Raw genomic sequence first — 140,171 nt, forward strand, 5'->3', positions numbered from 1 at the left:
GAATGTGTAGAGGAACTGTTCCTTCATGTTGCCAAGGACAATGACCTGGAATGGATTCCTTGTCCTGACTTCTGGGAGTGGTGGCCAGATGGCTGGGAAGGACTGAGGGTCACATCATTAGAAGGACTTTCACACTGTCCTTCCAACCCAGCTGATCCAGACATGTTGCACCTGGTCAGATCCACGCTCCCACCTCTGTTCTCTGGAGTCCCCTAACCCAGGTAAATGCCCAGTACTGCCTCTCAAGGAGCTTGAAGTTGGAGGGGAATCCATTCAGTCAGTCCCCATCCTGGAGCATCTTGGAGGAGGCAGCACATGAACTCAACTCTCACAGAACAATGCAGCAGGCCTGTTTCAAGGCCCGTACTGCGCCTGCTGGACCCTGCTGCCAGAGCGCCACAGGGCACCAGGCAGAAGCCAGGGACCCCATAAACTCCTGTGGTCAGACTCACACAAATGCAGGAGCTCACAGACTCAGATGCCTAGAGCCACTGCTGTACAGTGATACGTAAGATTTTACACATGTCACAGAATCCTGTGTTATGAGACAAAGCTGTCTAAATTGTCCCTCTATTCACCTTTCCTCCCTCCCTTCCTCTGGACCTCAGGGGCATAAAATTAATAATACACCTTGGTTCATGACATCCTCTCAACATCGGTCCCGGCAAGGCCATCTTTTATTAAACTAATGAATTAATAGAAATACTATAACAAATACTTAAGAAACAAATGCCCTAATGACACCCAGAACATCGACAATTACTTATTTATACCCATGTGGTTCTCCCCTACCTTGTGCCCCTTCCTCCCCCTCCAGAAGCAACCACTGTTCTGAATCTTGTGGTCTTCACTCCCTTGCTCTTTTTACAAAAAGCTTTACTGAAGCATTATATCCCCACAAATTATGATTTTCTGGTTTAAGTTGTTTTACATTTACACTAAGATATGCTGTATGCGGTCTTTTGGGACTTAACCTTTGCGCTCAATTCCATGGCTAAGCTCAGTGAATAAGTGGTCTATTGAATTTCTGAGTAGGTGAAGAAATTACAGCTCATCACTGTGAGGCGAATGTTCTTCTTGGCTAATGCTGGTTTTATGCTAGTCTGTGGCATGGAGAAATTCTATTTGATGGGTCCTGGGGTCATGCTCTGTAGCTCTGATTTATTTAGCAGCTCCATTTTATGTCCCTCGGAAAAGCATATTTTTCTTTGTAAATGGTTATAGATATTCGTAATGATTGGGTCCTTATTTTGATGACACCTGTATAAAATGCTTGGTGCTCAATTACTGGCAGTCTCATTATGGGAACCGCAGGCACTAAGCAGGTGAGGGACCGGTCCTTTTATTTCAGCACCGAGTTCACAGAGTCCTGGGCCTCCTTGCCCCACGCAGTCCAGACCAGCCGAGGTCCTTTGGCCTCAGTGAGCCCAGGAGCCAGCTGTGGTGCTGTGGGTGGCCCTCTGTGGGCCACTTCACTGTGGGTTTACTCCTCCAGGAACAGGGAGGCAGGCATTCTCCCCATTTCCCATCTTGGGCAATCAGGACTCAGCGTGGAGCAGTGGCTGGTTTTAGGCCACCCGGAGGAGGGACTGGCCCGAGCCGGGAACCAGCCGGGAGCCCACGCCCGGCGCCTGGGCTGCCTCCCGCTCTCGGAAGCCCGTTTGAAGGACGCTCCTCCCCTTCTCCCCGCCCTCCCAGCCCGCGGGCTCCGGGGAAGGGGAGGAGCTCTCTCGGCTCCGGTGACACCGTCACCACGGCAACGCGGCCATACTGGCCCCAACGGACCCGGGGCCTGGGCTGCGGCGGCGCGGCCTCGTGGGCAGAGCCGGCGGCATGGACAGCCTCTTCGTGGAGGAGGTGGCCGCCTCCCTGGTCCGGGAGTTCCTCAGCAGAAAGGTGGGTCGCGCCGCCTCCGCCGCTCGGGGCCGCTGCCCCAGGGTGAGGGCGCAGTGTGGGGGTGCCCCTGCTAGCTCCGCGCCGTCGCGGAGGAAGAGCCGCCCTCCTGCCGCCCCCTGCCCGGGGGATGCCAGACGGGAGCGCCACTTTCTCGGGCCTGCCGAAACTACATTTCCCAGGAGTCATCGCTGGCCCCGCGCAGCCCCCGCCGGCCCGCCACGTCGGCCCGCGGCCGCGGCCCTGCGCAGGCTTCCCGCGCCTCCGGCGGGGTCGCGGCACGCGGCCTGGGTGCCGAGGCGGGGAGGGGGTGGCGGCCCGGGGCGGCCTCCTCCCGGCCTCTTAAAGCACAGCCGCCTTGTCGTGCCCCGGAGCGCGGCGCGCAGGCCTGGCTGCCCGGCCCCGTCGCCCGTCCCGGCACCTCCACTCTACCGGGAAAGTAGGGCCCCCAGGGGGCCAAAACACGCTCCCGATAGTCGAACCCTTCAGTCGTGCCCCTCGGCAGTGGGGAGCTCAGAGGTTGCAGCCGTGGTTATTTTGAACTTCCGTTGTGTTGCACGGGAGAGTTTTTGGAGTACTCAAAAGTTGGGGAGGTCCTTAGCCAGCCAACTGCGGTGGAGGTGGAGGTGGAGGTGGAGGTGGAGGTGAGGACACCGTGGGAAGGAGGTCGCTGGAGGTTACTGCGTAAGCCCGTGTACCCTATTCCATATCCTAACTCATCCTATACAGAGTGAGCGACGGCTTGGCCCTCATGGTGCCGTGTTGAGCAGGGGCCACAGGCAGCTGTCTGGGTTAAACATATACACAAACAAAATAATTTTTTGAACGGAAAATTGGAAGGGCTTTGGAATCAGGGGGAGCGGGTCGAATACCGGCAACTGGTTAGCAGTGTGAGCTTGGGTCTGTTACTCACTGCCTCAGTTTCCTTATCCGGTAAACAGGACTATTAAGACCCACCCTTTGCAGATTTATGATGAGGATTACTAATGATATATGGGCAGCCCCCAAGCATCGTATCTGGCACATAGTAGGTACCTGTATTCAGCATTGCCTTCACCCCCCAATCTCTCATGTGCATCTGTTTCGAAAGTGTCTTTTTTTGCTTTCTAAAAAAAATTTTTTTTTAATTTAAAAAAATGTTTAAATGCAGCGTGGCTTCATTTTTTTTTTTTTAATTTTATTTATTTGACATAGAGACAGAGAGAGGGAACACAAGCAGGGCGAGTAGGAGAGGGAGAAGCAGGCTTCCTGCTGAGCAGGGAGCCAGATGCGGGGCTCGATCCCAGGACGCTGGGATCATGACCTGAGCTGAAGGCAGATGCTTAACTGTCTGAGCCACCCAGGTGCCCCATGGCTTCATTTTATCTGCTCTGTTTTTACGGCCAATTGACCTTCTGTCACCAAGTTCTGGCTGCACATTGGATGTCAGTGACATATCCTATGAGGCTGCCCCCTGTCATTTCTTTTAAGTCTGGACCACCAAGCAAAACTCTCAGAGCTTTCCTCATGCCTTGCCTTCCTTGAGTACAAATGAAATCCACAGTCCTCACCGGCTATCTAAGGCCCCCATGTAGCTTGACCCCAGCGTTGGTTCCAGCTTCTCCCACATGCCTTTCCCTGTTCCACCCATAGTCCACCCCAAGTCTTTCCTTCAGGAGGTCTTCTTGGATAACTCCAGTCGGAATACCTGACTTACCTTGTCTGTGGCTTGCTCACTGGTGCTCACATTATAGTTTATACGTCGGCTGTCTCTCCCACTAGACCAGTCCACAGAGCTGACACCAGATCCGGGGGGAGCCTGGCCAGTGTCTGGTTCACGGGGCCTCCTCTCCCTTGCATTTTTTATCTGGGCACACTAAAGCTCTGACCTGACAAAGGACTTCCCCACAGTCACTCAGAAAGTTGTGGAGAGCTGGGACTGCAGTCCAGATCAGCTGCTTACCTCATCACCTTTTGCTCTGGCGCCAAGGCCACATACTCCCCTCAGGGCTTGGCACAAGGCAGGTATAACCTAGAGAGTTTCCATCATGGTGTGAGGTACCTTCTTGTTACCTGTTTTCTCAGATCCTCGTAACCATCCTGAAAGACAATACTTACTCCCTTTCATGCAAGATAAGCATGAGACGAGGGGGCGAAGAAACTTGCCCAGGGTGAGCAAGTTAGAGTTTGTCACTCCTCTCCTCAAAACCCTCCGTGGGCTTTTTACTACAACCAGAATAAAATCGAAGGGAAGGCCTCACCTGGGCCTACAAGGCTCTCTATGACCCTGCTGCAGGCTGGGCCTCTGACCTCATCTTGTACTTCTACCTCCTGTGCCCTCCACCCCACATCGCACCCAGCTGCGCTGGCCCCTGTCCAAGCATGGTGTGCCCTCAGGGAGAGTCCTGCTAGTCTCCTGCAGTGTCAGGGTCCTCCAGGGTGACTCCTCTCGTGCCCCAGCTTCCCTCTCCTGCAGCGACTTGACCCCATCCTACCTCTGCCACCCTTGGGTCATGTCCTAGGCCTGTTACCAGCGCTGCACCCCTTCCGGAATCTGTGCAAGCATTCTGTCATCGTCACTTGCAGCTCACCTCCCTTAGCAGCCAGCCTGTCATAAACTGTTCTTCAGTCTCACTCACATCTGCATTCCACAGTTCCTGCCAACTTCTCCCGGGCCCAGGCCCTGTTGTGACCTCTCCCCACTTCATACCCGCCCATCATTATAATCACACCCTCAACAACATGCTCGCCTCCCTTGCCCTTCTCTTCTTTCCTCATGTTCCCCTGAGTTTTCAAATTCACCTCGCTCCCCCCACGCCTGTCCTGCAGCGCTGAATGGGGCTGGAGAGAAACACACGACTATGTGGACAGTTTCGTGGCCCCTCAGCCCCCTGAGGCCTCAGGTATGCTTGCCCCCCTGGTTATAGCTCTCCGGCCTGCTCCCTCTCTCCACTCTGGGATGGCCGTTTCACACCTGCCCTCTCCTCCAACCCCACAGCTCCTTCCCCATTCTCATTTCACTGAGAAAACAGAAGCGGTCCTGAGAAAACTCCCTATGGGCTGCACCACCACAGTTGCAAACCTTCCTGGGCCCAGACCCTCACTCTGCCTCCCTCCTGCTCTTGCGAGCGAATTCTCCATACTCCTGGGAAAGGCCACCCCCTCCCCGAGTGCCCATCCCCTCTTCCCTGCTTGAGGGCACTGCTGCAGTTCTCTCTCCCTGTTGTATATACGTTTTGTCTTCTTTACTGTCGCCCCTGCAGAATCCCATCTTGAGCCCTCAAGTCCCTCCAGCTACTGGCCCATTTTTCTTCTCCCTCTTATAGCCAAACCCCATGAAAGAGCTGTGTGTGCTCTGATTCCAATCCTTCTTCCTGCTTGCTCAAACCCACTCAAATCAGGCTTCTGTCCCCACCGATCCACGGAAACAACTCTTGTCAAGTTTGTCAGTGACCTTTAACTTTCAGTCCTCACACTTCTTGGGCTAACATTGTGTTTGGCATGGCTGATTGTGTCCTGCTTCCTGGAAACTCATTCTGCTTGGCTTCTGGAGCCCATGTTCTCCTGCTTTGCCTCCTCTAACTTCTCTGGTTCTTTGCTGGTCCCCCTCGTTTCCTGGAGCTGTGCATGCTGGGGGACTCCAAGACTCAATCTTCTCTTCTTTCCTTCACTTGCTGTTTTCCAGGTGCCCCTGCCAGTCTACTGGATTCCAGTGCCATCAATGTGATGCCAGTTCCCAAATGCCTATCTCTGGCCCAGGTCTCTCCCAGAACTCTTACATTCTTTCCAACAGCCGATTTTACGTTTCCACTTGGGTATCCAATAAATATCTCAACATGTCCAAAACCCAATTCCTGATTCTCTCTATGTCTTGCAATTTTCCCCTTTCGGTAGGCACTATCACCATCTTTCTGGTTGCTTGGGCGAAAACCTTTGCAATCATTCCTGGCTTTTTTCTTTCATGTATACCCCACATCTGGTCCATTAGTACATCTGTGCCCAGCAGGGCACATAGAGCATGTAGCCACTTATTTCCACTTCTGCTTTAGCCACCTGGTCCAAGCCACCTCCATCTTTCATGTGAGTTGTTCGATAGCGTCCTAACTAGTTTCTGCTTACGCCCTCCAAAAATCCGTTCCCAACCTAGCAGCCAGTGATCCTTTACAAATACAAGTCAGTTCGTGCTCCTCTTTTCACCCTGCCCCCACCCCACCATTGTTGACCAAATGTCAACAAGCCTTTCCTTTTCAGGGTCTGGGCAGCCTCTCTGACCTCATTTCCTGCCACTTTCCCCTGGTCTCGCAGCTCTAGCTGCACTGGCTTCCTGTGACTGCCACAGGGCCTTTGCCCTTGCTGTTCCTTGCTGAGAACACACTTCCCCCAAGTGTCTGCCTGGCCTGCTCTCCTACTTCCCTCATGTCTCTGCTTTAATGTCAGCTAAAAAAGAGGTGCTTCCCCAACAGAATGTCAGCTCTGTGAAGGGGTAGGGTTTGTCTTATTCTTTTGGTATCTCCTGCATCTAGAACAGCCCACCACATAGTAGGTGCATAGGAAATGTTTGTTGAGTGATGAAGATTAAGTGGACTGGTTGGGACCCAGGACTGGCTGCTTCCTGGGGGCATCCTTATCCACTACCCCGTGGTTTTCAAACGTCGGTGTGTACCACAGTCCCAGTGAGTTTGTGAAGAGTGCCAAGATTTGCTGATCTGAGCTGTTGACAAACATAAAGAGTTACCCAGCAGAGAGGGGCTATCATGGTTTCAGCCTCACTCTGATTGGCAGGAAAGCCACGGGGAAACCCAGATGAAATGGGGGTGCTTGCTATAACCCCCCCTTCCAGTTCAATCTCCCTAGAGCACCCAGGCCTTTCCCCCAACATGTACACCCATTTCTTTCTGTTCCCCCTCCTCAACACTTTTATTCTCTTGGGTTCCAGGTTGTGTTCATACCTCTTTTTTCCACAAATTCTTCTCTCACTTCATGGCAGGCAGCAGGTTTTGTCTTGTTTTCCCATCAGTGGGAGCCTCTGTAAGATTGTGAACACAAAGCCTGGGGGAGAAATTGAGGCCTGGCTCCCTTGTGGGTCTGGATCCATGAAGAGCAAGGGGCTCCCTTAGCGCCAGGCTGAGTTGTTCGGTAATCCATGTCTGGTGATCACCATGGCCCAGTGAGGTGGGCAGGCAGCAGCTTCTGTGGTTATTTTTCGAATGAAGAAGCCAGGCTTACAGGGGGAATAGCCCTCGCCATTGCCAGAGTGTGTCTCAGCTGGGCCTTCTGCGAGGTCAGAGCTGGATGATGGCAGTGGCCTCACTGGTAACTCAGCAAACGTTTACCATGTCCTTCCAGTGGGCCTCAGTCCTGGCTTTGCCGACTCACACACCAGGATGGTCAGGACCCCTGCTATGGGATTCTCCTGTGTTACCTGGGCAAATCAACCCTTGCTCTCACCTGAGAAAGGAAAGGAATCATTATTGGCCTTTTGCTCATTTTTTCCCCTTTAGTTTATTTTTAAAGCTTCATATTCCGTGGCTCCAAATCTAGTGTCAAACCCAGGACTCCAGCCTTGGGTGGGTCAGTGACCCGAACCTGCCTTTCCTTTTCTAGAAAATGGGCGAACAACTCCAATTTCAGCTCAGCCCATGGAGTTATTGTAAGATTCCGAATAATAATTGTGAAGCCGTCAAGTGTAAAGGTTATATAAAAATAAATTCTTAAGTCAGTTTTTGGTCCTTGCGAGATCCTTGTGAGGAGGGCAGGATAGGAATGATCATAATGAACACCAACAGTCTTTTATTTATAACCTTCATCAGAGAATGGAAGGTTTTGATTTAAAATGAAAATAATGATTCAGATTTCTTCCTGCAGGGCCTAAAGAAGACATGTGTGACTATGGACCAGGAACGCCCACGCTCTGACCTCAGCATAAACAGCAGAAGTGATCTCCGCAAGGTTTTGCATCTTGAATTTCTCTACAAGGAGAACAAGGTACGGGTTTGAAGGTGTGGTGTAATGTTCTGGAACTGAGCTTGGCAATGTCAGAGCCCTTATGGGCCCTGCCAAGCTGTCGGAGATGGGTGACAGGAGGCTCTCCGTGCCTGCTGCCAGAGAGAAACAGACCCAGCCAAGTGCTGACAAATCCCAAGTGTGAGATGGGTTTCCAGGCTCAGTCAGGCCCCAGGCCGCCCCCGTGGGCATATTGCGCATGTGTGGCTGTGAAGCTCACTTTGAACCTGGGCCCTTAATGGTTATTCCCTGTGCTCCCTCCTCCCCTAGGAGGCTGTTTTTAGTCAGACTGTACTTAAGAATATAGTATTCAGTTCTACTAAAATTTTCCATTCCCTGCCTGTGTAAGATTTTCCTTCTTCAATTCTGAGTAATAGCTTATTTTTAAGTCTACTGTGACATTTAATTTAGGCAGAAATGGGGCTTGGGTTCAGCTAACCCTGGGACATTGGTGTTGAGATAATAAATGGTTGAGGGGTGAGGGTTGGGCTTCCCTGATCCCTCTGCTTCATCCACCCCCCACCACCCTCGATTATAAGCCTCCATGGCACCCTGTAGTTTTCCTTTGTTGTGCTGGGCACACTTATCATAGAGTATGTGTGTGTGGTTGTTTAATTAGCGTCCACCTCCCCACTACCTTGGATGCAGCAGGAGGCCAGAGATTGGCATCTCTTTGTTCACTGTTGTATCCTCATACTTAACATGTTGCCTGAGGACATGGTAAATAGTCTATATGTGTTTGTGGATTATGTGATTGGCTGGCTGGCTGATTGAATGAAGCTGCAATTCTGGCATTGTTGTTTTTTCTGCTATGAAGACAGAATCTTCTAATTTGATTGAAGAATGGGCTCTCCGGCAGGTGTTGCCTTGTGGTAGGGCATAGCGTCAGAGTTGGAAAGAACCTAATGATCATGTAGTTTAGCATTTATCATAATTTTTTAAAGAGGCAATAACATGATATTTCCTGCAGAAGTCCAAATATGTAAAACAAAGAAGGGAAGCCCCATAGTTGAATTGGGGATGAAGAAGACTTGCCTTCTTGGCCTTTGGGGCAGCCCCTCAGGACTGGGCTAAGCAGCTTTTAAGCTACCGATAGAATGGGGGCCCCCACCTGGGGGAGCTGTGAGCCAGAGAAAAGTGGTTTGTCAAGCTCTCACAGAGAGTTACAGGATAGGGGTGAGGCTAGAACCAGATCTTCTGATTCTCAGTCCTACTGTAGTAATGGTGGTCAAGCCTCCTGTAATTGTAATCCTTTACTCAAACAAAATGTTAGCAGATTGGGTTGGAATGGGGGGTGGCACCCCCACCCCAGCCCTCCATGGCTGCTTCTGAGACACCTGGAGGAACCCCAGAGCAGCTTGAAAACCACCCTCATGCACGTCATAGCCCAGTGGGGAGCTCAGGCTGAGTTCCCCTCAATAAAGTGAAGGCTGGCATCAACCTACGGGAACATTCAGGTTGCCAGAAGTCCCTATGCCCCACATTGATGAGAAAAGGGCAGTGGCAGCCAGGTGCAGTCCTGGCATCGGCTCAATAAAGACTCAGATCGATGCCCTTCGTCCTTGGTCCCAGGGTGACACCAGGGCCCCTCTGCCTCCTCCTTGTGTCCAACTGGAGTCCTGTAGGCCCAGGCAGCAGATATCCAGCCCATCTCCTTTTGCTGCATCGTATGTAAGGCAGGACTGTGGACTGTACATTTTAGAAAGATTTTTTCCCATAGAAAGTGAGAATAGGTAGCAAGAAAATCAATTAGCCATGCTGGTACAGTGGGAATTTTATGTAAATGCAACTTTACTTAATTTCCTGGAATCATCTTTGCCATTCAAGTGACTTTTACTTCTCCACTATAACATAGTCTCCCTAAGGTAATAATTATCGGAAGATACTTAAGATGTTTTCATTAGGTCTTGATAAGTACCCTGATTATTTGATTTATACAGGAGTTTTTAGTAGTTATTGTACAATGAATTGAGCTTATATATTACAGAAAAATAGATTTATTAATCTATCGCATAATGATTTTGACATTCACACAAAGCTAGCCTGATTCTAGGAAAGCCCTGCAATTTAATGTTAATTCCAGTAACTTGTTTTTCCCTGTTAAGGATACGATATATAAAAATGCCTATGAAAATTGAGGTTTTGAAAAATGGTGCCCAGATTCATATAAAGGCTGTGTCTGTTCTGAGCGGAGTGTTGTGAAAAGCCATAAAGTATAATTCAGGTTATCTAGGGTTATAAATCTCTTGTATTGAAAGAAAAAGCAAGAAGGTCTAAATAAATTGTGTAACATCTCTCCCGTGATTCTTTTCCTTGTGAGTTTCATTTAGACTTAGACAAAATAGTTTTTTTGGGTCCCATACTAAAAAAATAAAGCTGTCCCCTGATTTTGACTGCCTGATAAATCTGTTGCTGTTGGTCAGAACCCATTTGGCTGTGGATGTTGGTGGTTGAGTTCTGCTGCACAGATCAGGGGGATAGGAAGGGGAAGGCCTGGGTGTGCCGAGGGTCCTCTCTGCCCCGGGTCCTTTGTCAGGCACTTTATTGCTCTGACTGCAGACTCACCAAATGCCCCATGTCTGACCACACTTCCCAGCAGCTTGGTGTCCCTGAGCAAGTGGAGTGGGGACTGACACGGTTACATGGCCTAAGGTCAGCCTGTGGATTGCTGCTTGGATAGCTATGTTTGTCCAAATTACTTAGGGGAATTTTAGGAGAAATCAGCACTCCGATCTTTGCAATTCTGGCTTAATAAGACACAGTAGGGCCTGGGAATACATATTTTTAAAAACCTCCAAAGATGATATTTGGCATAGTCAGGGTTGGGAAATACTGATGTCATTTCTTTTCTTCTTTCTTTCTTTCTTTCTTTCTTTCTTTCTTTCTTTCTTTCTTTCTTTCTTTCTTTCTTTCTTTCTTTCGAGAGAGAAAGAGAGTGAGAGTGTGCAAGTGGGGGCAGAGGGAGAAGGAGAGAGAGAATCCTAAGCAGGTTCCACACTCAGCATGGAGCCTGCCTCAGGGCTTGATCTCATGACCCTGAGATCATGAGCTGAAATCAAGAGTCGAACGCTTAACTGACTGAGCCACCCAGGTGCCCCTGATGTCATTCATTTCTAAAACCAACTACTAAAGAGTTTCAGTTTTTTTTAAGATTCGGGTGCAGATTGAGTCAGTCCTGATGGCCTCTCTATGTTCTTTGCAATAACCTTTTGTGGCACTGTCCCTGCAGTTCCCAGTGTCCAGTGGTAAATGCAGAGTACACAACCTAAGAGGATGCTCGCGTCCCACATGTTTATTATCCTGTAGAATTAATGATCCCTAAAGATTTATTTATTTTTTTTAAATGAACAGGTATATATTTTCTAAAGTTATTCCTAGGAGAAAAACCAAGAGGAAATTTGTGTGGGTATTTTTCTGTTTTGTTGCAGTTGCTCATTAAATCGCCTGACTCATGCATTGGACGTTCGTTCTTTTAGAGTAGAGGTTTTTGTCTTCACCTCTGTGTCATAACATAATGCCTTACATATGACAGGCTGTCACTGGACATTTGCTGAAAGAGTGTATGAATGAATGAGAAGCTGATAAACTATGTCAAAGAATTGGAATAGCCATGTTTTCCACCCTTCCCCTGAAGCTGTCCATATGGTTCATGATTTTTGTTTTCTTCCAATGATAGGCAAAGGAAAATCCTCTAAAAACAAACCTTGAACTCATTACCAGATATTTTCTGGATTACTTTGGAAATACTACTAACAATTTCACTCAAGAAACACCAATCCCTGCACTCTCAATTCCAAAGAAAAATAACAAATTACCATCAAGATGCTCAGAGACCACACTGGTAAATATATATGACCTTGCAGATGAAGATGCAGGATGGAGAACATCATTGTCTGAAACAAGCAAAGCCAGGTATCTCTTCTTATATTTACACTGTGGATTAGTTTCCTTATCACTGCCGTGACCAATGGCTGTAAACTGAGGGGCTGTAATAGTCAGGGTTTTCCAGAAAAACAGAACCAGTAGGATGTGTGTGTGTGTGTGTGTGTGTGTGTGTGTGTGAATACATGTAAATATATATGCGTATGTTATATGTATTTATACACACATATCTTATTGGTTTTATGTTTCCTATATAAAGAGAATTATTAATTTTTTTTACTTCCTTTTTTTTTTTTAAGTAAGCTCTATGCCCAGTGTGGAACCCAACGTGGGGCTTGAGCTCACCACCCTGAGATTAAGACCTGAGCTGAAATCAAGAGTCGTTTGCTTAACTGATTAAGCCACCCAGGTGCCCCTGTAAAGAGATTTATTTTAAGGACTTGGCTCACATGATTCTGGGAGCTGGCAAGTCTGAAATCTGTAGGGCAGACTGGCGTGTTGGAAACTCAGGCAGTATTTTCTGTGTTATAGTCTTGAAGCAGAATTCTCTGGGAAACCTCAGTTTTTGCTCTTAAGGCCTTCTACTGATTGAATGGGACCACCCATATTATCTAGGGTAATCTTTTTTACTTCAAGTCAACTGATTGTAGATGTTAATCATATCTAAAGAATACCTTCAGGGAAGCATCTAGGCTAGTATTTGATCAAACAACTAGGCAACATAGCCTAGCAAAGTTGACATATAAAATTTAACCATCACTGTGTCTTAAAGCAACATAAATTTGTTATCTCTCGGTTCCGAGGTCAGAAGTTCAAATTTGGTCCCATTGGGTTAACAGCAAGGTGTCAGTAGGGCTTATTCCTTCTAGAACCTTTTGGGGGAGAATCTGTTTCCTTTCCTTCTTTGGCTTCTAGCAGCTGCCTACATTCCTTGGCTTGTGGCGGCTTCCTCTGTCTTCAGAGCCCATCCCTCCAGCCTCTGTTTCTGTCATCGCGTCTGCTACTCCTGACTCTGATCTCCTGCCTCCCTGTCACAAGGAGCCTTGTGACTCTAATGGGCCCTCCCAGATAATTGAGGGTCCTCTCCCCACCTCAAAACCTTAACACATGTGCAAAGTCCCTTTAAGCCACATAAGGGAACATTCCCAGGTTCCGGGATCTGGACGTCTTCGGGGAGCCATTATTCAGACCCCACATTGTGTGCTTTCAAATTCCCTGTTGGGCAGCACTGTTCCTTTCCTCCAGAGGCCTTGGGAATGGAGGAGGATGTGAAGGAGGATGCTTATGATTTAAATGTTTAATGTTTCTCAGCATCAGGGGCTTGCTTTGTTTGCATTTTTCTTAAAAAACGGGTATAGAGTTCTAAAAGCAATGCTGTAGAGATGGAAACATCTGAAAAATAAGGCCTTTTGGAACTCATAGGAAGGAAATGAATTGCCATTCTTGATTGAACCTCCATTATTTGGAAAGCAGTTATGTTAAATTACAACCTTAATATGCCGCCTGTAGTCACTCCAGAGTCTTAACTCCCTGGGGCTAGGTGTTTCCTTCCAGCTCTGTTGAGAAGCCTTTTCTTTCCTGAGGGTAGCCAAGGTGTAGGGTCTGGGCCTCGAGCTGCCCAAGGATGAGGACCATTAAATACATTAACTCAAGGCTTAAGATGTGAAGGTGAATCAGGGTGGTGTGGAAGAAGATGGTTCTTTCTTCAAAGGCACTTACTGCCTAGCTGGGAAAATAAATATTTCTGAGGCAATAAAGAACCAGCAGAAGTAGTGAAGGCTCCCGAGTGCCACCCAGTTGCCCAAGCTACAAACTTGGGTGTTCTCCTTGACTTCTCCTACCCCATCATTTTTGCCTCTGTGAGTCCTTAATGACACTAGACCCCTTCCTGCTTTCTCTGCCCTGAGAGCAGTGCCTCAGTTCCCACCCTCCCCCTTGCCCGGCCTAGCTCCCACAGGCTCTTCCTTGGTTACCAGGCTTCTGGTCATCTGCTCCAATCCCCCCTCCACCTAAGATAGTGGGAGCTTCCCGCAAACAAGTCTGGCCATGTTGCTCCCCTGTGGAAAGGCCTTCAGACGCTTTCCCACGGCTTCCAGGGTAAAATCCAGCCTCCTAAGGATAGCCTGCAAAGCTCTTTCCGTGATCAGCCCGCATCGCTCACCTGGGCCCGGCCTGCTCTTAGAGGCCTCTGTGCTAGTGCCGGGGCCTTCTGGTCATTTCCTGCCCACTCCTTCCTTCAGACTCAGTGCTGCCTTCTCTGTAAGTCCCCGATTCCCCCAAGCTGGTTCTGGCCCCTTCCTCTGCGGGCTCTGCCCCCGTCACAGCACACCCACGACCGCTTCTCGCATGTGTGACCCAGTGCTTGGTAATCAGCAGCATGGCACAGGGCAGCGGTCAGTGCCCTTTAGGCCGGAGTCTAATGGTAGAAAACCTGCCAGCCCATGTCAGAGGAGCGCTGGGCTCTGGCTGATCCATCGCAGATCATAGGTAAGAGCCCTCTTTATCTAGGTCTCTTGCTCCTTCTTGTCATTCCTCCTTGCTTGCCTCACTGCGTCTCATCTTCTTTTGTTCTCTTTTTCTCTTTCCCCTACACACACACACACACACACACACACACACACACAATCTCTCTCTCTTACTCTTTCAATGCCAAGCAACCCAAGAAGAGAAGCCTTCGGCGTGCCCAGCTTAGCTGAATCTTAACTGAATGGTTGGGGAACACAAAGTTTGCCACACGTCTCCATCTACTAATGTCAATGATGTGTGGTAAGGCTGGGCTCCATGTAGCTCAGGGCTGTATTGAAGGGCTGTGGTTTTCTGTAATCACGTGGGTCTGAGACAAGGATGCTCTTTATATTTGAGGATACAAAATAAGGATATCCTATGAGGAATCCTATCATGGGTCATCAATTCTGATTTTGTTTCTTGCTTCCTGGTCTTGTTTTATAGGTCAGACTTGCCCTGATATGAAAGTATTTATTATTCTTTACCTTTAATGATAAAGCACTGGCTGGTTAGAATCATCGCAGATTTATGAACGGGCTTGCTATGAGTGCCTGTTGAATGTGGGATTTATTATCATTGTTAGCGAGTGGGGAATCTGTTTTAATGGAAATATCCCTTTTTTGCAGGCACAGCAATCTTGATGGGGATTTACTTGGTAACTTCGTATCATCCAAAAGGCCCCCCTCCAAAAGTCAGCCCACCCGAGCTATCCCAGGTGAAAGCCCTGCTGCGGCCCCAGCGTGGGAGAAGATGGACAAGCTTCAGTCGTCGGAGATATCCTTGGACACGAAGGGGGTGGGCGAGAAGGTGAGGCCAAAGTCTGGCCTGATTGTCCGAGGCATGATGGCCGGGCCTGTGGCCAGTTCCCCACAGGTAGGTTGCTGCTTTCACAGCTGTGGTGAGAGTAGAAAGTGAAAACCCGGCAGGGCTTAAGGGGTTTATTTGAGGGTACCCCACAAGACAGTCCAAGAAGGGGTCATCTGTGTGTTCGGATGGGAGGAACACCTGCCTGTATTTTCGCTGGTTGTACTGTCAACCCTCTGTGGGATCACAGGCAGGCCTCATCTCCTTCCCTGCCCTCAGTTTACCCATCAGGTCAATGAGGTGGATGCCATGGCTTTACCTTCCTTTGCTGAGTGAGAACACATCTACCAGTTTTCCCTTTGCCATTCAGGAGTCGGGGCAAAGCCATCCAAGTCTAGAGAACATCTTTTTTATTTTTATTATTTTTAAAAATCTTTTTTGTTTTTTAGAACATAGTAGTTAAAAGGGAAACAAATCCCAGTCTTTATGGTTTCATTTGCTTTGCTTTAAAAAGAAAGTCTAATATGTGCCATCATTGTTTCATAGTCTTCCTTAAGGAGGGGCCCTGGAGGTCCCATCAGGTGGGGGGGCCGAACCAAACGAGAGAATGAATGTAAAAGGAGTTTGTAAAACCACAAAGAAACAGGAAAACAAAGGAAAATCAAACACCAAACTCACAATGTGGTATTAGTCCAGTGAGAGAGCCCGAGCAAACCCACATAGGTCATGTGTGTCCGCGGCGGGTCACCCCTCTCCCGAGCTGCATGGCTGGATGTGGGCCGTGGCTCTGGAGGCCAGCGCTGTTCTCCCAATTCACTTGGAATCAGGACAGAAAGAAGTCGACCATCTCCCTGCCTCTGCCTACATCATGTGGCTGGGGGGGTGGGGGGATGGGTTTGGTCCTTTGGAAAATATCGGTTGACTGAGTTATCGGAGTTACTGAGATCTTCTGAGTGTTGACATTTCACTATAAACAATAAACCCACATCAAAAAAGTCACATTTCTTGATGTTACCATCCAACTCGCTGGAAAAGTGTTTAGGTGTTGAGAAGCCGTCAGGCTCCCAGTGGCTAGGCAAGTTTCCCCAGATTTTAATTTTTACCTGACAATTTATATTTTATCACTGACAGTCCATCAGTTGTTTCCCTTGAATCGACAGGCTCAGCTTATTTCCAAGAAAATGCCTGCCGAATACCCAAGTCTGAATAACCACAGTTCGTCTGTCAGTTGTTCCATGGAAAAAACTAGCAAGTTCAATTCACAGCTCCGATGGTTGTGCAAGTGCTGTTCCTCGAGACAGCTGTCATCTTCTGCATCAGGCAGAGTGCTTATGTATACCTTCCATTTTGCCACATGGACTATTAAAGAGATGTGTGCCATACGGTTGAGATTGAATATAATTAATACTTTTTATGCTTCAGCATGGACAGTCTTTTTTCTAAGATTTTATTTATTTATTTGAGAGTGAGAGAGAGCGAGAGAGAGAGCATGAGCAGTGGGGAGGGGCAGAGAAAAGGAGAGAATCTCGAACAGACTCCACCCTCAGTGTGGAGGCGACCTCACGACCCTGAGATCATGACCCGAGCTGACATCAAGGGCCGGGCGCTTAGCGGACTGAGCATGGATATTCTTAGGTGAAATTAGCATTGTACTTATTTATTTTTATTGCAAGTGGTGGCAAATACCTCCAGTACTAGCTGGTACGGTTTGGTGCCACTGTCCTGATCTGTGCTACAGGCCAGCAATTTTTCCCACCCAGTTCATTTGTATCATTACTGCAAATGTCAACATAGTGAAAAAGGCAAATCATGTCATATTATTATGATGAAAATAGGTTTGAGCTCCCTAAAAGGATTTGGGGACCCTTAAGGCCAGGCAGACCACACTTTGAGAACTGGTGGGCCAGATGAATGCCATGATCCTGTCCCACAATGACATCCAATCAATCACATCCGTGTAGCTGAGAGCCCCTCACAATTGAGGTGTGAGGCAGATGACTTGGATCTGCTTTACTGCTGGAAGATTGTCCCAAACTTCTGGAAGGAGGAGTGATTGCCTGGGGAGGTGTGTTTTTCCCTTGGGGTATCTGAATCCTGTGAAGGGCATTGAAAGATAGGATAGGCTGTGGTAGAATTTCTCCAGGTTTTCTAGAAAGTGTTTTTTGGGTCTTTGAGTACCTTGGCCATACTTTCTTGTTTGCTCAAGAGAAAAAAGCAAGCTTTGCTAGGTATTTCATCATTTCGCTACTAGATCAGTTCTGCCCTTTTAAAGGATGAGTAAGAGGCTGGGTTCCCTGCCTTTGGCCAGAAGTTTGGGTCTTCTTGGGAATGGTGACTAATATTTTCTTCACTGTGTGGCAGGGGAGGCCCTGGTGGCTTTTGGAGGTTTGTAGTGCCTAGTAATTTCCAGTAGGCAAGAATACTACAGAATTAGCTGTTCCTATTCCAGCTCAGGCTTTACCATTTGGTTCAGGATTATTTCTGGAAATGCCGAGAGATCCCAAATTTTAAACCCAGGAAAAGCCTCACAGGTCTATTTTTGTCCCCTCTACCTCCACTCCCTGACCCTAGGTTGGTAAACAACTTGAGTTCCCATTTTATCAGTTAATCATTGATAGTAAGAGAGGCCATTTCAGTTGACTCCTTTGGAATTCCTTCATTCCAAACACTAAGCAAGCCTTGAGTGCTTACTAGGGGTAGGTCGCTGAGCTGGGAGCTCGGCAGACACCAGAGATTAAAGAAGACTGGCCTCTGCCATTCCTGGTCTGTTAGCAGGAGGGGTTAAGGCCCTGTGTGAGCGGGGACTGGGTAGAGGCTGTGGAGTGGTGGCCGATATTGGTTGACTGCCTTGATGGGTCGGGCTCTGTGCCAGTGCCTTCCATGGGCCTCTCCTTTAATGCCACCATCTTGTGCAAGACAGATGCTACAGGTCCCCAATCCCTCATCCACCCTTCGGGCCACATGTGTTTTGGAATTGAGAATTTCTTTATTATCAGAAAAGCAACACTGTGCACAAACCACATAACCACCCGCAGTCAGGTTTGGGGTAGCACCCCGGAAGCAAAAACGTTAGCATTTCTACAACTAAAGAGAAGAGTATTCACACTTAAAAAAGGACTGTGAGCAACCTCATAGCAGTTAAAAAGAATTTGCCGCAGGATTCCAAAAGAAACTCGTTTGGAAAGGTTTTAGAAAGTACAGATGGTGGATTGTGGGCTGGTTTTATTACAGGTGAGGGCAGGGCGGGACAGAGAAACTAATAATTTGGCACAGGGGATATGGCTGGTGGCCGGGGGTGTAGGCAGTAGAAGGCAGGCCTCAGCCTGGAGCTTCCCCTGCTGCTGGAAGGTGCTCTCTGTAAGGGGTGAGGGAAGAGGGCTGAGCAGGCTCCTGGGCTTATACAGGTGGAGCACAGTGAAAGCATTACAGAGCGGGGAGCCTGTGAGTACCTCCCCAAACAGTAGGCAGGGTTTTAAGAGGAGGTGGGGATGGATGGGGAACGACGTTCCTGGGGCAGGGAACATCGTGGGCAAATGCTTGTAGTGGGATGGAGTATTTCCCCACCTCCCTTGAAGGGGATCCTTACTGCCCTTGTGCTCGCCCCTTCTAGGATTCCCTCCGCAAACGCTCTCTGAGGCGGTCCCCGGCCTTGAGCAGCACCACCCAGGCCCCCGAGGAAGAGAGCCGGAAAGTGCCCGGGCTCTCCACCCGTGCCCCAGCCTGTCCCAAGGCCCAGGAGGGCCTGGCTTCCGGCACTGGCTCCCCTTCCAGGAGCCCCCTGGGCCTGCTCAGTGAGCTGACCTCAGAAAAGCGGAGAACCACGCCTGGCAGCCCCCCTCACTTGTCCGGCAAAGGGCTGCTGCAGAGGGTGAGCGGCAGGTGGCGAGATCTCACAGAGGAGAGCCCGGCTGCGGACAGTGGCCCCGAGGCCAACGGGACGCCCTTGAAGTTCTCCTTTCCAGGTGGGAGTGCCAGGCCGGCCCAGGAGAGGTTGGAAAGGACGTTCACGAGGCAGGGGAGCCAGCCCCTGCCCCTCAGGTGAGCATGCTGTGCTGAGGTGAAGGCCCAGGCCCCGGTGGCTCCCTGGGCTCTGAGAGCAAGCCTGTGAAGTGGAGAACGTGGGTATGGTCCTTCCACCAGGGAGCGAACAGCCCAGAGTGCACCCACACGGGAAGCTTCAGGGAAGGCTTCCTTGGTCCTTCTTTCTTCTCAAAGTCAAGAAGGCTTTGGCAGATGGTTCCCAGACTGGCCTGCAGCAACATGGCCAGGCTGACGCGGTGTGAGAGGCATTTCCTGTGGGGGACCCCAGGAGTGGTGCCGCATCAGCGCCCACAAGCCTCTTCTGGGGCATTTATTTTTTCCCCCATCCTTCTTTTATGCTTTCACAGTAGATCTTGATGATTCCTATGTTGATTGATTTTTCAGTGCTAAACCAACCTTACCTTCGAGGAATAAATCTTACTTGGATATATTATCTTTTTATATATTGTTTGATTCAATTTATGCATATTTTTATGTAAGGGTTTGTATGTAAATACAATTAGAACTGTCTCTAAATTCATGAAGGGGATTGGTTGGCAAATTTCCTTTCTTGCAACAGCCTCATGGGATTGTGGGATCTAGAATACGCTAGCAGGGGTGCCCCTTTTTTCTCTTCTCTTCAAGAGTTAGGCACTTGGGCGCTGGTGGTATATGGCAAGCTAAGTAGGTATAGTCCGTGAACTCCCTTGGTGACCCTAGGAAGCTGGGCCTACTCTACTTAACACATTTTGTGGCTACGTTATCTGATGCATATACATGTAGAATTTTTAATATCTTCGGGATGGATAGACTTTTCTATCATTATGAAATCTCTATCTGTAGTAATGCTTACTGCCTTTGTGTCTATTTAGGTAGAGCGACCCCAGTCTTCCATTGATGATAGTATATCTATTGGATGTCTTTTTCCATTTTTTACTTTTATCCATTCTGTAGCCTTTTACTTAGGGGTTCCAACCAAAATCCTGTGGGGTTCGCCAGGATCCTTCCCTCTTTAAGAAAATTATAATTTATTCAAACAACACACACACACACACACACACACACACACACACACACACAAAACCCGGTTCACCCATTTCTCCTGCCCCCCAACTCCCTTCAGCCTTTTTTTTGTAATACCTTTTATGGCCACAGATTTCTTTCTGAGCAAGGCTTTGTTTGTAACCCATGAGTTCGTATGTTATATACATTCATATGATTTAATTTAAATATTTTCTAATTCCTGTTGTGATTTCTTCTTTTGCCCCATAGGTTATTTAGACATGTATCAACCAAAACAAACGTCTGGGGTGTTTTTCTGGTTTCTGCTTTTGATTCCTGCCTTCTTTTCCCTTCTGCCATTATACACTGTTTATGATTTCGATCTTTTGATATTTGTTGAGATTTCTTTATGGTCCAGTATATATTTAAAGCTTATCTCTTACAAGCAGCATAAATTTGGAATTTTTAATCAGATCAGATAATTTTTCTTTTAGTTGGGATAATTATTGCACTTACATTTTCCTTTTGTGTTTGTTAGGATGAAAAGATCAACTTCTGTTTCTCTTCATAGGGTAAGACGGTTTTCCCAGCACCTTCTGCAATCTGTTCTTCACCCCATTGATTTATGAAGCCACCTTTATTCTTTCCTAAGTTCCCATTTCAACATGGTCTGTCTTTGAGCTCTCTATTGTGTTTATTGTCTTTTGTCCTTTTTTAAAAACTAAAACCACATAACCACAGCTTTTATTACTATGGCTTTGTAGTTATAGCTTAGTATCTTGGTAGGTCCAGTCCCCCTTCTTATCCTTTGTTTTAGCACTGATGTAGCTACTTACAGATCTTTATTCTTTTTACAGGCCTTTTTCCTCTTACCCAACACGTGTAGCTTATTTTCCCACAAGAGGGAGAACTGGCTTGTTCCCTTGCTGTAAAGGCCCGGCTTCCAGATCATCTCGTGACTGTCTCTTGTCACTCAGATGTTCTGGACTCAGAGTGGTTTTCTCTGACCAACTTCACCTCTGCCCCTACATCTCCAGCCTGTTTTGTTGTCCTCACAGCGCCCGTCATTACCTGAAATTATTTTACTTACTTATCCATTATTTGTCTTCCTCACAGTAGAAAATACATTTCATAAGAGCAGGGACCTTTATATTCCCCACACCTAGACTAGTATTTGGTACACAGAGGGCATTCAATGAATATTTGGTTAATACTATGACTCCTACCACCAACAGCAATAACAAGATCAGTAAACTTCTGATACTGACCAATTTTGTGCAAGATACTGTTCTAAGTGTTTTAAGTAAATTCACTCTTCTACTTCTCATAAAGTTCTATGACGGATATACTATTATAATTCCTATTTTTACAGATGAGGAAACTCACTCAATGAAGTGGCTTTACTTGCCCACATTTATACACGTAGTAAAAGGCAGAACAAGGGTTTGAACCTGGGCAACAAGCTCCAGAGTCTGGTGAATATGTGAATGAATGGTTTCACCTCTGTCCCTGAACAGAAATCCTTTCCACAGCCTTTAGATGTGACTGGCGTCTGCTTGAACACCTCCAGTGTTGGGGAACTCCCCACTTCCCACAGCAGGTTTGCATGATTCTGACTGCTAGAAAATTCTTCCTCACACTGAGTTAAAATCTGCTTGCTGTAGTTTTGCCCTCCAATGCCAGAATCTGTGTGTACTGGAAAGGCAACAGTGCCTCAAACCTAACAGGTTGGGAGCATTCTCAGGCTGTGGTGACCGGGGGGAGATGGTGGGTTGGGGAGCAAGAGGAGTGGCTGGAGTATCAGGAGGCCTGGGTTCTAGTCCTCACTTTGTCCTGGCTGATCTGGGCTAGTTATTTGTTTCTGGACTTCATTGTCTCTGACTGTAAAATGTGGCCACTGGGTAGATGATTTCCAGGTTTCCTTCAAGCTTGTGCATTTTGCTGGCCTAGGATTCTTACTTCCAGAGTCATTCTGGGCCATCTTCTTCTGTCATCAGGTATTTATTGAGTACCTACTGTTTACAGCATACTTAGGAGTTATGGCACCTGGGCTCTGGAATCTGATGAGCTGGACTGGCAAACCCATTCTGCCCCTTAGAACCACTGTGGCCTTGGGCTGGTTATTAAACCTTTGAAAAATGGTATGAACTTTGTCTTACAGGAAGCAGGTAAAAGTGCATTCACAACCCCTCCCCCCAATACCAGGCAAAGTATAATTAAGGGTGTTTAACACATGTTTAATAGTGTTGACCCTCATATTGATCAGTCAACAAACATTTTGGGATCTTTGTGTTTGCCTACCACTTACTTTCTATTTGCTGGGCACTATGCTAAGTACTTGTATATATTGTCCCATTTGCTCCTTATAATAATCCATTGAGGTGTGAGTATTATTGTTGGTTTTCTTTTCTTCTGTGTTCTCACTAAAAAGTATTCCTCTCCTGAATTCTGAACAAATTGACAAATAAAACAAAGGGTATCAGTTAGACTGGAGTAACATACATATCATTTATGTGATCGATAAGGGGAAGATAGAAGACACAGCAAATCACGATCATGAAGCCTGGTGGGCCCAGAGCTAGACAGACTTCCTCACCTCATGTCAGGCCTAGGGCAGGTCAGCTCACATGGCCACATGGTGGGAGGGGCCGCTCTCCTGGAAAGCAGCTCTCTCTCAAGAGTGAAAGGGTACAACTGAGCTTCATGTTCCCTCTTTCTTTTTCTTTTCTTTCTTTCTTTCTTTCTTTCTTTCTTTCTTTCTTTCTTTCTTTCTTTCTTTCTTCTTTTTCTTTCTTTCTTTCTTTCTTTCTTTCTTTCTTTCTTTCTTTTTCTTTCTTTTTCTCTCTTTCTTTCTCTCTCTCTTTTCTTTCTCTTCTTTTTCTCTCTCTCTTTCTTCCTTTCTTTCTTTCTCTCTTTCTTCCTTTCTCTCTCTTTCTCTCTTTCTTTCTCTCTCTCTCTTTTTCTTTCTTTCTCTTTTTCTTTCTCTCTCTCTCTTTCTTTCTTTCTCTCTTTCTCTCTCTCTCTTTCTTTCTCTCTTTCTCTCTCTCTCTCTTTCTTTCTCTTTCTTTCTTTCTCTTTCTCTCTCTCTCTTTCTTTCTCTCTTTCTTTCTCTCTTTCTCTCTCTCTCTTTCTTTCTTTCCTTCTTTCCTTCTTCTCCTTTCCTTTCCCAGATTAACCAGATAAGTCATGCTTCCTCCCTTTGGATGCAGTGCATAGAGGGGAGGAGAGTAAAGGTCTGCAGGAGGGTAGACTGGTAGAGCTCCCTCCAAACTCCCAGAAGACATTGGGAGTTGAGAATGAGCATCCTCCCAGCACTTATTATCCTGATGTTACAGATGAGGAAATTGAGGCCAGAGAGTTTAAGGAAACTGTCAAGGTTCTGGGTGGAACTGGAATCACAGTTTGGTGGATGGAATATGGTTTGGATTTCAGCTGTCTCTTGCCCCCTCTGCTAGGCATCTTTGTGCAGTGTACATACTACATAATTGTATGCAGCACCTTTGATTTAAAACCAGGGCCAGAGTAATCTCCCTGCCCTTCCCAGCCCCCCTCCATCAGTCCTGCCCACCCACACCCCTTCCCCATTTATGTCATTTGACTCAGTAAATGGGAATGTGAGTCCTAGTGTGTATCAGATCCAGATCGTGTGTGTGCATGTGCGTGTGTGTGTGTGGTCATTTTAAAGTGTGACAGAGGACAGTGAGGCCATAGCAGAGCTGGCTTGTATGTGCAGCATTGCTGCTTCACCCGGGCCTAACGGAGCTCAGGGAGGTGGCCACGTGGAGCCTTCTCCGGGCCTTGCAACTTGGGGCTCAGGGCTGGCCACGGGAGTCCCAGCTGGGGGCAGAGGCAGGGGCAGGAGCGGGGAGCATGTGTCCTGGGAGAGAGGGGGCAGGTGCACCATCTGACCTGCTGAGATGTCAGGGAACACAAATATCTCTGCCTCCAGACTCCTCAGATCTCACTCAGTTGCCCAGGGGATGATTTCCTGCTTTGATTTTTGTTTCTTTCCTGTATCCTTTGGTCTCAGAAGACCCTTGGGAACTATGTCGTCTGGGCTCCCACTGTGGGGGTTGTGGCTGTTTGGGACCATGTGTCATGCATCCCTGGCTTGTCAGGGCTGCCCTTGTGAGGTTTCTGTGATGCTCAGTTGGATGTGCTGGGTCTCTGGCCCTGACCTGCTGGTCCTGCAGCCCTTGCCTCGCTCTGCTTCCTGCCGTTGCGCTGTGTCACGGGCGGGTGCCTTCCTCTGCACCTTTACAGATCTTGCTGTTGCCCACACGCCAGGGCCAGAGCAGGTCCTTGGGAAACTCTAGGTGCAGGACTAAGCACTGGGAGAGGTGTTCTTTATTTATCAGTCTCCAGAGCCAGGTGTCCCAAGCCTGGTGGCTCCCCACGTGGCACTTTGTGAAATTTGGTGGTCTGGTTGGGGGTGACCTCACTTGTGCTTATAGACGTCTCCGGGGGGCATGCTGGCCTGTCATTTGTGTAAGAATCCCTCAGAATGACTCTCTGGGCCTTCTGACGGCCACACGGACTTTGCCGTGGTGGTTTTTCTGCAGATTAGCTCAAAACCCGTCCCATTGGGTATCTTGCAGTAGGAACTGGCTTCAGCTTCTGTGTTCCAGGTATGCACGGGCCACACAAGCTCCAGCACTTACTGTTTGCCCAGTGTCATCATGGTCATGAGATTGAGAGGAATTGTTGGCCTCCCTTGGGGATTCAACCCACGGCAGTGGCCACAGCAACAGTCTCTAGGGGCCAGAGCCTTTGAGTAAATGTGTGTCCCCTCAGGCAGCTTGAGCCATGGGGCCTTGGAACTTTGGGGGTGAAGCCCAGCCGTGTGTGTGTGCTCTTAAAGATTTATTTATTTGAGGTGGGGGTGGGGAGACTAAGTGTGCTTGAACGCGAGTGCAGGGAAGGGCAGAGGGAGAGGGAGAGAGAAACTTTAGCAGACTCCTCGCTGAGCTTGGAGCCTGACATGGGCCTCGATCTCACAACCCTGGGATCATGACCTGAGCTGAAACCGAGTCAGATGCTTAACTGACTGCGCCACCCAGGGGCCCCCAGGACTGTGTTTTAACAAGTCCTCCAGGTGATGTGCTCCAGGCTGAGTTTGGGGAACCAGTGCCCTGGAAGCCAAGCCTGCGATGGAGGGTCAGTTGCATGTAATTACTGGGGGCACTCTTAGGAGAAAGGCAGTGGGGGAAGCAGGACAGGGCTGGGGAAGTCTCAGCCAGGATGTGGGGCCTCAGTCGGATCCCACAGGGAGATGAGAGGGTGAATTGACCCAGAGCTGCCCCACCATTAGGCTAGGAGAGGGCTTTTTTTCCCCATGTCAGTCATGGGCTAAGGGTTGCCCGTCCTGGGCTGTGGGGGGCACTGTGCCACGTCCTGGGTGAGTCTGGCAAAGTGCGTTTCTGTGGAGACGGACGCAGCTGTGAGGCGTTAGTAGCCAACACGGACAGCAGCTGAGATGGGCATGCTGAGACAAGGGGGTCTGGGCGGGCCCCCGGCATCTTCTCTGTCATTCACGTGGCTCCCTGTACACTCGCCCAGCCCCTCGTGTTACAACAGACAAGCTGCAGAGCCTGTTCACGGACATCACCTCTGGTGCATAGGCTGTCCTGGTGAGGCCGGCCAAGCAGACAGACCCTAGAGGGGAGACTGGCACGAAGCCCGATTCAGGCCCACACGCAGCCCCTCCCATCCTGATACTGCAGCGAACCATCACTGGCTTCATGGCTGGTAACCTCCTGTTGTATCAATCAGATGGGAGGATCCTCCTGAGCCCTTTTTGGGCCACGCTCACCGCTAGGGATGCAGAAGGGGGGGATGGCTCCCTGCCTCTGAAGCCCAGGGCCTGCCGTGAAGCTCTCCATACTCGGGTGCTAGATCGTGGGCCTCTCAGGGCAGTGGAAGATCGGAGCGGTTAGGGAGCGATGTTGACGGGGCAAGGGGGCCTTGGGTTTGGAGAGGCCACGTGTAAGGCAAAGACTTCACGGTGAGGCATTAACATCGGGTGAGGAATGTGATTTAACTGCCTCGTTCTACAGCCTAGACACCGCCATGGCCCCAAAGTATCAGTGACCCTGCCTCTGTGTTGATTCTGGGACTTAGTGACTACCATGAGGGTTCCCCCACCCCAGCGGATTTTTCGGGTTTTGCAGAATGGACAGTAGGTGGCGGCAGATCTTCATCCATCTTCTGGACTCCAGCAACCCTTGCTGGTGATTTCATTCAGCAGGCACTCACCAGATCCCTACCAAGGACAGTGCACAGAGGAGAGATGAGTGAATCCCAGCCCCTTCTGGGTCACCTGCCCCTCCCAGGCTTCCGATCATGAGCGGGCTGGCTGGCACACTGATGCCTGACCACGTCCTGATGGGGAATGAATAATGCCGTCTGGGGCTTGACAGGGGCTCAGCCGAGGATGTGGTATTTGTGGTTTATTGACTATTCCCCATACCTGAGCATCCTGAGTCTGAGAACATCTGCACCGCGTGGGATGAATAATGGGTGGAATTTCCATTTTAATTCATCTTTGCACATTATTTGGACTTTATGTCAGACTATAAAGGTTGGGAATTAGCTGACTCTTGAAGCTGCACAATACGCAGTGGCTTGCTGGGTGCCACTGGCCTGTGTGGACAGGTGGCCTGCCCGGGGCTCCCGTCCTGGTCCAGCTCCCCCTTCATAGCTGACTCTGGGGACCTGTCTTCTGTGTCGGGTGCGGCTGCCCCGTGCTCAGCTGGTTCTCCCTCGCACCTCTCTCCCACATCTCCCCTACGTGTGTGCCCCCGTCCACGGTGGGATACCAGTTCTCTCTCCTGGATCTGGCCCTGTTCCTAGCATGTGCAGGAGAGTAAATATGAGACACTGCTCCTGTGCACGTTACAGGCCACTTGGAGCCGTGCAGGACGGGGGCTAGATGCCCCTACCCTGCGCGGTAACTAGCTGCTGGGTACCTTCGGCTGCGGGAGCGCCCAGGTCTTCTGTCCAGTGCATTTCCCAGGGCAGAGAGACTTCTCTAGATTCCCTTTGAGATCCTCCAGAGTGTGGCTAAAGAGGTGAGAACGCGTCTGCACATCTCCTTGGAGGGGTGAGTGGTCTCATTTTGTCCCTGTCTGGACATCAGAGTGACAGCTCCGAGATCGGAGCCACATCTGGCCCTTGCCAGCTCTGCCCAGGGCGCTCGTCACTGGCACACAGACTGGGAAGCTGTTCTGTGCAGGGGAAGCCACTGCTGCTGGATAGAAGGAGGCTGTTAGGGCTCAGGGGTAATTTTTGGGCGATGATTGTCAGCAGGGGAAGTATATGGAGATTCTTCTTTCCTGGGTGCTTTTTTCCCCCCTCACTCCATCATGCTTATTTGCTCGTTTGCCAGTTAGCTCCCTAGACCCTGGCTACCAGAACTGCAAAGCAAGGTCTATCTAGAGGCCGCGACAGGGCCAGATGAGAATGAAGCCAACAAGGCATTTAGGGTGTGGCATTTAAGGGGCACGCATTCTCAGCATGGCTCATCTGCAGTGTGGGCACCTGCATGAACCTGGGGGTGAGTGCCTCCTTACATTTTGCACACACAAGGTGCTGTGCTGTCTCACCCTGATCCTGGCCTCGTCCACAGAGTCTAAATGCTTCTCTTCTGCTCCTCAGTATCATGGATAACCCTCAATTTAGCCTAGTGACTTGTTAACTCACCTTTACTTCCATGAAGTCCTTGAGGACTGGAATGGGCTTCCTTCCTCCTTCCCTTCCTTCCTCCTTTTCTTCCTTCTTCCTTCCTTCCTTGCTTCCTTCCTTCCTTCCTTCCTTCCTTCCTTCCTTCCCTCCCTCCCTCCCTCCTTCGTTCGTTCGTTCGTTCGTTCCTTCCTTCCTTCCTTCCTTCCTTCCTTCCTTCCGTTTTTCCAACTGTATCCCTGGACCTGGCAATAAATATTGAGCAAATGAGAGACCATACATAGCAAAGAGAAAGAAAGGGAAAATTATGCTGAGCTGCTTGGATAAGTGTCATAAAACCTAAACTGATAATTTTAAGTAGAATTGGAACAGTTCAAACTTTATCCTCAAGTTCATTTGTTGGTATTCCTTCATTGACTCACTCATTTTTTTCATTCATACATTCATTTAACCAACCATCCATCCAGCCAACCATCCATCTAACCAACCCACCAACCCACCAACCCCACCCGTTACAACTGTGATGTCCTATATTTAAGTCATTTTGAAAGTCGCTTTCTTTAGGAAGCTTCTTCAGATCTCTTCCCTGCTCCGACCCCTGGACATGGCCCCCTTCTCATACTCCTGCCACGCTGAAGAGAGCTGACAGGCCGCCTTGTTTCTCCTGCGGGACTGTCAGCTGCCTGAGTATGGCGGTGAGTTCTCTGTGGCCCTTCCTCCCTCAACTTTGCTCAGAATTGTTCCACACTTATAGGATAGAGCTGGATTATTGGCTTTGTCTTGAGGAGAGGAAAGTGAAGTGTGAGGTCTTCCTTTCACTCAAGGAACGTGTGGAGGAGTGGGATGAGTGATCTTGCAGACAGAAAAAGACCTAAAAGTAGCAGGCAGCATCTCTGCCAGGCTAGGTTGATGGTGCCCATTCACGTGCCACAGGGTCTTAGAGGAGGAGGTGCTCTTGGGCTGGGCCTTGAAGGGTGAGCAGGGTTGGAATAGCCCAGTTGGGAAATAGCCAAAGGCCTCACTTCTGTACCTGGACATACTCCTCTCTTCTCCGCTTTCCTCTAAGCTTGAGATTTCTTGAAAAAAACTTGCTGGTATCCCTGGGAATCTCGTTCCTCAAAGTTAAAGCAGCTCTCTTACTTTTCCTCAGCCCTTTGTTCCTGAGGCATGTCTTGGGTCCTGTTGTATTTGCAGGCAGTTTTGGGTGATGTGCACATATGGGAGCTTATGGAGAAAAGAGCCTAAACTCATAGCTTTCCCTAAGGATTGGGAAGGCACCGTGATTGAGGGAAAAGATGAGCATCCTTGTTAGCACCCTGAGGATAACTCTGATAGGCTGACTGCTGGGGCAGAGAGAGCTGATGTCTTTCCCCTGCCAAATCCTTTTCTGTTCTGATGGAGAGGGTCCTCTTCGTGACCCCTTCCTTTGTGACCCCCCCCCCCCCAGCTGGTTTTCCCAAACAGTGGCCGTGGGCTGGAACACTGCTGTGACTCACTCAGGCTGGTGCCTCTATCGTAGAAAGATGGTCTTTGATCCTGAGTTCTGTCAGGGGCATTTTGGTCAGAGTTCTTCAAATCACAAAGATGACCTGCCAGGGCAGTTTCCTGTATAGCTGGATTCCATGTGTGTGCCTCATTCCAGAAAATTCTACTTTGTTTTCTCTGCTCATTCCACAAGAAGTTACTAAAGCCATAGGATTCCTTCCATTTCCTGTTGAGGCCACTTTTGTAACCATGGGCCCCTCAGAAGTGGAGCCTTTTCCTAATAGAGTAAACAGTTTTTGATCTCAATCTAAATGCGTGTTATTTAATTTAATTCAGTTCAACAAAACATTTATGAAGTGTGCCTTGCTTGTTCGAATAGTGTGGGAGAGAGAGGTGATGGATAGGTTCCTGACCCACAGAGGCTGAGACATCCATGCAAATGACTGTCCTACAGGATTAAAAAAAAAGGCAAGTGACAAGGGGACAAGGGCAGAGAGCCATGGAGCTAGGGTCTGGATTGTTTCAGGGATAATGAAGTCCTTGATGTTTATTGAGTACTCACATTTGACAAGTCCTGTGGCAAGAGCCTTAGATGTGTTACCTTATTTAATCCTGACAGCCACACTGGGAGAGTTATTGGCTTCATTTTATAGGTGGGGAAACTGAGGCACAGAGTGACTGACCAGTCTGAGTTCATGCAGACAAGTCTGGTTCTAGGAGCCTCAGTCTTAACCACTATCCTTAGGCCCCTGTCTTGGGAGGAAGGGGTGTTGGGATGCTGACATTGGTGAGACCTTAGAGAGTTGGTCTAACAGTTCAGGGAGCAGACCCATCTCAAGCTGGGGGACAGTGGGAACAAAGGCAAAGAGTTGGGTGCGTTGGTGTAGGCTGGAACCGAGGGCATGTGCGAGGACCAGGGGGAGAGGAGACTGGAGGACCAGACTGTGCCTTGAGAGCTGGCTCATAGAGCAATAGAGGGATAGAAAAGTCTTTCAAGTTTTCAGTTATGTGGGTGTTGTTTTTTTTTTAAAAAATCAGTTAGAGCCATGCTTCAGGAAGATTAGTCCTGGGGCGCTATAGGCTGAGCAGGACGACTGGTTGCAGGAGCCAGACCTAGAAGGCGGTGTGGGCTCTGAGCTGACTGTGGCAGTGGGGTGAGGGGCAGGGCACCTGGGAAGAGAACCCATAGGACTTAGCTGTGGGACGAGGTGGGCCGGGAGGCTGGGCGTGCAGGGAGCAGAGATGGGGACCCAAAGAGGAGGTACTAGCTGGGTCATGAGGTGATGAGGGGTTGGATCCTGGGCATGTCCAGCTGACCTTTTGTTTCCACAGTCAGGTGTGGGACAGAAATGCAGATCCTGGGAAATGTCGGATGAGAAGTATCTGGGAAGGGCTGGCTTGGGACCAAAAGCTGATGTCCTTGGAGGGGTGGACACCACCAAGGGTGCATGATAAAGGCACCTGGGTCCAAATCCTGCAGGGGAGAGCCATGTGTTTGGTGTGATAAGGAAAAGCAATGGTCAGAGCAGGAGGAGAACCGGGGAGGTGAGAGAAGAGAGGGTCAGGAACTTGACAGCTTTGGGCCCTTCAGGGAGGTTGGGCAGGTCACCGGGTTGGGTGATGGAAGTAGGTTTGGAGAGAGCTCTTTCAGTAGGATACTGGGGGCAGACGGTCAACTGCACCAGCATGAGGAATAGTGTGGGTGAGGTCAGATACAGAGAATATGGAGCTTTTTAAAAGTGTAGAGGTGAAGGGGCAGAATGGCAGCTCAAGAAGGGGGAAGGTTAGGGAACAGGGTCCTTTTTCCAGTATGGGAGAGATGTGAGCATGTTTGTAAGCCCAGGGCTGGGCGCCAGCAGCAGAAGAGAAACTGGCCATTCACAGAGACTCTGAGAGGCAGGAAGTGTGTCCTTGGGTGGGGTCTGGGAAGGGCTGCACAGACAGTATCAAGATTCATTTTCTGCCCTACTCCGTAATGGTAATTGATATCGTGATGATGGGCCCCGGGGCATTACAAGTTCTCAAAGTAGCTTTTAAATCCCCGGTGAAAGAGCCGATTCTGCTCAGCAGAGTTTTTGAGTTATTTGAAGTTTATTCCAATTAAGCACAGCTTTGTTAAGTTATTGAGGACTGCTGTTTGGAAAACATGGCATTTTTTTGAATTCTGAGACTTCGAAATATGGCTCCCCATCTTTAACAGATTTAACAGCTCTCAGCGTGGTGAGCTTGAAAGAACCTGAGGTTTAGAATTGGACAGATTTGCCACTCACTAACAGGGTGACCTTGGGCACAGTGTTTTTGTTCATCTCTTTGTGGCTTAGTTTCTTCATCTAAAAAATGGGATGATATACCTGCCTTTATGGGATTGTTACGAAAACAAAAGAAATAATGTATATAAAATATTTGGCCCACAGTAGTTAACGAATGCTAGCTTTCTTTCCTACTATTTGGTTATCCAAAACACCCTGTTTCTTAAGTGGATGGATGTATTCCTGAATAAATGGAAATTTTGTAACAAAGGGATGAGAAGTAAGCTTAGAGCCAGATTATGGGAGGTTATGGTGGTCAGAGAGAAATGTTTAGCTCTATTGTATGGGCCGTGGCCAAAGGCGGTGAAGACAAGAGCATGGCCTGGTTCCTGTGTCTCAGGACAGGTCTCTCTCATGGGGGCCAGACACCTAGTAGGTCTTCTGGGAGTATTTGTGGATTAAATTTGCCTTCCATTAGGCATTTCTTCCCCTTTGCACTGAAGGCCAAGGTGAGGCTGGGCCAACATTTGAAAGCTCTGGAGGTTGAAACAGATGTGCGTCCCTGCCTTTCTCTTTTCTAGAAGTTCTCCCTAGGCCAGGTGTGGACAGTGGGGGACATGGTAAGCGGCCCTTGGCTGGGCCCCTATGGCTGGGGTCCTCCATGTCAAGGCTTCCACACGGGGCCCCAGGGCTTCCTTCGGTTCTGTGAAAATAATGAAGAGAAATGGGAAGTCCATGAAAGGAGGACGGCGTTCCGTCCCTGGTAGTGGTGCTTCGTTTGGTCCCAGTGTCACTTTGTTCAGCTTTTCTGCCTTCAGGTAAAATTTCCTTTGAATGAGAAAGAAAAAAACAAAAAAAACCCAACCCACCAGAAAAGTCTCTGAATGGAAACCATGACCAAGGTCCCTGCCATCCTCTGAGACTGGAGGCTCTTTTTCAGGGCTTATAATCACCTTCATAATTTCATGTTCATCTCCTCATGGAGCAATGGCATACTGAGCATTCACAGTCCAGAAGCTACTCTATAGAAGGCAGATGAACTTATAAGGGCATTTTGACAAGTGTCTAGGAACCAATGCCTGCAGAAGTCAAGGAAATCCATCTGGGTCTACAACCCAGAGTCTCCCCCACACCCCCGACCCCCTCCCAGAGTCCTGACAAATCTCAGCTCCCTTTCTAGCCTAGATGTGGATGGTCGGGGATCCTTTAAAACCCGGTACGCTCCTGGGAATATTTTAAAAGAAGAAAAAAGAAGTTGAAAGTATCCGTTTTAGATAAAAACCAAAGGCAGAGCTGGCCTGCTGACCTATTTAATAAAGACATTACAACGGATTTATCCATCTTTTAAAAGAAAATAACTCCAAAAGGTACACTTACTAGATGCCGGGATGTGGGAGAGCCTAAACAAGAATCCTTGTTTTAAAAAGTGTTCTCATGCAAATAAAACCCACAACGGGTTTTGTAGGAGACTATCCTTGTTCTTAGGAGATACAGGCTTGGACTCTTTAGGGATGACGTTATAATATTTTCAACTCACTTTCAGATGGTTCAGCAGAAAAAAAGAAAGCGTGTGTGTTTCTGTGTGTATGCATGTGTTTGGAGGGAGGAGGAATGGAAAGGGGGAGAGGGAGAGACAGAGGGAGAGGGGAAAAGCAAATATGGTAAATGTTCATTTGTCTCTGCAAGTGAATGGTATACGGATGTTCATTGTATTATTCTTGCAGTTTTCCTGTAGGTTTAATATTTTTCAAAATAAAAATGGGAAACACACATAGGAAAAATAGGAAAAATGAGTAGTCAATAGAATCTATCTTTTGTCTCTCAGTAAAGATCCTAAAGTAGTGTAACAAGGTCGTAGTGTGTCCCTAAGGGTTGGAATCTGGGCGAGGTGATGATATAAAACACAAGGCTAGCCCAAGAAGCAGCGAGGGAACACCCCAACGTGCCTGGTGAGAGGTGCGGCGGCCCCTTCCCTATTATCTGTGGGCATCCTCAAGCCCTTTGACCTCCAAGAAACCATTTAGTGGCTATTATAGAAACAATAGTTCATGCATACGGTCCAGATGCACAGAAAGCAGACTCTTCTGGTGTCGTACTGGTGGTGATTCCTACCCTGCCTCCCCACATCCATCCTTCCCTTCCCATGCTACTAGGACTGGAATCTGTACACCCACAGCCTGGCAGTACAAGCTGGCTGCATCTTCCCTCTGCCGACCCTCTGGATGTTTTCTCGAAACTTCCAATCCTTTGATTACACCCACATCGTGAGGCTCAACATGACATTTCCAACAGGAGACTGCCTGACGTGGGTCCAGCCGCTTCACATGGTTTTTATATTTGTTCTGGAAAAAGCTCCAGATACCTTTGGTCAAAGCTCTTCCTGTTGGCTGTGTTGCTGGGGCCATTTCTTGCCCACACAATCCAGAAGGGGCTGCTGTCTGTAGGCCCCCGCACGCCCACCCCCCTGGGGACAGGTAACGGTGGCAGAGGGGTGCAGCCTGGAGCAGCGAGCGCTCTAGGGGGTTTCAGAGGGCGTGTGCTTTAGGTCTCATTCTTGTGTCATTTGGATTCAGATCCTTAGAAACCAGGGAAGCCAGAGCCTTGCCAAAGGGCTTCATTCCCCTTCTGCAGAAGTTTCTCTGTTAAGTAGAAAAGAGAGTGTGCTTACAAACTCACATTAGTTCGTTACCTCTTGAGGAACTGGGAAGGAATGCTTGCCCTCTGCTAAAATTCCAAGTCCCTATTTCCTGACTTCCGTGTGAGATGGATCCTGTGCTCCTATGCTTTAGGGCTCACAGAAAGTTCCTGCGTGGATTCCCTACCTTTGAGCAGCATCCTAGCTCCCCACTGAATACCCCCTCCTGCTGGGCTCCCTGCCCAGGGACCACCTGTGTGGAATAGCTGGGAACTCTTATTAGAGGCAAAGGGGTAACTCCAGGGGGTAGGGAGGGAGGGGACCCACACTGGTCGGGACCCAGGGACCCTCACACCCCATTTCAAGTGAAAACGGCTGCCAGAAGAGGCACCAGGGAGGCTGCCTAACTGGCTCAGGGACACATCTAATTTTAGCTCAGGGTGTGCTTGTCCTGAGTTGGGGCTGGCCCCCCCATGGAAATTCCGCGGCTCTCTGGTTTTATGTGTATGAGTGGTGTAGTGCTCAAAGTTAGCAACGCTAACTTGGTTTTAAAGCAACAGGTTTCTTTCTCTTTTTTCTAAGAAATTTCCAGACAACAGCCTGTCCTCTGTGCTTTTGGAGTAGGTCAAAATTTCCTGAAGATTCCTTTCTTATAATGGGGCGATGTGGGGTGGAAGAAAGAGATGTTCCAGTCTTGGCTGGGCCTTTCCCTATATGAACTAGGGCAATACAATGACAGGGTCTCTGGGTCGAAGGAGACTTCGTGTCAGGCATCTGGCACAGTGGGTTACCGGGAGTTCATAGGTCAGCAGAATATAAACAAACGCAAAAACAAAAAAAACCCCAGGGGAACCAACTTGGTTCAGCTCCAGAGGTGGAGGGCCTGAAACATACACAGTTTTAGTGGCCTCTTTAAGAAAAAGAATATAAAAGTATCCCATTCTTGCAAATTTTATAAAAACAGAAGACCATGCCAACACATCACTTGGGCTTCTTGGAAGGGGCCTGTCCAAGTGAGGGTCCCTGAAGCTTGAGCCCTGTTAACTTCACCTTGAATCAGATGCTGTTCAACTTGTTGCTGCTATTGATTTTCTGGCTAAGTAAGAACATTAAAACCAATTTCATAAAATTTAAATATAGATATAATCTTGAAATAAAATTCCAGTATTTAAAATGAACACATCAGTCCATGTGAAAGATGCACTGTATTGCTGCGTATTTTCCTCACTTCATCATGGGCCTGTGTGTCGTGGACTGGTTTGTGTTGGACCATTTCCAAGTTTCTGAGCCTTACTGTCCTCGTTTGTGAAAATGCTGCTTTCCACATAGGCTTTTAGTGAGAATTAAGTTGAAAACGATGGTTTGCAAGTGCTTGGTGAAGTAGATATAGACACCCAGGTAAATAATTATTATTGTAAGGACAAGACTAGAAAACATTTAGAACCCTTAGAATGTCACAGGAAAGAAAATGGATATTCACCAGGGAAGGTAAATATCCACCCAGAACCACTTGGGGGCGAGACATGAACTTCAAAAAGAAGTATTACTGATGTGTAAACCTCCTCACCTTTTCTAAAAGTAAATGAATCCAAATTTCTCTATTTTAAGATTGATAAGGAGTTAAAGCACCCAGACAGTGTTGTTTTAGCCTGATGGCTCATGGCTCTTTTATTACTGCTTGTGCAGGGGAGAGTGTTGTGTGTGCAAAATGGAGATATTTCATCCCAGAAGTTGTCGTAAGCCACTCTTTGGCATATGTAACCAAACAGAACCCAAGTGGATTTCACTGCTTAATGGGACTCCAAGAAAGGTGACCTCTCTCGTTAGGACAGCTCCTTCCCTGGATGTGTGGGTTTTTAATAGGATAGTAACAGGGCAGGGACAGTGCCCCAAACAGCTTCCCTTAGTAGCAGCTAAGTAAACATCTCCACACAGCTTCCCAATCCACTGTGGAAACTGCTGGCAACTCTTATGTAATGTCTTTCAGGCAGCACGTCAGAACCTTCCTTTTATAACTCCAAGTGTGACTTTAGACTCCCTGGCACAGGGCCAAGGTTGTCGAGGCAATCCTTTCCATCCTGGGCTCTCATACCAGCCTTGGGGAGGGCAGGGCCAGGGCTAATCTTTGTCTCCGGTAGAGCCATGCCGTTGGGTCCTCACTCTGATGCCAGGAGCCCTAATGAGAGGCAGGCTTGTGATCCCACTTGCTGGTGGGCTGAAACCAGGGGGCCCCCGTGGCATGGGCCAGGCACCACATCACGTCTCTAGCTCTGGCCCTAGACATTGGGCTCATCCAGCGTCTCACGGTGGTTGGGTGTGGCTGAGCTGTGCAGCCACATGCTGGTGGGCAGAGGGAAGGAGGCAAGACCAAGGGAGATCATGGGCTAGCAACATTCTGTCTGGTGAACTGCATGGCTCAGGTGAATGAATGGTTCAGTGGATTTGGCCATGCTCCAGAGAACCACTCCATAGACACCACTTTCCTTCAAGAGGATGTTTTTCTTTCCCTGGAGAAACATCAGCTCCACATACCTTTTCATTGCTGTTGAGCAACATCTGCCTCCCCGCACCAGTCTCCCCAGGGAGCTGAGCTCCGCCACACCCAGGAGAGTGTAGCCTGTGAAAAGGGCAGGGCAGTAAGAATTGGGAGAGCCGCAAGGCCCCGTTAGCGGCTTGAACGGAAGAACAGCCAACCTGCCCTAATGCTTTTGGGTCGTAAGGAAGTGCAATCCATGCTTCCAACATCCAGTAGATGAAAATGAACTGAGATGAAGAGTCTGGAGCCTAACATTCAATTTCTGGTTTTGCCCATTACCCAGGGGGCCTTGGCAAAAGCTCCACACCCACCCCACCCCTACCCCCTGAGAGGGCTGCGGGATTCGACTGGATGGTCTGGATGGGCCTTTCTAGCCCTTCCAGATGGACGAGCCATAGCTAGGTGAACTCTGCGAACTTCTCAGCTTTCAGACGGGGCATGCATTAAATACCAGTTGTATGCTAAGACCTTGTGCCAATTGAGAGAAGGGGAGAATAATGCGAGGGAAGGTCACATCTAGTACAGTTTTGTTTTGTGAATTGTGTGCCCTTGAGGGAACCCTCCCAGTCTGATGTCTTGGTAACTGGGTACATTTCTTCTCTGTTCCTGGAATGTGCCAGAATCCGGCCTGACTCAAGGAAAGAGAAATGCTGGACTTGGTTTCAGATCTTGCTCTGGCTCTGCACACTTCTCATCAAGGGTGCATGCCAAAGCCTGTGGGGAAGGGCGCATACGGAAAGATAGTTAAGCTGAGAAATCATCATCCCCAAAGAACAATGGTCCGGGAGGCCAGAGTACGTGTGTTCTCTCCAGCTAGAAGGGCTGAGCCGATGGCTTTTCCAGGAGGATGCAGGGCCATCAGTGCCCCCTCCCTTCCCCCAAATCTGTCCTCACCGGGCGATCCCTATCTTTGTCCAACCTTCGTCATCATGGACCCGGATGAGAGAGACTTGGGTATGCAGCCCAATTCCCAATTAAGTGTTTTCACTAGTTTCAGGAAGATAATTTATTTGGATTGAATTGTTAAGGCAGATTGCTTTCACAGTATTCCAAGCAGAATGCTTTCTCACAGGAAATGTCAGACCAGGCAATTCTAGTCAAGTTTTCCACATCCTTAAGAAAAAAGAAGAGAGAGGAAAAAAAAAAAAAAGATTGCTATTATACGTTGAAGGTCAGCAGTTCAAGCGCTGGCAGGGGCCGGGTATGAAACTGAGATCAGTTAAACATTGGGATAGTGCCCCCGGTGACTTCCCAATAGCCCCGACCTTTAACAAGGCCTCCTGTTCTTTCGGGCTTCATTTAAAAAATGCCTGTCGAGTGGGCTGGCCAAGGAGATAGAGTGCTTCCCAAGGTTGGGGCATGGATCCCACAGGGCTGAGCATCTGGGACACGAGGAGCTCCCTTCCTCTCCCCAGAGCTCAGTCTCCTCATCTGTCAAACCAGGGTTACACCAGGTGACTCCCAAGCTTCTTCACAGCCAAAGTCGCCACAATTCTGATTCTGTCCCTTTATCTGGGGGAGCTTGCTGAGCCCCTGTGGGAAGTTGAAGAGAAACAGCAGGAAAGTGAAAAGAATCTTTTCTTCTGTGGAGAATTTCAACTTTTTAGAAGAATTCTTTTTTTTTAAGATTTTATTTATTTATTTGACAGAGAGACAGCGAGAGAGGGAACCAAGCAGGGGGAGTGGGAAAGGGGGAAGCAGGCTCCCCTCCGAGCAGGGAGCCGATGCGGGGCTCAATCCCAGGACCCTGGGATCATGACCTGAGCCGAAGGCAGTTGCTTAACCAACTGAGCCACCCAGGCGCCCTTTTAGAAGAATTCTTTTTCAATCAGCTTGCCCTCAGGGATCTGCCTCATTAAGGCTTACTCCTTGCTCCCTAAGTTCAGTAAGTTCAGTCCTTAAGGAGAGCCTTTAAGCACAGGGCTATGGGCTGTCACTGTGAGGAAAAGAGTGTGACACAGCTGCTCCTCTGAGGGCGCCCCCTAAGGACTTGCTGCCCACTCCCCACCCCCACATGTCCAAGAAGGGCCTGCAGGTGGGGAAGGGCTGGGTCCCAGGAGCTGAAGCCCGGAATCACTCCCTGGTTCTGGTCCCTGTAGCCCCCCAAAGACGATTCTGGCCAAAGAGAAGCTGAGACTCAGGGCAATTACAGCTCGAAGCGATGCCAGTCTTCTCCGGCGCAAGCTAGTCCTGTGGCTTGTCTGTGCAATTCCTGTGTGTCTCCTGACAATGGAGCAACTCTCTGCTTCGTTACCATCCAGCCCTGTTGTTCATTCCAAAAGGAGGTTCTGTTAGAGGCCGGGTAGTAGCAAGGGTGCCGTCCTACACCGGGAAACCTGGCCCCGGCTCGTCAGTTTCACTTGTCTTGCAGCACCGCCTCTGGTGTGTTTCCAGGATGCGATGGGACAGCCTCCTCCACAGTCTTGTGGGATAGGACAGTAGCCTGGACGGCTGCTGCCTCCAGCACGGACGCTTGCTTCGGTGCTGGCATGTTCTGTCAGGCTGAAATATGTATATATCAAGTAAAGCAAAACCCTTCTTGTCCCTTAAGCTTGCTACAGTTTTTATTTTTAAAATGCATATGAGTATTTTTTATCAAATGTTTTTGCTGCATCTATTGAGATTATTTTCCATTTGTCCCCTCTGTTGGTGTGAATTCCATTGTTAGATTGTCTAACGTTAAAATATTCTTGCATCCCTACTCGGCCAAGATTGTCCTCAAACTCATGGCCGATGCAGTTGTTTGTTATTTTAGTTCATATTTTTGCACTTGTATTGATAAGTTTAGCTGTTTGGAATCAAGGTGCTACTAGTCCCATAAGCACCATCATCCTCACATCAGCGAACGTGGAGCGATTCCGTGTCGGATGCTATTCTCAGCCCTTGCTGGACTGACCTGTGTAATGCTCACCACAGCCTTTTGAGGTGGGACTGTTATGAACCCCATTTTATAGAGGTTCAACATGGCCAAATTCTCCTGTTACGTCATTCCTTTTGTTATTCTGTAACAAGTAGGTTTATCACTGATAATGCTTTTTATTCCAAAGTCTATTTTGAATCTGATGATACAGTATTAACTACATTGGCTTTTAAATGGTTGGTCCACAAGTGATCTCTTTTCTTCCATGTGGCATGGTTCACCTTTTGTGTCATGTACCTTGTGAAACATCATATTGCGAATTAAAAAAAAAAGAATCAATCTGTGTGTCTCCGTCTTTTAACTGGCAAGCTGAGTTTGTTTGCTTTTAATACAATTACCGGTACACTTGAATTCATCTGGATTCTGTACTTTCATTTTGCCATACGCTTTTTCATTTCCTTTTTCCTCTTCTTTTCCTTTCTTCTTCTTCTTTTTTTAAATTAGCCATTTTCAAGTGAGTGATTCAGTGGCTTTTAGCACATTCACAGTGTTGTATAACCGTCACTGTCTACTTCGAAAGTATTTCCTTCTCTTCAGAGTAAAATCTCTTCCTACCAAGCAGTTTCCTCCCCATTCCTCACCTCCCCTCACCCCCAGCAACCCCCAGTCAACAGTGTTTCACATAAATGGAATCATACCATACGTGATCCTTTGTCTCTGGCTTCTTTCACTCAGCATCATGTTTTTGTGGTTCATCATGTCGTAGCACATGTCAGTTCTTCATTCCTTTTTATGGTGGAATAATAGTCCATTGCATGAATATACTGCATTTTGTTTATCCACTCATTTGTTGGTGGACACTTGAGTTGTTTTCACCTTCCGTCTATAGAGAATAGTGCTGCTATGAACACGTGTCCCAGGGTTCACTTCTTTGGGGTATATACCCAGGAGTGGAATTGCAGGATCATATGGTGATTCTATATTCTACTTTTTTGAGGAACTGCCCAACTGTTTTCCACAGTGGCACTTTCTTGTGAATCAAGTGGTGTTTATTTTTTCTCCTTGGACATTATAGATTATGCTTTTACTATTTTAGCAGTTACTCTTAAAATTTTTTTTATCATAATTGACTTAAAGTTTCAGTTTAATCAGTCTCTCTACTCCCTCAAAAAATACAAGGATTTTAGAAAGCTTCAGCTGCTCGTTTCCTGTTCCCACATTTCCTGTGTATAATCATCATCTAGTATTATCCCTGTGTTTTTAACTACCCCCTAATTAGTTGCTATTGTTGTTATTTTTTTTCTATCATCAGCTCTCATTTAGGTTTATCTACATGTTTAAAGATGTCTTTTCTCGTCATTGCCTTGGTCTTGCTCTTTTCTCCCGGGTTCGCTTTCCTTCTTGCTAAAGTAAGTCCATGAGTGGTTTCTTCGGTGAAGGTCTGTGATGGTAAACTTTTTCATTCTTTGTCTGAAAATGCCTTCATTTTGACCTTACCTTTAATATTTTGAATATTAAAGATGTCTTTTGTTAAAGTAATTTTTTTATAGCTAATCTGCCTTTCTGCTAAGATTTTTCTCATTGTCATTAATATGTTGTTTCGAGATGACATATCTAGGTGTGCATTGATTTCCACATGTGCCATTTGAGGCTTCTTAGATTTCTGTGAGGATTCATGTCTGCTGAGTTTTTAGCCATTATCCTTTCCATAATCTCCTTTCTCACACCGTCTTTATTTTTCCTTCTGGAACTCCTTTTAGATGGGCATTGGAATTAAAGTTTTCCCCCCTCCACATCTCTTCTTTGCTCTTTCACATGTTTTCTCTCTTGGGGTTGAGTTGCATTCAGATCATGTCATCTGATAACTCCTAGTAATTTATTATCTCTTCATTGTATCCCATCTCCTGTTGAAGCTTATCCCAAGTTTCTCCCCAATGTTAAAGAAGATCTAACCTATAGAAAAGTTGGAAGAATAGAAAAATGAACACCCATGCCGTCTTCTCCTACACTCAGCAATCCCAGGACTTTGTCATACTTGGTTTTTTTGTCATACTTCTCCCCTCCCCGTGTACAGTATATGTATTTGTAATACACACATGTTTTTTAAAGATTTTATTTATTTATTAGAGAGACAGAGAGAGTGAGCAGGGGGAGCGGCGGAGGGAGAGCAAGAAGCAGACACCCCATGGAGCAGGGAGCCCGATGCGGGACTCGATCCCAGGACCCTGGGATCATGACCTGAGCCGAAGGCAGACGCTTAACCGATTGAGCCACCCAGGCGCCCCTGTGACTCACACATTTTTGATGATTCCCTTGAAAGTAAAATTCAGATACCATGGCATGTCACCCCTAAATATCTCAGCTTGCATCTCATAAGGACAAGAACATTCTCCTGCCTAACCATGGTACCATTAACACACCCAAGAAGTTTCCATAACATCAGCTAACATAAGGCCCAAAATCAAATTCCCCCGCATGGCTCCAAAATGTTCCTTTAGGCTTTAGTGTTTTCTTTTTTCTTTTCTTCTCTTTTTTTTTTAAAAGACAGAGCAAGTGGGGGAGGGAGAGGCAGGGGGGGAGAGAGAGAGAGAGAGAATCTTAAGCAGACTCCACACTCAGTGCTGAGCCCCATGCGGGGCTCAATCTCACCACCCTCAGATCATGACCTGAGCCAAAATCAAGAGTAAGATGCTTAACCGACTGAGCCATCCAGGCACCCCCAGGCATTAGTTTTTTTAATCCAGGATCCATTCAAGGATCTACCCGCATTTCATTGCCGTGTCTCTCTAGTCTCTTCTAATCTCAAACAATTTCCGTCCATTTTTAGTTTTTCATGAGTGTAGTCTTGTTGTCTTATAGAATGACTACATTCTAGATATGTCTGTTTCACTGTTAGGTTTATGTTAAACATGTTTAGGGCAAGGGTAGTACATATGTGATGTTGCATATTTCCCATTACATCACGTCAGGAGGACAGATTATCAGTTTGTGTGATTTCTGCTGATGCTAAGTTGGATCACTCCATTAAGGTGGTTTCCGCCAGTCTCTCCATCATTATATTTTTAAAAAATATTTATTTACTTATTTATTTATTTGAGAGACTGTGAGAGAGAGAGAGCATGAGAGAGAGAGCACAAGCAGGTGGTGAGGGGTAGAGGGAGAAGCAGACTCTCTGCCGAGCAGGGACCCTGATGTAGGGCTCCATCCCAGGACCCTGGGATCATGACCTCAGCCGAAGGCAGACACTTAACCGACTGAGCCACCCAGGGACCCTCTCTCCATCATTGTAAAGGGAACTTTCCCTTTTGCCATTAATGAGGTATCGGTAACTTTCAGACTAGATGAATATCCTGTTCCGCAAGAACGTTTCAGCCACGGTTTTAGCATCCATTGATAATCTTTTCCCGTATTAGGAGTTTATAAAATGGTGATTGTCTAATTTTTATCATTTTCTCGTTCCTTTACATTTATGAGTTGATGGTGTTCTACAGAGAAAAGCTTTCCATGACCCGTCCCTGTCCACCCCCGCCCAGCAGCAGGCTCATGGGGTTTAACATGTATTTCATATGTTAGAATCACCATCCTTCTATGTCCATAAATTTTCTTTTTTATTTCTGTGACTGTATGTACTTTTCAAAACTGCCCATTCTTTTTTTTATAGTATCTGTTTCTTTTCTAATGATTTCCATTCCTGTTAAAGAAGTTTCCTTACTCTAATTACAGCCTCTTTTAGATTGTTGTTCTATTATCTCAAGTTCTTGGGAGTCCTTTTTGCTGTGTCACCTGGCTTTCTCTTATGGTGTATGATTTTCTCATATATTTACTAGTTATTTCTTTTGAGCATATTTTCAGTGGCACTTAAAAAAATTCTCTCTCTTCTGGGAATCTTGTGTGACCTGCTTTGTAGAAGTGCCCTTCCAGATAATTTTACATTGCTTTAGTTAGGTGTGCTGGGCTATCCCTGTCTTGGGAAAATTTTGTGTTATAGTCTGGATTCTTGTGCCACATTAGTGGTGTCAGTTTGGACTCCATTCACACTGGGTTCTGAGTTGCCATCAAATAGAATATATAGTAAGTAGTCAATATCTTTATTCCCGTGGGACACCTTTCTTTTATACTCCGTAACTAATTTAGCCAAGTATCCAGTGTCAAACATTGAGGAAGGAGCACCACCTTATCTTTTCATGTTAAGAGCTAGTGAAATATTCGGAGTGTGGGGCTGCATAAGCAGGAGAGCATCTTCAAAACTAGTGTGGCCCAGGCACTCCAGGCCTCTCAGAGCCCCTGCACCTGTAGTGTCCCACAGTGATGAGCATGCCCAGGCTTCCCCCGAGGTACAGATGAGGCACCTGATGCCTACAGAGGGGTAATGACTTGCCCAAGGGCACTTGCCCAAGGGGGAGGGTTGGGGGAAGAGGGACAAGAAGTCAGGTCTCTGAGTAGCTCTTCCCACCTCACCAAGATTCAGTTATCCGTGATTGAGTCCTGGCCCCATGGAGCCCTAGATACCCGCAGTGCCCTGGCCCTGGCTTCTCCCTTGGGGCCACAGAAGGAAGGGACTTTGAGTGGGAAGTGGTGAACTCAGACACGGCAGACAAGCTGGGTGTCTACAGCCTGGCTCCCATGGATTTACTGGATGCACACTATGACACATGTCTCTGGGTTATCTGCACCATCAAAAGTATTTTGAATCCTTAATTTATCTTGTTGTCATTGTTTTCCATAATAGTTTTCAATCAAAGGCAAGAACATGCTTTTAAACTGACCTTTTAAACCTTGTAATGCTAATGCCACAAAGGGACACATGAAAGGAACAATAAGCACATTCCCTAAGTGTGAGCATAATTGAAGTCTCCTCTGGTGATGAGATCTGTGGGAAACAGGCACAAAGCATCTGAGCTGGGCTTCTGCAGCTGATGGATGGCGCTCTGGGTGGAAGTCCCATGACCAGGGAGAGGCCCAGCTGTACCCTTTGCAGCGGGAACATCATCTCCACCCTCTGGCCGTGGCTCTTGGCCACCCACGTGCCCCAAGGCTTTGCCCTCAGGAGCCAAGGGGGCTGCTTGGGAGGTTTGGATTTTGTGCTGTGGTCTACAGGAAGCCATGGAGGCTCTGGGCAGGGGAAGGAAGCATAACATAGAAGAAGGAACGAAATAGAACAATTGGAGCCAGGGGCCTGGGTTTAAGTTCTGGCTTCTAAGTTGTGGGACCTTGTGTGAGTCACCTTGCTTCTGTGAGGGTCACTGTGGTACTCAGCATCTATTTATGGAGCACTGGCCGGGTGCTGGGCGCATGGGGTACAGAGGTGACCAAGAGAATCCCATGGTCCTTCGTCCCTCCTTGTGATTTCTCTCACCGTGTATATTAGTACCCCATGGCAGCGGTCACGAATTCCCACAGACTCAGTGGCTCAAAACAATGTGAGTATATTATCTTACTGTTCTGGAGGATCAGGGTCTGAAGTCAGTTCCACTGGGCTAAAGTCAAGGTGTTGGCAGGGCTCGTTCTTTCTGGAGGCACCAGGGGGAATCTGTTTCTTTGATGTTTTGGAGCTTCTCATGGCCACCCCCATCGTTGACTTGTGGCCCTCATCCATATTCAGAGTGCATCCCTCTAATCTCTGCTCGTGGCATCACCCCCCTCTCCTCTTCCCTGTCAAATCTCCCTGTGCTTCCCTCTTACAAGGACACTTATAATTACATTGTTCCCACTTGTGTAATCCAGGGTACCCTCTTTCATCCTAAGATCCTTAACTTAGTCCCATCTACAGAGTCCTTTCTGCCATATAAGGTACCATTCACAGGCTATCTTTGGGGGCCATTATTCAGCCTACCGTACCATGTCAAATTGCAATTTATGCTTGTTTATTTTACATGCTTGGGTCTCCCTTCAGCAGGGAGACAGGCCTGCCAGATTACTGCCACATGTTTGCTAGATGAGTGGGTGAGGAAATAAATGAATGCATGTTCGGAGTTGAGAAGGAAGTGGCATACCACTTGGGCTGTAGAGGATGAGTGTGAGTTTGCCAAAGGATATTCTAGCCCAACTGAAGTGCTTATGAAAAGGTATAGAGGCAGAGGCTGGGAAGTTCAGCATTCAGGGAATGTGCGTGGAGTGTGAGGGTGCAGAGGGAGAGGGGGCTGGGGTCGTAGGTGGCTAGCTCAGAGATAGCCTGTCGGGTACCTTAATGGGCCTGGATTTGATTTGATTTTAGTTATTTATTTTTTATTTTTAGGTAATCTTTACACCCAACATTGGACTCAAATTCACAACCCCCGAGATCAAGGGTCACATGCACCACCGACTAAGCCAGCCAGGTGCCCCATCCTGGATTTTAGTTTTCAAAGAAGCACTATATGTGGTGGTTGCTGCCTTTGTCTTTGGGGTCATTGCCTGGGTTCAAATTCCTATGCCACCACTTACTTGCTGTGTCCTGGGAGAATTACTGGATCTCTGTGAGGCTCAGCGCGACAGCTCCTTCATAGGGCTGTCCTGAGAAGCAGATGGCTTTTGTTGCTTGCAAGGCACTCAGCACAGTGCCTGGAACAACCAAAGGAGTCAGAGAGTATTTGCTGTTATTATTGTCATTTTTATAAATATTATTATTGGTGGTGGTGGTGATGATGGGGAGCTCTTGAAGAATTTCAGCCAGGCCGTGGCACAATCAGATTAATTTTTTAGAAAGATGCCTTTGATACCCCTGTGAAGATGTGGGGGGCCAGAGTGGGGCATCACACTGGGGGTCGGGAAAACAGTGAGGAGGCTATTCCAGTGATCTGGGTGAGAAAGCAAGAGGCAGAGAGCAGGGACGGGTACAAGAGAGATGTTTTTTCTTTTGGGATGTTGCAGAGATGTCTTTGCTCCTGCTGTTCCCTGCTTGGATGTTTCAGGGCAGATGTTAGAGGCCATTTAGCACCGTGCCTCAATCCTCACTTTTCAGAAAGGGGGAGGCACCTTGCCCTAGTCTCCGGATGGAATAGTGACAGAAGGGACAGACAGAGGTGGGACTCGGGTCCTCAGCCTTTAGTGGCAGAGTCATTGGTGGTGGGAGGGGTACGCGGACAGAAACTTCTGGTGAAGGCGCAGTTTCTCATTGCCATGGCCGTGACCCAGCATCTGCACTGCCTCCCCCTTCACCTCCTTCTACTGCCCTTCCAGGCCTTAGATTCCCTTTCCAGCTTGTGTTTTTACCAGTCCCCAAGAGAACGCTTGCCGAATCCTGGTAGCGTAGAGACGTAGGAATTTTGTGGTTTTGAATTGAGGAGCATGGTCTTGACCCGGTGGGAGAGGATTAGGGCTGCCTGGGCGGGTGGGGGAAGGAGCTCTGTGTTGCAGCGCTCCGGGCCAGAGCAAGAAACTCGGAATCCGAAGAAGTACATGCTCACAGATTTGGTACCGTGTGTCCTCCGTGGTCTTCCACTCACACCCCTTCATACATCTTCAGGAGGAAGCCAATTCAATAGAACGTAGCATGGCAAGATTACGATTGTTACTTCAATCATATCTTACCCTGCAAGGATGTTGGAGGAAAATATATTTCAATGCCACATTCAAAAGGGCTGTCATTTTTTAACATAGTAAATGGGTTTTCAGAGAGTGAGGTAATATTGTTATTCTTAATGCATTCTTCAAAAAAAAAAAAAAGATTTTTCTTTAGTCCAGATTGATGCATGCTGGAGGAAAGAAAATATCCAGAGAGCTAAAATACAGGTGGGCGTGTTGAGAAAGTTCCACATGTATATACCTGAACTTATAAATCAGTCTCACAGAACAGGCTTTTGGTGCATTTTAGAGGTTTCTTAGAAATGGCTGCTGATGGCTTTACAAGAAAGCTGGGAGAGAAAAGAAACAAAACAAAAAAGAAAATAGAGATGTGATGAAAAAAACCTGTGCAGTGATGACAAGCACTTGATTTGCGTGTGCGTATGTGTGTGCGTGTTTTCTAGCAGTATCATGGTGACATCAGCAAGACATGCTTGCATTTGGTTCTGGGCAAGTGTCGAACTATGGGGTTTATCCACCTGTATTGGCTGGTGTGTGTATGTGTGTATGTCCATGAGAACACAGAATTGAAAGACACCTGGGAGGCCATTTGGTCCCATCCAGTGAAGGAACCTGTGGCGCAGAGAGGGAGAATGACCGTGCGGGGCATACACGAATGGCAGGGCCCAGCTAGAGAGAACGGTCCCCTGAACTCCCACCCAGTGCTCCCTCGGTTCTTCTCTGCTGCTTGTATTTCGGTGTCATTTTCCTCTGGTGCATTGACATTTTCTTTTTTTCTAGGAAAAATCAGTTGCCGGTGCCCAACAAGGCTGATGGTGAGCTGGGTGTCCTGCAGCTTGGTAGGTGCCCCCGCTGCCTCTTTGCTGTGGCTGGCAGGGTCCAGGGGGCTCCATTTGCTCCAACTGGGGGGTGGTGGGTGGGGGCTCCTTTCCTCCCACCTGACCTTAGGAAGGAGAGGCTGGCCCAGTGAGTAGAGCCGGCTTCTGTCTTTGTGGTTGCTGTCTTCTTCTACCTTCTGTCTTTTGTCTTGGAGAAATCCTTATAAGAAGTCTGGGCATTTCTGGACCCACACTGGTGTGGGGGTGTGGGGGTGAAGAGGAGCGTCTTTTGCATTTGGGGGCTCTTTTAGGGCTATTCGGAACATACACAGATCTCCAGAAGACAGCTCTGCCTGGGGAAGACTGTCCTTTAAAAAGCTTAGTCGGTGTCTTATTGGGGCATATGTTAGGTGAAGTGTACACATCTTAAGTGTTTGGCTCCATGCAGTTTCACACGCGTGTACATCCCTGTCGCTGCTCTCCCAGATCATGATCGGGAACATGTCCCTCCGCTCTTCAGTTTTGAAGCCATCCTTTGTTTCCCCTTTCTGTGATTCTCTCCTCCCCAAAGACTGCTGTGTTTGTGGGGCTTGGCAAAGCAGCAGCAGAACGGATGATGGCGACCCAGCGACCAGATGTGAAGGACGAGGCTTGAGTGCCGTTGACATTTGCTCTTCTTCCGGAAGCCAGTGATTTACCTGTCGGGCCACTCACGTACCTTTCTTCTCCTTTCAAGCACCCCTTTTAAACTGAAGGAGAAAAGCCACACACTCTTCAGAAGTTAGTTGTGTGAGACGTGCGGTCTGACGGTTTGCTGATGAAGTTGAAAGGCAGGAGCCTCTGTCTGAATGACGAGGCAGGGGTTGGTTTGTTCTGCGCGGCTCACTTCAGAGGTAGCAGTTCCTTGGAGTTGGAATCATCCGCGGTGGCCGGTGGGGATCGCTTGGCCGGCGCAGGAAGGGGCAGAGTCCCACACGTGGTGACGCCGACGGTCGGAGCCAGCACGCGTTGGCCTCTGAAGCCTTTCTGTAAAGCACTGCACTTTAAGATTTTCCAGTGAGAGCCACTCCTGTCTGGACAGAAAACGAAGCACTTCCTGGCCTTCAGAACCCAGAGGGCTCTATTGGAGCCTAGTGGAAGGAAGGCTTTTAGCAATTCTCTCAGAACCCAGTTGTTTGAAGTGTGTGTTTTCCAGAGGGAGGCAGACCCCTCTTTGCTAGTGGCTCAGCTAATGATTTAGGAAAGGGGAAGGAAATAAAAGGTAGGACATCATGGAACCCAGTCATCAAGAGAAAGGGAAAGAAGTTTTGGGGTGAGGCAGAGACAAGGAGTAAAATTTGATTAGAGGAACAGCATTTTCTTCCCTACCCTGATTCATTTTCCTTTGGTTCAGTTCAGCCAACTTTCGTTAGCAGTTACTTGCCAGGGCATAGATGAGGCTGTTGAAAGTACATCAAGGTGAATAAAAAGAGGCCTTGGTTTCTTGGAGGGCTGGGTTGGGTGGGACAGAGGAAAGAGGTATCCTCTGATACAACACATAAAGAGGACAGTTAGCAGTTCATCACTGCTTCAAGAGACGTATAAGACGAGTTCTGTGGTGGATTCCAGAAGTTTCCACAGTGAGGAGGTATTTGGACTGGGCTCTGAAGGTTGAGGAAGTCTTGCCAGGTAGAGATGTGCAGCAAGCCTCGTGGGCAAGGCATAGAGTGTGAGAAAGAGTGATTGGCTTGAGGCGACTGGCCCATAGGGGAAGACATGGGGTCAGTGGGGAGCAGAGGCTGGGAACGAAGGTGTGGTAGGGCCAGGATGACCTTGAGTGCTGTGCCAATGAGCTTGGCTGTAAATCATTGACTGTAAATCATTAGCCAGTAAAGAGCACTTGAAGATTCTGTGCTGGTGAGTAACGTGTGCAGTGCTGTGGGTTTAGGGCTACCTCTGGATACGTATGGAGGATGGATTTTAGAGGTAAGGGCCTGGATGTTGGAAGACCAGTGAGGGGGCTCTTGGAATCGTCTAGAAAAGATGTGATTGGTCCCCTATTCTGGCTGGCGAAATCCTCTGTGTATTTCAAGACCCTGCTGCGATAGTTAGCTTTAATGGAGAGCTTCTCTGACCCTCTAAGGCAGAATTATTTGCCTCTTCTCTGCTCTTAAAACCCTTGCGCTATCTCTGTATTAGTACTCATGTTACATTATTTGTTTGGGGCTCTGTCTCCCTCTAGGCAGCGAGCTCCCTGAAGGCAGGGCTGGTGCTTTACTCATCTCTGGACCTCCCCTATCCCACTGTCCCACACAACCCCTGGCATATCATGGATGCTCGATGAAGTGCTTGATGAACAGGTAGAAAAAGAATGACATATTCCTGTAACAGTGGAGGGAGAAAGGGTGGGGGCAAGGTGTGAGACATCCTGGAGGCAGAATGATCTAGAGGCTGGATCCTCGTGGTGTGTGAACACAGGGCTGAGGTCTCAGCGTGGGTCCCTGGAGGAGGCCTGGGGAGATGGAATCTGTTATCAGAACTGAAGTCTGGGGGGCTGCTGTGCTGAGATTCCTGAGTCTGGGGTGTTGGGTTACTTCTGGTGGTAGATATCTGGAGTCAGTGGGAAATATGGATCAGGCACCTGGACAAAGACGTATATGGACCTCTATTACATATTACCATATGCTTTCCTCCAAAGGGTAAATAAAATGGTATGAGAAAACAAACTCCCTTGTTTCTTTTCAACCAGACACTTATACCAGGCCCTTAAAAATAGCACCCTCAAACCACCGGCATTTGCAGATGGTTTTGTCTGCTTGGCCAACATGTCATTCTGGAGTGCTTTGTTTTTCCTTTGCATGGCGGTCCCACCACATCTGGGCCTGAGGCCTGCTATGTGGTCCTGAACCAAATCCCTGCACGGGGGCCAACTTCCTCCTGGCAGAAGCTGAGGATGGCTGCTTCCTCTTCTTCCTCTTGGGGGGCTCCACCCGGTCTGCTTCCCCTGGGCCCCCAGCTTTCATTCTCAGGTTTACTTCATGGAGCCCTGAGCAGAGCACGTTTCAGCCCTGGTTCCCTCCCGGACAAACTCAGACTAAACAGAAGCCTCCAAATAGGCTTAAATAACTGCCCCTTCTGTGCCTCCAGGAAACAGTCTGGCCTGAGGCATTGCAAGGAGCCCTTCAGGGCCTGTAGAGGCACTCAGGTTACTCTTCCCATCTGTTCTGGGCCTCAGCTGCCCGGGTTTGAATTCATCACACATCTCTATTCCTCCAGGGAACATTCTCAGCATTCATCTTTGCAAAGCCTGCCCGTCGGCCTTTACCTTCCTTCCCCCTCCCTTTCCTTCTCCGCCCCCCTCCTTCCCTCTCTCCTCCTGCCTTCTCTTGCCTGACCTTCATTCCCCTTCAGCCTCACTCACACGCCCAGGACCTTCCTGTCCTCAAGCCACCATTCTGGAGTACTTAGTCGATTATCTGCTTGTGTGTGTTCTTGCAAAATGTGTCGTGTTTTTTGTGTGTATGTATTTGTCATGGTTGTAAATCGTATTGCCTTAGATATCTCATGTGCATTTTTGCTTTCTCTGCCCAGCACCATGTTTTTTAAGACCCATGCACGTTGCTGAGGGAACATCGATCGTGTTGTTATTTCAGGGTACTTTTATAAGGGCATGGTCACAGGGCGACTTTTTCAGAGGCCCTAACTGAGAAGAGTTCTCATTTAAATTCAGATTCTCATTTCAATATAAGACTTACTTTTAATTTTTGTTAGCCTAAAGGTGGAAGGGTCTCCTTTTTCGTGGACTGGGACTCTGGGAGTTGGCCTCGTCCTATGCCTGGTCCTCGCCCAGGGGAAAAAAGGAGACTGTAGGCTATAAGACATGTGTCCTGGGGATGTTGGCCTTTGGATAGCATCTCCAGAAGATGTGGGCAGGGACAGTGACGTTTTTCTAGTCCCGGATGTACAGAATTGTGGGAGGTAATGTTGATTTCTATGCAGTGTAGCGTACTTTTTAAATAATCATTTAATCTTGGGAAAATGAGGAAAAAACAGGTTCAACAGGCTCTCTGGAGACTGGTCCGCTCAGCTTTGCCAGCATAATTACCTTGGATTGTTTTCACTTGGGTCCTTCCTCTGAGCGTTCTGGTAAATGCTGCGGCTGTGGGTACGGTGGCAGGAGGGAGGCTCAGCCGGCTGGGAAGGCACAGGCTGGGGCTGCCGAGACCAAGCGGGGACCCTCTCCGGGCCTCTGTTGCTCCAGCTGTAGGAAGACTGTCTGTGGCATGTGACTCAGTGTCCCTTCTGGCTGGAGGTCCAGGGAGGTCCGGCGGGCAGGATGGCAGAACCACTGGGATGCGGCCTGGGTTTTATCCTGTCTCTGCCGCTTTTCCGTCTGCATGATGTCAGGCCAGTCCTTTCACTTCTCTAAGCTCAGTTTCTCATCTGTAAATGGGGGCAATGATAATTGCCCTTATGGGGCTGTTATGGGACTCAGGTGCTAAACTCAAGTGCTTGGCAAGTGAAAGCCACGACAGTGATAATCTGTTATTATTATTTTTATCAGGAGTGGTGGCATTTTCTTTCCTCATTCTGCCCTCTTCATGTTTGTCCTCGGGCACAGGTTTGTGCACCATGCCCGCCCTTCGTAAGAAAGGTGTCTGGGTGAGGTTTTTCTGGGCCTGACTCCATGGCTTCAGCCTTAGGCCCTTTTTCACTGCATGTCCACAGGCAGAACTTTCTAGTGAACCAGTAGCCGGATTATGCCCACCGGCATGCTTGTGCCATGGACCAGCATGGGCTGTGACAGGAGTGAGGGCCCTCGCTCTGCCTTTTTTCCTTCTGGTGAAGGTCTGGGAGCCCCAAAGGGGAGAGGTGGGTGGAAGATAGGGAAGCCCTCCTTTCATTCAAACTCATCCATGTCCTTGGTGTTAAAGGATTTCTGCTTTTTCTTTTAAGATTTTATTTATTTATTTATTTATTTAGAGAGCTGAGGGAGGGGCAGAGGGAGAGGGAGGGAGAGACTCTCAAGCTGACTCCTGCTGAGTGTGGAGCCTGATGTGGGGCTTGATGCCATGACCTGAAAATCATGACCTGAGCCGTAATCAAGAGTCGGACACTTAACCGACTGAGCCACCCAGGCGCCCCAAATGATTTCTTATTCTGTTCTCCATGCGTCATAATAAGGAGCTCACGTGCCCTGGTATTCTTTCAGAGGATGTGGAGGATGAATTGATAAAGGATGAAGTCATCCTGTCTCCAGGTCCATCGATGCTCAAGCTGCAAATAGTGTCAAAGCCAGTCGACCTCTCAGTGGCCAAGGTAGGCGTCACCCTAAAAGTGTGCATTGATACATCTCGATTTGAATTGGTGTGAATTGGTGCAGTGTGAATTGAAGCTGTCTTGGTCTAAGTTGGTATGGGTGAGGTGACTTCGATCCCTCTGGCCCCATCCATCTTATGTCTCAGTCATGGTTAAAGTGGAAATTTTCAGGTGTGGTAGAGAAGAGCCTGAACTGAGAGTCAGGAAAATGGGGGGCCTAGTCCCGTCCAAGAAGAGGTGAGGGTACAGCCTCCTCCCATTCAGACATTGCAGGGTCTTGTTCTTCTTTCGGCCCAGAGCTGCTTCCGCACATGTGCAACGGGCACCTCCAGAGTTGTGACGGCAGCGGGAGAACCGTCCTCATTAGACCGGCTCTTTAGCGCTTGTCCCCCAAGCTGGGCTCAGGCTGGATTGCAGTGAGGGAAGGACAGGTGGGTGTTAATTCCTCAGCACCGTCGGGTTCACACCAGTGGCCTCCTAGGAGGGACTTGAGCTCGTAGGACTTAGGGAGCAGGTTCCTGGCCTTGTCAGCCTCCTCTGCAGGGATGCCCTGGATTCCTCACCATCTCAGCTGCCAGATGGCCTCACCCCTCCCCTTGGCCAGAGGTTCCTGGGGGATGGAATGCTGCTCCCGCTGTCTTCCACTGGCTCTTGAGCCAGGATCCAGGAGGAAAAGCTAAAATGCCTGGGGACACAGTTGATCCCATTTTCTTCCTATCTGTAAATATTTACTCAACACACAGATAAAAAAACCTCAAAGACTTTTCTAGAAGTTTTAGCCCTTCCCATTCTTTCCCTCCCTTTTCTTTCTTTCTTTTCAAACCATGGGGGGCAGGGGGGTGGGGGTTGGGTCAGACACTTTTACATGGTCCCAAGCCTGGAGTAAGTGCTCTGACTCTCTGTAGCCACAGGGCTGTGATTCTTTGCAGTGAACACTCCTGTTTTGGGAAGGGCCCTTTGAGACCCCTAAATTTAGACCACCCAGTAGCAGCATCTCCCAAAGCAGCTGGAAAAATTGAGGCCCACCTAGAGAAAAGGAGGGCCCGGGGCACACAGCATCCATAGTACCCAGGCTTTCAGGCTCACAACCCTGTGCCCTGGTGGCCACACTGTGCCTAGCTGGGGGCTGTTGTTCTGTGACTAAGAGAACAGACCTGGGCTTCAGCCAGAAAAGTCCAGTCTGTATAATTCTCAGGTTCTCGAAAAACTCAGTTCTAATACGTGGATTGTTGGTACAAGAAAGGAAACCAAGCCCGGATGGACGAATTCACCCAGTCTTCTCCCCTGTGCACCGCCAGCCCGCATTTGATGATGTGTAGACAAATGCTTCTGTCACTGAGACTTTCTTGTACTTAATGAAAAATAAAAAAGGACCGATTCTGAAAGGAAATAATCTGAATCTGTAGGAAAGATCTGACCCGGAGAGGTGGCAACACAGCCCATGTGTTGGCCCTTCTGAGATCTTGGATGTAAAGTCATGGCGGAGAGAGAGGAGAGGTGGCTCAAATAAGGAGGGGACATCCAGGGAGAGGCTCTGCCTTCCCGGGCTTGTCAGGGGCAGTGGTTGGAGCTTTCTGGGGCTCTGGAGGGTGGGGCTTGGGCTTATGGGAGATGAACAGTGAGATCAGTATCAGCCAGAAGTTTAGAGAAGATGGAGCCGTGAAGAAATGCAGGTGCCACCTTGGAGGGTGGTGGGAATCCCTTCACTGGGCTGTTGGGGTTCAAGTTGAGTTCAGGGGGGACCACTTGTAGATGATGGCATAGAGGAGATTCTTACACGTACTAAGGGGTGGTACTAGAACAGGGGTTGGCAAACTTTCTGTAAAGGGCCAGATCATATATTTTTGGCTCTCTGTTGCAACCGCTAAACTCTGCCATTGCAATGTGAAAGCCAACATAGAGAAAATAAAATCAAATGGGTGTTGCTGTGTTTCAATAAAACTTTATTTACAAAACACAGGTGGGGCCAAATTTGGCCCGTGGGTCATAGGTTGCTAAGCCTGTCTCACAGCACCGGTTCTCCAATGTAGCTGCACATTGGAATCGCCTGGAGAGCTTTTAAAATTACAGCCACTGGAGTCTGCCGCCCAGGGGTTCTGATTTAGCTGGGCTGGCGTGTGGCCTGAGCATCAGGATTGTTAAGCGCTCCACAGGTGATTGTAGTGTGCAGTCAAGAACCTCCAAGGTCCCTTCTAAAACTAAAATTCTGTGTTTCAGATTTCCTCTAAGGAGCCTGCAAAGGCCTGGGCCCGGGTCAGCACAGGCTGGTTTGGTTTATGGATATTCCAGAGGCAAGACCCTCAGCGTCGCTTTTTCTCTTTTCTCAAATATGAGAAGAATGAGTTTGCAAAATAAAAAGAAAAATCAATGAGCCTGCTGGAAAGCAGGCTGCGCCGCTAGAATGCAAGACCAGCTTCTGAGGGAATACAGACACTGAGCGGCGTATTATTGTTTGCCTTTAAGACAACTAAGGAAACTCTCTCTTCTTTTGACAGGACATAAAGGCCCTTCTGTTCGGCTCCAGCTTTTGCTGTTTCAATGAGGAATGGAAACTTCAGAGTTTTTCCTTTAATGACAAAGCCTCGTTAAAATATGGCATTGTGCAGAACAAGGCAGGTTGCTTTTATGTTTCTGGGGGATGTCGCTGCGGGCCCGTCACAGGTAGGGCCGGGTGTCCCGCAGTTTGCCGAGCTATCCAATGCTGACTAGCCCCATGTTTGCCGAGTTGTCACCCAGTGCTGCAGCTTCACATGGGGCTGGGCAGAGCAGGAGCTGGGGGACGTGATCCTTCCCCCACAAAGTCTTCTCCTCAGTGTCCAGAACCCTCTCTGAGACGGGTGGAAGGAGGCCTTTGTTTAGTTGGGGGCCTCAGAGAGGGTCCTCAGGCAGAGTCTTGGGAAGTGGTTTTGCAGGTAGGGCTGGAGAGAGAGCATTTGAAGGAGGAGGCAGCATGAGTAAAGGGAAGGCTTTGAGAAGAAGTGCATGAGGAGGAGGTGTTTTCTAAGACAGGGAAATGTAGGTACACCGGGGCAGGATTTGGACATAGTGTATACACATTTCCCGAGTTATACACTTTAAGGGCCAGAAGATACTCTCAATCCAGCAGCCCAGTGAGGTTCCATTTGTCAAGCCCCAGGTGCCTCCCCTTGCCCCTCACTGCCTGTGGAAGAATCCCAAGACCATTGGCCTCTGTCCCTAGTGTGGCCAAGCTCAGCACATCTTCTTACACCCCCAGTTCAAGGGTACCCACGCCTGCTACTCTGATAATTCTTGTACTTGTTGAATAGGGGTGAACCCCTCAAGGAGACTTCTTCCTCTAATGTGGGGGCGTGGGGGACAAAGACACACCTAATGGGTGTTGAGGCGGGCCACAGCTGGACAGAAGATTGCTCACATAAGCAGAGGCTGCTGAAGGGGCTGCTGAGATGGTGAGGGAGGGCTTCCTGTTGGAGGAGGCCTTTAGGATGGGCCTTGAAGGCTGAGTAAACCGTTGACACCCTCAGCCCGTGGACGTGGAAGCATTTCCTTGAATGACTGGGAACTTACGGTGACGTACTTGGTTTTACACCTGACTGGTTGTGAAGGCCTGCTTTCCTCCTGTGAGACATGCAGACTTGCCCCTTCCTCCAGTGCTGGCCACCGGGGCCTTTGTCACCCCTTCTCTGTGACCAGGCTCAGGGCTCTGTGGGAGGACTCAGCATAGCAAAGGCTCGTGTTTGAGAGGCAGTGGCTTGGTGGCACTGGGTCTAGAATCTGTGGGCGGAGGCTGGTTCTGGAGGGACAGACAGCTCTGCCTTGGGTCGGTCCTCATGGGCACTAATGTGTGTCCTTCTTTGCAGGGGGGTCCCTGTGGGGTTCTGGCAGCTGTCCAAGGCTGTGTTCTACAAAAACTCCTGTTTGAAGGAGATAGCAAAGCTGACTGCGTTCGGTAAGTCAGCGCTCCTTCTGGCAATATCTTCTTTTCCCAAGGCTTCTCCTCAGTGTCCAGAAAAAACAAGCAAGGAAGCGTGTGTGTTCCCTGATATTTCCTGTCTTCTGGAAAGGGAAATGGCGACTGGCTCAGAGGGCCAGCGCTGCCCAGTTGAAATGACCTGCATGTGTTTGTCTCTGAGTCCCGTTCCACGTGGCAAGTAGCTGCTGGAATGGCATCGAAACTAAGGCCGCCCCCTCCTCAGCAGCTGAGCGCAGCAGCTGCCGAAAGCCCATCCACACCCATATCAACCTGCTGACCCTTCGATGGAGCCCAGGTCTCCCCTCCCTCCCCATGTTGCCTCACCTCTGCCGACAGCCATTCCCATACATTCCAGCCGGCCCTGCGGTGCATTGCTTCCACTCTCTTCGGCCGTTTGTTCTCCACCTCACACGTTAAGTGTTTGCACATGGGCACCTCCTTCTCCTTCTCATTCACTCCACAGACCTTTCTGGAACATCTCTGTGCAGGCAGAATGCTCTGTGTGTTGGAGGGATGGATAGAAAACCATAACTGTATACCATGGTTGGTGCTAAGCTAAAAGGATTGGCCAGGTGCTGGCCAGGGCCGGGGCTGGATGGCCAGTTTGAGGAGATGGCCTTCTTTCGTCTCCCTGTGTGCCCAGTGACTAGCTTGTGCTCAGTTACCCCCAGAGCTACAGAACTGGCACGTGTTCTTATCTCTCTCTCTATTAGTTGAACGATAACATGCATACAGGAAAGTACACGTCTCAAAAAAGTGCACGACTCATATGTGTTCTGCTCAATGCGTTATTGCAAAATCCCCCTGCCCCATCATCCTATTAGCCAGATCAGGAAAGAAAAATATTTCCAGCACCCCAGAAGAGTTGTCCTGCTTAGTAGATACCTCCATTCTCCTTCCAAAAGTTGTGATTAAACAGATTCTAAAATCATAGCTGAGTTTTGCCACTTCCTGAAATTTAATTAAAGGGACTTGTTCTTTGATGTAGGCATTTCAGTGCCTTAAAAAAAAAAAAGCTTAGGTGTTATAAAGACAACAAAGCCCATTCCCCATTCTTCTGTATTCAGATTCCTGGGAGGGACGCTGGCTCCCCAGATACCCTGCCTAGCCCAGGACAAATGAAACATCTTTTACCAGCTTAGAGGATTTTGCCTTAGATAGGTAGCTTTTCATGCTTGGCATTTTAGAATTCGTCTAATAATATAACTTACCTAATTACAAAGTAATCATCAAGGGGTTTTGTCTCAAGCTAAAAGATGCCAATTACCAGCATAGCCCAGCCGTACCCAGAGCAGAGTGACCTAACATTTCCACAGCGGGATCTCACCTTGTCCATGTTCTTCTCCACACCCCCCCGCCCCCGAGTCCAGACGTAACTGCTCCTGTCTGTGCAGGGCCCCTGAAAGGCCAGCCAGCAAACCACAGTGCGGGCAGAGACCCTGCTGTCGACTGTCCTGGAGAGGTAGCACAGTGCTTGACGTTCTGGAATGCTCCCGACTGAGTGGAACTTGCTAAATGAGCGACCTCTGGCTGCCCTCAAAGGGTGCAGGGACTGTCCTCGAGTGCACATGCACCTGCCTGCCCACTTCCCTTCCTTGCGCTGGAAAGAAGCATGCTGGGAGGGCTTGGCAGGTGCTTGGAGGGAAGACAGAGGACAGCCGCGGCCTTGCCTTCACAGCACCTACGATTGAGGCTCCAGGGGATGTGCTGGATGCTCCAGGGGATGTGCTGGATGCTCAGGGTTCCCCCAGACCTGAACGCAGTAGAGCAGGCCTATTGGAGGGGTGACATTCGAATCCCGCTGAGGTCTGGAGGTCATCGACTCCCACTTGGCTTGACACACATCCTTACATATGCTCGTTTCTCCCTCAATTTCCCCCTTCCCAGCAAATCCCTCAGACTTCTTCTTGGGCTCCTTACTGCACAGAGGCCTTGACATCACGGAGGCCTTCCCTAGTTGAAAAGAACCCTGGGCCTGCTCCAAGGTGCCCTTGTTCCCTGACATTGTTACCTGTCCATGGTCACACCCCCACCACCCCACCTCCTGGGAACACCAGCCCCATGAGAACAGGGGCCTTCCTGGGCTGCCTGGTTCACAGCCTGTCCCTGGCATCCAGCCCAGGTCCTAGTCTACAGAAGAGGCCCTCGGAATTTTTGTTGAATGAACACATGCACAAATGCATGAGTTATCCAGACTCACAGGGAGGGGAGGGAATGGTGTTCCAGTAAGGAGAAGAGCATGTGCAGAGAGAGGCCCGAGGGCAGTGAGAGCAGGGCGGGGAAGGGAGCCGAGAGCTGCATGGGGTGGCCGGGGCAGGGTTTGGGGGGCGGCAGGGTGAGACCTGGGGCTGGCAGATGGGTCAGGGCCAGGCTGCCGGAGGGGCCTTGGGGCCTTACCAGCTGCTTGGGTCAAGCCTTGGCCTTGGCCCTCATGGGAGATGTCTCATAATTCATTTCAGCCCTCTTCTCATTCAGAGCTGCTTTTGAACTTGGACTTTGTACTTGGGGGGGGAAGTTTGGATTGTTTTCCAACGATTGGGATGGGGCGTTTAAGTTGGTTCCAGGAAGGGCTGTTTCTGTCCAGGGCACACACAAGGCAGGCTCGATTCCTTGTCGCCCACCCCACACACCACTGAGGGAATGTTCCAGCCTCTGGATCCGCAGGTACATTCTCCGGGGAGCGCTCTGCTCTCCACACCAGAGAGGGAGTGAGGGCTTGGAAGGCAAAAAGCCATCCTAGTTGTGGGCGAAAGTCAGGCTCTGGGTAGAAAGAAAACTGGGTGAGCAGTGGGAAGTGAGGTTCTTTCTACCTCCCACCATCTGCCAGCCAGCCACTGGCCAAGCCTGGACTTAGGCCCCAGTTTACAGTGTCAGGTGTCTATTTAAGCACCGACTAGATGGAGAGTTCCATCAAGTCTTTGCTGGGAAGGAGGGGGAGGGAGTGCAGCCTTGGCTCCCACGGGCTCCCTGTCAGCTGGGACCCTGAGAGAGGAGTCGGGGCCAGCCTAGATTGAAGACCCTTGGTGGCCAGGCTGGTGGGTCTGAGCTGGGTCCTAGGGGCAGTGGTGGGTAGGCAGAGGAAGGGGGAAGAAGGAGCTGCTGGGGGTGTATGTAGGGGTGTGCCAGGTGGGAAGGAGCCCCAATCTGGCTGCCTGGCTCAGCAGTGTGTGTGGAGTATCCAGGGAACTCAGCCTGCTGGCCACGGTCCCCTCCTCCAGGAAGCATGGAAGGATTCATGCTGCAGAACAGTGACCTCAGTTTTCTTGGGAGCCCCACAACTATGGGTGCTCCTGGTAAGTCCCTCCCCTCTCTGCCCCCACCCCCTGCTGCTGCAGGTGCTGCAACCAGGGCTCATCTCCATGAGGTGGAGCACCGTGGCCTGGCTTTCTGCTTCCACCCACTGGGGCTCTAGCAGGGGCACAGGAATAGGTAGCTCAGAGAGGGACAAGCTGGGGGAGTCCCAGTGGTGATGGACTATAGGCAAGGGGCACCAGATGCCTACACACACACACACACACACACACACACAACACCCCCCCATACATCCAGTCCTGTGTTTCCTTCTCCCACTTCCCCTGCCATGGGGCTGGGTTTGTTGAGGTCACAGCCTGCCTCGGGGACTGGAGGGCCATTGGGGGTGGGAGAGGAGAGTGCTTCTGGCTTCAAGCTAGGACTTGGGTCAAACAAAGGCCCGGGGAGCAAGGGGCTGTTGCCCAGGGCTGGCAGCAAAGGAGGGAAGTGAGAGCAGAGTCTGGGTTGCTGCTTTGTGGTGGTGAGGCCCTACAGGGCTGGGTCCAGAGACCTGGGCTGCAGCGCCTCACCTTCTCCATTGGTGAATCTCTGTCTTGCCTAAGTTTGACTCAACAAGGAAATGCAAGCACAGTCCTTTGTAAATCATCAAGGGCTGTGCAAGCAGGCAGGAGCATCTGGGGAAGCCGAGGCTCAGAGAGGGAAGATGCTCACCCAGGGTCACTCCTGGCATCTGCGGCTAAGCCCTGTCCGCCTTCATGCTCTGCTGTGCCCCAGAAGAGACTCTGAGCAACAGGAGAGCCAGAGAGGTCAGAAGGGGCTGACGCCAGGCGTTTGGAACATTCGCATGCTGGACCCCCAGACGGACTCTCAGTGACCAAGGCGTGGCTCTGTGTTTTACAGAGGCCTTGTGGGCACACCCTCCCCCTTTCCCCTAATTTGGAAGAACTCAGTACAGAAGTACAAAGAGTAATACAGCAAACACCTCATGTGAGCAAAGGGTGACAGCCCTGTAGGAGCCCCTCTTCATGCCCAGCTCCTCTGGTTTCATTGGTTTATTCATACAATTTTAATATCGACGGGTTGGGTCATTGATGTTTCTGCATGGGCAGTGTGTGCTGTGGGTTCGATACTTCCTTTTGACTCTGAAATTCCAGGATTTCAGAAATGACCCAACTTAAAAAAAAATGCAGGTGACTCCTCTTTTCTCTTCAGGAACACCATGATGGCCTGGCCCCCCACACCTAGGCAGCATCTGCAGCTGCCCAACTCTGGGCTCTGGGGGGCTCTTGAAGGACCTGTGGGCCTTCCCATGCTGGGGCTGGCGGTGGGGCCCCTCCTCGCGCCCTCCGCCCACCACCCGCCACCGATGGGGAGCGATTCTGTGAAAGCAGCGTGGGGGATTGACTGTGCCCTCCAGGGAAGTCATGCTGAAATAAAGGCCTCTTGGCAGTTGTGGTGTTTTTTCTGTGGAGCTGTCTGGCTTCATTAGGAGCCACTCCGTCAGGCCGGCAGCTGGCCTCTCCTCAGTCGGGGAGGACAGAGCCAGGCGGCAGGACTCCGTGTTTTCCCCTTGAGGAGGGGTTGTGCCGGTGGCTGTGGGAAGAGACAATGAGCCTCACTCCCCTGCCGGCCTAGAGAGAGCCACAGACAAGGATGTTGTCCCCTCACCTCCTCTTCCCTTTGAAATTGCAAAATTCAAGGCTCAGAGAAAGAGGGGCACTTGCCCAAGGCCTGTCTGGACACCGTAGCAGAGCCAGGTTTGGACCCCGGGTCCGGTGGTCCCCAGACCGGTCTTCTCCCCACTGCCTGCAGCAGCTTGTAAGCCTGAGAGGGAGCAGAAAGGCTGTGGTCATTCACCAGACTTCCTCTGGGTGGTTTGGAGACGCGGACTGCTGGGCACATCAGAGTGGATGGGTGAGGCCGTTTTGAGATAGTTGGGATCAGAACATCTCTTAATCGGAAGCGCTTGAGTAATTTGGGCAAACATGCAGGCTGTGTTAGTCCCCTATGCCCACCACCCCCCATAGGCAACTGTCTTCATCCTGCACTTCTCCTGTGAGGAATTAGATGCTTAAAGAAACTTCTCTTGGTTGGAGAGCCTGGCTGGGTGCTAGATTCATGGTAGGAGTTTGATGAGTGCATGTCTGACTGATGAAGGCAAACAGGAATCACCCTTGTCATTGAGATTTTGCAGGCGAAAGCAGGGAGTTAACTGGTGAAGCTGGAGTCTGGGTGACTCACCACAGCGCCCCCTTCCTCTCGTCGTCTGCACGGACAGCCCTGTCTTCCCTGTGGCCAGTTAAATGGCAGAAATGGCAATACTGGAATGATGTTTGGGGGCACGTGGCCCACTGTCCACATCCATATGGGAAGGCGAAGGCCAGCGAGGGCAAGGGGCATCCCCAAGGTCTGGGAGCCAGGAACCAAACCCAGGTCCGACCACTGCACTTTTCCACTGTGTCTTCTGGAAAGATGTGTCTCAAAAGAGCAAACGGGGGCCCAGGGAAGGATAGAGAGACTGGAAGTGTTTCTAAATGGAAGCCAGTGTAAAAAATGAGGACTTTTGTGTAGAAACGCAGAGGTTCAGAGGGTCTGTAACCAGTCTGTGAGATCAGAAAGACACGGGCCGGACTGAGAAGCCAGATCTCTTGATAGTGTTGCATGGTGCCCAAGAGACAGGCTTAAAGACAGAGGGATGCTGGTTCCTAAAGCCAAGAGCTCCAGACAGTGGGTTCCATTTCCCCAAGTTCTCCTTCCTCCCTCAATGCTGTTTTAATTTTTACAACTTTCCTAACTGTGTGACCTTGGGTGAATCCCTTAGGCTCCGTGCCTCAGTTTCCCAATTAAAAGCAATAATACTGCCACCTCGATAGGGCAGCTTTAATGGCTAATGAAATAATACATGCAACGTGTTTCTAACAGTGCTTGGCACATGATAGATACTCAGTATATGTCGGCTTTTCAAATCTTATTTATGGCTACACTGAGAAGCTTTCAATCAAGCACATGACTTGCTTCAGCAAGTTAGTGTAGAACACGTGAATTTGTGAAAGGAGACCTCTTGGTTCCATGTCTGCAGGTTTCCCAGCATAGATGTTCTAGGCAGAGTTTAAAGTCCAGACACAAGTTTGCCCAACTCCTAGCCATGGTAAGGGTTCTAACTGGGGGGAACCCTGGTCACACCTGTGTTGTAGGAAGAGCCTACAGGGACAAGATGGAGCAGAGATGCTGGTCAGGCACTGGCTGTAACAACTCAGCTGGGGAGCAGAGCACCCTGGTCCCGGGCAGAGGCAGGAAGGGGATTGGCAAGCGTTTTCAGGAGGTGTGTTTGACAGGATGTGACGGTCACCTGGGTGGGGGCAGGGCAGGAAACAGGAGCTGTGGGGATGACGAAGCCTACTTTCACAGATTCTGAATCCAAGGGGGTAAATGTCCAGTCCCTTCTCCTTTGTCTGACAAGCCCTGCTTTCCAGGCCCCTCTCTGTCCTTGGCATCACCTCTCCGGAAACCCAGCACAACATTTCCTCACCTTTGTTTTCATAGTTGATGGTGACCCAGGGCGGTGCTCCCCCCACAGCCCAGGCTGCCTGGTTTGGTGATGGCGTGGTAACCATTTCCTCGAGGAGCATGGCGGGCTTCCAGGGGCTGCACAAGTAGCAGGCAGTCTGCCATTTCATTTTTCAAGTGGTTGAGGACTTGTTTGTCTCATTAGGTTTGAAGGATAACCTGGTGTCAGGGGCTTCTTGTTACTTTCACACCAGATGGTAGGAGTTCACCTTCCTGTCACCATAGCCAAGGTGGGGACTTGATGTTCCCGTAAAGACAATAGTGATAGGTATCCGTTATTGAACATTCACCCTGTGCCAGGCACTGGGCTCGGGGCCTTTACACACATCACCTTGTTTAAAGTTCCCGATGCTACAGAGGAGGTACTAGGGTCCTCTCCAGTTTATGGAAGGGTAAACTGAGGGATGATTATGTCGTTTGCCTCCCATTTTAAAGGCATTGGACAACCTGGATGCAGGCCACTGGCTCTGTGTCTTGGGCGCTGGGGAGTGACCACGTGCTGCCCATCATGGTGACCTGTGTCCTGGTCTCCTGGTTCCCATTTCTCCAGTTTTCTTTCTCCCCCACACAACTTAGCATGGAGCTCAGGTGTTAGTTGGCCACTGAAAACATAGAACCCCCACCCCTACCCCTTGCCCCCTGCCCTGTATTCCTTTGAGCGCCAGCAGGGTCTTCATTGAGGCACCTTTGTTTGTTAGGAAGAGCCTAACACTCAGACTGCTTTTGTAAGAATTTAATTTTTCTAAGAACTTAGAAAAAATTCGTAGACTCCAGCAGTGGGCAAGAAATACAGCTCTAGGAGCCCTGGAAAGGCGAAACTGAAGGAAGTGTCTCTATCAGGCTGTTGCCTGTTCTTCCCTGTTGCTCGTTTCATGCACCAGGGCTTCTGTGTTACCATTTCTATCATAAGGCGTCTCTGCCATTTTTGACATTGCTGACTGCCTGTTTTGCTCAAAGCCCATTTGCTCCTAGGACTGTGTAATAGCACCGTCTCCCAGCCGTGCCCCTACTGCCATGCCGCTTCCTGCCATCCTCTGTGTCCCTGGTACACCAGAGTCCTGTGGGGTTTCATCCTTGGCTGCCACCTCTGCCCTTCCTCATCCTCTGTCTGGGAAATCTTAGCCCCTCAAAGGGCCAAGGACCCCTTACATGCTGGTGGTGCATAAACCTATCCTCAGCCCCGATGCTCTCCTGGGCTTTCCATGTGTCAGATAGCTTCACCTAGGGGGTCCCACGTGCACCTCCAGCTGCTCCCCCAGTCCTCCTGTCTGCCCTATATTCCTCATTTCAGTTGGCAGCCCCACTGTGCACCCACTAAACCCCCAGAGATTACCATGAATCCTTCCTCTCCCCCATCCTACAACCTATATCTAAGTGACCAGCAAGGCAGGCCACTTTCCTCTCTGCACCCATGATCTCATTTCCTGTGGCTGGTGGGAGTGAAGGGCACCTGCTTGCACAGCTGCTGTCTCCGGTGGCCCGGATGCTGGGAGTGGCCAAGGCTGGGTCAGGGCAGTACCAGACATTTGCCTGGGATACCTCACTTTCCTCCGGATGGCAGGAGCTCCTGAGCACATTCAGCACGGCCTCCTGGGCTCCGTCAGAACTCCCGGCCCTGCCAAGCCTCCAGGGTCCCCTTTGCTCCCCCCGGGCTGTTTCCTTGACCTGCTCTTCCTCCAGCCCCACCCAGGGCCTCTCTGTCAGGCCTCTTCCCTTGGCCCTCATCGGAGGAGGCCCTGCTGGACGGAGTCCCTGGGCTGCAGAGCCCTCTCTGTGTGGCAGAGGAAAGAATAGGTCATCTGTTACAGAGCTGCCCCGTCCCGGGCTTGTGTCCCCATGGGCATAAACACACTCTCTTGTTCCTCCTCAGGCAGCTGCAGCCTTCCAATGCCCGTAGGACCCACTGCCTCGCCCTGGCCATCGCGGACATCGTGTGGCGGGCCGGGGGCCATAAGAGAGCCGTGGTCACACTGTGAGTGCTTCCCAGGGCTGTGCACGGGGCTCCGCTCACGCGCTGGCCCAGCTGCAGGCAAGGTGGCTGTGCGCTTTCCTGTCCTCGGAATCGTCTTCCCACCCAGCTTGTCTGTGTGTCCTCCCAGACGCTGGCCCTGTGTCCCATGCCGGCACGAGCCCAGGGGGGCAGCCCCACACAGGGAGAGGCCCGGAGGGGCCTCCATGGAGCTCCCGTCTCCTCTCTGCCTGGCCTTCCTCCCTGGGGAGCCTTGGGGGATGCATCCCATCTGATAAAATCTCAGACCTCTCAGGAACCAGTCACCCTCTGCTTCATACGTCTCTCCTAGTCCCCAAAGCATGCTCCCTTTCACTTTGTCACTTGGACCCCTGTTCCATGGAGGGGGAGACTTCCCCTGCCACCTCTATTGCTACTGCAGTCCACATGGATGGTTTGCCGGCTCTTCAGTCCAGCCCTTCAGAGTGGAAGCATCACTTCATCCCAGGCCTGTGGCTAAGCTTTAGTGAAAGGGGTGCCTTTTGGGGCCAAAGACTACACTCTGGTGGGGTGGAATGGTCAGTAGAGCATACTGCTTAAGAGAAGGGGCTCCAGAGGCTAACTCCCAATGCTGTTTATTGGCTGTGTGACCTTGGGCAGCTGACTCAACCTCTCTGTGCTTCATCTGTTTACTCATCTGGAAAATGCAGATGATAGCAAGGATCATCTGGTAGAGTGACTTGAGAATTAAATGAGTCAATATAAATAAATTATCTATAATAAATGATAATATTATCTATCCACTTAAATCATTTATCCACATAAATAAACGGTAAATAATAATAAGCGTGAAGTGCTTAGGACAATGTCTGGCACATACTAAGTACCATGTCAGTGTTAGGTATTATTGTTCCTATGGAGTGCTTGTCCTTGGTCCTCGCGTTCCAGTGAATACGTTACTACACATTAACCCTGGCCCTTAGGATCTGCATGGCAGCCCTGAAAGCAGATGGTGCAAAAATTCAATTTCTCCCCGTTTTACAGATAAGCAGACAGAAGGCCAGAGAGAGGCAACAGCTGTTCCCAGCCTACGCAGCAGGCTAATGGCACTGTGGGCCCCACACCCAAACCCCGCTTCTAGTGCCTGCACATGCTCGGTGTGGTGTAAACAGATGGTGACGGGGCTGGGGTGGGGAGCCTCAGGCCAGAGGATGGAATTCCTCAGGGCCCTGAAAACTAAGGGCAAGTCAGCATTCCTTTGTCTGGAAATCTGTCAGTTGTGGGTGAGAGGCAGACTCGCTAGTGCCAGGACTTGGGTTTGGTTACCCCGAGCTCTCCTTCTGCCATCTTTTCTCCATTCCTTTTCCCACCCCGACTTGTGGCGTCCTCTGGGCCCAGCCCAGTGGGGGAGTTCAAAGCAGAGGGGAAACGAGAAACCCTTGGTCCCTTGTTTCCTCCGGAGCCACCTTTTGATTTGTCCTCAGTTAACGGCGCATGTGGTTTCACCCTGGCTCAAGGGCATGTCTTCTGTCCACGCACAGGACTCATGCATCTCCCTTTCCTTTTTAGGGCTTCAGGAACACAGCAGTTCAGTCCAACAGGGAAATACAAAGCAGATGGAGTCTTAGAAACAGTACGGCTTTCTGGAAAATTATCACGCAACCTTTGGCTTGGTTTGGGGACGGTCTCCTTTCATATAAGTAAATCCTTTCTCAGCTGGGGATGGGCCAGCCCTCCCTGCAGCCCAGGCTAGCGGATCCTCCACCTGGGATTGGGGTGGGGGCCGGGGTGGGGGGCTAGGGGGTGGGCTCTCGCCAGAACTGCCCTTGTGGCCAAAAGGCCGATGGGCGCCCGGTCATGTGGAGGCTGTACAGAGAAGAGCAGCCCATGCGTGATGCCTTCTGGCCAAACCGCAGCCATCTCTGTCCCTCTGTGTCTCCTTAGCACCCTCGCCGGGGTTGTGAGAGGGCAGGGGGGTGGCATGGAGATGGAAGGGGGAGGTTAGAGAGTGGGGAACAGAGCACCAGCCATGAAGCCAGACCTAGTATGACCAAGTAAGGGAAAGAAATGGAAGACATGAGGATACAGACACAGTGACATTTCCCACAAATGCGCCTCCTCTTCACAGAGGACTTTTATTTGACCTACTTTGTTTCTTTGACCTAAGTTGGGGCCCATGTGGCCCTGGGATCCTAATTAGGGGTCTCCCCTGGTCGGATGTTTTCTCTACAAGTGGTTTTTTCCCTGAGCTGCCCGAGAAAGCAAAGGAGACTGAGATCCACGGCTTCCCACTGAACTCAGGACAGTGAACCGGGCTCAGAGCTGGCCTGGCAGTGGCCAGTTGGATAGGATGCCCACACTAGCCCCCCCTGCGCTCCCAGGTGCTTCTCAGATACCTGTGACTGGCCCGCAGGGGTGCAGGCGCACGTGGTGCTGGCTCCTTCACTTGAGCTCCCCGGTGTCTTCATTCCTGGGCTCTGTAGGCCTGGTGCAGATGGCAGGGCGGACTTGACCCCGGAGACCCCAGCTGGGCCCTGTCTGCCTTTTAAGTCACACGCAGGCATGGGGGTGCCTCGCTGTCCCGGCTCTCGAGGTCGCCACTGTGACTGCGGGGATATTCTCGAGTAGGGTCTTGTAGCTACTGGAGCCAGGGCGGGACACGGAAGCGTGTGTGGGGCTCGGGCAGCTCACGCTGTGGGTTCGTGTCTCCTCAGCTCACACTGCACAGTTTGACCTGCTATGAAGAGCTGGTGACTTTTCTTCAAGAAAGCATCCATCAGGTATGGACGATGGTTTATATGGAGGTTGTCTGTTGTTAAGCCATCTGCTTTCTTTGGTGGGGACCCTGCTGGATACAGGACCTTGCTTGGTGTCCTGGCTGGCTGGCTGGGTCCTCCAGTACCCTGTCTGCTGGAGGGGATCTGTGTACCCACTCCTTGCTGTGAGATGGAGTGGCACACGTCCAGGGCCTGAACAGCTCAGAGTGCCATGGGGATTTGGAGAAGGGTTGTAGCCTGGCTGGCTTTGTGGAGGAGGGAGTGAAGGCTCCGTGGTAAAGGATATGATCTCTGGAGCCTTCAGCCTGGGTTTGAATCTAGGTTTCACCCCTCACATAGTAGCTCTGTAACCTTGGGCAACTTCCTTAGCCCCCCTATGCCTCAGTTTCCTCATCTGTAAAATGGAGCTGATAACAAGAGTACTTAGAACTAGCATGCTGGGCTTAATGTTGTCATTGACTTTAGCTTTTGTTGTTGACGTTATGATCACCATTATCATGATTATTTAAGGCTCCCTTGAGATTGGTTAGCTGTGGACATGTGGAAATGAGGGGGACGCCTTACAGGGGCAGGATGCAGCACAAGCCAAGGCCAAGAGATGACCTCTGAGATCCCCAACCTCAGGGTCTCATTTTCTGATGTGTGTGTGTCAGGATGGAAGGAAAGAAAGAGCGTGAAGCCCTTCTGTTCTGGTGTGCAAGCAAATACCTCCTCTGTGCCTTTCCTTCAGCCTTCTGAGCTGTGGGACCAGCTCTTTGAGGCTCCGGAGAAGGCGACCGAGGATTTGCTGGTGAGCCCGGACGGTGGGAGAACTTGTCAGATGTGGGACCAGGCTGGACACTCCTGCTGTCAGAATACTCTCCTCTTCTTCCCCGAAGGCACTGAGGGTCTGGGCATAGCCTAGGAAGAGTGCCAGCCCTGACCTCACAGATGCTTCTTGGGTAGGAAAATGGGGCCTGCTCGGAGACCCTTGGGAGGCAGGGGTGCAATCAGTAAGGTGCTGATTCACCCCACGTTTTCTGCCCCAGAACTGTTGCCTAGGGATAATTCAGCCCAAGGAGCCTGGCCCATGTACTCAGCGTAGGACGCTGCCTTTCTGCACTGATTGTTCCCTCTGGCCTTTCTGGGAGGTGCAAGGGAGGGGCTCTGACGTGGGAGGGGTCCTGGCCTTGGCCAGCCCTCCTTTGCTCCCTGCCCCTGGCTCCCTCTGGTTCTTCATGGGCGTAACCCAGTGGGCTGTGTGCTGATGCAGCGTGCTCAGCAGCTGGCCCAGAGCAGAAGGGGCCTGGGCACCTCCTCTGGCTTAATCCTCGGCCACATGTGGCCTCAGGAACATCACTGGGCCTCAGTTGCCTCACCTAGAAAACAGAAGATGGAGCAGTCAGCAGATACTTTCAGCTCTTTATTGTCCAACAGAGGTTTTTAAAGAAGAAACTTAAACGCATGGAAAAGAATGTCTTCTAAATTAAGCAGCACGTGCCATCTAAATAAGCAGAAAGGATCCTACTCTTAACTGCACTCAGAGCGTTGTGAGAATGCAGCAATGCGTCTGAGAGCTGAGCAGAGCCTTATCGCCTCGGTGTATGTGTTTGGATGGGGCGGGGGCAGGCCCCCGGGCACCTGTATTAACACCCAGGAGAGGGAAGTGTCCTGGGAGGCTTCTAGGGGGCAAAGGAGAGCCCTGGGGCAATTGCTCGTGGGCTCCAAGGGCCTGTCCCCACCCACGGATGGCCCCCGCTGGGGTGATGCCTCTGCACCAAGGCTTTCTACATCCTCGTCTGTGAAATGGGGTCTCCCTTCTCCCTCAGTCCTTACCCTAGGGTTTTGGTGAAGCCCAAGCAAGACGGCGACTATGGAAACCATTCAGAGATTGGGGCCGGTGCCAGGGGAGGGGCCGCCTTCTTCCTGTCGTACCTCTGGACCCAGAGCCACTCCCCCTCTCTTGGCTCTGGTCCCTATGGGCCTGTGGTCAGTCTTTGACCCTCCTCACCCAGGAAGGTGGTGTTTTCCCCCACCGTTTAATTATGTTTTTGCTGGAATCCGTTGAGCTGTCTCAGCACTACCCTCACCAAATTCATTTTTCATGGCCTGGGCCTAAGGGGTTCCTCGTGCCAGGCCTGGAAATGAACACTCTGCCCAAAATAAATAGCCTCCTTGCTGTATTTTCATTACCGCTCACCCTCCGGGCAGGATGTCTGGCCACCCCCCGCGAGCCGGCGAGGCCCCCGCCCTGGCTTCTGATTGGGGTTCCAGGGTGGGCTTCAGTCTCTCCAGGGCCCGAGCAGTGCTGGAGAATGGCCCCTTCTTCCCGAGCCATACCAGACATTTTTTCCGGACCCTCACGGCGGTTTCCGGCCCAACTGCCTGTCTGGGGAGCTCTCCTTACAATGCAGGCACCTTGCCCCGTGGCCTCCTATGTCTTGGCAGCTTGAGTTTGATGAGATAATTTTAATAAGTGCTTTTTGTAAAACAAAATGGAATATTGGTGCCATTCAGTTGTGTTCAGCAGGGGCCAGCAGCCCCAGGCAGCGTCCTTTCTCCCCGTTCTGCCATCACACTAAGCAGCCCGCATGGAGGGGCTCGCTCACGGCTCCTGGGAGGCTGTCCTTGAGGGAGTCCCGAGGACCGTGGACGATGCTGGCCCATGTAGTACCAGTAGTCCTCCGTGTTTACACAGACGCAGGACGTGCAGCGGGCTCCCGTGTCCCCTGCTTCGTGGGGGTGGAGGGGAACAGACCGAGAAAGTGTCATGGCTCCCCCAAGACAACGTGCAAGTCCATGGCAGCGGTTGGGTGGCCTTTCAGAAGGGGGAAACGGAGAACTCTGTCACTCCCCGAGGCAACACGCAAGTCGGCAAGAGAGCTGTGGCAAGGGTACTGGTCCTCCCAGGCCCATGTCCCCCTTGCGCAAGGATATCAGTAGGACTCTTTGCAGTGACCAGAGCACTTCCGTAGACTTGGTCTCATAGACTGTGCACCAGAACCCAAGGAAAGATGCAAGGATGGGATTATCATCCTTGTTTTGCAAATGCGGAAACAGGGCAACAGAAGCGAATGACTGGCCTGAGATCAGAGAATTATGATGAGGTTGATTTAAGATAGTTGATTCATTTATTCCACTTCTAATCCCCCCCAAAAGATTCTGTTATTGATAAATTTATAAAAATAGGAAGTTAATTGTATAAAAATGATGTCCTCAGGGCTCTTCTGTGCTCCAACCATAGTAAACCTGCCCTCTCTTGCCTCTGGGCCTTTGCACGTACTTTTCGTCTTGCCTGGAACAGTGTTTCCTTCTCTTCTGATTCTTTCTTGTCCTTTGGATTTAGATATCACTTCCTCCAAAAAGCCTTCCTTTACATTCCTTCCTTCCCTAAACCCTGAGTCTCCTCAAAGGCCCTCTCTGTGTGTTTCCAGAACACCTTGCCTTTCCTGTCAGAGCAGAGCCCCTCCCCCACTCTTCTCTAGGTGCTTCTTGTTCTTTCTTCCCTGAGTTCAACGTCCCATGAAGGCAGATCCATGTCCACCTTGTTCACAAGCATAGCCTCAGCAGGGAGCATCCTCTTGGCACGAAAGTTCACACAGAAAATTTTTTTTAATGACTAATTGAATTACCGTATGAAACTAGAGACTATGTTTTGAAGGAAAGAAAAGATAATTTTATCAGAAGCTTGAGCCGAAATAATTACCACAGTTGAGGACCATATTTGGCTCGGAGCTTCCTGGCAACCCAGGCAAAATGGAAATATGATAAATTATATCATTCTTACGGTTTCAGGAAAACAAGCTTCTTTAGGTCTGGTTTCAAGTCCACAAAGAAACTGACCACACGTAAGGAACGCTGACTCTAGTCTGGCAGCATCTGCCATCACAGCTCACAGATGGGGACAGGTGTCATCCCCAAAGTGGGATAAGTAAGGCCTTCACAAGGAACCGCAGCTGGGGGCTGGTGTCTGTCTAGGGAGCCCGAGTGACCCAGCCCGTCCCGGGAGGCCGCGCAGAGCCGCATAATACTCACAGGCCGTGTTCTACAGGCTTTACAGGGGTGATCTCACTGACTCTTCACAGTAGCCTGATGAGGGTAGGTCCTACTATCATCAGCCTCGTTTTACAGATGAGAAGACGGGGACAGCAAAGTTAGGGAAGGTCGCTGTGCTCACCTAGCTTAGGAGTGGAACAGCCAGGATTGAAACTCAGGCAGCCGGGCTCCGGGCGGTGGGCTCTAACCCAGAGTTGGGACTAGGGGGAGATGAATAAGGTGCCCACCTTGGGGGCAGAATTCAAGGAGGTACCAAAATCCTCAGTAATCAGGAAAAAAAAAATTTTTAAATATCAAAATTAATCCAAAAAAATCCACGATGAACAAAATATCAACAATTTTTGAAAGACGGGATCTGTCCTTGCACTTTGACGGTTCACCTCACTCTCCCCGCCGACCCTGACTCTGTCCCCTACCTGCTCTCTGCTGCTCTTAAGACAGTGCAGGTCTTTGGAGTAAGGGATTTGGAGTCCAATGGAGCCTGCTGGCATCCCAGCAGGCTGCTTACCAGCGGTGTGACCTTGGGCCAGGTGCTCGGTGTCTGGGCCCGTTTCCTTCTGTGGCAGAGGGCAGTATTAACAGCACTGTCACACAGGCCAGTGGCAGTTTTCAGTGTGATGATGCACATAAGACACCTGCACGGTGAGGGAGGCTGCCCCACTGCTGTATGGCAAGCTTCCAGGACTCGGATGTCATGGGTGTGCTCCTTGGTGGGCAGTGTGTCCGCTCCCGTTGTCACCCAGGCTCGTGTGCTTCCCATCACTTAGGGGCCCTGCCGTGGAGCCCCCTGGCAACCTCTGGGACCAGGCTGGCGGCAGCTGGCTCAGGGTCAGGCTGCTCCCTGGGTGTGGCCCCTCCCCCCCCCCCACTCCCCAAGGAAGTGAGAGGAAAGGGAGTGCAGACCTGGTGGGTGCTCATTGCTTTCTCTTCTTCCCAGTTCGAAGCAGGTCCCTACGGATGCATCCTGCTCACGCTGTCTGCCATCCTGTCCAGGTCCACGGAGCTGTGAGTCTCTTCCTCCCTCAACTCCTGGGCTGGGCTTGTCTGTCTGGTTCACTGCTGCCCCGACCCGAGCCCAGGGCCACACTTGCTGCATAGTGAGCGTGTAGTGAGCGTGGTTGAGAGGGTGAAGGAAGTAGTGGAGTGGGGAATGGTCAGTGGTGGGGGGAGAACAGTTATGTGTGTGTTCAGAGCTACCTTGTCAATCTCCCCATGTGCGCTGGGGCTGACTGGAGAGACACCCTCGCCCACAGAGCTTACGGTCCCCCTGGGGCCCTGGCGGAATGGCGGTGTGCACATACTTAAGCACACGTGTGGACGCCCCTGGGACATGTGTGGGGATGGGCGGTTGAGGCAGAGGCCTGGGAGGTGACTGAGGGCCCCCATGAGCTCAGGAAGGGGGGGTTCACTGTAGGCCAGGGCAGTTGGAAAGCTGCAAGGTTTGTGCCCAGGGCCAGCCCCGAGGACACTGGTGGGTGGGTGCCCAGGGGCCTTGGAAGCAAGAGGACTTCAATTCCATGCAGCCTTATCAAATGCAGCCTCCCAAGCTGCCTGAGAGCTGGACTTTCTCCATCACGCTCATCCTCCATGAGCTTTCTAGGCCTCTTATCCATATTTGTCACCTGGGCATTATGTCACCAGGGAGGGTAGCAGATTAACAGCACATTAACAGTTTCGTAAAGTACAATTGATAACTGCTTCCTTTTCCAAGTAGAGAGCAGACTCCAGAGGGCATGGGGGACCCGGGGAATTAATTTTCACTTTGGGGGATGCTTGCTGGCGGGGGATGATTTGGGAACAACCCCAAGCAGGTGGGCCCTGAGGAGTGGGGAGGCAGAAAGAATAGCTATGTGGTGCCCAGGCTGGGGAGGCCCTGGCAGAAGGAGACGCTTGCTCCCCGTGGCTGGGCCTGGCCAGGGCCTGTCCCATTCCCTGCAGGCTTTGGCTTGGGTGGGAGGAGGGTGCGGGGGCTCTGTGGCCTCGTGCCGCCAGTCTGCTTGCTGCTCACTGCTGCTGACCTTATTAAATGTGGTGCATGCACAGATCTTCTAATGGCATTTTTCTTCTAATCCTGCCATAATGATATGATTCATTCCTGGCTGGGGCTCACGTGCATGGAGACCATAAGCCGCACCGCCTTCTCCCCAGGCCTGAGTTTGCTAATCCCTGGCTGCCCGGGTTGGGGGTCTCTGGGTGTGTGGGTGAGACCCCGGAGCTCACGGAGGGGAAGCTAGGCTGTCAGAAGGGCCAGGCTTGGTGACTTCTGGCTGTGTGATCTCTTGGGCCTCAGTTTCCCCATCTGTACAGGGGACCACTGGCTCTGGAGGTCTAGGACTCTGATCAGAGTGTCTCTGCTCTGGTGGTCACCGGGGCAGCTCCTGCAGGACTTGCTCACCAGCCTGGGAGCTGTTTACATGTGCACCCCTGTAGGGAGCAGCTCTGGTGGCCCTCTCCATCTGCAGGGGCCTTCAGAGCCCCATATCCAGGCTACTCTTCTTATTGTCCCGAGCTGGAGGACTTGGGCTGCTTCTGCCCCTTCCCTGCCCCATCCGACCAAGCCAGGCAGGGGTCAGTCCCTGCCCAGGCTGTGGCACCTGCGGGGCCTCTGGGGGTGGGGGGAAGGCTGCCCTGCTGGGCCTGCACAGCCTCATGCCAATAGGCCACAGTCCTCCCCTCACTACACACACGCAGGCATGCAGACACACATACACACAGATTCACGGACACAGACAGACACACAGAGACACAGGTACTGCATACACAGGTATGCAGATATACATCCCCTCCCCACACAGAGACACAGAGATGCACACATACACAGATGCGCAGACACGCGCATGCACACGGAGACAGACACAGATACACATACAGACAGACACACACGCAGACAGGCACACGGACCCACAAGATCTGGCTAGAGTCACCTCCTCCCCCTTGTTCTCAGGACAGAGGAGTGGAAGGGTATAAAGATGATGTCCCTCCCACTCAGGGCTCCTGAGGACGTTCCTGGGTCCTGGAGGCTGATGGTGTTGGAGCCCCCAGGGGCAGCTTTGGCCGGCCTGTTGCCTGCCTTCCAGGAGGACCAGCATGGAGCCCTGCTCTAGCACTGGACCGGGCAGAGCACTGGTTGGGCTTGTCTTACTCCTGGGCCTCCCCTTTCCTTCTAAGAAGGAGACGTAGAGGACGCTCTTAGCAGCAGTAGGAACGAGAGTAAGCAACACCTAGTACTGTGTACCCGATCCTAGGCTGCAACATTTTATACTGGGCACTTGCTTCATCCCCACACAACCCTCTTAGGTGGCACTGTGATTCCTATCAGGCTCGCCGTCTTTCGGATGAGGAAACAGGCCTGGCCCTGGGCTCACACAGCTCAGCCCGGACAGCAGGGCCCCAGACCGGGCTCTTCGGGTTTGCCGCTTGGTTTCAGGCTTGAGTCTCTCTTCTTTTGAGCCTGAGTTTCTCACTCTGGGAAAGGGGGATGATAATTCCTGCTTTACAAGATCGCATGAAGATTTATAGGTCGAGTGCTTGGCCCGACTCCTGGTGGGTAGCAAGCCTTAGGTGACGGCCACTGCTGGTCCGATCCTGCCACAGCTGTGCTCAGAGGCGTCTTGTGTCCCATCCTGTCGTGTCATGCCCTCAGTCTCAGCTTGGTGCCTGGTGGTGGAGACGTGACCGTGGGCATGTTCTGCAAGTGGAGATGGGTCCACAGGTGGCGGTGCTCACCCCGGCAGGCACGTCCTTCGTGGCCCGGGGCGCTCCCTGGGTGCTCTATGCTGTTGCTCGGGGGGCAAAAGAAGGGGAGGTGGGAGAACCAGTCCCTGCCCTGGGAGTACGCCACCCAAAGCTGTGCCTGAGAAAGACCCTCACCTCTGTCTTACTTGTTCAAGTTCAAAACCACTTCTAGACAGACTGAGGGCTTCGGGTGGAGAATGGGGCAGGCTTTGGGCACAGGGCTGCTGGTGGCATGGAGTGGAGCCGGTCAGTCCTGCCTGTGGTCTGGGGGGACTCCCTGAAAGGGGTGGCGGCGTGAGGGGAGAGACAGACCAATGGTGAGCAGGAGAGTGGCCTGTCGAAATGGTGCCTGGATCCTGTGAGAGATTCACGCTGACATTATTTACAATAACACATTAGCCTTCCTGGCATTTACAGGGCTCCTCTGAAGGAGCTGTTCTCTGGCCTTAGAACAGGAGCTCCCAGAACGGTCCACGCCTCCTCCGTGCCCTTAGCACACTCCAGAGGTGCTTCCCAGAGCCTCTGGTCTCCATTCTCAGGACAGATGCCAGACCTGGCTGCAGGTTTGCCACGATTCCCTTGGCAGTGACAATAGTCCTGGGATGGTGAAAGCCCACTTCACCCTGGCTTGCCGCAGGGGCCGGCTGCTTGCAAAGGGCACATGGGGGCAGATGCCATCCAGCACAGGCTCCATTTGTCAGGCTAAGCTGATAGGCTTGTCCAGGGCATCCCAGTGGGTGACAGTTCACACGAAAGCATCCCACTCATTGGCTGAGATGTAGTTTCAGGACGCCTGGGTCCCCATCTCTGCTCTGCTGCCAACATGCTTATGGCTGACCCAGCCTACACCTTCGGTCCTTTACCTCTAACAGGAGGGAGGCAAACCAGTGCTTCTTAAACTCTTCTGTAGCGAGCCTGAAATCTGACCTTTTTCCAAACAAACTATAAAAAGCAGATGCAGCAGGACTAGAGTCGGGGGAGGGGGGAGGCAGAGACCCCTGCATGCCCCTCCCTATCTCCCAGCTTGGCCCCAGGAGACTCCTGTTTGGAGAAGCCCCAGCTCTGCATACACAGCTTACCAGCCGTAGGACCAGACGATCCCCGAGGGCCTTCCTGCTCTGGAGTTCAGATTCAGCCTCCCCAAACCCTTTGATGCTGTTTCAGGGTGATCTGTTACTACTTTGGGCAGTTGAAAACATGTCCTGGTGGCCCGGAGAGAGCCGTTTCTCAGATCATGTGCTGTGCAGTGGCCAGGGAGAAGCTGAGTAGGGGGCTGGGAGCCCCCGGCTCTTTACGAGTATAGCATGTCCGTATGCACTTGTGTTGGTATGTGCATGGATGAGGGATCCGTGAGGTGGCAGGGCTGGGTGTGAGATGATGTGGCTGTTGGTGGTGATGTTGGAGATTATGTGAAGGTGACTTGTTTGTGTGCGTGTATGTGTGTCTGAGGGCATGGCCATCCCTCCCTCCGAGTGAGGGCTCTCAGATGCCTGCCCGAGGCCCAGGGGCAGGCCTTGTGCCCAAGTCAGTGCCTCTTGTCCATCGGCTGTTCCCAGCTCTGGGGGGAGCCAGGGTGAGGGAGCCAAGGGCAGATGCGAATGCAGCCCAGCACAGCCTGGCCACTTCACTCTCAGAGGCCGGAAGAACAGTAGCAAAGCTGGCCTTTGAGTTTTGTTTATCGGGGCTGACTGCAAAGCCTTGTGAAGGTTTTATTTTTTTCCACTTGATTTCCAGCCATCTATTTTCCTTCTTAAGATTTTGAGTTGCTTACAGTAAATCTCATACAGGCTTTCATGCTTACCTAGCCCCACCGCTTTCCAAACCACATGGCCTAGAACTTTCCCCAGCATGCTCTCACAAGTCCCAAAGATGCTTGGGGCCCTGGGGTCGAGGGCCAGCTCAGAGCCAGACCTGTGCAGTGCAGCACAAGGGTGCCCTGGCCCCCAGGGAGCCAGCAGTGATCCAGGGCCTGGCACAAGGGAGGGCTCCAGAGATGCCCACTGGGTGGCTGAGGCCTGGCTGGTGAGGGGAACAGCCTGTGAAGAGACACTTTTCATGCCTCACACCCATGGCACTCATTGCATTGACAACGTGGGCCAGCCAAAAGCAATCCTTAAAGTCCAAAATAGGCAGTAGTTTGCCATCTGCTGAAGTAATTTTTGAACAGCACAAGCCGGGCCCTGAGCATGAGGGGCAGCACCCACACCACGGTGGCTTTGTTGTTCTAACTTTCTCCAGGAGAGGAAAAACAACAGCATGGGTTATTTCTTTGTGGAAATAGCCCTGAAAGAAAGCCAACCGTGAGTGTTGGTGATACAAAGTCAAGTGACAGAAACTTGATTCTTAGCCAGCGTAAGCCGAAAACAGCACTATTAATTGATTCATCTCAAAAGCCCAGGGCTTTAGGAGTGGCTGGATCCAGGAACCAGACAGCGTCTTTGGAACATGGTGTCCCTCCTTCTGTCCCGTCACACTTCTTTCCTCTGTCTCAGCTGTGTTCTCGGGAGGGCCCTGCTGCATGGTGGGCTCCGGTGAGCCCGTGGAGAGGAAGCCCCCCTTTTTATTTTTTAGGATTTATTTATTTCAGAAAGAGACAGAGGCACAAGTGGGGGGAGGAGCAAAGGGAGAGGGAGAGGGAGATGCTCCCCGCTGAGCAAGGAGCCCGACATGGGGCTCCATCCCAGGACCCTGGGATCATGACGTGAGCCAGAGGCAGACACTTAACCCACTGCGCCCCCCAGGGGCCCTGAGGAAGCCCTTTCTCCAGTGCCCCTCAGCCTGCTGGCAGCCATGACCCCATTCCTGACACCTCATGGCAGGCCTGGGCTGCACCCATCATGGGGCGTGTGAACACAGAGGGCCCAGAAGGCGGGCAGAACCCACAGAGGGGGTACCACACTGACTGGGAAAGGGGTGGGCTGTCTAGTCAGCAACTAGGAGCTTGGGGTTTATCAAGGAACAGGAGAGCAGATGTGAGTTTGGGCGTGGGTCAGATCTGGAACTTAATTGAGGCCCCCACAGGTTCCCCTCAGAAACAAAGAAAAGCAACGATGAAGCTTCCAGATCCAGCAGAGCTCACTGAGGCAGAAACCACCTCAGTAGTGGGCTGGGCCAGTGGCTTGTGGCATAAGGATTTGAGCAGGGGGCTGTTCTTTTTGAGAATCCCAGGTTCTTGGTGGTCCCAGATGTGCTGTTGGGATGGGAGGGGGTAGATGGGATGCCCCTCAGCTTTCTCCCACATCCTCTTGCTGCACCTGCCTGGACTCCTCCAGCCCAGAGTAATGCGACACACACAGAACCACCCAGGCCAGGCCTGGGGCCATCATCCCATTTTACAGATGTGGGGACCAAGGCTCTAAGAAATTAGGGCAGTTTGCTGGCAAGTTGATGCCATCCCTGTGTGTCCTGGCCTCCAGTCTAAGACCCTGTGGCCTCCTCCCCTTCCTGGGCTGAGGGAGGAGTGACAGGCACTGCCCTGTTGTGTCTGCCAACGTAGGAGGAGAAGTGGGAAACAAGACCCGTAAGTAGGCCCATGCCAAACCAGGTGCTTGTCTGCCAGCTTCCTTTTCCATTTCATGTCAGCTGGCATCGCTTGGGGCAAAGCGAGCCCAGCCCCAGGCTGCTGAGGTGGCAAGTCAGGGCTGGTGAGTGTCAGAGGGGTGTGGCTGAGGGCAGTAGGTCTACCCGTGAACATGGACCCTCCCGTGGCAGAGGGGGGCAACTCAGCCCAGCTCACACTGGGGTTAGTGGTAGAGCTAGGAGTCTCCTGACTCTCGGTGCATCTGGCATCCCCACCCCACTTACCCAAGGGCTAGACCTCCATGTTCCTCGAAGGGCTTGGGCGTCCAGATAAAGAGGATGGGCCTTGGGAAGAGGGAGAGGCAATTAACTTTTTGGAAGAATCTTCTGTTCCAGGCCAACCTTGTTTGCTTGGGTGGGAAGCTTCCTTCTGCCTGCCTCCACACCCCTCCTGGGATTCAGCTTCTGGAGGCTGTTCCATCCCGACCTTCCTTGTAGCTTCTCCTGGGATGGGTGTGGGCCAGGCTCACATAATTTAGGGCCCATGTGCTGTGCATCTGCAGAGCTAGAGCCCGATTCTGGGTGCCAGGGGGCCAGATGGACACGATGTGCCCCTGGCCGTCAAAGTCCTTGCTGCCTGGAGGGACAAGGCAGGCACAGGAAAAGCATGGGCAGTTGCTCTGAGGAAGGGGCCAGCTGAGGAGAAATGGGGCACATCTGTCCCGGGGTGAGGGAGGTGTCTTCACGGAAGAGGCGGCATTTAGCAGGGCTCTGAGGGATATGTGGGAAGGGTTTTGGCAGGCCACAGGAACAAAGCAAGCAAAAGCCAGCGGGGTGGGGGTTTGCAGGGAACAATTGCACAAGGTCTGGTTGGGAAGGAAAGTGCCGGCACGTGGGGAGAGGTCTAGCGGGTGGTGAGGCAGAAGGCAGCTTGGGAAGGGCTTGGGCACCTCTGTGTTCCCTTCCTTCCTCCAGGCCAGCTCCTTTCTCTCCATCCATGCACCTTGCCCTCCCTCCTGGGGTCCTCCCCAGCTCGCCCCTTCTTGTCCCGGCCCCTGCCTGGAGAGTCACAGGCGGCCCCTCCAACCTGTGGAGCTCTGTGCTGTTTGTGAGGCCCTGTAAAGGCCGGGGTCCTTATGGCAACAGCTCTTTGAGGTGCACATTGTTATCCCCATCAAGGGATGACACCTGGAAGGCTCAGAGATGGAAAGCAATTTGCGGAAGGTCACACAGGGCAGGTGGCAGCCGGGGCCTGCCATGCAGGTGCCCTGACTCATCGCCCACTCCCTGCAGGCCTTCTTGGGAAAACAGTCCATATCCGCTCTACCGAAGTCCGTTTTAGATATTCATAGTTACATTTCGACTGCTCGCAGGCCTCCATTTATTCTGGGTTCTTGGCCACGACACGAGCCGTTGAGGTTGCGGGAATCGTGACCTCTTGGTCATTGTGTTTTTAGTTGTTATTATTGTTGTTATCGTAGGAAAAAGGAAGTGACATTTACCAAATGCCAGATGCTTAATATAGTTCACCTTGCTCTCCCAGCAGTCTATAGTAGAGGGAGGCACCGTCCCACCCCTACTGCAGAGGGGAGGCAGCCTCAGCGAGGGGAGCAGCCAGTAAGTGGCAGTGACTGGATTCAAATCCAGGGGCCCCTACCTTCGGAGCCCAGGTTCTCCTTGTTGTTCCACAGCTGCCCTTCTCGCTATTGCTTGGTCCTCAAAAGTCAATAGAATTCCCAAGGGAGGGGGCAGCAGGGAGGCCCGGCCGGAGCTGGGTGTGGTGGGCTCCTGGGGCCTGGTGCCTTGGGATCCGGTGGAGGGGAGGTGGCTGGCCGGATCCTCCTGGGTTAATTACCAACTATTTTAGGCATGATGGTTTAAACATCAGAGTCCCGACCCAGGCACACTTGTTCACATCCCAGAAGGCCCCCAGAGACCCCTGGCTTCAGTCCTCTGGTTTTCTGAGTGAAGACACAGGCTGAGAGAGAGGCAGGGACTTGCCTGAGGTTACTCAGCCAGTCTGAGGCTGAGCTAGCCACTGACCCCACCTCGCGGATGTTGATTTTAGGTGAGTGGCTTTGACGGTGGACTGGAACCGTGTCTCGGGGCCACTTAGACCTACTTTCTCCTTATCCAGAAACTTCCATACCAGATGCTCCGATTCACATGTCCGGATGCACGTTGGGGAGGCTTTGGGGCTAAGGGACAAGCTGTGCCCCAGCCCGGGAGGGTGGGACCCGGAGTGGCGCCTCGAGGCTCCAGGGCCTGTGTGGGGCTGGCCGGCCAGGCTGAGCATCACGTGTTTCAGGCCGCGGTGGACACTGTGTGATGTTGGCGCCGGGGACACAGTCCTGGCCTGCTGACCGTATGATCACAAGACCACGCGTCCCTTCTCCTTTCTGGGCCTCAGTAGAACCCTGGTGAAATGGAGATGGCGGTTCTTGCTCCTCTGGTCCCACGAGGCTTTAGAGAGGATGGTGGATTTGAAAGTGAGCTTCGGGGTTCTGCAGAATCAGGGCTCAAGCCCTGTAAGCTGCTCAGTGGCAGAACGTCTGCCCCTTGGAGACGCATGACAAGGAGCGACTGGAGGGAGGCCGCGGCACTCTATCCCAGCTTCGGGTGCTCAGTCTGGCCTGGCACCTGTCCCTAGCCCCGGGCCACTTGTGTTCTTTTGCTAGGCATCCGTTTTCCCACCCGAAAACTGCTGAGCCCTTAGGTCTCTGCCATCCCCCGCGTCCTCTTCGTTCCGTTTCTTGGTATAGTGCGGGGTCTCTGGGAACTCTCGATGGGGGTACAGCTGGGAGAAGCAGGCCTTGCTGGCATCCTGGGCAGAGCTGTCTGTCCTTCTTCCTCTGGATACTTCTGCAGCGAGCTGTCACTCTGACCGTGGGTCCAGGTTCTGGCCCTTGGTTTCCAGAATGCTGAGGAGGTCGGTGGCAGGGCAGCCAGGGCCAAGCCACTCCTCATAAGTTTCCTTGCCCTGGGCAAGTCCATGCAGGCTCCTCCCACCCTGTGCTTCCTGGAATCCCAAATCCAGGCAAGCTCCTGCTTCCCGAAGGGGGTCCCCAGTGCACAATAGCCTCAGGGCGCAGGTTTTATCAGGACGAGGTTCCTCCTGGCTTCTGTCACCCAGCCTTGTCGTTGGCCCCAGGCTGTGCAGAATTTTTTTAGGGCCCAGCATTGTCTAGTCCCCACGTGGACTGGGGAAGGGACAGCCTGCCCGTTGGACTGAATGGTGTTGGTCCCAGGGAAGGGCTCCTCGCAGCTTGTGGCTCAGAAGCCCAGCAAGTGCGGGAACCTCAGAGCCCAGGCAACCCCTCCTCCGATTCAGCCCCTGCTCCCAGGACGCTGCATGACCTTGGAGACCTGGGGGTTCCCCAGAGGGGTTACAGGGGCCGGAAGAGGGAGAAAGATGGGACACCTATGGCCAGAGCAGTTCTACTTTTATGTCTTATCTATTTGGCTTCTGCCTAGAAGATGACATTTGGAGAAAGAGCTCTGAGTCTAAACAGACGTTGGAGGCCGCTTGGTGTGTGTTTGCTAGGGTTGCTGTCACAAAGCACCACAGCCTGGGTGGCTTAACCAGCAGAAACTCCCAGTTCTGGGGGCTGGAAGTCCAAGATCAAGGTGTCAGCAGGGTTGGTTTCCCTCCTGGGCCTGTGGGTGGCTGCCTGCTTCTGTGTCCTCGCATGGTCTTTCCTCTGCGAGCTTGCATCCCCAGCACCCTCTTCCTGCAGGGAACCGGTCACATTGGACGAGGGCCCACCGAATGGGGTCGGGGAACTTAAATCATTCCTTGAAATGCCCTGTCTCCGGACACAGCCACGTTCTGAGGTACTGGGGTCAGGGCTTCAACATATGAATTTGGGGGGACACAGGTCAGCCCATAACACCATGCATCTTGTGCAAGGCCCTCATGTCACAAAAGGGGAGACTGAGGCCCGGAGAGGAGAGGTTAACTGCCACATGGCAGGCTGGGGCTGGAACTCCGACCTGGTGACAGCCCTGCCCTTTGAATTGCCCTCTCTCTGGGCAGGGCAGAGGCCGTTTTTCCTTTGCTCAAGGACTCCTCACACTCCGCTCTCCAGGGAATTCCCCTAAAGGGAGGTCTGGGCATCTAGATTTGCCAAAGTTGTAAATCTCTTAAGCCGTATAAGCTGCTCCCTGGCGTCTCGCGAATGCCCTAATGTGAAACGCAGACGTTCCTCCCTTTCAAGCTCCACGCTCACTCCTGAATTTCCCATCGTGTTTGCACCTAAGGATGCAATTACCATTTCCTCCCATTGTCCTTTCTGCTTGTCCCTCCACTCTCAGCTGACGCAGGCTCTCAAACCCACTGGGTGAGCACGAGGCTGTGAGATTATGAAGATCGGACCGCTTCTGAAAGCTTTGGGCTGGCTCGGGACCAGCGATGCTTATCATTCCACCCAGGGCTCCTTTGAGGTTATTTTCTTCTCTTCAGAAGATGCCCGTTTATGCGGCAGAGAGCATTTCCATCAATTCTTTTGCCTGAGCTAGCGCCAGTCGAGCGCTGCCTTCGGCCATTTGGCACCCCAGCCGGCTCCTTCCCAGGCGTGCTGGGCTGTCTCTGGTGGGTGAGCCTCCCAGGCCCTTCCCAGGACCCCCAGGCCTCCGTGCTTCTCTGCCGGGCCCCTGCAGTGCCAACCCGGCCCATCTTCCCGCATGGACCACAGACCGTCCCCCTTTGGCCATGGTTATTAAAAGCCACAAGAAAGCATTTCTCCGGCAAAGGTCATGGAGCTTGAGTTTCTAAACTCGTTTGGGAAGGATACGGGGACCAGGGTGTTTTAGGTTTGTGGACTTCTGGCAGATCTTAGATTTAAAGCCTAAAATTGAGACCAGGTTTCTCTTCTCGTCCACTGAAAGGGAAAACAAACCTTGTGATTGCTGAGCCCTTTCTTCTGGGATGTCTGTCTGTGGCCTCTTTGGGGTAGGGCCAGAGGAGGCAGGCCGGGCCACGTGCCCCAGGGCATGTGCCCCAGCCTCCCATCACCCCCAGAGATGCCCTTCGGAGTCTTTTCATGTCTATAAAATATAGTAATCCTTACCTCGCCGGGGATGGGGCTGCATTGCAAGGATGCCGGCTCCTTTCCTGTTCACTCGTGCACCGTTCGCATCCACAAGAACACTTGGTCTTCTGAAGCATTTGTGCGGGGGAAGGGAAAAGGAATTGTGTCCTGGTGGTGGGCTTTCTTAGATGGTCGAAGAGTGTTGAGATTCATGGAGGGCTGGGGTTGCCTCCTGGTGCTGTCCTCCCCTATAACAGAGCCACACTGACAGTGACTCCTGGTCCCCAGCTCTGTACAGCCCTAAGAAATCGGTTTCTTTTGGTTTGAGGGATGTGTTTCAGCCAAGGGGCTTTTCACCTCATGCCTTTTGGAGGACCCCCTTCTGAGGGTAGAGCCATTGTGACCTGGGGTCGGGAGAGCATAGGCCTCCAAGACGGGCCATGGGGTCCTCCCCCGGCTCCGTAGCCCATAAGCCCCATGCCCTGGGTAAGTCAGGCTGCTCTGAGCCGTGGTTTTCTCTTGGCATTTGGGGAACCATGCATGTACAGGTACACGGTCTGTGCCCACTGAACAGACTCACGGGCTGAGGCCTGGAGACGGAAGGGGATGTCCCCATGCCTGTGTTGGTAAGCGGCAGTCGGAGTGAGGATTTGGGGAGCTGGATTGCAAATGCAGGGGCCGCTCTGCTGTGTCACGCTTCCGCCACCCTTCTGCGTGTTGGTAGTGGCCCAGGTGCAGCCAGAGGGGAGGCCACTGCCCAGAGCAGAGTGAGTGTTAGCTGCGGAGCCCTGGGTTGCCCCCACATCCAGAATTCTGGGCCTCAGCCTGGAGCCCGAGAGGAGCCCCTGATCACCCCGTGAGGTTTGCCCGGGAGGCCTGAGTCAGGCAGAGGCATGCTAATACTACTCCTTTTGTGTCTTCTAGTGTCCGCCAGGACTTCGATGTCCCCACCAGCCACCTGATTGGAGCACATGGATACTGCACCCAGGTCAGGGGGTGCTGTGGGGTGCTGTGGGGTGCTGGGCAGCAGGGTGCTTTTTTTCCTTCCTCCCCCCTTCTTTCCTTGCCCCTGCCTGCCCTCTCCCAGGAGCTTTCATGTGCCAACCTCTGTCATGGAGACCTAGAAAGGCCACTCAGTTCAGTTTCCACTTCTGGAGAGCTTGCCATGCCCAATCTGTGTGCTTGGCACTGCAGGGGGTACCAAGGACAGAGCCAGGGGCCACATAGCCCAGAGCCCCAGGCCGAGCCCCGGGGACAGACTGGGGGCTCTGGGCCAGCTGGGGTGGTGAGGGCCACGGCACAGGCACCATCTTGGCGGTTGACCCTCCCCAAGCTGGGCTGATCTTCCCCTCCCCAAGCCTCAGTTCCCTCGTTTGTAGAAGGAGGAGTTTGGACTAGACCAGTGCTTCTTAAACTTTGATGTGCCCGTGAATCCCCCGGGAGTCCTGTTGAAGAGCAGGCTCAGATCCAGTGGGTCTGGCCTGGAGCCTGAAGTTCTGAATTGCTCACAGGCTTCCCAGAGAAGGTGATGCTGCTGGTCCACGGACCACACTTTGAGTAGCAAGGGGCTACATGACCACTAGGCTTTGCCACTGCGTGATTTTGAGTCTTGGGGCAGGGAGCAGCCTATTTCCCCTTTCTCCCCCATTTCAAGAGGGCTTCCTGCGCTGAGGAGGGTTTGAGACAGATGGGGAGCAGGGGCCTTTTTCTCCCCCTTGAAAACCAGATGGGAAAACTCGAACCCCTCTGAAAAAGGCCGCGCCTTTTTTAGCAGCCGCTGCTCCTGAGGTGCAGTATCTCAGAGCAGACATTTCCTCCAAATTCTTTCTCATTTCCTCTGCAAGGACACAATGGGGCCACTTTTCTATCTCCCTCCAATGGGGCTCCCTCTGTGGCCATCAGAGGGAGCCTCTTTTACTGTGACCAGGGCAGGGGTCTTGGTGTTGATAGAGGGATTTATTCACCGGGGCCTGGCTTTTATAATTCAGGGGAAAACACTTCTATGAACTCTCCCCTCCAAAGTTTAAGCTGGGAAAGGCCTCTCCTGGCCATTCCCACGTACCGTGGGGCCATTGCTGCTTGCTGGCCTGCCACACGTGCCAGCTCCGACGGGATGGGTCAGGCAGAGGGTACTGCCTGCCCAAGTGCTAAGGCTGGGCTCCCTTGGAGCCTTCCTCGGTGGCATTGCAGGCACTTAGTGGCCGGGGTTCCCCTGGGATCTTGGGTGGCCAGGTGGCACCATGCGGGGAACAGGGGAGAGGAGAGGGAAGGACACCAGGCAGGATGCTGGAAAATGTGGGTGGAAATCCAGCTCTGTCATGAACTAGCTGTGGGGCTTGGGGAAATCCTCTCCAGTCTGGGAGCCCTAGGGTCCCCATTCCTCACCCCTAGATGCCCTGCTGAAGGAAGGGCACTCCCTTCCTGCCACCTCAGTGTAGGAGGCACTGGCTGAAGGAGACGGCCAGAGGAACAGGGCTCCACATGTCACTGACCTCCGGGTTCTGGGGTCAGCAGGCTTGTCGACCTGTTGGCTGTATGGCACAAGTCACATGGCCCCTGGATGCATGATGCCGCTTGGCTGAGGAGGGCAGGGACACATCTAGACCCCAGACTGGGGCTTCCTTGCCTTGGCCTGTCTGCCTCTGCAGGCCTCCACTCTCCCCCCCTGCTCCAAGACCCCACCATCCGCTCGTGAAATCCAAATAAGATCTAGAGTTGCTTTCTTGGTGTTCACACCATTGTCCGCTTCCTGGCGTTGATAATGGGCGCTGGTTGTGTTAAGATGTTATCGTTGGGGGAAGCTGGGTGAAGGGTGCACAGGAACTCTCTGTACTATTTTTACAAATTCTTCTGAGTCTAAAATTATTTCAAAATGAAAAAGCTTATGAAAAAAATGCCATCCTTCAAGACCCACCCAAGTGTGGCTTCTCCACAAAGTGGCTCTGACTCAGCCATGTGGTCCCGTGCCTTTCCGCCTGGCCCCGGAGGGCTCCGTGCGCACATGTTTATAGTCCCAGTCACATCCTACATTGTGCTTCAGCCGCGCAGGGATGCACCTGATACCCCCCCTAGGCCCGGACGCCTGAGGTCAGGAGCCATCTTTCCCCCACTCCCCTGCCACCACCCAGGGCTCAGCACGGGGGCCCGTGGAATCAAGGTCACAATGAGTTCCTAGAGTCGCTGGGGTAGGAGCCGCTGATGGCTTCCCCTGAGGGCTGGTGGGAACTCCAAGTCCCAGCCCCCTGTGATTTGGGGCTCTCGCCCTCCTTGCTTTCCTTCCTTTTCCGCCCCTTTTTTTCCTTGTTCCCAATCTCCCCTGGACAAGCCTTTCCCCTTTCTTTCATCTACAGGAACTTGTCAATCTGCTCCTGACCGGGAAAGCCGTGTCCAATGTTTTCAACGACGTGGTAGAGCTGGATTCTGGGAATGGGAACATCACGCTGCTCAAAGGCATTGCTGCGCGCAGCGATGTAGGGTTCTTATCTCTCTTTGAGCACTACAATGTGTGCCAGGTACTGGGGGCGCAGGGCTCCGGAGAAAGAGGGGCCCAGCTTCCTGGGACCAGAGAGAGGGAAGGCGGGGAAAGGGAAGGTCAACTCCAGTTCCCAGAGCTGGTCCTGGTTTGGTCCAGTCTCAAGCACAGAGCGTTTGGGAAGAAGTATAGCTTCACTGCCATCGAGTGCTGTGTGGAATTCACTCCCAAAGCCAGCCGCTACCATGTTCTGGGAAAGGTTGTTTCACAGGGACTCCTAGGGGTCTATAGTGTGACTGTGGGTCAGAGCAGATGCAGTTGGTGTGTGTGTGTGTGTTGGGATGGGGTCTTCTCCAGGGATAGGGAGAACCGCGTCAGTTTCCTAGGTCTGCCACAGTGAAACACCACAAACTGGGTGCTTAAAACAATAGAAGTTTGTCCTAGAGCAGAAGGTCTCATAGCACAAGTCCAAAATCAAGAGGCCAGCAGGCTGTGTCCCTGCTGACACCCATCGGGAGAATCCACCCTCATCTCTTCTAGCTGTTTGGTGTTTTCTGGCCATCTTTGGCATTCTTTGGCTTGTGGATTCATCGCTCCGATCTCTGCCTCTGTCGTCACGTGGCCCTCTTTCCGCTGTGTGTCTCCTCCTTTTCTTATAAGGACGTCGGTCATGTTGGGCTAAGGGCCCACTCTACTCCACTAACCTCATCTTAACTAGTTACATCTACAACAACCCTAATTCCAAATAAGGTCACATTCTGGGGGTTAGGATCTCCACGTATCTTTTCTGGGGGGCACAGTTCAACCCTCACAGGCTACTCGGTCTGTTTGCCAGTGCACTGCTCCCTTTCCTTCCTCTCTCCCTGCAGCCATGGTCTTGGAAAGGGCTGGGCCCCCGGCGAAGCTGGGCAGGGTGAGGTGACTGCATGTCTCTGCACAGTGGACAGTTGGCACTGGGCCCCGTGTTCCTACCTTAGCCTGCTGTTCGACCTTCTCTCAGCCTCGGTTTTTGCGTCTTCAGAGAAGACATTGCTCTCTGGCTGGTTTCATGGTGCTCTTTCAGCATGATCACGAGTTCAGGCTGTTGTCCCTTTGCTAATGGGCCATGTGGTGCGGCTGCATCCCCAGGTCCTGCCCCCATGGACAGGAACCCGACCCGTGGGCTCCGCAGACTTGGGGAGAAAAGAATGATTGCGGCTCCCTCTCTGATTTGCCGGTGTCAGGAGGGAGCCTAGGAATGTGGTCACGTGGGCCAGGAGAAGCACCAGGGCCCCTGAGCATCCGACCCTGGGTGGGCTCTGGAAGCATTCAGCCCGAAATTCCATGGGCTGAGAGAGGGTAACCTTGGCCAGGCTCATGGAATCCCTAGGCTTACCATGAGCCCTGGTTTCATTCTTGTATTGAGGGTGTTGGTCTAAAAGTAAACTATTTTCCTTTGGTCTGTGGAGGGTAGTTGATGGGAACATCAGTTGGGGGTCATCCTTCCCTTGGAATAAAATGCTGATTGAAGAAATTCAGGCCCTACAAGGATCCAAATTCTTGAATCCACACAGACGCGTGCCCCCCCCCCCCCACACTCTGCTGTTATATGCTTGGCTGAAGACTAAGGCTTGTATGTCTCTGCAGCAAGAGGGTGTTTGCTCCTCTGCCTTGGGGCTGCAAGCTCTCTAAGGAAGGACCCTCAGGCCCTCTCTCCTCCCTAGAGCTAACTGAGGACTGGGCCTCTGAAGGAGAAGGCAGATGTCTGGCGGTATCGACAAAGCCTGTCCTCTCCCTTACCACCACCTGCTATTCCCTCTGTCACTGAATTCCTCTGGTCCTACATGGTTGGCCGTGTTGGGGGTGGAAAGAATCCGGGGAGGCTTAGCATCCACGCTTAAAGCTGGTCCCCCTCCACTGGACAGCACCAGTGTGGCCATGGGGAAGATCTGACATTTAGGACAGCTTGGAGCATGGTGTCCATGGTGGGGCTGTTCTTACAAGGCTTAGGTTTTCTCTTGCAGAGGGCAGAAGCGAGCCTGCCTGTCATTCAGCCTGTCCGGGGCTTCTCATGGCAGCCTCTGGCTGGGAGCCTGGTTCTAGGGCCCTCACTGAGTATGTGGGGGCTGGGGGTAAGGGAGGTCCTGCCTATCAGTGAGCTCATTAGATGACCCACACTCCGGGTCTGCCTGGGGGAAGCAGAGGAAGCTCTGGACCAAGAAATACACCCCCTGCTGAGCTAGCCAGCCTCCTGCCCCAGCCTGGCTGTGTGTTCTGGACCTCCATTCGCTCCCCATGACCCCCCTGGGCTGGTCTTGCCCATCGGACTTGCACCTCATTCTCACCACCCAGAGCTCACAGCTGAGGGCTGCAGTTGGAAGGTCAGCCCCTCCTGGCTCCTGGTGATTGTGGTGGGGGGACCGGCAGTCCAGGGAAGGGACAGCATGGGACCAGGAGTTTAACTTCAGTGCTTCTCCCATGCCCTGCAGGGTACATTCCTTGCTGCCTTCATGAAGGGACCTGAGCAAAGACTAAGCTTGGCAGGAAGGGCTCTGCCAGCGACAGCCCCAGCTTGGCAAATAGCCCCACCCATCCCCTTTTTCAAACCCAGGAGCATGTCTGATCCATCAGGAGGTCATGTGGCTCCTACCCTAAATTGTTTCTCTGGTCTGTCCATTTCTACCATGGTCCAAGCCACCAGCATTGCCAGTCTGGACACCTGTCCCCACGCCCTCCCAGTCCTTCAGTGAAGCCACTGTGATCTTTAAAAGGGTAGATTGCATCACATCATTCTTTTGCTTCACACCTGTCAGTGGTTTTCCCATCCCCTGAGACTGTTAGGGGCTGAATTATGTCCCCTCACAGATTCACACGTTCAAGTCCTAACTCCCAGTATCTCAGAATGTGACTATTTGGAAACAGGGCCTTTAAGAAGTGATTATGTCAAAATGAGGTCATTAGGGTGGCCCTTAATCCAACTGACTAGTGTCCTTATAAGAGGAGGGGACTCGGACCTGGACACACACGGAGGGAAGACCACGTGAAGACACAGGGAGGAGATGGCCATCAGCAAGCCAAGGAGAGAGGCCTCAGGAGAGACCAGTCCTGCCCACACCTTGGTCTTGTACGTCCAGCCTCCAGGACTGTGAGGAAACAAATTTCTGTTGTTTGAGCCACCTGGTCTGTGGAACTTTGTTCTGGCGGCCCCAGCTAACTAATGCAGAGACCGAAAGCCCGAACTTAGCACGGCCTACAAGGCCCGCTGAGACATGTCCCTGCTGTTTCCTCCCTTCACGTTTTGACTTAAATGTCCCTTCCTCAGGGAGGCCTCTCCTGACCTAATCAGCCCATCTAAATAGGTAGGGGTCTGCCTCTGCATCACAGAATCTTACTACTTTCTTTCATAGGCCACCTCTTGGTTCCAAGTGTCACATTTCATTGCTTTTGAGATGCAAACTTTGTGTGCATTTGAACATTTCTGAGATTTTGAGCCACAGTTGCAGTCACTGGCAGGTCAGACTAACTGCCAGCTTTCTTTCGTCGTGAAACAAACAATTAGGGTGACTCTGATGGCATCTTAGATTCGGGGCAGGGCAGTGCAAATGTGTCTGTATGATTATTTGATTACTCTCTGTCTTCCCCATTCATCCTGTGAGCCCCCCGAGGACAAGACTGGTCTTGTTTCCTTCCTTGCTGTGCCCACATTGTCGAGCGTAGTGCCTGGGACTGAAACATAAGTTATGCTGAATGACAGTTACCCTTAGAGACGACAGATGGCGACCCTGCCAGCAATCAAATGTTGGTTCTTTCAAAATTAGGGCTTCTTAGCTGGCAGTCCACGGCTCGGTGTGGGGGTACTCACTCACTTCACCCCTGCAAAAGATTTAAGAATCCCCCTTTAAAAGTGATTCCTAATGATGCCATCTGTTCCCTGGCCAGGAGAAAGCCTCAGACTGTGCTGAAGGAAATGTGCCCCCCACACTCCCTCCTCGCCCCCGGGCCTTTGCTCAGCTACCTTCGAACCCAGACGAAGTGAATTTCATCTTTGGAAAATGTCACCCACTTGGAGGGGGCTCCTGAATGAGAAAACTCATTTATAAAGTCTCTGGGCAGCTTTTTTTGCCCATAATCTTTTGACCGTTGAATAAATGGCAAGCTGCCCTTTTGTCCCCTCTGCTGGAAAATTCAGGGTGGCTGATTATGTAGACGCCTGCCCCCCTGGCAGGTTGCACGGCTCTTTTTCCTGCAGTGAATGAGCCCCGGGTTCCCGAGAAGGCTCCCTGTTCGAGGCGAGGCCCTCGCCAGAAAAGCGTCTTTTGAGCCTGGAGTGGGAGCTGAGTTTTCAGTGGGGTTTAGGCACATCCAGCCACGTCCTCTAAGGCATCTAATTCCCCCACATCCATGAAGGAGAGAGCTTTGTAGTTATGTTTTAATGTCACAAGGGGCTGGGGTGAGGGCCCAACTGGCCAGGTGGGGGTGGGGCGGGACGCTTGGAAAATGGGAAAATGAACACATTGTAAAGATGGCTATTCTACCCCCTGGAGGAGGCAGCTGTTTGCTGGGCAAGTCTTTCGCTAGGGACCTGAGCACAACCCCCCTGTCCGAGACACCCCAGCCCAGAGTCAGCTCCCAGGAGGGCTCCGAGGGGCCCCAGGAAGACCGCTCGGCCACTCTTCTGTGACAGGCCGGAGAAAGTATGCCCTTCTCCCCACTGGAAAAATAATTCCCATTCTTTCCTTAATCCGCAGGCTGTGGCTGTAAATACCTGAGCATGCAAACATCTCCCTGGGGCTGGTGGGGATTAGGCCAGAATCAGCCTGGCCCGTGGCATGCATGGAGCTGAATAAACCAGGGCCCGGGATAGGGAGAGGTGCTGGGCCAGGGAGTCACAGGTGACGGGGAGAGAGCACAGAGAGGGCCGGCCAGCCTGAGGGGCAGAGCCAGCTAGGCCCCTGGGCAGGACCTGGCAGAGGGCCCCGGCCGCTCCTCTGCCCTGAAGAGCAGCCCCACCGAGGGTCCTGTTCAGTGCCATCTGCCTTCCCTGAACACCCCTCTGCAGGGAGCTTTCCAAGGAAGTCTTTCATCAGAGAGTCCCAGCTCCTTATCCTCCCCTTCCGCCATGCTCTTTCCTGAATGCCCTGCTAGTCCCTGGATGTCTCTGGCACCGCCCACAGACTGCTCACCCAGAGGCACCCTCTCCTTTCTCCCCGTGGCTCCAAGCCCACCTGCCTTCAAGGTAAAGTCCTACCTAGTTTGAGTTCCTCTTCATGCATGAGGACCCTCCCTCGTCAAACATTTGCTCATGTTGACTTCTAACCCTTGCCCTTGGTGCTAAGGTCATAGTCCGGTGTGCGGGAGGCAGGTCGGCGCGTCATGGTGAGGCATTGATGCACTGTAGGAGAGAAGGCGGGTACCTGGTACCTAGTAACCCCCAACCCGGGAGCGAGAGGGAGGTGATTCGTGCTCCCTGGTTGGGTAATTTGGGTGATGCAGGACCTGGGAGGGGAGGAGAGGCGTCCCAGCGCTCTAGATGGGGGACGGTGGCTGCACAGGACCATTTGTAAGGGAAAGCCCCTGAGAGTGGGGGGGGACGGCTCTGGGAGACAAGCCGTGTCTGTGAGCCATGCAAGGGGGGCTCGCAGCCTGGCTCAGAGGCCGTGATCCCCAGCGGGTCTCTCTGAGGTCAGCCCAACCCTGGGTCAGACGGAAGATGCTCGGGCCCTTTCCCTGGGGCTAGCACAGGCATCTCTCCGCTCCCTGTCCCTCTTGCAGGTGGGATGCTTCCTGAAGACGCCGAGGTTCCCCATCTGGGTGGTGTGCAGTGAGAGCCACTTCAGCGTTCTCTTCAGCCTGCAGCCAGAGCTCCTGCAAGACTGGAGGGCCGAGAGGCTCTTCGACCTGTACTACTACGACGGCCTGGCCAACCAGCAGGAGCAGATCCGGCTGAGCGTTGGTGCGCTGCCCCCACTGGCCCGTGTGTCCTCGGGGCAGTCAGAGGACAACGCAGACCCTCAGACCTGTGTCTGCACCGGGGGACCAGAGAGCGACTGTTGGCACATCCTCCTACAGGAGGAGCCGGAGCAGGGCCTTGAGAAACTGATAGCATTAGAGGTGGTGTACAGGAAGTTGAGAGCACAGAGGAGGGAGCCCGGAACGCCATGCCGACACGTCTGGGTTTTCTTCTGCAGGCAATGAGGAGCTATGGAAGGTTTTGGAGCAGGAGAGTGACGGGATCAGATGTGTTTTTAGAAAGAATTATGCTGGTAACTGACGGGGAGCAGGAGGTGGGGGTAGAGACTGGAGGTGGGAGGCCGTGAGGAGAGCTCTGTGGTCCAGGAGAGAACCAAAGGGCGGAACAAGGGTGGGTCCAGTCAGGATGAGAAGCGGGGCAGATGCCAGAAGAGTCAGGTCCCAGGAGGTGGGTTGTTGGTGCCAACCTTAAAGCACGTTCAGACCCCGGGCTGATGAGTGTGTGTGTGTGTGTGTGTGTGTGTTTCTTTGCCGGCCCCCAGATACCACCCAGACCATCCCTGAGGACAGAGACAACGAACTCATCCCACCCCTTGAGCTCTGCATCAGAACCAGGTGAGTCAGGTCTATCTCTGGCTCTGGAAGCTCACCTGAGTGGCTGGGAGGTGTGGGGCTTGGGGGTAGTCGTACCCGCAGGAGGGAGGATGGGTTTCTGGATTGCCCCAACTAAGAGTCTATGGGGAGGCAGGACCTCTGCAGAATGGAAAGACGCAGTGCTTGGGGCTTGTTTGTACATAGCATTTCGAGGTCTCTGTGGCCCAAGTGGAGAAGTGTGTGGTCTGTGAGGTGACTGTGTCTTCAGACAGCTTCTGAGGCTGCCCCTGTGGCAGGGAGGTGGTGTGAGTAGGTGCTTCTTGAGGACCGTCCTTGCTCACGGCAGTCACCAGCACGTGTGCTGAGTGCTGTGGGGCCCGGTCAGGAGGAAGCACAGGTAGGGGGACAGGTGGGGGAGGGGCAGGGTGGGAGGTGTTTGAGCAGGATGGGAAGGTGTGAGGGCCTAGCTCCTCAGTGGCCCCCCAGGATGTAGCTCTGAGATGGCTTCCTGCAGCAGAGGTGCCCTCTGCATCTGGGAGGAGCAGCCCCCGTCATTCTGTTGGTGTGGGTTGGGCCCTCTGAACCCCGAGCAGAGGTGCCCTGTAGCCTTAGACACAGGGTTGGGGGGTCCTTGACTCCCCTGTTCCAGCTCAGGCTCGGGGTGAGTTGGGGCTCACTTGACTTACGAGTCCACTGACAAGGCCCCAGGGCTGGGACCAGAACTCTGGAGGGCTGTGGGGTTGGAGCTCTGGCCCCCTTCTCCCCAGCCTCAGGTGGGCCCTTCACAAAGCCTTTGGTTAGTAACTTGGAGGCTTCCGGGTGCAGTTGGGGGAGCAGGCGTGGGAGGGAGGAGGTCTGCATTCCAGTGCCTTCTGGGTAAGTGCTAGAACTCGCATGTGGTGAGTGTGGGTTCTAGAGTTCGAATCCTTTCCATTTTCTGGCCATGAGCTGTTAGACTTTACCTATGTGTCCCTCACACTGTCAGCTGTAAGACTGGGAAAATGGGAGAGCCGAGCACAGGGCTGTTGTGAGAGCACCCGGTATCCCGCCAGGCGCTCGGTAAATAGCTCTCACTGTTACTGTCTTAGCGGCCCGTGCTGCGGTGTGACCTCAGGCAGAACCTCATGTCCCTGACTGTGAAGTGATTGGCTTGGGGTGGAGGACATGGATAACGCCGAGGTCCTGGGGCTCTGACCACCTGTGATCCAGGGGGTTCGTTCGCAGCCTTGGGGTGCTGCCCACCTGCAGGCTAGTGAGCCCTTGACTGGAGCCATGGCCACAGTGGAGACGCCAGGGAGGGGATGCAGGAGATGTTGGGACATCCTTATTAGGCCCCACCTATTCGTCCATCTGTTCATCCGTCCGCCTGCCCGCCCACCAAGCCAGGGACAAAGCATTCTTGTGGGGTCATGTGCTGGTTTTTCTTTCGTCGGGAGGATTAAAGGCCCATGCAGGTTGCTTTCCTTTCATGTACAAAGGGCCACTCATTCCAGGTGATGAGAGAAGGGCAGCAGTGGAAAAAGGAGGTGACACTGGCCTTGGCACCCTTCGCAGGATGGGGCTGGAGGCTACAAGGCATCCTTCCTGCAGGCGGGCCTGCCAAGCAGGGCTGTGGACCGCACCCTGGGCACAGGCTCCGCCCACCTTCCCAGCCCCGAAGGCCTCCATCTGTCTCTGTAGGGGGGGTGGGGGACCACCACCCAGGACCTCTCCAACAGCCCCATCTGAAATAACTCCTCTTTTCCCAAGAATGGTTCCACTGCAGGACTCATCAGTACCTCCAGTGGGCCTTGGGTTTGGAAATTCTGGGCTCAGCCGTAACTGTCCAGTGCTTGACAATGACTTGGGGCTCTGGTCTGCCGGGGAGTTCAGTCCAGGGTCGTCTGAGTGTGAGCCTGTGCCTGGAGCGCCTCTTCCTCTTCTGTCAGCTGTCCCCTTCTCCCAGGGCCCCGCCCATCCCAGCGGTAGCCGTGTGCCATGGTATGATGGGGGAAACGGGTTGCTGCCTATAGCCAGGGACGATCCCTTGGCCTGGGGCATATGGTCCAGGCTGAGTCCCTGCCCTGCCCTTTTCTGTTCCTGGTCACTGTCAGGGTGTGGGGGTCGTGCAAGGCTCTAGCCATGCTTCCTAGTCCTTTGTAAACACAGACAGAAAATCACATTTGTGCAGCACACAGGGTTAAGGACAACTGACCTGGCGACTCTGTTGGCCCAGACTCCAGCCAGCCCCCGATGGATGTGGGGATCAGTACTCTGACACACCTGTCTCCGTCTTTGGTTCAGCCATTGGGAAGATTTGCTCTAAATTGTGGTCCTCAGGCTTTAGCAGGCATCCCTGGGGGGTGTGGTAAAGCGCACATCAGTGGGTCGTACCCCCACGGGTTCTGATTCAGTAGAGCTAGGTGGGGCCTGGGAATTGGCATATCTGGGGAGTTCCTGGGAATTGCTGGTGCTGCTGTCTCAGGACCACACTCTGAGAACTTCTGGTGCCAGGTGAGGGCAGTGCCTATCCCTCTGTGGCCCTTTCTGGCTGCCTTGTGAGTCAGATGTCAGGTGAAGTGCTGAGCCTCTAGCATCTGGCCTGCTGTAATACTCCGGGCCAGGGGTCCTTCCTTCCTGGCTCTGGGGGCTGCCCCACCTCTCCCCCACCCTCCTCCAGGTAGGAGTATCCATTCTCTGCTAGGACTTTCCCGAAACCAGCTGCCCCACCATGGTGGGTCCACCTGGACTGTTAATGTGGTGAGATTTTTCCCAGCATTATTCTAAGAAAAGCTGAGTGGGTGAGTGAATAGTGGGAATGCTCGTTCTCCCCTCTCCTCCCAGTACCCATCAGATAACATACCACGGTAATGGGAAACAGCAGGCCCAGCCTCCTGGAATCCTCTTCCAAGGGGTTGGATTACAAAGGCTTTGCGTTTTGTTTTCATCCCAGATTCTCGAACAGCTCAAAGGGAGGAACTTGGGAAAGTGGCCTTCAAGGTCAGTGAAGACCCTGGGGAGAAAGGCCCTGCCTCCTGGGGGGATGAGCCCTGCTTGCCCATTGGGGGTCCCCACCCTGACAGGAAGGGGGTACATGTGGTGCCATGGCCTGAACTCAGGCCACATCTCAGGTCATTACCACAGGATGGACCAGGCCCCTGGGCCCATCACCTCAACCTCATGGAATCCCTGAGCTGGACCCCATGGAAGAAACAGCCAGATAAGACTCTGAGTTCTTGCTCTTGGAGAGTTCACAATTGAGTAGAAGTCAAGTTCATGATCTACTCTGTCCTAATCCAGGCAGAGATGTGCTGCCTACCCTTAAACCTAGCTCTCTTGCCCCCTAAGGACCTCTGATGCTCACCCTGACCCAGCACGGAGCATATCACACTCCTGGCCGGCTGGCAGCTTGCTGAGATTGATGGAAAGGCCCTTAAGCCACTACCTGACATGGGTCTTCCTTTCACAGATCGGGGTCTCCAGAGTGGAGCTCTGTGCCCCAGGCCGTACCCTGAGTCACAAACAGCGCAGGTCCTGGAGCATAGGCCTGTGCTGTCCCAGCCCAGGGGAAGGTCACTGAGTGGGCAGTGTGATTTCCCTCCACCTGGCTTTGTTGCCACACTGACATTACACAAGACGAGCCTGTTGGTTTTGCTTTTGGGGAAGAGCATCCTAAGTCGAATGATCCCAGGTCCCGTGCCGCCTCTGCTTTCAAGTGTGACTCGCATCTGGGCCTCAGGGAGTGTCTCATTACCTACGCTTATGTCAGGAATGTGGGGTCTGTCCTCCCCACTCCAGTTCCCGCTGTCTGTTCTCTGCTCTCTGACCATCTCAGCAAAAACAACTCATTTATGGTCATTTCCAAGCCAGACACACACAGTGACCTCTTGAGCTTCCAGCCTAGCCAGAGTGGGAGAAAATGAAACAGTTGTCTGTGGTCCAGAGGAAAGAGGAAAGAACACACAACCAGGGCCTGGGGCTGGGCCACAGATGTTTCTCTTTGGAGGCTCAGACAATAAATTGAAAATATAATTTCGGCTGGGAACAGTGCCTTCCAGGGGCTGGAGCTGAGTGCCCAGGTCCCTCAGCCGTATCCCCACCCGTCACTGCACCGGTCTTCACACCTCAGCTGGCACCCTTCTTGCCCAGGTACCCTACCCTCTTCACAGTGCCCCTCACCCACCAGAGGAGGGTTCCCTGGGTGCTCCCACGGCCCCAGCTGCCCTCTTCTGATTCCCTGTCATGCAACCTGCACACACACTCGCCCGTTGGGTTTCTTGCCCTGGTTGGGTTCAAAGAACACTCAGCACCGTGACAGAAGGACGGGAATCTGGAGACCTCGGTCCTGGCTGTGCTGCCGTCACGTTGTATGATCTCCAGAAGGCTCGGTTCTGCTCCAGACCTCAGTTTCCTCATCTCTCGATGAGGTAGAAGGATCCCTTCCCTGAGCTGTTGTGCGGTTGAAAAAGGAGAGGCAGAAGCATTCCCTTTCCTTTGGAGACCACAGGGAGGAGGAACAACCAGCAGGAGGCAGAGGGGAAGGGACAAGAGAGGACAAGGGCCATGGGCTGGGCTTTGTGACTGCCTGGGTCAAAGGCAAGGGCGAGTGCAGTGTGAATGAAGACAGGCTGCCCCACTGGGCCCCTGGGGTTCCTGGAGGATCAGCTGCTGGGGAGGGGTGTTTTCATCTAGCAACACCCCTGGGAACCTGTGCTTTGGCACTGAGAGGTTTGGAGGCAACAGAGGCAAGTGACACCAGCTCTATCCTTGAGGGGTTCACAGTCTCATGGGGGAGGGAGGCCCCATGATAATATGGTGCTGAGAGTGGAGCCCCAGGCTGCTTGGGGGTCAGAGCACACTTCTTCTAGAAGGAGGAATCTTGGATCTGGTCCTGAAGAGTGGGGGATGGGGATGAGGGATGGTTGTTCCAGGTAGAGGGCACAGCACAGGCCAAGGCCCATAGGGGAGAGAAAGCCTATGGAGCTCATTCCAGAGTGTTCTGCTCCCAGTGGCTGGAGCAGGGAAAGGGGGACTTGCACAACAGGATACTTGTCTGGACATCCACAGTGAGCAAGAGTTCTGTGGTGTATTTCTACTGGTCAGCTTGGGGGCTTTAAAACCTGGCCTGTGCCCTTCTCCTTGCTGATACAGGCTCTACTAGGCATCTGTCCCCCAAGATACACTAGTGTCATCAATGCTGAAAGTCTGTGGAGGCAGGTGACCACTGCTCTGCTGTGGTTTACGGCCCTGGGGAGGGAAGGGCCTCATTTGTGGCCCTGAGGTGGGCCCTCTCTGTGATGTTGAGCCTCCCCGAGCTCCAGGGACCACAGCATCTTCACGGAGCTCAACCCCTAAGCCACTGGTCCTCAACCAGGTGATTTTGTGCCCCAGGGAATATTTGGCAATGTTGGGAGACATTTTTTGGGTATCGCGGCTGGGGGAGCAGGGTGCTGAATATCCCACAGTGCACAAGACAGCCCCCAGAACATAATTACCTAGCCCACAGTGTCAGTGGTCCGAGGTCGAGAAAGCCTGCTGGAAACTCATGCTCAGCCTCCTGATCTAACCCTGGGTGAGCGAGCTTTCATTCTGCCTGCTGCACTGTCTACGGGTCCATTTCATCCCTGCCCTCCCTCTGCCAGCCCCTAATTGCATATGCAGAGCTCTGTTTACTGTCCTTGTAATTGACCGTGGAACCATTCTTCCCCACACAAACACAGCAGCCTTGCATCTCAGCCCTTGCCATTTTAAAAACATCTCTGCTTTGATTTTCATCGACTGTAAACTGCTTTTCTCTGCTGCTTCTAATACTCTCCCCACCATTGGCACCTGTTGGCTGGGATGGGGTGGGTTAGTTACCTCGGTAAAAAGCCTTGAAACTAAGCACCCCCACCACCTAACTGTAAGACTCAGTGACTGTTGGTATGACATGGCTGTCTCTAGTAGTAGAAAATTTGACTCATCCCCGCACTGAAGCCAAATCCCATGTTGCCAGGATCTGAGATGTTTGCAGATGGGGAGCTCATAGAAGGAACTTCTCTCTGCCTGTCAGAGTAGGGAGGGTGAAGGCTGGGAGGGATGGAGAGGGATGGGAGAAGGGTTTTGGCTGAGGGTAGATCTATGGTAACAAGAAGTCTGGTGTACTTCTGACTCCTGCCGCCCCTTCTCCCCCGCCATTCTTACCACGACTGGGGCAAGAAACCTCTCTGGTCTGGGCAATAGTTTTCCCTTTGCAATCTGGGATCCTGATGCCTGCCTGGAACTAGGCTATAGGCAGAATGTCACTCTCCTCCATGTCTCCTTTCTGCTGCTTTCTGGGGGACTGGATTCAGGATATAGCCCTAGTGTCTAAGACTTGGATAAGAAACTTACAGAGGCTGATGCTTACCTATAAATCGTAATAGAACAATAAAAGGTCTTAGTGACATGCTTCAAAACTGCAAAGATGATGAACAGAGAAAGAAAATTGAAAATCTCAAGTTGTATGGTAGAATCGATTAAGCCCCGAGTCACATTGCTGCGTATTGATGAAGCACTATTAACTCACTTGGCTCAATAGGTCAGCCTAGTCCCTTGGAACCTGTGATCAGCACAGTGCCTTCCCAGCCTGTCTTACCCCCCAGACCCTGCTCAGTTGTGCAACTGAGAGGTGCATCCATCTTCCCTACTGACTGGACCTATAGGGGCCACCCTGCAACATCATCAGGCTCCAGCACCAAACAGCATGGGCAGTGGGCCCTTTGCGACCGAGGCATGGTCTGACTTCTCCCAGCCACATTGAGTGGTCTCCAGATACAGTCCCAGTGCCTCTTGTTCAAGCAGTGACAGACACTTTGATGCCGATGGAGTCCATCAGAGTGGCTCAACCCCCGAGCACCTACTAGATCCCTCTGGATCTGCCCCAGTGCTGACACATAGCAGCCCAGGAAATAGTCAAAAGCACCCGGACACCATAGAATCACTTAAATCCCCCACACAGCCAGGGGAACAATGGTGCTGACTGTTTCGATTCACATGACACGATTGACAATGAAGAGGAGGCAGGGTCGGTGGATGAGTGCAAGAGGGTTATGTGTCTTGTCACAGGTTATGTTTGGAGTGTGTCTTGCTAAGGTAGCTCTTCCAACGCTTAATCTGGAGAAAAGACTGAGGAATGCGTGCAAACTTTTTTGCACATCCTGACCTGCTTCTGAACATCTGTGACCAGAAGGATCCCAGGGGTCAAAGGGCTCAGGTGTGAAAGGTACCTCCCAGCCTTTCATGCAGGAAGGAAAGGGTTGGCTGTCAAAAAGTCATATACCACCCCATTTTGGGTGGGCTGTCCTGGTGTCACAGGGCATCATCAATGACACTGAAGAACACACAGAGCTAGTTTTGAAGGACTAGTTTCCTAAAACAATCTAACAGTCATGGCTTGGCAGGTTTTCTTCTATCGTCCACCCATTTCAGCCTTTTATGCTGAGGATTTTAACGAAAAGATGCAATTCAGCGTTTATATATAGACGGGATAAAAATGTCTCAGGACGTTGACTGGTGTGCACAGTGCAGGGCAGGGCTGTGTCTTGTGTCTAGACGGTGATGAACACTCCATTCTCGTGTTCCGTCCATCCTCACAGTGTGCTGGGTGGAGCTAGGAGAACAGTGGAATTGTCGCTGTTCCAAGACGGACAATATGCAAATATTTCCCACAACAAACCTCTCCGTGGGAGCAAGACACACACAATTACCGCTAAGATTTTTTGTCTTCAAATGGCGAGAAATCTTTTTGCTCGTTTGAAGAGGAAGGGCTGGTCTAAGGTGTGCAAAAAATTCAACAGAGGAAAATACAGTCTTTACAGATACCAGGAAGGTGCCTGTAATCAAGAGCAAAGTAATTTGGTAAGAGCAGAGTGAGTATGAGTCCCATTGCCTCTGGAAGACTGTCCCTGTTAACCTAAAAGCCAGAAACATTGATGCGGCAACTGAAGCAAGGCACGGACGTGAAGAAAGACAAAAAGCAGAAGCCTGAGGAAGGAGGAAGAAAGAATTCAGAGGGAGTCTGTGTTCTTCATGGAGGTGGAGAAGGTTGGGTTTACAGCCAACCACTACTGAAACCTTGGGGTGCTTCTGAGCATTCAGTTGGGACGTACAACCGTCTTCCTCTGGGAAACCCTGTTCACTCACCTGTCACGGTTCCCACCTCAGGGAGACTGGACTTTCCAAAGCAGAAGCACAGTTAAAACGAGGAAAGTTTTCTTTTTTCCCCTCCTCTGTTGGCTGTTAACATATTGACTTTAGTCAGAAGAAAAACCTCAGGTTTTGAAAAAGTCTGTTCTCTCCCCAAGCCTCTCACTGTGAAAAGCATTTCGAGAGCCTAGTTTCAAACTCTGCACCCTAGCACTGCTGTTGAGGTATACACATCTGCTTCTGAGTTCCTGTGATCTCAGGATGTATGTATATGTATTAGATACCCAAGGCCAGGTCTTGCAGGAATATTCCATCCACCAGAAATGTGATTCCTCTGAGTTGCTTTAGAAAACTAGTGTGCCGTGTATTAAAATCAGGTGTTGGGGGGGCGCCTGAGTGGCTTGGTCGGTTAAGCGTCTGACTTTTGATTTAGGCTCAGGTCATGATTTCGGTGTCGTGAGATTGAGCCCTGCATTGGGTTCCACACTGAATGTGGAGCCTGCTTAGGATGCGCGCTCACTCTCTCGCTCCCCCTCTGCCAACCCCCCCACTCAAAAATAAATAAATGAATAAAAATTTTAAAAAAATTAAGTGTCGGGTCATTCCATCGTCACACCACTCCAATAACTTTTATTTTGGAATTGAACTAGTATTAAATTATATCTAGCCCTGGACTACATAGAGTTAAATGATACTGCTTCTTAAGACTTCATCAAGTAATTAAAAAAAAATGCAAATTGTGTTTTACTGAGCTGCTCCCAGCCCTTCACTGGCTTCCCGTGGTTCTTAGAGCAAAGCCCAGACTCCTTCTGAGGCCCCCAGGTCCTGTGTGGTGCCGCCTTGCCTGCTTCCCACCCTGGGCCGCACCTCTCTTCCTCCTGTACTAGGCTCCGGCACCTGGATTCTCCCTATCTAGGTCTTCCCACGTGCTTTCAAGTACCACCATCAGGCACCCCTGGAAGGTGGCTGGATCCACGTGCGTGTGGATCACTCCCATCAGCTCAGGGCCCTGCAGTGCCAGGCACAGAGGAGGTTCTCAGTAAACACTTGTGGCATGAATGAATGAATGAATGAATGACCTGCCACTTCTGTCTTCTCCGTGGCTCTCTGGGGTCCTAGGTATGTTTGTGTTTCTCGAGGGCCTGGTGTGTAGGTTTGTGTGTGTGTGGAGAGGCGAGGTAGGGAGGTTGGAACCAGAAATCCTCAAAGCCACTGAGAAAGGACCTTCAGGTGAGTGAGGGCAAGAGATGGCTCCTGTGTGGGCCTCTGCAGCTCTAACTCTTTATCTGTTACTCTGCTTGTAGGTGGAAGGGGGCAGCGGTGAACTGGAACGGCTCAGACCCCATCCTGTGACCCTTCCTGTGGGTAAGCCTATGGCTCTACCACTCATCGCTGGGGGGTGACAGTTGAGCCCCAGGCCTCAGGAACAAGTCTCTCAGAAGAGTGTCACCCCCATCTGGGCCAACAGTGCTGCAGAAGCGTCCAGAACCTCCCTGCCCCTTCCATGAAGGGCCCCCAGGACTGTGATGAGGGCCCAGAGTGCTGCTATATGGCTCCCTCCCAGCTGAGCCATGACTGCCAAGGATTGGACCGCCTCTGTGCTTTTTGTCTGCATCCCTCCCTTGCTCCCCGCTGGGCCACCTGTCCCCTTGTCAAGCCTGTGATATGGTCAGCCCGGGCACCCTGGGCTCGTTATTTCTGATAGTTGGCTTTCTATAAAGCAGGAGTCAAACACATGCCGAGGACAGAGAGACTCATTTCTTCTGTTGTGGCAAAGGAAGCATGAGGTCTGCATGGTTCATGGCTGGGATGGGAAGAGTGATGGTGGAGGGGCCCCAGAGCCCTGGAGACCTGTGAGCTAAGACATCACCTAATGAGAGTCTCTGCAGGCAGGCTTTGCCCTCTGGTCCAGTAGTGTCCCTGGCGGGGCTTCTGGTCTAGCCTGTCTTCTCTGGATCAGCCCCAGGTCTAAGGCACCAGGCTCTGTAAGGTCACCTGTGCTGACCAGGGCAACTCAGGCCCCCTGGGAGCCTGTCTCAGGGCAGACCTGGATCCCTGTGAGGCCCCAGGAGGATGGTCATGTGGACCTGGCCAAGTGCATATGGGGGAGGAACCTTCTAGGGAGGCACCTCTTGGCCACAGAGGGCAATAAGATGAGAATGAGCAGAGGGACCAGGTATAGTTCCCGCGCCCCTGCCCCCCGGTGGCTGCAGTAAGGCACTTGTGAAGAGAACTGCCTGAAATGTGGGTGGGCAGAGCCTGGGGACGCCCTCCTGTTCCAGAGCGAGGGAGGGGGGGTAGGTATGAACGTGAAAAACAAGCGCTCGTAAAGGGAAATTCGTACAATTGCAGCGTCCGTGATTCCATGCGGTTACATCCTACTGGTTTTAAAAAGGAATATGAAGTTAAGGACAGTGCTCTGCAATGGCTCCCAACAGCGGGATGAGCAAGGGCACCCAGAGGCGCAGCACCGGCCTTGGGGAGCCCCCGTCACGAGCCCGTCCATGTGAGGAGCCGGGAGCAGCATGAGGGCAGAGTGCTCAGCAGCGCGGCCCTGTACCTGCCCCTGCTGCGCCCAGCGAGCGCTTGGGCCGGAGCTCCGAGCTCCGAGCTCCGCAGCGGGCCCCACAGAGGTGGGTGTTTGCAGGGAAGGACCCGGGTGTGAGCTCCTTCCGTGTCTGCCCTGGCCCAGGGAGAGGCCCCGGAGAGTCATAGACACTGGCTGGCGGCTGGTCCCCAGCCTCCGTGTGCCCTCCCGGTGCTCAGGACGCAAGCAGCTCAGGGACCGTGTTCCCTCTGCAGCCCTGGCTAAAAGGACATCCCTTCTCTTTATGTGCCAGGCATTTGGTGGTGACAACTCGACGGCCTGTTTTGCATTCTCGTGGGCCGGGCACGAGTCGTGGCTGGATTATTGTGGGTCTTTGGGGAGAAGCAGGGAGGAGCCGGGAGGGAAGTGAGAGGGCAGGGCGTGCTTTGTCCGAGCTGTGCGGAGGCCCCACTGGGGTTTGCTGTGTAAACTCCAGTGGCCATTCACAGCAGGCGTCCAGCAGAAATGCTTCCTATATGTCTCCGAAATGTTTATGCATTTGTTTTCCTTGGCCAGAGACAGGCCGCTCCAGCTGAGCACCGGGAGAGGAAGTCAGTTTCCCTGCAGCAGGCTTGTTTATCAGCCTGGGAAGGAAAAGTGTGTCTTTTCAATGAAACTCACTTAACCTCCAGACCAGGGTCCCGTTGGCAGGGCTGGAGAAATCAAAATATTCCCAGCTTTGCTTGAAAAACGCAGTTCCAACAAATTATGGAAACACTTTTCTAGAAGCCAAGATGCAGGTACATGCACCGTTTGACACCCGGTGCCTGGGGCTTCCTGGGACGCAAGATGAGCAAAGCCGTAGCACCACCCTCTCCCAGGTCCTGAAGCAAGAGTGGACCCACAGTACGGCCACCAGGTCTGCAAGAATGAAATAGAAGCCCATGCCTCCTTGCAGGCGGCTGTTCTCCACCCGAGGCGCAGAGTTTTCTAGGGAGACTGTGGGTAGGCTTCGGCGGGTCCAGAGCCTCCCTCCCAAATTATATTCACATCTTTGTGTTCATGTACATATGTGTATTTTTCCAGGGAGAGGGTCTACTTGACTTGGACCAGTACCCTCCTGAATTCCCCAGAAAAAGTTAAGAGTCCTAGAGTTGAGTGACTTCCCCAGGACCGACCTGGGCGTGTCTGCCCCATCTGTGCTTAAACGTGGGCCGGGTTAGTGAACAAGCAGATCTCAGGGAGGTGCGAATTCTTGGTGTCTGGAGGAAAGAGCCAGTGGAGCCTGCTGCTCTTCCGGCAGTAAGAGCAGTCTCAAGGCCACTCAAGCCCATACTCTCCCATTAGTGGAAACTTCCCCCTGCCCCTGCTCCTAGGCAGGCGTCCAGTCACTAGGGACCTCTCCGGAGTCGGATGATTCCTGCTTGGTGGGCTGCTGATGGCGGCTCCCAGTACCTGCTCCCCCCCAGCTCTGGTGCACTCCCCCTTCCCCTTTTAAGAAGACCCGAGTCTTCCTTCTGCAGGATCCACATTTGAGCCATGCAAAGTACCCACACATCTTTGCCTTCCCAGTTCTGGAGGTCACACCTTTCCCCCCTCTCAGCCTGCCTGTCTACTCAGCCACTCGTTGGGAACAGCAATGTCTCCTGTCCTCAGGTGGGAGTCAGGGTCCGGCCCACACTGCAGGTGCACATGGCAAGCTTTTAAACAGCTTTCTGGAAGCCTCCCTCACTTGGCTTTAGGAGAGGAGATGTAGACCTCCAGGCCCCGTGGCTGGGGTAAGGGATCCCAGCACACTGACGCCTCCTCTCTCCAAAGAATTCCTCAATAGCTACTAGCCTCTTCCACTGCGAGCCCAGTGCTTTCTTCACCTTCCATGGCCAGGGGACGTGCAAATGATGGCCGAGCCACCTGCACCACTGTCTCTGTAGGCTCTTCATGGCAGCCCACAGGTAAGAAGAGCAGCTTCCAGAAGAACTGCAAGGATTCCCTGGGGGGTCAGAGCTGGGCCAAGGCTTGGGGGGCATTGGGGGAATCCCATCCCACTGCTTGTTTCTGAGCAGAAGGGAAGTTAGGGGCGGGGGCCCAGGCTCCGGGGAGGGCCGGGGAGGGTGAAGGACCAGTCTTAGGCTCCCCCAGGCTGTTGGCTCAGCTAAGCCCTCACAATGGCAAGAGGAGGACTTGTCTGCCCTCCTGTAGACTCCAGCCTTTCTACTCAATGTGTGGGCCTTAGACTAGCCGCATCAGCCACACCTGAGAACTTCTTAGAAATGCAGACTCTCAGGCTCCACCCATGCCCCCCTGATTCAGAATCTGCACTTTAACAAAACCGTCAGGTGAATCAGGTTAAAGTGGGAGACAGTTCTGTTCTAGAGCTTGTGACTTTGTGGGGGTGACAGTGGGAGTCCCCATAAGGAAGTACTGAAGGGACGGGCGGGAGCAGTGTCTGAAGAAGCAGCAGCAGCAGGACCAGAGGCCTGAGTCTAGTCTTGCCTCCACTGCTTTCTGCCTGTGTGACTATGAGCACCTGACCTAAGCTTTCTGGGCCTCAGTTTCCTCCTCTGTAAAATGACCACCACACGGGGCTGTATTGAGGCCTAAGTGAGTCAGTGCACAGTGAGGTATGTAGAGTAGGGCCTGGCCTGTCACCACGACTTGCTAAGTGTTTGCTCTTAAAGTTTCCGGTGGGGTGGGGGAGGCTCCTTGGCGGTGGTAGCATCTTACCTAGGCCTGATGGATGGGCACAGCTTTGACAAGTGGAGAATTGGATGGAAGATCATTCCAGGTGACATGGTGAGATGGTGAGAAGCAAGAGACCATGAAAGTCCGTGAAGTCTGTGAGTCTCATGACCTGAGAGTGGGAGTCCCAGAGGATTAGAGGAGGAGGCACAGAGTGGGAGAAGGCCTCAGGTGGCAGGCCCCGGGCTGGGATGTGTTCCCGGGAGACAAGGTCTGCTCAGAGCTTGACTTCAGATCTCTGCCCCTGGCCAGGGAGTGGGTGTGGGGCAGAGGCAAGGGGCACATTGAGGGGCTGCGGCACTGCTCCCAGGAGAGGCAGTGTGAGGGGGGAGGCCAGGAGATGATGGAGGTGACCGATGCTGATGGCCTTTTGCTTTCCAGGGCCCCGTGGATGATCCTCACTGGCCACTGAGCCCTTCCGGGAGCCTAAACTTGAAGGAGGCAATCAGGCTGCCACGTCTATTTGCAGGTATTTCTCTCCATCTGCCAGAGTCCTCCCTACTCCCTAATCATGCCCTAATCCTCATGGGGCTGTGGGAGCTGTAATTACCAGGCAAAAATGTCAGGCATTTGCGATAATAGAGATTGCTTAATGCAGGCCGAGGGGCGGGTTGGCAGGTGGGCGGGAGAATGGGCGGGCAGGCTGCCCGTGGGTCAGGGTGGCCCACTGCCAGTGCCTGCACGGTGCCCAGGGATGTCGCTCCAGCAGACCGGCTCTGCACAAGAGAGGAATCCGAGCCCCACACTGGTCAGGGGCTTGGTGGTCACAGCAGCCCATCGTTGGCCTTTCCTGCTGTCTTGGGACTGAAGTGCTTCGTCCCACTGTCCTGTCTGCCTTCCCCGGAGATGCCTATCCTATGTCTTGTTCCCTGGGAAATCACTGAAGGCCTTCGCGTTATAGTTGGGGAAACTGAGGCCCAGGAATTCTTAGTTAAGACCGCTGCTGGGACATTTCTCATTCACGGAAGTGTCTCTGGGGGACCAGACCACCAGACGGCCTTTGGGCTGAAGGGAATACGTCTGATGGGGGGGTCCAAGGGGGTGACTCCAGTCTGCCTGTCACTCCGCCTCCCCACCTTGCTTCCTCCTCCAGCTCCATACTCCACCCACCCCAGACCATGGCAGCTGCTTCCCTGGGAAGCCCCTTGCTGCCTGAAGCCTTTGCTAGTGCTCTTTGCTGCACCTGGATCCTGGCCTCCGGTGACCATCTGCCAAATCCAGCCAGACCCTCAAAGCCTATCTGCTAAGCCCCTACTCTAGGAAGCCCTCTGGGATTATCTAGTTCAAGTGCAGGCCCAGTCCTCCTCATGCCCTCAATCAGCTCCTCTCTCATAGCCCAGATCCCGGTTGGTGGTTGGTACCCAGCTACAGGCTTCTCCCATTATCCCACATGTGCACGTGTGTGTGCGTGCAAACCAGTCCCCCACCCCCTGCCACAGTGCCCTGTTTTCCTTGTCCCTGGGCATGGGGACCCTTGTCTTCCCTCCCTCCCTTCCCTCTTGTACCTGTCCCATCCTGGGGGATGAAGCCCAGAGTTCATTCCCCATCTTTGAAGAGGCCCCTCCCCCACCCTGCCTCCAGGCATAAAGCCCCAGGCACTGGGTGCTGGCTGGGGTGGGGAGGCACTGCCCGAAGTCTCTAAACCGTTGATTCCAGGTGTGGTTTTGAGATTAAACCTGGCACCTTTCCTGTGGCCCTTGATAAGGGCAATTCTGGGTGCTTATCTGGCATTTTCTGTTTTAAGGCCTCTTGGCATCTGTGAGGTTCAGCAAAGTCCCACCTCCCTGTGGAATGGAGCCCATCTCCATGATAAGCACCCACTTCCTTGTGTTCTGCCTGGGTGTCCACTGCGAGTACTCTCGGGGCACTGGAGACACTGGTTGGCGGCCCCATCTCTGGACCCTGCCCCCTGCCTCACCCCTCCCTTGCCCCACCACTGGGGCTGAACCTGAGGGGGTACTATTAATAATTACATCAGGACAATTGTATGAACACACTGTGCTGTGCATAGGAACCTTACTCTCAGGAAGGCTTGTTCTTATTATTGATTGATTTCCTATCTTGATGTTCTCCAGACTCCTGGGCTGAGATCCTCCTTGGATTTCGTTGGGGGCATAGGGCTCAGACGAGGGGAACTTATATGGGCTGGAGCAGTCCGCGAGGCTTCTTAGCGGGGGGAGGATTGCAGCTGAACCCTGGAGGAGGGCTGCGGAGGAGGGGGGGCAGAGGTACCCCAGGCCGATGGGCAGGGGCAGAGCTGCCAGGAGGAAGGGGCTGGCAGGAAGTTAAGGCATATCAGAGCCGAAGGGCTTGCATGCCAGGCAGAGGAACTCATGCTGCCTCCTGAGCACTGGGCAGCCATGGGGGGTTTCAGAGCTGGGCAGGGGTGGCCCCACGCCTCTGTAGAAGACTATGCTGGAGCAGTGTGCAAGGTGGCTCAAACAGTGTGCAGGGTCCCGGGGAGGAGCAGTAGTGGGAAATCGCTTGCATTTCAGTGATTCAGCCTACGGAGCAAGGTGGGGGGCCCGTGGGCTTGGAGTCAAGGGCCCTCTCTCCCCTGCTTCCTGGCAAGCAGACCTCAGCCTTGAGCAGCCGGCCCCCCTGTGCGCTCCTCTGTTGGCCCCGGTGGCCGCAGCTCTCCCGGGAACAGTCTTTGCAAAACATCCCTACCTCCTGATGAAGGCTTCCTCCGTCTCCTGTCTTGGCAAACCATGAAGGAGGGGGCCTCAATGCGAGGAAGTACCCAGGCCTTTGTTCTGGACCTGGCTATGGCTGGACCCACTGCCCATTGTTTTCGAAGTTGTTGGTGACCTTGGACCAGCCGGACCGGACCAGCTGGCTGCCTTGGGCTTGGCCACCTCCGAGGGCACATGGAAGACAGCCAGGCTGGCAGGATGGCTCCCAGTCCCTCAGTGGCCTTGGAGAGGGCCCCTGCCCATGGGGTGCCCCATCTGTGTTCTCAGAGCCCGGAACCCCTAGCTTGGCCATTTGGGGTGTTCATGGGCCTTAGGGAAACTGCTCATCTCCTGGGGGCCAGGAGTGTGTCAGGCAGGAAAGCACACAGGGAGCTCCCAGCCCCCGCTCTGACACTCATGCTTCTCCCACGCGCACTGTTGCTGGGGCCCTGGCTCTCCTGAACCTGTGGGTCGGAAGGCCCAAGCTTGTTGTCTGCTGTGCTCTCCCTGGGTTTGGGGAATCCTTGCTGCACCCACCAGGGGGAGTGCACCATAAGGCACGGGACTGTGTAGCCTGCCAGAGTGGTTATGAACTCGGACCTGGACTTTGATGACCCAGGTTTAGATAGCTCCGACGTCTCGGCTGTGTCACCTAAGTGACAAACCAAACAGAAGAAGAAGAAGAAAAAAAAACCCAAACCTTTCTGAGCCTCAGTTTCCCTCCCTGTAAAATGAGAATAATCACATCCTGTACCTCTTCAGGTTGGCATGGGGAGTAAGGGCACAGTGCTTCGAACGGGGACTGGTCCCCTGTCTGTGCCCAGCAGACGTTGGCTCTTCTCCTGGGAGCTGGATGGGAGGGTGCAGAACTGGGGTGGGTCGAACTCACTGAGAGGCAAGGAGTGTGACCGTGTGGAATGCCATGACACAGTGAGGCCACCTCCACGCCTGGAGGTCAGTCCCTCTTCCCTGACACCGCCCGCACCCCCTCCCTATGGCAGCCCCTCCTCTCCTTTCCACAGCTCTCTCTGGCCCCATAGCGGCTCCTGGGCTAACTGGGTATGTGCTTTTCCTCTGTGGTCACCGCATATGGTGCTCCCTTTCTGCTCTGGGCTTTGGTCCCACTTTTGTAAAATGAGGTGATTGGCTGGGGTGGCTCTATAGAGCAGTGACCACTCCCCAAGACAGAGACGAGGGGGCCAGTGTCAGCTCCCTCCCTCAAACCTTCCACTTCCAGATGGGGAAACTGAGTTTCAGAGAGTCAAGGCACTCGCCAGGACCTCCAGGCTAACAGAGGGCAGGCGTCAAGTTCTGAATTGCTCCCCTGCATCCTGGGAGGCCCCCACGCAGGGCAGAGTAGTGAGAGGCTCCCTAGAACCCCTGGGCCCCTGTCTTCCCTGATTTCTTCCTGAGACATCAGGGCCTCTGGAAATTCCTGTGAGTGCTCTGGTTTCTATACCTGCAAGCGCAGTCTTCCCTTCCATGTAGACGTCCCCGTGTGAGCGGCCCAGAGGGAAGGATGGGTCAGACACCCTGCCTGGTCCTGCCCAGAGGAAGCCAGACCAGCCAAGGTGGGAGCAGGCAGCCAGCCTCAGTGTCCCCGGCAAACCCCACTTCCTGTCATCCCCCAGCCACTATGGCTTTGGCAACCACAGAAAATACCGTGCGCTTTTTTCCTTCTTCCCCACTAATGCAGACACACCTTGGGTTTATTTGTCTAAAGATTTTCCATTTCCTTTTCTGGAAAGTCATCAGGGTTATGCATGTCCCTTTCATCACAAAGGAGGCTGGGAAGAGAGGGGTGTGTCCTTGGTCCCTCTGGGAAGGAGTAAGCGAGGGAAGCTGAGAACCGAGCACCGCATGACCCGGCTGTGCCCTCCTTTGACACCCTCTTACGCTGCGAAGATTGTTCGGGTTGGCCCTTTCATAGGAACATACCTGCTTGTGAGTGAGGAACCTCTCACTGGGGCAGTGGCTTCCCAAGGCCATGTGGCACAAGGCTGACCAAGTCTGTCCTCTCCTGTGTCCCATCCAAGGCTGGGCCCACAGTCATGTTCAGAGGCCTAATTGCTTAAGCTCCAAACTCGGCCCCAACTCCCACCTGCACTGGTCTGGGTGAGGAGCTCCCTGAGGGCGGAGCCCCTGAGCCCCCAGCCTGGGTGCGCCTGAGGCCAGCAGGGCCCAGGCCGCCGCCTCTGCCCCAGAGATTCAGGCTATAAGGCAAAGACAGCCTCACAAAGTGCACCATCCCTCTTCCACCAGCCCCTCTCTGAGGGTCTGAGTTAGCCCTGGAGAGAGGGAAGTGAGGGACCCTCCCCACCCCTGCCATGGCTGGAAGCCCACCAGTCCATCCCTCCTTCTGCCTGGCCTTTCCTCTTCCCAAACCACCTCCCTTCCTTCACATAAACAAATCTGTCTGCCATGTCCCCTCCTCTAGGAAGCCTTTTCTGATTACTGGAAAGAGGTGGGGTTCTTCCGCTGCCCACAAATCTACCTCACCCCTTCCTGAGGCTCAGGCCTGGGCCTCAGCTACCCTCCCCTGAACACCCAGGACTGCCTGGAACCCCTCTCTGTCATCAGGGCCGCTTGAGCCAGCTCAGGTCTGAGCCAGTGAGTGGTGGAAGGATGGTCTCCTGTGGTCATTGACCATGGCGCTGGCCTAGGCTGAGCACCAAGGGGCATTGTGTTCTCCACACTGTGACTCTCCATCAGCGACGGACCCCATTGAGGTGCCCAGGCTCAGCCCTTCTCACAGAAAGGCCCAAAGGCCCCTGAAACACAGCCTTCTGCCTGCCCCTCAAATCTCCTCATAATAAGGTCTGCTCAGTCAGTTCCCTGGGCAGCCAGAATCGGGGGAAAGACTTTCTCCCAACCGTATGCAGTGGCCTCTGTGACCATAGAGTAAGCTTTGGTGAGCATGTCTTCCTTTCTTGCCATGCCTTCCAGGAAGCTCAGATGGAAAGTGATGTTCAGTTGTAATCTCTCTCTGGCCTCATGAGGAGCTGCCTCCCTTTCTGTGTTTTTGTTTTAACTAGACTATGATCGGGAGTTTGTTTTGTTTAGTAATTCCGACCCTTGCTGCTCAAAGTTCTGAGACCAGGGAGCATTGGGTGTCACCTGGGAGCTTGTTAGAAATGCAAAATCCTGGGCCCTACCCAGACCTATTGAGTCAGAAGCTGCATTTTAATAAGACCTCCAGGGGATTCATGTTCACTCCATCAGTCTGAGAAGCACTGATGGAATCCTCAAATGCTTGTAGGACAGATGTAGAAGGTACATGCAGTAAGACCTGTAACAATTTTCCCCTTTCCTACCCTACTTCTCTACTAAGGAAATGGACCCCTGCAGCAGCCCTGCCCAAGCCTGACCCCACTCCTTCAAAGCAGCCCTGGCCTTGATTTTGACCCTCAGTTCTGCTCTCTGGCAGGGTCAGGTCCCTGAGGGGTGTGGGACAGGAGCCCTCTTAGGTTGTTGTCTATAGGGATGAGGCAGGTGGTGGGCAAGTGCCCAGGAGAGGGGACCTTCCACGAGCCAGTTGTCTGCTCCCTCATGGACCAAGTAATCTTCCTACGTTTGGGCTCTTGGCCACTCCTGGGGTAATGGGATTGTCCTGGTATGATTGTGTCCAGCGCCCCCCCCCCCCCCCATTACCAGGATGGAGAGGAGCACAGAGGGCCTGAGAGTCCTGGGATTGGCCTGCCTGAGAAGTGGCAGCCCTCAGAAAATGGGTCCTTGTGTCTATGCATAAGCAACTCTCTAACCATTCCTGTGAGCTGTCCCAGTGGGGGAAGTACTCATGTAGAGGGTCATAGCCCTCTGGAAGGGATGATATCAAGGAGCATCCTGGGCAATATTAGGCAGCCTTCGAGATTGCTTCAGATCCTGAAATTCTATGATTCAAAGTCCTGCCTCCTCCAGGAAGGCTTCTATGATTTCTCCTACCCTCACGGATTCCCTCCCCTGTACCCAGCTCATAACTTCTCCTAGGCTCTTCTCTGACTGCCTTATATTTGTGAGTCTGGGCCCCCAACCACTAGGGAACCCATGGCCTGGGTCTCCTCTGTCCACCTGCCCTTACACTGGTGAGGTGGGGATGAGTGGAAGATGTAGGCAGGCAGCTAACCCAGGTCTCTTTCCTGGCTAGTTCTAAAAATGGTCACTTCTAAGGGCTTCTGGCTCTTGAAAACGGAGTGGTTGTGGGGCAGTGGTGCTCTCACTCACCCCTTGGCTCGTGCCAACACTGTATATTTATCCTCGTTTAGGCCTGGGCCTGGCCTGGGCAGAGGCAGGATTGCCATAAGGGGACCTGGGCTTCCTGAATTCCAGACACTGGCTTCGACACTGGGGAAGCCACTTTAGCCTATGGCCTCAGTTTACTTTTGTTTTAATGACCTGAAGGCCCTCCCATACTAATGGTCTAACACCCTGGGTGTTCAGAGGTGCCCAGCCCTTGGTGACAGGAGGTCCTGGAGGGGGTGGCCCAGGGGCCCTGTGAATTAACCAGTGGATACCCCTGCAGGACGATAGCACAGAGCGGGAGGTGTGCATGTGTTGGGGTGAAGCCGGTGGCACTGGGGGCTGGGGAGCCAGAGCCGGGCTGGGCGCAAGGGCCCGGGGCAGGGGGCCATGTCATCATTTTCTCATTAGGCAAGACAGCGATCTGCCTGTGTGAGATGATCTTGCTGGCCCCGTGGGCTCCAGGAATGTTGGCTTCACATGAATAGAATCCCCAGAGCGGACGACAGGGGGAGGGGTCTCCAGTGGACGGGAACAAGGGTGGGCACCTCCCACCTTCCTAGACTCACCCCTGCCAGCCCTAGCCCACAGCATCATGACATCCTAGGAAGCCACAGAGTTAAAAGAGGGTGGTCCCAGAGGTAAACCTGCCCATCCCCGCTCCAGGGGGTTCCAGCACACCCCTCTTGACGCCGGCTGGTTGGCTGGCAGACGGCTGGCTCTGTTCACCTTTGAAACCTTCCTGAGCTGCTCCGCACGCTGAGCCTGCTCCCCACCTGGCTGTGAGCAGAGCGGTGGGTCAGATCCAGCCCCCGTCCCTGCCCAGGGCGGGGGGTCCTGGCTGAAATGAAGAGACAAGGATACACCTAGCGAGTTCCCAAGAGAGGAACCTCGGAGTCGCGCAGTGACAGAAATGCCCACCACTGCATTCCTCCTCCTGTCCACCATGTAAAGTCAGCTCCCTGCTAGGGAGATGAGAGGAGAGAGACCCCGGCTTATGAGCCGCACAGGTGGCCGCAGCAGTGAGCACTCAGAGCTGCCGGAGAGACTGCGCAGAGTCCCTGGAGTTCTGCGGCAGAAGCCACAGTGTGCACAGCGGGGGAGGTGCAGGCTTCACAGCCGCCGTGTGTGTCTTTCATCTGTGTATCTGCATGCACGCGTACGCATGAGGATGCGTGTGCCTTGCGTATGTTTGTGCATGTGTTTGCATATGTGTACACACACGTGTGTGCATGCTATGTGTTGTGCAGGTAACTGATGTTTATGCTGGTGTGCACTGCCCGTGGGTGTATACACGTGTGTGCAAGCACATGCCGTGTGTGCGTGTGTGTGTGCGCACGTGCACGTGAGTGTGAAAGCCTATGTGCTGTCGGGGGAGGAGGAAAGGACAGCTAAGCCTCTGTGGTGGCACCCTGGCCAGGTGTGGCTTGGCAAGGGTGGGCAAGAGGGCGGGAAGGCTCACCGTGGAGGAGAGGGCTGGGGACACAGCTCAGCCCGGGAATAAGCTTTACTCCCTGGAGGGGACTGGCTGAGCTCAGCTGGAGCGTGCTCATCTCTGTCCCCATCCATGTACTGCTATCTGGCCACGGTGGTGGTGGGTGGCTGTGCTGGGGGTCAGGCCACATTATGACTTTCATGGACCCTGGGCTCTTTTGCTTTCATGGGCCTCTTCCTCCATAAAAGACATTAAAAGCTAAATTTTATAACCACGCTGGTATAGAGATGAACGTATTAATCCTGGTGGTGAGCTGTGAGTATAGCCACTAGCACAGAGAAACAATTTCCCTACAGATCTGGAACTCGCTGGCATCTAGGCAGTCCTGCCGTAGGGCCCAGGAAGGAGCATGAGGCTGCATCTGGGCAGGCATCTGCTCTGACTGCTGGAGTCCAGCTGGGCTTGGCTTGCAGGGAAAAGCCAAAGAAATCAGGGAGGCTTTGGGCCCGGGAAGCACCCAGCTTGCCCCAGCAGTGGGTCGCAGAGGAGGCAAGGGCAACCCAGCATGGGTGATGGGACTAAGGGGGCAGCTGGGGCAGGATCTGGCAGCCGTGGCAGTTCTCAGAAAGTGACCCAGCCGAGGAAGAGGCAGCAGAGAGTGGCAGCGGCAGCGGGACCCCCTCCTGGGGTCAGGGAGGCCAGGGGCCCAGATGGCACGGGGGCTTCCAGGAGAGGGGCCGGAGCAGGAGGGGACAGTGCATGGTCCCTGCCTGCAGGACTTGCTGGGAGCACCTGGACACTCCCTCTGGGGACACTGGCTATAGGTGAGGGGTGGGGTGGGGTGGGACAGGGGCACGGTAGCATGGGAAATCTCAAAAGTTGAGCAGACCTCAGGGGCAGACACTTTGAGGATAACAGCATTGGTTGGGGGCAGGGGTTGACGTACCTCTACACTGGCTCAGGCCCTGCTGGGAGACAGAAACCTCAGGTCCTGGGGGTCGGGAGAGCGGTGTAGAAGGCCAGCTCCCTCATGGATACTCTCTGGCTGCCCGGGTCTCTGGCTTCTTCCTCAGGGAAGGCACTTTTCTGAGTCCTTGCTGGAGTCCAAGGAGGAGATGGCCTCTCACCAAGCAGAGAAGGGAGGAGGAAGAGCCTGGGTGTGGCTAGCAGACCAGGCCTAGAGAGGAGTTTGGGGGCCTGGATTCTAGTCCTGGCTCCCTCCTGACCCGCAAAAGGACCCTGGGCATGCCACCTTGCCTCTCTGAGCCTCAGTTTCCCCATGTGTAAAATGAGGCCATCAGATCCAATGCTATCGGAGCCTCTTTTCCCAATCTTGATGCTTTATGATCTAAGAAGGCATAGATAGGAGATTTTTGAGGGCCTAGGCAGGGGGCTGGGGGCCTGGAGAGGAAGTGGAAGCTGCAGTGGCAGCCAGGCCAGGGGAGGGGGAAAAGTGTGTGTGTCCAGGGCGAGGAGATGCTCCAAAGTCACTTCCACACGTAATGAGGACTTCCCTTCCAGGGACCCACACTGCAGAGGCTGGTTCCAGGCAGAACCTGGCAAAAATGCCACCACCAGCATTTTCTGGAAGTGAGGGATGCCACCCTCCTGGCCCAGTAGGGCCTCTTCACCCGCAGGGCAGGGCTACAGAAACTGTGACTTCATTGCCTCTTCTCTCCTCTAGTCCAAGTAGAGTTGGGGGTGGGGCTGGGGGCAGCCATGTGTCCTCAGAGCGCCCTCATTCAGGCCTGGGAGTCTAGCCCATTCTCGAGTCCCTGCTCCCATCTTAGGATGTGGCATGTCAAACACTTATCGACCCTAGCAGGGCTGAGGGCAACTGTCCCCATCTTGTCTCTCTGGCTCCTCCTTTGCAGCATCAGTGGAGCCATTGCTGGAGAATTGGTAAAACATCAAAATAGAAAATTCCACTTTCCAGAAATAGGCTCGACACTGCCCCCCACCCCCCCGCCACCCCCCGGCCCCAACACACACAATGAGCACTGCTCAGGGAAGGCAGGGGTGGGGGAAGGCGGAGAAAGGAGAAGTAGCTTAGAAAGTTCCTGAATTGTTCTGCCTCTGGACAACCACTGGTGGCCCGCTAAATCCGGTTTTGATTTAAGGGGGATCGTGTGACACCTAAATGGCCAGGAGTCCTCTGTCAGACAGGGAGGGATTCACAGGCTTTGAGAGGTGGGTGCTGGTCTCTCAGGGGAATCAGAAACCTCCTGGATCATCTCCCCCACCTCTGCGCCACCCCCCCCCCATGCTCAGTCTCCAGCTCAGCTCTGCTGGGGCATGGTGGACAGGGAGGGAGAAGACCTAAGCCCTGTCCCCTAGCCTCTAGCCTCTAGCCTCACCTGCACAAGGCCATCAGGGGACGGGCAGGGGTGAGAACCGGGTCTGCAGGCGAGGATGCATGGCCTTAACCTCCATGGTCAACATGGAGGAGGGGCTCAGGAGAGGTGGTGCAGCTGGGAAGGGGAAAGAAGGAAGGTGCTTGGCAGGCAAAGAGTGTACATGGAAATATCTGGGAACAGTGAGCCTGGGGGCACAGGAACCAGGGCCCTGTCTGGAGCTGGGAAGGCGTGGTGGTGAGTGGGGAGCCTTAAGGACTGGGCTGAGGAGTGTGGGGGACATTCTGTCTTCTTTTTTGGTCTCTGTGCTCTGGACCTTGGTCCTTTCTCTGTTCCCCCAGACTCAGGGGTGGGGGGCTGGCTGAGCCTCATAGGAAGGATGACACCACACTAGTGCCAAGTTCCCGCTTTGGCCCATGCCTCCCAAGCAGTGGTGGTGGGTCGGGGGGAAGAGCCCCAGCTGTGCAGCCAAGAGCTGGGCCCACAGGTTCTAGGGCAAGGTCAGGGGAGGGATGCACCGAGTGCCCTGGTGAGGGCCAGAGCTGGGAGGTGGCAGAGGGATTCTCTGGGACAAGGCATTCTGTTATTTTTCACCCCCTCCCCGGAGCCGTATCCTGCCTTCCCAGACTCCATTAGTGCGCTCTGCCTCTGTTCAGGACAGCCTGAGCGATTCTGGAAGATTCGTCCAGCTTGCTGGTGAGCTGATGGTGACTGCATGGTCACGGCCAGTCTGTTATCAGCCGTCCCTTCCGGCTCAAACTCCATCTTCCTGGTGGGCCTCCCGGAGGGAATGAAGTCATTGTTTCCCACGACCCGGCCTGTGGTTGGGAAATCCCTGCCCTGCCCTGCCCGGGAGGGAGGGTCCACTCCCCTCAGCCCCTCTCTCCTGTGCTCCACAGAAGCTTCGGGTTAAGAGAGTGACGGCCTTGGCCACCCCCGCCCCCGGCCGTAGGTGTCTTCTCCCCCACACACAGCCTGAGGTCCTCAACCTTAGCATGCATCTGAGGACCTGTGCACCCACCCTACTCTGGACAAAGCCTGAGGTTCGCCCACGGCATCCGGGTGGGGCTAGAGCCCAGACTGTCCTGGGGACAGCCAGCTCTGACTGGAAAGCAGGCCTTGCTGGGCACGTCAGGAATAAGGCACATCTGGAAAACTGTTTTCCGAGACGGCTGCTCCAGGAGGGCCAGACAGTGCCCGGGCCTGAGTGGCTTCAGGCCCCGCCCAAGGCTCAGGAGTTGGGGAGGGGGGCGGTCCCCCCCTTATTTAGCCTGGCTCAGGCCTGTGGGATCTGGAGGCTGGGCCCGTGCCACTGCCCATGGGAGGGACACGTTGCTAACCGAGTCAGGCCACACTGGAGAAGGAGCTGGGGTGGAGGCGGCACCCTGCCCCAGAGCCCAAGCAACCAGAGCTAGTGGGGCTGCACGGGTGGGTGGCTCTGGCCTTCCCTGGCCTCTCTGTGTGTCCACTCTTGGCTCAGTGCTTCCTTCCCCATCTGTCCCTCACCCCACCCCAATTATGCAGAAAACTTGGAGATGGTCCTCTCATTTCTACCCCCACGGCCCCTGCCCATCCTTGGGCCTGGATCCCTCAGTCCTGTACTTGTTACTGGGCCCTCAGAACTCGGGTTTCTGGGGCGCCTGGGGGGCTCAGTCGTTAAGCGTCTGCCTTCGGCTCAGGTCATGATCCCAGGGTCCTGGGATCGAGTCCCACATGGGGCTCCCTGCTCAGCAGGAAGCCTGCTTCTCCCTCTCCCACTCCCCCTGCTTGTGTTCCCTCTCTCGCTGTGTCTCTCTCTGTCAAATAAATAAATAAAATCTTAAAAACAAACAAACAAAAAACTCGGGTTTCCATCTGAGAACCAGGACCATCAGGGGCCTTCCCTGACAGGCAGAGAACTGGACTGGGGTTCTAGGAATTAGGGGGGCCTGACATCTAATCCTAGCTCTGCCATTCTTTGGCAAATCACTTACCATCTGAGCATCCCAGGGTTGTGGTGAGGAAGAGCTCTCAGCCAGAGACTGTTTCCTTTCTCCCTCCCTCCCTCCCTCCCTCTCTCCTTCCCTCCCTCCCTCCGCTGCTTGGCCAGGGTTTGTGGCAGACCAGGGAGAAGAAGGTCATGGGCTTTGCGGCCTTCCTGGATCTGGGGCTCCAGTGGCAGTCCTTCTCCCTTTCACGTTGAAATTGTCAGGTCATGGTTACACAGGACCCTTTGCATTGGCGGACATGGGGGGTGAGTGAGGTGGGCATTATTCTGGAGAGGTCTGCATTCAGATGGCGCCTCCTGGTGATGGCAGTGCCTTTGCCCCAAGGAACAGAACTGTAACGGTGGGTGGCATTTAAGGCAGAGGCCATGCTGATGTGGGGGAGGGGTGGGAGACACAGTGGGTGTCCCAGGTATTGTCCTGAGGACCCTCACATCATCCTGACGTTGGTGGTACCCAATTTGCCCTGGCCAAAGTGCTTTGCCTCCTCTGGGTTCCCCAGATCCTGCCCCGCTCCAGGAGGACATGGTCCTCTGGCAAGTATGCACTCACCCACGTGCCCTGCGCAGTTACAAGCTCCACCATCCCGAGCACGCACACAGAGCCCACAGGAGGACAAGCAGCTGGGCTGTCTGGTTTGTAGCTGTATCCCCAGTGATCAGAACAAGGTGGCACATGACTTGTGCTAAGTAAATATTGGGTGGATAAGTTAGTACGTCCCACGTGACTCGCACCCGCATAGCACATCGTGCGTCCTCAGCTACGCGGGTCCTGACGTGGCCCGTGGACCTTGTCACGGAAGGCTCCTGTTGTCTCTGACATGCTGTACCCCAACGCCGGCCTGAGTCCAGTGGTCCCTGTGGGCCCTGTTGCCAGCCTCAGGCCTCCAGGCTGAGTCCTGGTACATGCCAACATCCCTCATCCCTGCACCAGGTGGAGGGCCGGGACAGAAGTGGACCCTGTCGGGGCCAGGAAGCTCAGGGGACAGGAGGACACTGTGAATGGCCAGGGCCAGGGCATGAGGAGCCCCCTGGGGTGTGGAGAGCCGAACAAGTGTTGCCCAGAGGAACGGATGTGGAGGGTTCTGGGACTGAGTTCGGGCTGAGTCCCTTTCTTGGATGGTTACTAAGGCACAGATGACCTCCAGCAGCCGGCGCTTTCTGAGCACGCAGGGCTCACCTGCCACCGTGCCGGCCCCCTGCCTTGCATGCACTCCATCCTGTACCTACAGGCCCGTAGGTGTACTTAGGTGGTCACAGCTCCCAGTGGGCCTCCTACTCCCAGCGAATCCCTGGGCGCTTTGTCACTGCTCCAGGGTGGCTGTGATGTGTGCGGCAGCCGGGCCAAAGGGCAACCCATACGGACTGGTGTCATGATCAGTAGATGGCCTCCGCACAAGAGGTGTAAGACCCGCACACTCATCCTTGCCCTACCCTTGGCACATGCAGAATTTAGAGCTGTCCTTCCCCTGGCTGAGCCTCAGTTTGCCACCTGTAAAATGAGGAGAAGCCAATACTCACGCGTAGGGCTGAGGAGGGGCTGGCCGGAGGTGGGAGGAGCGGGCCTTGAGAGGGCCCCTCTCTCCCGGGCTTGGCCTCGCCCACCTCCTGGGGGCCCCACCTTTCCCTCACCGCAGCAGGCTGGCGGACTGGCAGGAGCTCCCTGTTGCTTGTACAGCTAATCAGCTGCTGTGGGGCCTCTGGCTTGAGGATGTGCAGGGCACAGCCTGGACCACAGGGCTCTGCAGAGCGGCTCTTCCCCTCCCCCCACCCAATCTTTCCCCTTTTGCTTCTTGCCTCTGGTTCCAGTCATGTGTCGTCTTTTTCCAGGCTGTCTCTTCACCCTCTGGGCTCCCTGGCTGTCTCTCCTTCTCAGCCTGGCCTGAGATCTCTCTCTTTCACTTCCACTGTTGTGGGGATTCTCCTTCCCTTTTACTCTTTCATTCTGCCCGTCTGTCTTCCCCTGTCTGTCTGTCTTCTCTCCTCTTCCCTTCTCTGGCTGCGTCTCTGCCTCTTTCTTTGTCTTGGGTCTTCTCTTCTTCTCTCCTCTTTCCCTCCTGGCTCCAGGCTAGCTTGCCATTCCTTCACTCTCCCCTGTGGTCTGCCAGCATGCAGCTTTTGAGAGGAAAATCCTAAACTGCCCCCACTTTCTCTGTTAGTTCAAATTTCTCCGGAAGCTTGAGGGCTCCCAGAGTGGGTACTTCCCACGTCCTTGCCTATCGCAGGCCTGCCCTTGACCATAGAGTGCAGGGTGGGCCACAGATGAGCTCTCTGTGCCTCCTAATGCCTCTGTGCCCCCATCAACTGGGCCTGGCCTGTGGTGCTGGGGCCCTGGGACATCCCTAAAGTGACATCCAGTGGCCAGGCCTGGGCTGGGGTGCAGGAGGCCCTGAATGCCCCCTGGGGACCCCTGGACCCGTGGTCTCTAACGCCACTGTGGGATGGGATGGGGATGGCAGGCAAGCAGGATCATGGTGCCCCGCCTCCAGGGAAGGCAGCGTCCACCTGCTGAGTCCAGCCCGCCCACCCCGCCCCATCCAGAGCCTCTGGCTCTGCCCATGGGCACCCCCTGAGCTTTGCACATAGGGCGGGACACCTGGATTTCTCTGGCCCCCTGAGTGGGGCCAACTTGGAGGAATTTCCCAAAGCCTATTAGAGCAGTGGCTGCCTCCTGCCTGCCTCCTCGAGTTGGGCAGGGCTGAGGGCGGTTGGAGAGAGGGAGGGAGGGGGGAGAGGAGGGAGGGAAAAAAGTTGGCAGGCCGACAGCAGAGCTGTGTCTGCATCCATCGCTGAGAGGAGGCCTGTGCAGTGTGGGGCGGGCCAGGAGCAAGGAGAGGCCTTCCTCCCTTTGTGCTCCCCCTCTCCTCCCGCCCCCCCCCACCCCTGGGCCCTATAAATAGGCCCAGCCCGGGCTGTGGCTCAGCTCTCAGAGGGAGTGGAGCACCAGGCAGCGGTCTCCAGCTGAGCCCCCTGCCAGCATGGCCAGCGAGTTCAAGAAGAAGCTCTTCTGGAGGGCGGTGGTGGCCGAGTTCCTGGCCATGACCCTCTTCATCTTCATCAGCATCGGTTCTGCCCTGGGCTTCAATTACCCGGTGAAGAACAACCAGACAGCAGGTGCGGCCCAGGATAATGTGAAGGTGTCACTGGCCTTCGGGCTGAGCATCGCCACCCTCGCCCAGAGTGTGGGCCACATTAGCGGTGCCCACCTCAACCCGGCCGTCACGCTGGGGCTGTTGCTCAGCTGCCAGATCAGCATCCTCAGGGCTGTCATGTACATCCTTGCCCAGTGCGTGGGGGCCATCGTGGCCACCGCCATCCTCTCAGGCATCACCTCCGCCCTGCCAGACAACTCGCTCGGCCGAAATGAGGTAAGTGGGGTGGCCCCAGGCGCTGGGGCTCTGGAGCGGAGCAGAGATAGCAGGAGGTCTCATCCTCCACCCATTGAGCGGATGGGGACACTGAGGAGCAGAGAGGATGCAAGGTGGCTGGAGGTCATGCGGACTTGCAGCTGGAACTCAGCTACACCTGCGGCCCAGAGCCCAGTTTTTGCCAGGCACTGTGGGAAGCTGAGACCCAGAGCAGAAAAGTCTGGCCAACGTCCCCTGCGGGCGTCTGTTGCAGGGATGAAGCTCTAGAGGCAGCTTACACTAGGGCCAGCAGTTCCTCACCCCTCAGCTATAGTTTCCTGCCCCCCCCACCCCAGCCCGGCCGGGGCAGCCAGCTCCCTCTTCCTACGGCCTGGACCCTGGGGAGACACTGCCCGCTCTGCCCAGATGCCCGGCACGGCTGCGCCAGGGGGGCGAGTGTGCAAGCAGGACCCAGGTGGGCGGCCCCACGGGCCTCCAGCTTGCCCCACATTCACACAGGTGCCCCAACAAACTGCCTTCAAGGAGAAAGCCCCTCCTGCTCCTCGACCCCCAGGAATTAGACCAAGCTGGGGGGTTGGGGGGAGGGGTGAAAACACTCTCTGGGCTGTTGGCAGGTGGTTTTCCTGGATGGCGGTGTGGGGTGGTGGCCGGGGGGGGGGGCATCTTGCCTCCTGTCTGCGCTCCTCTCTCTGTCGCCAGACACCGTGAGGTGTGGCACGTGTGTTTGTGTGTGTGAGCAGTGTGTACACGTGGCTGCGTAAGCTACGCGTGCCCGTGTGCGCCCGGGTCTGGGAGTGTGTCTGCGAGTGTTAGTGCTGTGGCGGGACTGGGTGGGGGTGAGTGTGTACCTGTGCGTCCCCACTGCTGCTGGCTCCAGCGGGCTCTGGGCGGGGGCACGAATGGTAAGCTGATGTTGGTGGGTGGGCGGCGGACCGCTGTAAAGAACTCCTCCTGGGTGGCCGGTGGTGGCACTTGCTTGCTGTCGCCGACCTGGGCTTTTCCAGACCCCCGGCCAAATGCAGACTCAGACCCGGCTTGGGCCGCCGCAGGGGGGACATTTGGCCTCAGAGAGGCTGAGGAAGGCTTGGAGGGTGACTTCCCAGGGAAGGGGGGAGGCGCAGGAGCACAGAGGAGGAATGAGATCTCCAGAGAGGCGGCTGTCCCGGCCAGGGCACGGCAGACGGGCGTAGGGGCAGCGAGCCGGCCTGCCAAGGGCTCCTCAGAGACGGTGGTCTGTGATTATAGCAATTGCTCTCTCGCTTCCCAAAGTTCAGAGCCTGGCGCTGCCTCTGTGGGGAGGCTTGGGAAGGTCGCGGGCAGAGGGCAACTGGCCCGGCCTTGCCACGGGGGGATTAGCACTTCTGGTGTCACAGTGGCACCTTACCCAGCCCCCTTGCAGAGCCAACTGCTGCTCAGCCCAAGATTGAAGATTAGCCTGCAGGCTGGAGTTTAGACTTTAGTCAGGAAAGACATGGTGGAGGTGGGTGGAAGGGAGGGGACCTCTGGCAGGCCACGTTCCTCCAAGCCTCAGTCTCTGCAGAGGGGCAGAGCCTGGTGACCTGAGGGAGTGGCCCCTGGGTAGGGTCAGGTTCACAGCAGGGCTCGCTGGGCATGATGGCTCGGGAGAAGAGGTCTTCAAAGGGGTGGGGTTGAATCTCCGCAGGCCTTCTGTGCCGTCTTGGCCCCTCCTTCTCAAGGGACAGGCATCTATTGGCCGACTTTGTGTTCTAACTTGGGCATCGCAGGTAGAGGCAGGGAGGGTGGCCACTGACTCTGGCATCTTGATCTGGCCACACCCTGCTCCAGTGTCCCTTCCCTTCCCTGGCCTCCATTTCTCAGAGTTACCCTGATGCTGGGGCTGGGCAGGTTGCAGGTGGGGGAGAAAAACGGACAGGCTCAAGCCAGGGGCAGCCCCGGTCTGGGAGACAAGCACTCCAGGTTCAAGTCCTGTCTGCTGCTAATCTGTTGAGTTTCCTTGGAGCTGAGGACCCTGAGACTCCAAGAGGGAACCTAGGCCTCTAGATATTTCTTGGCTCCGCCGATACCTCCAGCAAGCTCACTTCGGGGACTTGAGTTTAATTATCACCCTTCCCAGGAGGGTCTGGCTAAGAGGACCCCAAGAAGGGCCATGCTGAACGAAGGGTACTGAGAGTTGTGGTGGGGTGCAGGCACTGTCCTGTCTACACCATGGAAGTTGGGGGTTCAGAAGCACAAGCCCTGGGCCTAGAAACAGAAAGCATCTCTCCCAAGGGCTCCTGTCAGACACTGGACCTGGGATCTGAAGGGATCTAGCAGGTGGCCCCAATGCCTCAAGAAGGGCAGAGAACGGTCTATGCAGCAAGTGATACACTCTTTCCTCTTGGGCCTGGGACCCCACCCTGGCCCAAACCTAAGTGGAGCCCTTTGTTGGCATGGAGATTCCTAAGGAAAATAGGGAAAGAAGAGGCAGGAAGTGGTTGGGGTGAGTCAGGGGGTGTCCCCGGGGGCATGGTGGGGACAACTTTCTTCTCACTGAGTCAGGGCTTGGGATACGCCCTGGAGAGACCCTGGGCCTCTGTCCCGCCTGTAGGATCCTGGCTGGTTCTAAGAGCCAAACCCCAATTTCGGCCCGAAGTGAGAGTGTCAGAGGCAGGGGTTGGTGGCCTTACCTGCCCCTGCCCTAGCCAGACGCTACCATGCTTCATGCCAGCACCCTTGCCTGTGTGGCCTCAGTTTCCGTCTGTGAAGTAGGGACATAGCAGGGCGTGGCTGGGCTCTGGGAAATGGAAGATGCTCACAAACCGGGGAGTCCTGACTGTTAGCCAGCTCTTTTTTTCCTTCCCGTCTCTGGCTCGCTCACCCATGCTCCCTGCAAACCGGACTGGGACCACTGGGGGCCCGGCAGGGGCTGAGTCAGCCAGCTCCCCACCCCTGGGCGACCAAGGCCCCGGCAGGCAAGATAAGCCCCTCGCACAGCTGCCTGCGATATAGGGCAGGAGGCCGGTGTGATAAGAGGTGTCAGGGCTACCAGGGAACTTCTGTCTTGGAGCCGTGGGGAGGGCCAGGAAGGCTTCACCGAGGAAGTGCCATGGGAGGCTGAATGTGGAGACTGGGAAAGGGGCTTCCGGGCAGAGAAAGGGCGTGAGCACAGGCAAGGTGGCAGTGGGAGCTCAGGGTCAGGGAGTCACGAGGGGTGGGGGGGAGCTGGTGGGCGTGGGGGTCAGGGTGGGGGGCTGGGGCTCTGGAGAATGGACGGTCAGGATTCAGGCCAGTGTCTGCCTGTGTCCGAGAGGGGACTGGATGCCTGGCTGTCCCCAAGCCTGGGATTTGGGGCAGGGGGCGGGGGCTTCAGGCAGAGGGTAAACCTTCCCTCTTCAGGGTCTTCTCTCAGCCCTGCTGATTCTGGGTCTGACTGCCTGGGGACTGCTTCTGTCTGCTACACCCAGGGCCTGACCTCAGCCCTAAACTCTCCCCTTCCCCAGTTTCCTGGGCTCGGCTTCCCCAACCGCCGAGTGAGAGGGTTGTCCCTGGCCCCCTCCCCCGCACTGGCCACGAGTCCTTCCAGGGTTGAGGGACCCTCCGCCTCCACCGGAGTTGGGGGTGCCTTGGGGAAAGGGAAGCCAGTTTTTAGACGGACGTGCCCAGAGAGGGGGCCGGGGGCTGGGTGGTGGTGCCCTAGCTGGGACATATAATTACAGTTTCCAGCCAGAACCAGATGAAGGGGAGGGCGTAGAGAGGCAGGAGCTTTGTGGTGGAAACTTCCCTCACCACAGAAAATTCTGAGGCAGTTTCCCTTGTGAGGGCCCTTGGAGCAGCCCTGCTGGCCCCAGGTTGCCCACCCCAAAGCCTGGCCTTACCCAGGGCTCACTCTAGGAACCCCTTGTCTGAAAGGACAATGCCATGAGAGGGGATGTGGCCTGCTGGAGCACCCCAGTCTGCAGGGCCTCACCTTCCGCCTGGTGCCCCCAGGACACAGCCTCCCTCTCATGCCTTGAGCCCTTAGTTCATTGCAGACCGATTCCATGGAGTGCCCCCCAACCTGAGCTCAGCCCTAGAGTGCTCCCCACTTTCTCTAGGGTCCCACCCAGTGGGGGGGTTCCTTCAGCATCAGCCACCAGGGCTTTCCCCAGGCCGGTGAAACATGCCCCACACCCACCCCTTAGGGATTGGCTTGGGAAAGCTTTCCCCAAGAGCCCCCTGTTCTTGCCGGCAGAGCCTCCCTGGGTGGGGCATGGTCCCTGCCCTCTGGAAGTGCCAGTGGGTTCTGGGGCCTCCTGAATAGCTGGGGCTGAGTCAACACGCCTGCAGGTGTGGGCAGGAAAATGTTGTCATGGTCAATGTCCCCTCAGCCAGGGCTCCTCTCCGGGGACTGGGGGGCTCTTTGCCCCACAGTGGTGCTTAGGGGGTTAAGTGAGGGGCCAGCTTCACATTACCAAGGAGCTGCAGTCCAGTTGAGTCAAGAACCCCAACTCAAAAGATGGTAGAAAAGACTGGAAAATGCCCCATTCCCAGTAGCAGCTCCTCTCAGTGCCTGAAATCCCACCACTAGAACAAGAGAGAGGCAGATGTAATTGGGAAGGGGCTGCCCCCGAGTCTGTAAGCTCCCTGTTGTTAGGGTGTGCGGGTAGAATCGGCTTGCTTCCAACTGCTCTGGGAGGGAGGTCCGGTAACAGGCTTTACATATTGAGACTCAGATGGCTCTGTGGAAATCCTGCACTGACAACCCTGGCCGGGAGGGTGACTGTGGGCCCTGGGGGCAGGGGTCCCATGTCAGGCGGGGAGGAATCCTGGGGCTAACGCCTCCATTTTACTGATCAGGAAACTGAGGCCGCAGAGGCATTGAGATTGTTAGGTTGCGTAGCGGGGCAGGGCAGGGCAGGACTGTGCCCCCAGCCTGCCTCCTGGCCCTTGGTTCTTTCTGCTGCTCCTGCTCACATGCTCAAAGCGCACATGCTCACACTTCACCGACACACACACACACACACACACACACATACACACACACACACGCACGGCACGGGGGGGCACACGCAGGTGGGTGTAGAGCACATTCACAAGCCTGGGTGGTTCCACTCAGGCCCTGGGATCCCAAGAGGGGGGTGTAAGTGCTCCTCAAGGGAGCCTCTTCCTTTCCCTGGCAGGAGGGTGGGGACGCCCTGGAGTAAGGAAAAGAAGGAGGGAGGGAGGGAGGGAGGAAGCCATTGCTTTGTGTATTGTTTCTTGTCAGGAAGATGAAGTGGCTTCTGGGAGCCTATTGGACCCTCTGAAATCTGCGGCTCGCTCTCTGTCCCTCAAGGGGGACCTCCTTCTCTTCTCCGCCCCTCTCCCCAGCCAGTGGTGGCACCTGTGATGTCAAGGGACAGGGTGACACATTCAGAAATGCCACCAGATGCACAGCACAGTCACGCAGGGTCACATGCCACAGAGAGACCCCCCCAGACACACAGAGCCCCCCGTGCCAAGAGACGGCTCGTGTGTGATCGGGATTCTCAGAGACAGCTGGAACGCCCGGGCCAATACACGACTAAGTCGGTCCGCATGTCCACATGGGGGCTTTACAAAGAGAGTGGGTATTCTCAAATTTGGGGTGCAGGACTTTATGTATTTTCCTTAAATCAAGCTTGTTAATTATGTGGCTCAAATCCTTCCCGTTGGTGCTATTTATAGTGTCTGATTGCTTTAGTCTATCCATCTCTAAGAGCGGGCTGGTGAACTCTTTCACTCTGGTGGCTGACTGATCAGGCTCACCTTACAGGTCTGTTGGTTGTCATTTTTTTAGGCTGTCTTGTCTGGTGCATATAGGCTTAGAATTTATGTAGCTCTTTGATAGACTTGTCATTCAATTATGATGTAATCAGTCCTCTTAATGTCTAATGAAAAAGAAAAGAGTCACACCCAGACACATACGGTCACCCCCAGATCCTGCAGACACCAACCTACAAAGATACACAGAGGCCCACAAAGCGTTGGTTACCCGGAGGGCCATGGACACAGGAATACCCATCAAAGGGTGACATGAGGGACCCACTGAGGTCCCCCTCGCTGTGAGTGCTGAGTCCTGGAGGCATTGGGCAAGCAGGGCAGGCCTTGATGTCTCCCCTCCCCTGTTATTTGAGCCTGGATGCTCAGAGTACAGCCAGGCCAGTTCTGGAACCTGCTGTTGCCCAAGGGTGGGACACCAGGGTGCCCGGGTCGAGTTGGGGCCCTGGGCCTAGGAAGCGACCTTGGTCATTCTGTCCATGGGCAGCAGGGATGGGTTGAGGACCACTGTCTAGAGAGGTCAGCCCTGTACACCTTCCCCCCGCTGCCCCTGCTGCTGTCCCGGGGCCTGGGTCACGCTGGCTGCTATAGACCCATCTTCCAGCCATTCCTCAGTCCAAGATGGGAACAGCCGGGTCCCTTGACTGGTCCTGTAGATAGTCAGTATCCTTGGCTGGGACAAGATGGCTTTGCTATCTCCTCCCTGGGACTCAGCCTCCTCATTCATTACCTCACGGAGGCTTGCACGGCCTGCCCTGTAAGACCCACAAAGACTAATGGTCTCCCAGCCAGAAAGCCAGTAAACCTGCCCTGAGTCCAGAGAGTGTCCCTGGAGCCAGGCTGCCTCCAGAGAGGGTGGAAGTTCTAGAAAATTAGCATTATCTGCAACTTCTGTCACTACAGCAAGTGTCCCGTCTGGGGTCCAGGCAGCAAGATGGGAAGGTCTCCCCACTCTGTCCTCACCAAGCCCCCAGGCCAGGGGTCTGAGGTGCCCAGAGAAGAGGCAGGAGGCTTACTTCCCTGAAAGAGTTGCAGGTGGTTCAGTGAGAGCATGATGGCACAGCCTCAGAAGTTAGTTCCAGCCAGGCACCGGGGGAAGCTTCTTGGAGTCGGTGGGGTCTGAACTGGGCCTTGAGAGTGGCCTTACATGGATTTGATGTGCGAATGGAGACTCTGCTTCTTTCTGATGCTTCGGATTCAATGTGGGGCTTATTCTGTTGTTCATACTTATATTCATAAAACTGATTGTTGGGAATTTTTTTTGGAAGGCGGTTTTGTCAGTGACATATAAGCCCTAGGCTGGGCACAACTCCCTGGGGATGTGCTTTTTTTTTTTTTCCAATACCAAGTGACCACAACTGAGATTAGCCCTATTTAAGCAATTGTTTCAGATTTAATGGGTTGTGAACAGTAACATATTTTGAATTTTTACCTGCTTTCTTCTGGACATTGACTTTCAGCAGACCTTTATCCCTTACAGTTCTGAATTATCAAGTTTTGCCAGATGTAAGTCACACAAGTGTGTTAGTGGTCAAAGGAGAAGCGGTCAGTAGACATTGAAGCAATCAGGGGAGGCTTCCTAATGGTGGTGGTGATGGCTATCGGGAGAGGAAGTTCGTCAACCCATGTGGTTCTGAGCTAAAGACTCTGAGTGGTCAGGAAGGGGGTATAACACAGAGTTCACAGGGCAGGTGGTCACCCCCTCTGCTTCCCGTGGACTCAAAGGGCTGGGCATGGCACAGGGCCCCTGGCTCTGCTCACTGCATGAAACCCTGTGCCTTTGGGCAGAGCAGGGGCTGGGGTACTCAGACCTAGTTAAGAACTGGGGGAGGAGATGAGCTTGCCCAGGCCACAACTGTGAGAGGGTGGGGACGTGGGAGGCTAGGAGGCAGGAACCACTTAGATCAATGGCTCCATTAATCAGCATGCCGGGCCTGGTTTCAGGACTCCCGCCAGCTAGCAATTAGGCTGAGCCTGGAGAGCAGAGAGCAGGAAGAGGAGGCTTGAGTTTCCTGAAGCCTGTCAGGAGGGTAGGTGTGAGTGTGGACGGGCGTCTGTACAGTTGGCCCAGTCTCACAGGCCTCTCCTCCATGGAGCTCATCCTGGCTCCAGGCAGGCCTCGCTTGGGTCTGCACAATCCTATGCAGGGTCCCTCCCCTTCCACCTGTCCGCCAGGGCTGGGGATAAGGTGAGAAAGAACCAGAACAAAGCCACAACTATCCCGGTCCCTCCTGCCTCTGCAGCCCTTCCCAAATGCCCTAAGACCCCCCTCCCCACCCCATTGCCTTGGAAACTCCAGCCACTCTGGAAAGTGGGCAGGGAAAGCTATTTTACAGATGGGGAAACTGAGGATCAGACTGGGGAAAGGCCATGGCTATGGCACCAGCAAGAAGGAGAGTCAGGACTTGAACACAGGCCTTCTGCCTCCACCACCCAACCTTGGGATGGGAAGAAAACTGGGCATTGCCCAGAGGGCTGGCTGGGCTGAAGGGTTACAGTGCTGGGGTCCACCAGGAAAAGCCTAGAGCTGGGGCTGCAGCCCAGGGGAGGGGATGTGAGTCACTTTCCCTGTGACCCAGGACTGCAGACAAAGGCGGGAAGAGAATTGTTCTTGTAAGATGGCCTCAGGGTGAGCTTGAGAAAAACTCCGGGGGGGTGGTGGGGGTGGGTTGGAAGAGGGCCCCCACCTAGGCTTTTATAAAATGCCCTCCGGCTTTGGAGGACCACCCCCTCTCCCTTCGTTCCCAGGATGAGACTTCAAGTTCAGGCTTATTTGGACACACCAACTCTGCCTGGGGGAAGGCAGACCGCGTGGCCACATCCGGACATCTCTGCCAGTGGGCCTTTGCCCATGTGGCCCAGTTCCCCTCTGTGGGTGCACCTGGCCCCTGGGACCCCCACAAAGGGGAGGTTGCCGGAGCTCCCTGGGGAGGGGTCTCCCTGGTGCAGCTGCAGGGGGAGGGCTCTGGTGACCTCATGGCAGCTCCCATTCCCTTCTTTTTCCATGAGTCATGTTTCTAAAAGTGGCCCAAGAGCAAGTGGCAGCCAGACGGTAGTGGCGGGGCCTATGTGGCCAGGGAGAAGGAGGGGAGCTTGTCCAGGAACGAGACGGAGAGGGAGGGGAAGACAGGGAGGGCAGAGAAGAAATGGGAGAGACAGACAGAGGTGAGGTAGGAGACAGAGGGCGGGGCAACAAGGGAGCCGGGCACAAGGAGAGAGACTAAGGGAGCTGGGCCAGCTAACTGAGGAAGACCCTCCCCCAGCTCTGGGAGCTTTAGATGCAGCAGGGGATGGGGTGGAATGTTCTGGACTTGTGGGGTGTGAAGCAATGTGTCCAGGTGGGCCCTCCCACATCTGGGACTTGCCCCTCGCCTCGGGTACTCTGGTACCCCAGGATGCTCTGGTTGGCTGGAGCGGGATGCAGGCTTCTCTGGCCTCGGTAGAGTGCTGCAGGGTGGAGGCAGGTACCAGGGGCTGAGCTGGCACCTCCTCAGAGGTGTGGAAGGGACAAAGCTTGGTGTTCACTACCAGCGGTGTGTGCTTGGGTGGGGCCTGGCCCCCTCTGGGCCCAGCTGGGGGCTAATGTGATGGGCTCCAAGGGCACTGAGTTGCCAGGGCCTGGGGGGCCTGGGACACCGGCCCCACCTCGCCTGCTCACTGAACCTCGCGGCCCCTCTTCCCTACAGCTGGCCCCTGGTGTGAACTCTGGTCAGGGCTTGGGCATCGAAATCATTGGCACGCTGCAGCTGGTGCTCTGTGTGCTGGCCACCACTGACAGGAGGCGCCGGGACCTCGGGGGCTCGGGCCCTCTCGCCATCGGCCTCTCTGTGGCCCTGGGACACCTGCTGGCGGTGAGTGTGGGGCCTTCCCAGGTGGGAGCGGGGGCAGTTGGGGTACCCTGTCGTTGGCAGGGGGCTGGGGCCAGGGTCCTGCTCTGAGAGGGCAGCACAGGGGCCTCCTGACCATCTTTCTGGGTCAGTGTGCCCCTCTCTTTCTGGGTCTAATTGTCACCTCCGTGTTTCCTCTCTGTGTGTTACTGTGTCTCCTCCCGCTCTGTCTGTTTCTCTGGCTCTCCCCCTTCCGCCTCCTGCCCTTCCCCTTGCAGATTGACTACACGGGCTGCGGTATTAACCCCGCCCGGTCCTTCGGCTCCTCCGTGATCACGCGTAACTTCAAGGACCACTGGGTAAGGGGTCGGGGGGATATCCCCTGGAGCGGGCGAGGGGTTTTGGTACCGAGTGGTGGTTCCAACTCCACTCTGCAGCATCCTCTCCCATCACGGACGCTCTGGGAGACAGAAACGGGGGAGGAAATTGGGAAACCAAGGCCTGACATGGGGGTGGTGGGGTGTAGCATCCCAGCAGCGTGGTGGAGAGCCAGGCCCGATCGTGGGTTGGGGCCCCTTTCCATTCAGTGTGACATGGGCAGGCTGCCGACCCTCCGGTACCTGCCTTCCCTGAGCGGTGAAGTGGGGGTGTTGTGGCACCTACTTACCTCCCAGGGTGGCTTCTGGGACAGATGGCCTCACCACCTGTAGATTGAGCACTCAATCTCAGAGTCAGCACTCAACGGAGGTAGCTGTTCTGCCCGTCGACGTGTCTGTTTCGGGCCACCGTTTATTAAGCTAGACATTCCTGTGGCCCTTCGGAAGCTGGGGAGGGGTGGGCAGGGCTGGTCTAGTCACGCCAGGCACCCTGAGTGGGGGCACACAGAGGCGAGGAGAGGCCCACTATCAGCGTCCTGGCTTGGGCCAGCTCCGGGGGCTCTGCAATCAGGACACTGGGGTTCAACACTGCCTGCCTCTGAATCCAGGCACAGGTGGGGAGAGAGCCCATGCCATGGGGTGGTGGGGGGCTGTCTTCAGGGCAGGCGTCCCACCCTCTGAGCATACCTGCTCTGTTCCTAGGTTTTCTGGGTGGGGCCGTTCATCGGGGGAGCCCTGGCCGTGCTCATCTACGACTTCATCCTGGCCCCACGCAGCAGCGACCTCACGGACCGCATGAAGGTGTGGACCAGCGGCCAGGTGGAGGAGTACGACCTGGAAGGCGACGACATCAACTCGAGGGTGGAGATGAAGCCCAAATAGAGAGGCTCTGGCCCGGGCACCCCCGTGGGGGCGGGGCAGGGGCGGGCAGAGGGCGGGGAGGGTGAAATCATGTTGTAGACACTCTGACAAGCTGGCCACCGTCACTTCCCAAAGATCCTCCAGCACTGTGTGGTCAAGCCTGGTTCGGGGCTGTTTCTATCACTTTCTTTCTCTGTCTCTGTTTCCTGGCCCCAGGGCTTCCTGGGGACCACGACTGACCAATCACTCACTCCCTTGAAGCCACAGAGGAAGTGAAAGAGAGGGACCCACCCTGCTAAGCTGTCCCCTCAGAGTGTGACGGAAGGTGTGCCAGGAAGTCCCTCATCCCAGAGCTGCTGCACAGCTCATCTGCTGCAGGGGTCTGGGGCGCCACTGTTGTTGCTTTGTGCCTTTGGGCGTGGCCCTCCTTCTTCTGGAACATGCCCTCTGCCCCCAAGGGTGCTCTGAGGGGAAGAGATGGCAGGAGGTGCCGAGTCAGAGGCAAGCGGCCGGCCGGCTTCGTTCCCGCAGTTTGGCTCGCCTCCAGCCCCACCTCCGCCCCCAGACTTGCTGCATGGCCTTGCGATCATCCATATCTTAGGGTCCATATCTGTAGGCGGCAGGGACAGGGAGAGCTCCACGGACCCGGGGCCTTTCTATTCTTTAAGTGTAGATACTCTATGGGTTCTAGAAGATGTAGTATGGACCAGCACTTCCTCCACTTGCCCTGGTTCTTTCCCGAGGGGAGAGCTGTAGTATACATCTGTGTGAACACATGGACATATGCATACATGGTTCAAAGCAGAGACCAACAGACAGCCCAGGCCCTGAGAAGTCCCTGTTCCCAGGGAGCAGGGCCGACCCCTATGCAGCGGGGACAGGGTCTGCTGTCGCAGGATGGTGCCAGATGGAGCTCGAAGGAGCAATACCCATGCTGCTTCACTGGGTTTTAGTTGGCCTTTCCCATCTCTCATTGCATCATCTTAATCACCATGTGATTCTCCACTTCCTCCTGCCAGTGTAGACACAGGTCACGCTTATGCAGGTGTGTGTTTATTAAAGGGCAGTTGGTTATCAGAAGCCCCACGCCCGAGGACAGATGACCATGATGCAGATCAGCCCACGGAGGCACATGGCCCTTGCTGGACCCTGAGGGGGGTTTCTAAGCCCCCAGCTGATCCTGAGGGGGGAGGAGGAGCTGATTCCCTCCCCTATTGCTGAACTCCTGGTTGGAGGCATTTGGGGCAGCTGGGTGACCTGCACAGGCTCCCTGTGTGACCCCAGGCCACAGCTTTCCCTTCTCATTTACCTGGAAGGGACAGTCAGCCCTGGCCTGATGATGTAGATATCAGTGCAGCCCAAGGACACTTCAGAGGAGAGAGTCTGCTTTGGGGGCAGCTGTCTCCACAGTCTATTCAATCCCATCAGGGCCAGAGCAGGTCCCCCAGCATGCCTGTAGGCATGATGGTGACAAAACCCAAGTGACTCCCATCTGCAGATTATCTAGAAGCAGCAGGACAACCAGGTAACCCTAAATGGTCACCGACCCATCATAACATCTACACACTCTCTTCTCCATTCCCTAGCAGGGACTTCTAGCTCATTTAACAGATAAGGAAACTGAGGTCCAAGGTCCCACAGCTAGGTAATGACTTGGCCAGGCCTAGCAACCAAGGCCATGTCTCTGGCTACTCCCTGGACCATGAGACTGACCCCTCTTATTCCCAGCTGGGCAGCGGTCAGAAGCCAGGAGGGGTGAGGGTCGTGCTGGAGGGGAGAGGGGGGCAGACCCACTTCCTGCCTGGTTCTGACTGCTACATACCAGACCCTGCATCTGTCTGCTCTGCATAGATGTCTCTTTGGAATCGGAAGTTCATTATATGTTAAGAAAATAAAGGAAAATGACTTATAAGGTCATCTGGGCTTCCTGTAGTTTTTCCTCTTTGGCTACTGTGTTCCTATGAAGGATCTTGGGGTTGAAGAGGAGATTGGTGCCCACACTGCAGACCCAGTCTGAGGGGGAGCCATTGCCTGCCCTCCTGCCCCGAGGATGCCTGGTCCCAGTGGGCAGACACAGCCTCACCCCAGAACTCCACCTGAGCAACACAGGGTCCTGCCCCCCATAGGGGCCATTTTTGGTGATGGAGTGTGAAAGACATGGGGGAAAGCAGGACTGAAGTGTGACAGGCCCATCAACCCCTCTGCCCTCCTCAGAGCATGGCTCAGGGAGCACCAGGGGCCGCTCGGGTGTCCATCCCTCTGTCCCTCCACTCCCATTCCCGGCCCCACCCACGTCTGTGTTGCGTAGTGGGACCCAAGGTTTTGCCAAGAGCTCACGCATCAGAACTGAGTGAAGTTGCGCTGGGAACGGGTGATACTTAGCTGGCTGGGAAGGGTGACTAGCTCAGGGGGGCAGAGCAACTTAACCCCTTGAGGCCTTGTGGGCCCCTCCTCTCCTGGAGGTAGGTACCACACCTGGTGAGGATGTGTATTTTCCTGTGGAGGCGTCTGTGGCTTTAGTCAGATTCCTAGGATGTCTGCCCAGGGCCGAAGAGAAGAGAGGTCAGAGTGGGCTGGCCTCTGCCCCGAGGGTGACAGAGAGCCATGAAAAGACAACTCTGTCTGCACCCATCTGACGGATGCTTTTCCATCTGTCCTCATGTAGTCCGGAGGTTGGTGTGGGCTGAACAGGGCTCTGTCCAGCCCTCCTGGACTCAGAAAGCCCCTTCCCACTCAGGGCCTCTCTCAGAGTTGGGAGCACAGCAGGTGTGGTTGTCCTGATTTGACAGAAAGGGAGATGGACACGCAAACTTACGGGACAAGTCTGTGTCAGGCTGAGACTTGGACACAGGCCCCAGACACCCCCCCTCCCTGCCCACCACACACACACTTAAGGCTGGTTTCTCAAAGTGGAGACAACGATATTAGGAAACTGAGTGTCCAGTGAGCAGGCTTGTACCTTCCACAGAGGCCTAGAATCTGGGAGGCTCTGAGAACCCCCAACCTTCTAGAAATCTCAACAGGCCACAGGTGTAGCTATCATCACAGGTGTGGGCTGATCAGGGAGGGGTGTCTGGGAAGGTCCTGGCGTCCCATCATTGCTCCTGGGAGACACATGGGTCCTGCCTCCCTCTGGTGGAGGCCTGGCTAATGGTAATGCAAGGGCGCCTAGGGCAGGGCCAGGGGCTAGGTCACCCCAGTGAAGGCTAAGTCAGTGCTGTTGGAAAAGGCTTTCTTCCTCCAGTGTCCACTGGGTCTCTCCCTGTGAGGGGCGGCTGTGCTGTGTCAGCGCATGCAAACCTCCCAGGCTGAGGACAGGCTGGTGTGAGTGGAGAGTGATGGCTACGCTGTGGGGACAGTATACGGGCTAGCCCGCTGCCACCCTGGCCACCCTGACCTCAATCCCAGCTCTTCCTTCACCACCCCTGGCCATCTAGGACAGAGCCTTTCTTACGGACTGTGTAGTTACAACTTCTAGAATCCTAGCGCCAAGAGGCGGGACCGAAAGAAGAGGTGAGATCAGGGAACCGCTATTTCTTGAGCACTTACTTTGTGTGAGAAACTTCCCCGGGTCATGCCATACAGTCCTTCTGATCGTTACAACACTCTTGGAAGGGAGACATGACTGCCCCCATTTACAGTGGACACTGAGGCCCCTGAAGACAAAATGATTGGCCCAAGGTCACAGAGCAGGCTGGTGGCAGAATTGAGATTTGAACGTGCTCTGCCTGGCTTCAAGGATTGGGCTCCTCCCACGATGTGGTGCTAGCCTGTTTTGTCATGACCTCCATGAAGTTTAGCTCTGGGCCAGCCAGGCAGCCTGTCTTCCTCTGCCTGTGGGGTGTGGAGAGGCAGGAACAGGAAGGAGAATGGCAGGCTGAAGGGACTCCAGCTCCAGGAGAAGTGCATCCCGTTCTGGGGCCGGCTGGACTTGGTGTCTGCTTCAGACACATGGGCACCACCGGACCCAGGGCCGCTCCCCTGGCATTGGCCCCACCCCAGCCTCCCCGGAGCTCTCTAGGCCTGACTGCCCCTCTCTCTGGAGGAAAATGTCTGATAAACCTGCTTAGCCATAGGTTGCCCCCTCCCACCAGAGTATATGGGAAGGGGAAGGGCAGTGCTGCACCCTGAGGGAAAATGATGCACGATGAAGGAGCCTCAGATGCCCTTTCAGGCCTGGGGACAAAAATTTCGGGGTGAGGCTTCCCCAGACATCCTCTCATCTTCTGGTCCACGGCTTCAGTGCTTCAGGCACTCTCAAGGGTCAGCCCTTCTCTGCTCTGCTCGCGTTTTGTCCAGCCCAGCACAGAGAAAAGGTTTGGGGGGAAATACTGGAACTGGAGCGAGGCTGGTAGAGCAACCGGAGCCCTTCTGTTTTCTTCATCAAACTTTAACGGAGAAAGTAAATTTCCTGGAAGATTCCATGACTCAGCCTTTGTCCCCTGGCTGCAGAGCATTCAGATGACTACACACGTGAAGTGCTTTGGTGGGGAGCATCTATCACACCCCTTCAGCTGGGTGCCTACTGGGTCTCCCTCATGGTCCAACGGAGACTTGGAGGTGGCTCAGTGGGCCTGGAAGGCTGTGCCCTCTGCACTTGGCCGAGGAGGAAGCAGAATCTAATCTAGTAGCCATTGAATCCTAGAATATTTGTCCCTTCATTAGATTCACAAGAGCAAGACATTGTGGTTCCACAATTGCCCCACTGATTCTGGGACCAAGGATCCCTGGCCCAGATTGCATGATTTTCCAAAGCCCTTTGGAGGGAATGTCTTCCAGAGGTCTGTGATGAATGCTCATATCAACCTGAGGTTGCCTTTACACACACTCTCTCTCTCTCTCTCTCTCTCTCTCTCTCTATATATATATATATATGACGGGGTCAATCTGTTCCGGGTTTCTAAGTATCCAGGAATCTGGGA

At 53.2% G+C, this 140,171-nt stretch overlaps 2 protein-coding genes and 1 pseudogene across 2 annotated transcripts; all 3 read left to right on the forward strand.

Annotated features, from left to right (window-relative positions):
• Window positions 1-1,783: 1,783 nt before the first annotated feature.
• MINDY4 (MINDY lysine 48 deubiquitinase 4) lies at window positions 1,784-104,831 on the forward strand. The gene is made up of 18 exons (XM_028119252.2): window positions 1,784-1,896; window positions 7,738-7,857; window positions 11,552-11,787; window positions 14,889-15,135; window positions 18,677-19,104; window positions 47,817-47,875; window positions 53,046-53,152; window positions 55,648-55,764; window positions 56,992-57,080; window positions 65,794-65,895; window positions 67,441-67,504; window positions 68,586-68,651; window positions 73,621-73,688; window positions 85,892-85,955; window positions 88,318-88,479; window positions 94,191-94,371; window positions 94,931-95,003; window positions 104,432-104,831. Exons 1-18 carry the CDS (start codon window positions 1,834-1,836, stop codon window positions 104,478-104,480), a joined length of 2,295 nt encoding a protein of 764 aa, XP_027975053.1. The 5' UTR covers window positions 1,784-1,833; the 3' UTR covers window positions 104,481-104,831.
• On the forward strand, window positions 101,263-103,180 carry LOC114221151 (oxysterol-binding protein-related protein 9 pseudogene; annotated as a pseudogene).
• Window positions 104,832-123,871: 19,040 nt separating the features above from the next.
• Window positions 123,872-137,166, forward strand: AQP1 (aquaporin 1 (Colton blood group)). Its single transcript, XM_028119368.2, has 4 exons — window positions 123,872-124,445; window positions 133,871-134,035; window positions 134,290-134,370; window positions 135,091-137,166. The coding sequence occupies exons 1-4, from the start codon at window positions 124,056-124,058 to the stop codon at window positions 135,268-135,270; spliced, it is 816 nt and encodes a 271-aa protein (XP_027975169.1). The 5' UTR covers window positions 123,872-124,055; the 3' UTR covers window positions 135,271-137,166.
• The last annotated feature ends 3,005 nt before the right edge of the window (window positions 137,167-140,171 follow it).

This window comes from Eumetopias jubatus, unplaced genomic scaffold (genome assembly GCF_037043125.1).
Source record: "Eumetopias jubatus isolate StellerSeaLion01/CBP00866 unplaced genomic scaffold, mEumJub1_p1.0 scaffold_14, whole genome shotgun sequence".
NCBI lineage: Eukaryota > Metazoa > Chordata > Mammalia > Carnivora > Otariidae > Eumetopias > Eumetopias jubatus.

Coding starts and splice junctions, on each gene's coding strand:
- AQP1 (XM_028119368.2), top strand. CDS start 124,056: ATGGCCAGCGAGTTCAAGAAGAAGCTCTTCTGGAGGGCGGTGGTGGCC. Junction 124,446..133,870: donor ACTCGCTCGGCCGAAATGAG/GTAAGTGGGGTG, acceptor TCTTCCCTACAG/CTGGCCCCTGGTGTGAACTC. Junction 134,036..134,289: donor CCCTGGGACACCTGCTGGCG/GTGAGTGTGGGG, acceptor TTCCCCTTGCAG/ATTGACTACACGGGCTGCGG.
- MINDY4 (XM_028119252.2), top strand. CDS start 1,834: ATGGACAGCCTCTTCGTGGAGGAGGTGGCCGCCTCCCTGGTCCGGGAG. Junction 11,788..14,888: donor TCTGAAACAAGCAAAGCCAG/GTATCTCTTCTT, acceptor CCTTTTTTGCAG/GCACAGCAATCTTGATGGGG. Junction 88,480..94,190: donor AGCACTACAATGTGTGCCAG/GTACTGGGGGCG, acceptor TCCCTCTTGCAG/GTGGGATGCTTCCTGAAGAC.